The sequence below is a fragment of the Xiphias gladius genome, chromosome 1 (assembly GCF_016859285.1).
Source record: "Xiphias gladius isolate SHS-SW01 ecotype Sanya breed wild chromosome 1, ASM1685928v1, whole genome shotgun sequence".
Lineage (NCBI taxonomy): Eukaryota > Metazoa > Chordata > Actinopteri > Istiophoriformes > Xiphiidae > Xiphias > Xiphias gladius.
Window position 1 is genome coordinate 11960791 of NC_053400.1, and position 129213 is coordinate 12090003.

Below are 129213 nucleotides of genomic sequence, written 5' to 3' on the forward strand. Positions count from 1 at the left end.
ATGTGATCTCTGTTATTGCTGGAGATATGAATTTGAAATATGTAAAACCCAGGGGTGTAGTGATCTCACCACCCCCTCAAGTACACAGTCATGTTTCTCCAATATTCTCCTTTCATGTTTTTCAGATATGTGAAGTAATCAGAATGAAACAGCTGCCTAAAATTCAGCTGCTTTTTCAGTTTACAAACAAAGTAAAGTGGACACAAGGTTCGTGTTTTCCCACTTGTATGGTTATTGAAACCAGGTGTTGAGCAAGCCCTGCCAATGTACGGAGAGCACACACAAGAACCACTGTGTTTTTTGAAGGGGGGGTTCTGTGCAGTAAGAAATAAGACTGGTTCGTGAGGCTAATGGAGTTTGGTAATGGTGGTGGTGACCTCATAGGGGGTCCGGTGACAGGGCGGTGGTGGTGGGCAGTGGCTTGACGACAGGAGAGGGGAAACAAGGGGGGGGGGGGTACAGTACTTCACTACTCCTTGAGGGGAAGGGGGATTATGGAAAGTCCCAGTTACACATGGGGTCCATTGCTTCAGTTACAGGAAATCAAAGAAATATTTAGGCAGACTTATTGGGGGGGGGGTGTCAAAACATGCACTACCCTGACTTAAAATAAAGGTTCTTGTAACATAGCAGACAGTTTCTTTGAAAATATTGGAAATTTATCATCTTTATTTTATTAAGATTGTCACTGAGCTAAGGAGGAAAAAGTTCTCTCTTAAGTGTATTGTCCATGGTGAGGAAAAAAATGACAAAGCTAAATGCAAACAAGGTGAAGTTTTTCTATGTTCTGACTGCCGCAGGCTGTGTCTAGTCTGAGCTGAGAGGAGACGAAGACCTCCAACGAAATTCTCAGACACTTAATAATTCAGAGTTACCTTCTGTTTTACTCGGCGATCTGCCTTACTGTGCAGCAGTCTCTGTAGTCTGCTATGTGCCTTGCAACCATCATTCATTAGACACTCGAGCGCTGGGAGCCATTTCTACAGCACAAAAAGCCAACATATGTGCAGATGCCTTAGTGCTCTCAGTAATCATTATGATAAAGATTCAGCCATTGGGAGCTGTTGAAAAGTTTATATTTTAATTGTTTTGCTTCATGGCACAGCATTAAGCTCTTACAGTACTGTAATAACTATTGTGTTCTAAAAGTTTAAAATTGACTTAAAACATAAGTTTTATACGAAAATTTCAAAAACAGTTTTGAGTTGTATCAGAGGAAGTAAAGAAGACACATTGAAATATCAAAATAAACAAATGATTTCAATGCCCAGGCTCATGAAATAATTCAAATAAAGTCAGTCCATCTCATCATGTGTGGCTGCCTAAGGTCAGTGCATAAAAACATGCAATTAAGCACGAATAGAATCAGGTTATAAGGTTAGCATGGGTGCACAAACTGATAAGCATTAATATTAGCAATCAACCATATAACTGAAATGATTAGGTTTAAGGTCATGAAACAAGTGTCAGTGCACAGCCACTGCCATACATTGCTTTATGTTGTCAAGTGTTTCCACAGACAACCTGTTAACAGAATCACATGCTGTGAATATGGTTTAACACTCATAGCAGAGTGTGGCAGAAAGAGAGCTAGAACTCTACACAGTGTACTGTATGTACTGTGTGTTCAAAGTGTTAAGCACATGGATCCTTTCACCACATGTGTGAAAATTGGAGCAATCTATCAATTCTGCAAGTGTCTTCTGCCCCACATTGGCTTTGACATCAGTCTGCAAGGAACTTGGGTTGGTAAAGAACTACAGTTTGTAAGAGGACAATGACCTCAAGCCTTGTGCACTTGGCATGAGGTGCAAAACTAACCCTGTCTCCCAGAAAATATTTTTACATATTACTAAATTGTTTTCCCAGTTACATTGTGTGGACAAATGTAATCACTGCCTGGATTATGTTGAGAGGCAACGTTTTTTTAGAGTGATTGAAGTGCTACATTTCTACCGCACAAGAGTCGCAGGGAAGTGGTTGGACAGTGACACCAGAGCCCAGCATTGTATTTTAAGATCGGATATTTTGGCAGAAAACAAATGAAATACGTTCAGTAACAACATTTTTGCAGCTAAAGAAACAGCATTTCCTTATTATGTAATAGAATACTTAATCTGGTTGGCATTACTTTTCTTTCAAAACATATTTCGTGTTCCACATTAGTTGAGCACAAAACACTGGTTCTAATGCTAAGACTGAAGAAGTGGAAGTTGTGCTCCTGAATCTCAGCCATGCTTTATTTTCTTTTTTTTTTCTGAGAAATCCCTACTCTGTAAACTAGGAAAACAAATAAAGAACAGATTCTGATGAAAAGTTAGTCTGATTTACAAACAAGTTCAAGGGCATTTTTTTCAGTGTTAGTTGTACTCTAACTGAGTTAGGTATTAGGCTGCTTAGAGGAATCTGATTTGGGCTGTGCAGCCTTGGTGACGGTACGCTCTCTGTGAGTGTTTTCTAGTTTTGAAAGTTGCAGTGTTGCAGAGGTTTTTGAGTAATGAATTGTTTTTATGTAAATAAAAAGTCTGCATGTTGTCCCAACTGTGCCCTTTGCAGCACATTGTCATTTCATTTCACTCTACTTTACCTTCATATTCACTGACAAAGCCAGCGGCGGTTACAGGTTACAATAATTAGTCCATAATTGGTAAAGAATCATTCATCAAGGCAGTTGCAAGGCAGCACCACTCATTAATTTTACCATGATATCTTCAAATTAAGAGTGAATGTTTTAGTACCTCACCATTGCTGAAATCCATCTGTAATATTTCAACTGACCATTAAAAGTAAAGTGGTTGATAATCATGAAAATAGATAAGATGAAAAAACGTTTATTGCAATAGAAAATAGGGTATAAACTGTCTGACAAAGGACGCTGTTAAAGTAGAGTTTACCACACTGATGCTGTTATGATTTTTGATTTTTCATTGTAAAATGACCTTGATGAATTCCAAGTATTCCAGTCTGTCAGTCCTCTGCAGCTAACCAGCCCATAGCTTATAGGAGGAGTATATAGAAAGGGAGCTCACATGTCTTTTATTATGCTATATTAGATGGTATAAAAAGCCCGGCAAGATCCAGTTTCTTCTCTCCGTGCCCCACTTAGAATGTAATGTGTGGCTTTGTCACATGGTGTCGAGAGCTGATCAGCTTTGGCTTCTCAATACAGTTTATCCCTCTGAAAGAGACCCAATTTCACATTTCAAAAGATTAGAGGGCAGAGAACAAAGCCTTCCAAGGATGATGAGAAAAAAACAGAGTCGAGAGTGCTGTTGGAAAACCTCTGCATTTCATACTGGTCTTACATTGTTTACATGGTCTGCCCGAGGAAGCTTCCCCCTGTCCTATACGTCTGCCTCAGAGAGAGCTGTCAGATGGGATGTTTACACAACGCCCACAAAGGCAGTGCCCTTATTTAAACTTGCAGCTGGGGGGGGGGGCCTCACTTTGTTGTTAAATAAATATAAAAGAGGAAACTTCCTATCTGGTTTACATAAACAGACCATAACTAAAGTCCTTCATGCTAGCCCCAAATCAAAAGAAAACATTGTTTAATCATCCATCTTCTTTTCCATGGTTAAAACATACTACAACAGAAATTAAAAGTTGTATATCATTCTTATGATTTTATTAATGCTTCCAGGCTTAGAGGTCAGATGTTTTGAGTTCCAGTTACTTGAACAATCTCACATTAAAACATGTCTGGCCTTTTTGAGCTCGACAGACAGGGTTGATAAGCTATGCCAGAGACTGGCATGGCCTTTATTGGGAACGGGACAGAAAGACATTCACTCTGACAAGTCAGGCCTGCTTTTCTTTTTTACTTGTTCCTCATGTTTTCTGACAGACTTGGTCAGTGGCCCACTTTAAAAACAAGAGTGGAGTGAGATCACTGTTTTTTTTACCCTGGCAGGCATGTTCTCCCTTTCTGCGTCGCTGTCTGGCTCTCTTACTGTAACTCTGTGCACCTATGCCTTTCTACATCTCTTCATCTGTGTGACTTTTTTTCATAAAGCAAAGTATGAAAAACACAGGCTGCATTGCAGCAAGCACTCCTGTGATGCTGTAGATCCAATATTTCCAAGTTTAGACTTATCCCCGACAGATATGACTAGTCATCCTATGTTTTCTATGTTAAAGGTTAAGCTGAAGTGGCACTTGCATATTAAGATTAGTGTCATGGAAGATCACATCACATTAGCCAAGAAAGCAAGCAAGTAAAGTAGTTAAATTTTCTCCCTAATAATAAGATATATTTGGTGGAAAACCAAATATATTAAACACTGAAAATGAATACACTGTATATGTGGTTATATGTTTCTTAGGTTTTCGTTAGATCCAAATGTAACCCTTGTGCCTGCCACCCCAAACTCACCCCTGTCTGAGAGGCATATGAGCAAAGGCGTCTCATTAGGAAACCATGATAACAATCTGGAATGCACTGTAATTAGTGGCCAATGGCTTTCTCTCCAGAGTGACCCAGTCTTGAACTGCGGGGCCTGTCACTGCATTGTTGCCCATCATATCCTCCATCAGCACCACCATATTTACCAGATAATAAAAAAATTGATGACAGAATACGAAATAGCTCACTGGCAGTTTCGGGTTGACCTGTCATTAAATGATCAGTCATTGACGTTTGATTTACTTTTCAATATAGGGTGAGCAGTATGTCTGTCTTTTCAGGTTTGCCTGACCTGGTTCCTGATCCCAATTATGTCCAGGCTTCCACATACATCCAAAGAGCCCACATGTATTCCCTCCGATGTGCTGCAGAGGAAAAATGTCTGTCAAGGTAAACCCAATTGTGGATGTACTTTACTGGCTTGCATTTCCTTATTTATACATCTCTTCACTTTTTCAGTGGGTTCATTCTAATGTCGCAGTATCATCAATGTCCTTGCCCCTGTGGGTTCTGTTTTCATGTTAGTGACGAATGTTCTCATTTTCATGGTTTCTGCAACATGTTAAGGGTAGCATCGTGGCTCCGTGTTGAGCTCAGTCCAAAGACAATCAAGTTAGGTAAACTAAAACAATAAATTGTGTTTCCTGTCTTAACGTAGCCTTCATAATTGTACCCATTCTGTGCAATAATATCTGAAAGAAATAATGAAAAAAACTGACCGACAGCACAATGTAAGTGAACTCAATACTGGCCACCTTCAGGGATATAGGCTGCTGTTAGTTTCATTTCTCTGTGCTGGTGGATAGCATCCCCTGAGCCCCGGGCCTGGGCCCTTTGACTATCTCTGCACTAAGGACACTATTGAAATAATGGACGCGTGCTGTCCACATGGCTGGTCTATTTGCCCTCTTCCCATCACAAGCACAGCCATCCTTCAAAGCCCTTTCATATCCTGTTTGAGTTTCCAGCAATCACCGACAGATGGGCTGTTGTAATTTGCCATACAATCCAATGTCAACAATGGCCACAAGACGAATGGCTTAGATCTTCAGTGGTATTGTGAATTTGAAGTTGTGCCTCCTCTTTCACAAGAAAAAGTGAATCGTGCAACAGTGTTCCCTCTCCCCATGCTGAAATTGTGGAGAGATGGTTGTAATCTGTAGAATGAATTATTTAGTAGATATTCTCCTGCCTCCAAGCCTCTACAATCCTGCTCTTTTTTTCCCCTTTCCCTGTTGTAGTTATGAGAAACAGACATGCCAACATTCTTTTTCCAGCCACTTTTGCAGTTTCTCTCACTGTTTTTTTTTTTTTTTGTCTTGTTGTATGTGTCCGGAATTCAGCTCTGCCTATAGCCCTGAGACCACCGACTATGATGTCAGGGTCCTTCTGCGATTCCCACAAAGGGTGAAGAACAAGGGTACTGCCGACTTCATGCCTAACAGGCCACGTCATACCTGGGAATGGCATAGCTGTCATCAGTAAGTGCTTAATACAAAAAAGATTTTACCCAATCAGCTAGTCAGCTGTTGTCTTAAACAGGGAGCTAGTTAGCAAACATTTTTATGTAGATCTGATTTTATTCATACAGAGTGTATTTATGTCTGTATACATGGGCTGGTATATCTTGATCACTTGTAAATATTATAAAATGAGTAGATCTGTTTGGGGATCGATTGTATTGTATGTTCTAAAAGTCGAAAACTCCGGCCATGGTGAATGTTGAAATTGTGATTGATAATATTCCGTGAATAATATTTAATTAATGTACTGAACCATGATTGACGATGATTTGCACTCGATGGGCCAATCAGGATCAGACTCAACTTTTCTCTCTGTAAGGGGCTCTACAACTCTACTCTACACTCACCAAGAAAACAGCATGTAGGATACCAGGGTGACACAAAGCAAGACAGCTTCACATTTGGTCATAGAATTAGGGTTACAGTATGTAGCCAGTGTGTTATTTTACACAAGTACTGACATCTCACCGACTTCATAGGCATAAAGGCAGCGTTGATGGCCAGCATGACACACTATTCCAAAGCATGGCTTGTCATGGGAAGGTGTAGTCCGCTTTCAGTTCAAACTAGAGGTGGAAATCATGAATCACTTTGATGATTCAAATCACTTCATTCATTTCAGTTCAAAGATTCATAGTCACTGTTTATGTTGTTTTTTCCTACACTAAGTGGTGGCATCAACATAAGTGAGCACACAATCATTCAAATGCACTTAAGTATGTACCACGACGTTCAATGCACTTAAGTATGTACCACTACGTTCAGTATGTTGCTAGTCCAAGCTGTCACCTTCATTTCAGTACAAAACTAGCTTATATATGCATTGTACATCAGTTTAATAGCCCACTAGCCAATTATTAATGCCAGAGTTAGCAGATTATGATTGATTCTGTGACTTTTGTGGTCTTTTAATAATGTGAGCTGACAGCGGCACTCTCCGTCACCACTGCTAAGAACTACTGATTCGCTCAGTGACAATGGTGATTCATTTTGAAACTTTGTTGATGAAGATTTATTTTTACATGTACTGAACACCTCTAGTTCAAACCTAAATGACCATGTACCACACAGGAGCAGTAGCACTCACCCTCTCATCTCTGGGAGTTGGATGTAACTCAACCTAATAACCCCAGCTGAATTCATTCTATCTAGGTGGACACCAGAAGAAAATACTTAAGTAGTGAATAAATTTGGATGTAGCCCTGTTTTATTAAAATTAGGGTGCAGTTGCCATTTCTCTGGTGATGGTCCATCCCACAGACATAACTTTGGCACTAACATTTTAAATGCCTGGGTTCATGATGGGTTTTCAGCTAGTGAAAGTTCTCTGTTGAAGCAGAACATTGTATTGTGTTTGGTCCATACCAGCACACCTTTGCTGCTCAGGAACAGCCGGAAGTGTTGGGAGGCACAGAGCTGTGAGTCCACATGAGTCCATGTGAGTCCAGAAAGTTGATGTGGCACATGTCAGTGTCATTTGACTGAAGGTGAATGCAGATTGGGCTTCATACTGCCCTGTAAGTCCCATATTGTGCCCTATATGCTTACAGTGCAGGAAAAGTCAAGGCTTGCCCTCATTGGCTGAGAAAGTACAGACACAGAATATTCCTCTAAAGAGGAGAGGGGTTGTGGGGTGGTGGAAGCGGTCAAACCTGTGGAGTTCATTTGAGAGCCAACCCTGCGTGAAATTGAACAACAGGACAATACACTCTATATTCCACATTACATGAAAAATGATGGTATTTAGCAATGAGGGTTTGATCAATTCAGAAAGCAGTTTTCTCATTGTGTCTTCCTCAGTGGACAGATTTTAGTTGGTTTAGAAAGGCAGTTCTGGCTTAGATTGAATATCTCTGGGGCACTGCTGATGAGGTGATTCTGAGGGTATTGTCATTGTTTTATGACATTATATTCCATGTATACTGGCTCTTATTTCTGCGAGTCCAGCCTCTCATGCTCATGCCAGGCTGTGCTCTACTGTCCTCATCTTAGAGGAATGTTGACTATCTGTTAGGAGATTGGCAGTGTTGTTGCTGTCTGACATCAGTCTGCATTTACACAGTGGTTCCCAGGGGGCAGAAAGCCAAGGAAATCATTCCACTGGCTGCGTGATTGGAATGGCAAATCAATCAATTTTTCCTGTCAATCTGTGACACCAGATCACACCGCTGCTGAAGTATGATGGCATGGATATGGGTTACTGGGACAGAGTGTTTGGTTACAAAGAAATCTCTTTAGGGGAAGAAAATCTCTAGCACAGATTCTCACAATAAACTTTCCTGCCCTACATTTTTATCGAATAAGCATTGTGGTTGACAGTTTTGTTTTACAATACATTCACTCACCACTCATGTTTCTCACTTCAGTATTAGAAGAAGAGAAGGGAACAGCATCCTCCTGAGTATCATGGGCTGGGAAAATTTTGGAATTCTGTTAATTTTTTTTACCCAATTGGAGACAGAGAATTCCATGTAGAACTATTTTTTTATGTCGAGTCGAGTGTGGGAAGCATGGGACGTCATTAAAAGTGTTTGGTTTAATTTTATTTAACAAAAGTTAACAAATAAGTTCTTCAGCTTGTGCTTTATATATCTCAGTCAACTTTATTAAAGTATGTGACCTTTGTGCTCAAAGGTCATGGCTTGCTATTTGTGCAGGTGCTTGGACATATGTCTTCATATCCTGGTTGCACTTCATGGAAGGCAAATGTCAGACCACTGTTGGACTGTTCTCAAAGAACCTACTGTAGTCCTCTGTGTTTTACAACCCAAGCTGTGATCTGAGAAACCTTCAAAGTCTTGTTTGTTGCAACACAAGTGGAAAATGACTCATGACTATGAAGAAGACCTGGAATGTTTTGAACATTACGATTACAAGCTATTCTTGTTAAATCTTTTATGTGTCCTTCCAACACTACATTCTCTATAGTTGACATAGTCAGTGAGGGGATCCAGGAATCCAAGGGGGCTGAGGACCTTTCCACTCTCAATCTTTTTCTCTGCTTCCCGTACTCTGTCTGTTTCACACACACACATACACACATATACTGTAGATAATCATCTCAAGATTGCCACTGAAATTAATGCCAGGTTTGAGAACACAAACAAAGACTGTGCTTCAAAATTCCAGGCCCTCCAGTTCCCACCCTGGTTTATACACATATGTGAATGTATAAACATTCACATATGCAATGCACAAATTGCATGTGTACCCATGTGCTGGACATGGACACAGACATTGTCATGTCAAAAGAGACAAGAGAGTAATTTATGCCCGTAGTTACAATAAAGATAGATAACAGCAGACAGGTTTCTACCTGAGAGTAACTTCTAATCGGTTGCCTCTCTTATGGAAAGAATGAGTCCTTGAATGGTCACTTGCTCCATCTGTGGAAAGTACCCACTTTTCCTTCCAAGTCATCCTTCAATCTTTAATGACTGTTCCAGTAAAAGCTGTTGCTATGTTGAAACATGGGCCATGAAGTAAAGCGAAGGGGCAATATTTATATAGTCTGAGTTTGTCTGACTGTAAGAGATCCAGCGCTTACCTCACCTGCTACAACAACTAAAGTCAACACCACTTAAGTATACTGTATGGAGCAATTTAAGTGTCAGTTAATAGTTGAAATAAATACTTTCGATAACTGCTAGAAGGTGTACTTAAATTCTTTGATCATCATTTCAATTGGGTGCCCCCTTTGAGAAGATTGTCACATTGCTTTAGGCAATTTTGTATCTAAAAGACTGTTGGGGTCATTCATACCTGGTTAGCTCTCAAGTTTCATCAGAGCTTTAGGAATAATTGTTGTGCTAATTCTTATGTGTGTTGTTTATCATAAGTAACTTTGGTAACATGAAAGAAAACCCCTTTATTGAAGATGAAGGCTTGATTTTTTTGAAAAATGGAAGGTACAACCTCTGTATGTTATGGGAAAATAGGTAACTATATAAACTAATATGTACAGACTTCCGGTATCCTAATCAGCAGCTAGAAATGTACTTTCTTATTCATGGTTTTTTAAAACAAAATTGTTATAGTGTTTTCATGTACCTCAAATGAGGAAATATGGCAGCTGGTGATTTGTCATGTTCATACCACTGAAATACTTACTGTATGTCGCCATCTACAATGACTGCCAGACAATATGATGATATACGCTTAATATAATGATGCACTTAGTTGTTACATGGTTGTGATATAATAACATATGCTGTAGACACTAATATTGAGCATTTTGTCAGTATGGGTTGAACAAAATATTATAAACATATAAAACATTTGATACATACAGTGCAATACAACAGCATAATGCAATACAATAGCCTGACAACACATTCTCCAAAATAGCCACATAGTTACATAAAGATAGAATTTATTGTTAAGCTGCTGCATTTGATTGCAATAGATTTGGCTATGTGTAAATTTTCAAATACATGTACACAGAAAATCGTACATACTGTAGAAACTTTGCTATCTGAGTTATACACACCAGAATTCTCACTCTTAACATACTGTATTTTTTGTGCTTGAGACAAATGATGTAATGACTGGAAACCTGACAGCCAGGCTTTATATTCAGTGGTGCTCCACAGCCTTCTCTATAGTTACTCAGTTCCATGAGGTTTGTGCCTGTATTCACTCCACTTATAGCATACCACTTACCTTAAGTATCAGTGCTGGAGAAAAGCATTAGAAAAACACTAGAAAAGTATTATTTGCTGATGTTATGGGGTGTTTTTTCCCATCTGTTGACCACATAGCATCACTTGCTGCTGGCTGAGCTCATATGATATAGTATATCTGGTATAGCGTATAGTCCACATCATTCCCTATAGTAATGATTTTATTCAGGCAAACATGGCTGTTCAGACATGTACACACAAGTTTACAGAAACATGTATCCCTGTGAAGAAAAAAAAAAACGTTTAAAATTTGCATTTGCAGCATTTGCAGCATTTACTAGATGCATCCATTTATGAAATAAATAAAAAATGTATTTTAACAACATAGCAAAATTCAATCATGTGGATGAAGGAAAACAAAGAGGGCAGATGGGACTGTAAGGTAGTTTTATAATAATTTCATGTGTGTTTCAATAACTCAGTTGTTACCGCTGCTATGCATAAATCCATCAAAATAATGACCAGAAGAAGAGCTTTTCCTATCAACATGGAATTTATGTTGTCATTGTACTCAATGCAAATATGCAATTGTTAACATGTACAACCATTAAGTGGTACATGCTAACGGCATGGTACAGCAGGCTTGTAAAAAGTGAACAGCATCGCGGGAGGGTTTGAGCCGTATAGCAGTTAATATTGCAGATGATGTCAAATGGACCAGCTCACTGGCAGAGTCACTCACCGAGAGTCACTTGGTTCCTATTCCGGTTCAGCTGAGATGATCAGTGGCCATGTGCATCCAGGCTTTCCTAAGCTGCTAAAGCTGTGCAAACACGAACAAACACACTGAAACCAGTGCACAAATACACTCTTACAATGATACACACACAAAAAATGAATGGGCCCGCACACTCAAAAATAACCACAAGCGCGCACACATACACACACACACACACACACACATAAATGCATACACAAAAACACCTCTGATCTTGCCTCCTGATACAAGCTTATTAACAACATTCATACATCATTAGGGTGTTAATGTCGTGCTTAAGGAATACTTTATTGTTGCCAATAATTAGTATCCACTGTCCTCTGATATTTAATGATGTGTTAAGTAAAGGTGCAACATCATTCCCTATAGTAATGATTTTATTCAGGCAAACATGGCTGTTCAGACATGTACACACACACACACACACACACACACACACACACACACACACACACACACACACACACACACACACACACACACACACACACACACACACACACACACACACACACACACACACACACACACACACACACACACACACACACACACACACACACACACACACACACACACACACACACACACACACACACACACACACACACACACACACACACACACACACACACACACACACACACACACACACACACACACACACACACACACACACACACACACACACACACACACACACACACACACACACACACACACACACACACACACACACACACACACACACACACACACACACACACACACACACACACACACACACACACACACACACACACACACACACACACACACACACACACACACACACACACACACACACACACACACACACACACACACACACACACACACACACACACACACACACACACACACACACACACACACACACACACACACACACACACACACACACACACACACACACACACACACACACACACACACACACACACACACACACACACACACACACACACACACACACACACACACACACACACACACACACACACACACACACACACACACACACACACACACACACAAGCACACACATACACACACACACACACACACACATAAATGCATACACAAAAACACCTCTGATCTTGCCTCCTGATACAAGCTTATTAACAACATTCATACATCATTAGGGTGTTAATGTCGTGCTTAAGGAATACTTTATTGTTGCCAATAATTAGTATCCACTGTCCTCTGATATTTAATGATGTGTTAAGTAAAGGTGCAACATCACTTACAAAAATGCTAACAGATGAGGTCAACAGATCTAATATACAGTAAATGAATGGAAGTATTGTAATAGTTACACTTAAACTTGGATAAGCTAAATTTAAACAAAATTGCAGTGTCATTACAATATAAGATTAATAAAATTCATAAACTTCTGCTTAAATATTGTTGCTTAGGCACACATGACATAACAGATTAACACTAAAATAAGCTTAAACTCTTTGATTGTTTCATTTTTGACTACATGCCCAATCTTTCGCTTGTTCTGCCAGGCACTACCACAGTATGGATGAGTTCAGCCATTATGATTTGCTGGAGGTCAGCACTGGCCGTAAAGTAGCAGAGGGTCACAAGGCTAGCTTCTGTCTGGAGGACACCACCTGTGACTTTGGTCACCTGAAGCGCTATGCCTGCACTGCTCACACTCAGGTAATACATGAGTGGAATGTGACAAAAAACATTTGTTTGCTGGTCACCTGGAATACTTTTGGTACACTCCACACAACATGCTTTATCAATCACCAGGCAAGTATCCATCCGCTGTACTTATGCTATCATAGACTAGTGTAACTTCAAAAACATTACAACAATGCAACAATGCAACTAATTATTGGTCCACAGGAAAAATAAGTAAATTGTTAGAGCTGGATTTTATTCATTTGCCTGCTCATGTTTTACTGCAACATATTATATATACATTTGAACCTCTGACTTAGAATTCCTTGTTTCTTCAGGGTCTGAGCCCGGGCTGCTATGATACATACAATGCTGATATTGACTGCCAGTGGATCGACATCACGGAAATCCAACCTGGAAACTACATACTAAAGGTAAGAGACAAGTGAGGACCTGGTATGTACGGACATAGCAAGTTGATGGACAGCACAGGGTCATATGTCATGGAAGACAGTGAGGGTCTAGGCTCCCAAAACAAATTGATCCGGGTTATAACCAGTTTTAACGGTCAGAAGTTCAGAGGTTTTTATGTTACCAGTTATAGAGCTACTAGAGTTCTTCAAGTTGCAGCACTTCATACTTCGTGGCTCAGTGGCACTGGTTTCCCATTCACCACACTGTCTATTTTTCATGCACATTTTATTTGGTCAATATGGCTTCAAGATGATTACATGATTGTGTTCAGTGTTATTTATACCAAATACATTCTTTTTGGGCTAATGGGCCCATTAGCTGTTTGTTGAGATTTAGTGATTATGATGAATTGTAATTTGCCTTCTGTCTTTTTGTCACCAGCTCCAGGTTAATCCCAAATTCTTGGTGCTGGAATCAGACTTCACAAACAATGTGGTCAGGTGTAACATTCACTATACAGGACGTTTTGTTACTACGTCCAACTGCAAGATAGCGCAGTAAGTAAAACAGAATGTACAGTTTTTGGTTGATAATTGATTTTACTGGGAGATTGTTCATTGAAATTGTAATGTTCACAAAATCTGCGGCTTGTTTGAAAAAAATGTCATTTTCAGATATTTTTTGTAGAATGGGAGCTGAAAGGCAAACCGTAAATCAGGGTTTGTGTCATTTTCCCACCTATGAGTTACAGTGAACCACATGACAAGGTGGCGGCTAAATGTAGTTTTATGGAGAGCCTCACAATGTTTTGAATTACTTAGTGGACTTAATGGGTTCCTAGCTGAAATATTTGATGACTTAATGCATTATGTTCTCTAGTTAAAATTAATTGCCTCTGATACTTTCACATTTTCCCTCAAAGGGAGATGTAGGGGTGTTGAAAGTTTCAACAGTGCTATTAGGAAGTGTATCTTTGCACTCAGAATTACTATTATATCCTCTTTAAATTACTTCATATAGAGAATGGATACACATGGGCACAGTATCAACAGGTTCAAGTGCTTTAGCTGGTCTCTCTTAGTTTCACTGGTACAGTGAAAAAAACACTTATATAATACACTAATATAGTATGTTTGCCAAAGCATTTCCAGAGTTCCAGAAAGCTGAATATAATGGTTAGGTTTTTAAAGTACTGACACCAATAAAAGCTGTGCAGATGCTAAGAGACCTACTTCCATCATTTAATTCTGATATTTTAACAGTTTCTTTATCTGAAAAAATCCACTTAAATTATATTATGTCCAGACTAATATGGTTTTCATTTAAACACAAAGATTTCAAACAAAATAGCACATCAAAGTAAGACTTGCTTCTAATAATTAGCTTAGTTTGGATTTGAAATATTTCTTTGATGTACTGTGTGTTTGTGTACTATTGCTGATTACAAGACAGCGGTGTTGTTATTGACATGGTTTTGTTTTTCTGTTAAATGGCAGCGCAAGTATGAAAAACTGATTTCATTAAAGGTCTCAATACAACAGAAATGACCATAACTAGGCCTGTCAAACTTTCAGTTTCTCCACATAACAAAGCCTGCATGAGGCTGTATTTGTTTATTTTTTTATCCTTTCCAAAACCAAAAACTAGAGCATTCCACAACCTTAACCTTGTGTTTATTTCTGCAACCATGACGACACAGCACCTCTAACCTTTAGGAAGTAGTTTTTTTTAACCCAAACCATGATCTTTTCTTGAACCTAACCAAGTTGTTTTTCTGCCTAAACCTAACCAAACTGTGACTGTTCCACAACCTTAACTGTATGTTTATTATTGTTACCATGACAACGAAGGTCCATTACACCTGTACGTCTGGCACGCTCCTATGGGTCATATCCAAGGGTAGGCACGAGCAACCTATATAGTCAGAATGGATTACATTGGGTGTTTATCAGCGCTAACGTAAGCTGCAGTCATTAGCATGTCGGGCTAAGGAACTTACTACCAACAGTAGTGACCAAGCATACATAACTTCAGAAGCTAATGTACCTACATTTGTGGGGTTATAGGTTACATTTAAAAAAAGCGCGTTCACAGCTACCAAATCCATTGAGTTGTATTTGCCCCACTGTGTGAAATCTGATTCTGGAAGCTAGCAGAGAGAGCCGAAATCATGACATCACATCTCGACTAGCCTCTGTTGCACTAGCTTCTGTAACTCAATGCAGTCTCTCGTTTAGCATTTCTTTCATCAGTCCTTCTGAAAAAATGATGCGTGTCCCTGGGGTTTACTGTCCATACTCTTTAGACAGATCAGCATCCACTACAGCATTTGCGATAAGAAAATGAAACATTCATGATTTTAACAAAGTTAAACAATGATTATTTTTTGAGCACAGAAAAAAACTACCGCTCCCATGAAAAAAACTACAAGTGGGTACTTCCGTCATCTGACTTGGTATTGTCCATATCCATAAAACTCACTACTGCTTTCTTCTAAAGTTATTTTTAACAGCTTCCTAGTTGTAGTCTCCACTGCCTAAAAAGTTTTACAGCATTCAGTCCTCTTTGTCCTGCTGTTATTAAATAAATGTCTGTAATAGCTGCAACCCCTTGAATTTTTTTCAAAAAACTATTGTCATTGTCTTAACATAATGCAGCAACATGACATACTGTTGAGAAAGACTCTGGTCCAAGGATGTATTTTTACTTTATTAGCATAATTACAAATCTCAGTGGGATATTGAGTCATGATTTGCAATTGTATTTAGCTGGATATAGACTATGCCGTAAACCTAAACTTTAACAAGCTACCATTAGCTTAATAAGCTAGCTAGATAGCTGAGAAAAAGAAAAATTCATTTCAGCTGGCAAAATAAATAGTCACAGGCTATAAATGAAAAACCTTCTGTCTGAAATTAATGAACCACAGTTTAAAAATTACAACACATTAGTAAATTAGTAAATCTACCTTCGTTATCACTATGACCTGTATATGTGCCATTCCTGTACGAGAACGAAGCAACTGTAAGCTAACTAAGGTGGTGGGACTTACAATCAATTGCAGTCATAATAACAAGAAGCATTTATGATTTTAGATCAAATTGCTACCTCAAACTCACAATAACTGAGAAAAAACTTAATGTACCAAAAACACCTGTATTGTGTGAGTGGCTATTTTGAATCATGAAATGAACACTCAGAGCAACAGTTGGAAGCAACAGAAGAATGTCAGGTATCCATTCATTTTTGCAGTAATGGTCTATTCATCCGGTTTAGCCAAACCCCCTACCATATGGTGGTGGTAATTCACAATTTTGCACATTTGTTTGAGATTGTGTACAGTTTTGGTATTAAAGTGTGAACATACCACTACTATATAATGTTCCAAAGGTATTGAAAATGTGAACAGAAAACAAAATTTGCATGTAAATGGCATTTTTAGATAGACCTGCATGCCATATGCACTTTTGTAATTCATGGGATCAAGATGGTTAATATCAGCAACCATTTTGTTTAAGCCTAGTCAAATTGTTCAATACTGTATGTACAGTATCTCATATTGCATCGAAATCCTTCGCTGAGTCTGGAACATTAAAGTTCCTCTAACAGAAGTGTTATTTGTTCTCTTTTTATTTTACAGGTCTTGAACAGGCACTGGAAGGCTGCCACACTAGAGTGACCCTGATTGCTATTCCATTGAAATGTGAATGGAATCCATTTGTTGTTGGTTCATTGTTGATGTTGTTTGTCTCTACTGTTTTGTGCTGTTTTGGTATCCTGGACCCATGGCAAACAAGGACTCCACTGGCACTGATAAGAATGTAAGGGTTTGAAAGTAGACACACACACACCTTTGCATAATGCGTATTGCACATTGATATGCCAATAATGAACCAATAGTTCAGATCCCTTCAGTCTACGTTATAATATTGTCCAACCAACTATATTTCTAATATTGCAACTCTATCAGTCTGGTTTGGTTACCTGCTTGGACATGTCACTCAAAAGAGGTGTTTACTGTATCTGCACACAAATATCTGTGCACACCCACCATAGAGTTGCTTTGTTTTAATTATAAATAAAGCGTGAAGTGGTGCCGGTGCGGAAATGAGTGGGTCCAGACAAGTCGGGGTTCAGCAGTTATCCAACAAATAAAATTAGGGGACAAAGTCTTCCCAAGTGCATTCATCCAGCGACTCAGAAGAACTATAATGGTTAGGGGTTTTTTTGTTTTGTTTTGTTGTTGTTGTTGTCGTTGTTTTTGTTTTGGTTTGGTTTGGTTTGGTTTGGTTTGGTTTGGGGGTTTTTTTGTTTTGTTTTGTTTTGTTTTGTTTTGTTTTGTTTTGTTTTGTTTTGGTTTGGTTTGGTTTGGTTTGGTTTGGTTTGGTGTGTTTTTTTTTTTTTTTGGGGTGTCTTTTTTTTTCCTCTCCACTGCCTCAGTGGGCCAGGCTAGGATACTGTGATTCTCTGGGCACATCCTGTTTAATGTTGTGTTAACAGCAAGAGGAAGAAAGCAGGTCCTATTTTCATTTGTCAGCTCCATCAAATTGTAAGTCAGCATAAAGACAGACTGTCAGTACTGTCAGTACTGGGTGGTGTACTTCTCCAAAATCTTGAATATAGGCATTGTGTCCCCATTCGTCCTTTCTTATTTCAGTAAAACAGGAACAGGAAGCTCAACTGGCAGAAAAGGGTGCTTTCCATAAAGCAAGACTCACAGTTTGTAAGCTGTATGTTTACATTGTTTTGGGGTCTTTTCTTTAACTACCAACACTGGTCAGATGGCACGTAGGTCATCTATACCTTTTGAAGAATGTATATACAAATATTCCACTGATGCATGACTTTAATGATGGAGATTATTTGGTTGTAACTGATTTTACTTTGTTTATCCATTTTGACCTGTTACTGTAAGGTGTGAAATCTAATGAACATACTACATATTTTCTTGATAATCTGAATAATTCAAATAGTATGTGTTGTTGTAAAAGACACTACTGCTACTGCTTAGTATTATAATGCAGAGTGCCAGAAAGCCGTCTCTACCTACCTCTCCAACTTAGTGAGCTGTTGTTTCCTGTTAAGTGATTGGTTTCCATTGGATGACTGTGGCCTCCTACCACTCTGTTGCAGCACACATCTGAAACCCTCAAATCTACTGCATATATCAAAGAGCAAATGATTTGGGATGCAAAGAGTGATTTAGTAATATTCCAAAGGACTTAAAATTATAATCCTGATGATTTCAGTACTGGTTGAATTTGCGACACCTGTGGTTTAATACTACAGGTCCCAGAATTCCAGGGGCAGCAATCACTCCTTGAACAGTTGCTTTTGTATAATACAACAGCAGAGCAAGTGGTGTATCTGTTTACAGTGCAGCCAAACAAACTTATGTTTTAATAAAGAAGATGGTTGATAATTGGCCCTCTTCCATCATGTCATGAGCAATTACAATGTGATTTCATGCTGCACATGGTGCAAGTAGTTTTCCACACAGCAGCAGGGCACAGTAACAGGAGGAGCTTTAGTTGCAGTCTGTCGACTGCAATACTTCATTTAACACCTCACTGTGGCCAGTCCTTCTTGTTCTATTACTCTCTGCCACATTTAAAACTGATCTGCTGTCCAAAAAAAGCAGAAAATAACCATTGTCTTGTTCTGCAGAAGTATTTCTGATGGTTGATTGTACTTGGCACTAACCTCAGTGACAAAAACATTGCATTTACATGTTTAACATGAAGCAGCAGCTGTAGGAAATGTTCTGTTAGCAGTAATTTAATTCACCAGTGATACAGCTTAAAGGGCGTGATCAGTAAACAGTGAGGATGATATCAGTGAGATAAAAATACAAACAGTAACGCTGGATTGCATGCACGCATCATTGCTTGTGAATGTAAAGACAATTTGAATCAAGTATGGAAATGGTGAACCCTGCCAATAACAATTAAAACAACTATATGTAGGTAATTACTGTAAATTCATTGGCTATTGCAAAAAGAAGTACCAGCCATAAATAGTCAATTTCCACTAACGATCTTTTCAATATATATTGATCAAACAATGACAAAGCACCTAAATAGTTTTTTTTTTTTTTGTTTTTCACCATTACATTTGGTTAAGTTTTTTTTCATTGCAATTTCAAGTGTTTCTTGAAACAGGCTTTAAATGTAGAATAGATCTCGTCTTTGGTCTCCAATTTATTGCCCATAGTAAAAAGATATTAAAAACTCGTACTATAAATACTGCGTTCTTTCATTTTAATCTAAAATGTCTTTTACTGTAGTAGCTCATGATTATACTGTACACCAGAATCAGCGTATGCACTTCTACTGCTCTAGGTGAAAAACAATTATGCCACCCCTCTATTTTCAAAGAACTATAACAGCAACAACACACAAAGGCCAATAAGCCATAAAAATTCCACAAATAGGCTAGTACAGCACTAGTGTCCTTAAAGTGTCAATAATATTACAGTATGCATGATAAGAATGTAAAATATGTGATCATTTTGCGGATCCACATTCAAATAATGCACCAAACAGGTCTGCATAATGACTCTAATATCCTAGTTCCAAATTCTTTACAGCAGAATCATGACACCACAGCTATTTTCCAAATAATCCAATTTCAGCTTCTCCAACTAAACAATACCAGTACAAATCTCTACAATGCACCTCTTTCTCATGTGCAGAGGTGGACTTGAAGGTGCGTCATCCTTGCTAACAGTCCCGGAATTAATATATTTTAATAACTTAGACCTCCATTTTTGAAGTGCTAGCTCCTTCAATAGTCTCCTCTTTTTGTATCTGCAGCCAGATAATTTCGGTCATTTAGACATGCTGCAGTATTTCCCTTTTCTCAGTCATGGCTCGTGAGAGCTGGGGCGGGAGGGAGGGATTCATATCATTTCTGAATAGTTGGCTCCTGGCTGGCCTACATTTTGTGCCACCCTAGGCATTTGCCTAGTTCACCTATATGGACATGCGGGCATTGCTGTACACTCACAGAGAAAGATATATCAATATGTGATTCTGACATATAGTGGAACAACAGCACGAAGAGTAGGTGACAGTTATACAGCATCTTTGACATGTGGTGATGAAATCTGTATTTCTCTAACGGTGAATATCTGTCAAAATGTCATGTAGGCGACAATAAATACATTTATGCACCTGCTGTGTACTCAGAATGTAATATGAATGCTATGCAGCACTCTACTCTTGCAGCAGTTGTTCAATGGCTGCATATGAGACCATATCTACAGGTTTACACAGAATACGTATCAGTAGATCCAAATGAAATGCCGTATGACAGGTGTGACAAGTTACTGAAATCATCCCAATCGTTAATGCTTCATAAAAGATTAGGTGTGATATGTTTCATACATCAAGGCATTTTCCCAGGTGTTGTATGGGATTTTGTCATGCATGATTCAAGCAGGGATGCAAATCTGACCTCAATAAATACAGAAAAACAAACACTGCATATTGGATTAAAACACCAAACAGTGAATGCAGCAACTGTGTGGTGGTTCCCCTGGTCTGTTCATACATGAATTAGTCAAATAAGTTTTCATGCTGTTGAGGTCCTGGCATGTTGAGATGTGTGTAGACCCTCTGAAAAATAATCTGACTGGTTCATATGTCCATCATTGTCACACACAATATCATCGCACAGCCAAAGATCCATTCATTTCTACAAGTTTACTCTCTTTGACATCTGTCTCCTTAACAGAGACAAGTACCATTATGCATGAGGAGTAATTACATGGAACGCAACACCGTGTTGTGTCAAAACTAAATGTAGAATTGCACAAAATGTAATGCTCTTTGTATTATCAGTAAAGAGACCATCAAATTACTATTTTTGCTTTGTTTTCAATCCTCCAATGCAGTTCCACATTTCTCAAAGCCAAATAGTATCAGTGACTTAAAGACTATTGGCAATGATGTGCCACACTGTCACCTGGAAATGGCAATGTAGACTAATGGATAGTACTTGTGGAGTGATTACAAGCTTCATCACACTTTGATGACAAAAAGTCAAGATAATGCGTAGTCACTGTTATCAGCAAAGGATCCAAGTGTGAACAAAAATTATAAGCTGTACAGAAATAGCCTACTTATATAACAATATGAGGATTCACCTAAAAAAAAAAAAAAAAAAATTCTGAAGAACAAGATGAAAGGAACGGCACACACAGACACATTGTCAGTCAGAGAGGAGGCTGGGCTTGTGTAAGGATGAAATTTGTCCGTCCAGAAGATCAGCTGCAATCAAACTGGTAGCCTGTATGAAAAAGTAACTTTTAAACAATGTCATTCAAAAACAAAACTGGCATTAGTTTACCTTTTTACAGTCCAGTATGCTATCAATTCTGCCCCTCCTCAGGTATGTAAAATGGGGGGACAAGTTTTTACTCAGTAGTATGCAAAGCAATATTAAACTGTAACTAACTATATGGCCATATGAGGTGGATCAACTTCTCTCTGAGACAGTCTTGGCAAAAACTGGACATTAAAAGGTTTGCAAAAATAACATTTATACTCCATGTGATTGCATTTGATCTGCCCTGTACCTGATAAACTGGTCTCTCAGTGTAGTTAGTTTCAGTTGTGAAATAAGGTATTTGGACAACATATAGACATTCCTCGTAGAAGTATTTCCTGTCCCCCAGAGGAATGAGAATCCATTATCTGGTTGTTTTGATACGGAGTTCTCACTCTCATATTTGGTCTGTTCTAACAAAACCCTGACCCCCGTGATGGGACTTCCTCTTGGTACGGGCTGTTTGTACAGGCTGTTCACACGAAATCACCCCATTCCAGCTCTCTGGGCCACATTATGTGGTTTTGTGAAAGTGATGCAGTACGTGCTGGCATGTACTCAACTTTGACCTTATGTGTTTATGTTAATGTGTTTGTGTGTGACTGTGTATATTTTTGTTTGTGTATGTGTTTGAGAGAGACAGAGAGAGAGAGGGAGAGATGGATAACTCCTAATGAGGGAGAGAGAAGCTCCATGATGTATTGAATTGTTTGACTTAGAGGTATTACTTTTCCAGAAAGACTGTCTCTATGAAAAGTTTCACTGTTATGGATCCATTTTTCATAGGCATGCCTCTGTTGATGCTTCTACATATTTTCATGCAGTTGCTGGTTAGGTAGCATAAATGAAGTCATAGTATTCCTCATTAATATATAAGCAGGAATGCACAATGTCCGCCAGGAGCCTCTTTCCGGCTCGCTTAATGTTCTTGTTGTCGGTAATGAAGAGGACATACTGCAGCGCATTTCCAACAGCAGTGTCTGCAATGGCTGTCAAAGTAGTCGAATTAGAGAAATGTAAATGATTTAAAACTATTTCTTGCAACAAATGAATTTGCAATTGTATTTATCAGAAATGTGCTAGAGGGTGTTTCCCAAGTGAATCCAAACAGTGTGAGTTTGAGAGTGGAGCACATAAAAATACCCTGAGGGGTGCACAGAACAAATCCCTGAAGACACATACTGTATCACTGAGATATGGAATATACATGACGCACATTGCCAGTGATGCCAACGCAAGTATGGCAGTAAGAAAGTAGAACAGGAGGAGACTGGGGGGACAAATTAGCACAACTAGCAGCATGTGGCAGGAGGAATTGTTAGTATAAATGGTCAGAACAGCTTGTTAGATTATAAAGTGATTGCAAGAGTCAGATGATACTGATTAGCTAGCAGGATGTGCAGCATCATTGCTCTTCCTGATCCAAGAGTTAAACCAGGGTGAGATACTCTGTGTATCGTTAAACATTCTGCACTTGGGGCTCCATCCCAAGGGAATTCATGCAGCATAAGAAAAGGGAAAGACTCTAGACTGCACACAGATTAGGTTGCAAGATGATAAGAGCAAATCCATTATATATGTAAATACTTCGCTTTGGGCAGCAAAATGTTACGTCTGATCGTCGATAAGGAGAAGCTCTGTAGGGAGAGCCATAAAAAACCCCCAAGACAAATAACTTACAACAAGATGTATTTACTGTACCGGCAAACCTATGTAAACCAACAAGCGTTTTGCAGCTGCAAGCTTGCAACCTAATTGAGGAAACAGATCAAGTGAGGTGAAGCAGGACTGATTAGATCTTCCAGCATTCTCAGTGGTGAGACGTCATTGAATACACAATATCCCCACAGGAATGAAAGCCATGGGTGTAATGCTGACGATGAAAAACACAAGGAAACACCTTGTCCATGGTTTGAAGTTCAGTCATGACCAAATGAAGGCTGCATATTGTGAATGTCCTTTGGCTTACATCTTTAGCTTTACCACTGAAGCAGGATGACAGTAGGCTATTACAGTTGTACTGTCTGTACATGAAGCTGGAAGAAGTTGAACCCTGGGGATCTGTGATGGATACAGATAGGTTTTGGGGGTTGTTATGCCTGTAATGACAATTTTGACCTGTCATCATCTACTGAGACTTATTTTTCCCTCTCCAACATCCGTCACCATCTTTAGCTAAGCCATGATCACAAGGTGGTGCTTATAAGCAAGCAGTGAAAAGGACAATAAACATTATTAATTAAACAAAATAATTAAGTGAATAAAACACACATCATATACACTCAACAAGCACTTTATTAGGGACACCTTACTAATACTGGGTAGTTCCTCACTTTGCTCTCAAAAAAACCTAAATTCTTCATGGAAACTTTCCTTTTAAATTCTGGTCCATGTTGACAGGATTCAATCATTTCTGCAGATTTGCCAGCTGCATATTCATGTTGCCTGTTCCCCTGTTCTAGCACATCCCAAAGGTGTTCTACTGGATTAAGATCTGGTGACTGGGTGATAGTACACTGCGGTACACAGAACTCATTGTCATGTTCATGAAACCAGTTCTGTGACATGGTGCAATATCATTTTTTTTAGAGGATGGTAAATTGTGGCCATAAAGGGAACCACATGGTATGCAACAATGCTCAAATAGGCTGTGGCAGTCAGACGATGATTGATTAGTATTAAGGGGCCCAAAATGTGCCAAGAAAACATTCCGCACACAATTACACCACTACCACCAGCCTTAACTTGAAGGCAGGTTGGGTCCATGGATTCATGCTGTTGACGCCAAACTCTGACCCTACCATCTGCAGCCTCAGCAGAAAATCTGATTAATCAGACCAGGCTACGTTTTTCTAGTCTTCAACTGTCCAGTTTTGGTGAGCCTGTGCCCACTGCAGCCTCCGATTTCTGTTCTTGGCTGACGAAGAGTAAAGAGTGGTTATGTGAGTTACCGTAGCCTTCATGTCAGCTCCAACCATTCTTTTTTATGATTCTGCTCTGGCGACAGCGCTGGCCGGAGGCATTATGTTTTCGGGTTGTCCGTCCATCCGTCCCATTCCCGCGAATGTGATACCTCAGGAACGCTTTGATGAAAGTTCTTAAAATTTGGCACATATGTTCACTTGGAGTCAAGGATGAACTGATTAGAATTTGGTGTTCAAAGGTCAAAGGTCACTGTAACCTCCCAAAACACATTTTTGGGCATTACTCAAGAATTCATACATTTATTATGACAAACATTTCACAAAAATGGATAAAATAATGAAGTGATGACATTTTATATCCAAAAGGTCAAAAGACAACTTCATTCTGTCATCATAATGTTCTGCAAAAACATTTTCCTTGCCATTGTTCAACACCATAACTCAGGAACAGAAGGGGAGATTGTGAACATATTTCACATTTGATCAGATACTGAATTTGTGACCCTAATCTTGGATGCCCACCATGAAACCGTGCTGATTGTATAGATCTTCTGTGCTACCATGTTGATAAGTCTTCACTACATATATTATATGAGTTTGGACAGGCATGGATGTAAACTGAAACTTGACTGATTAGCGGAGGCATTCAACCATGAGGTGGTAATTCTAGCTGTTTTTTGCACCATTCTGAGTAAACGCCTTAGACTGTTGTGCATGAAAATCCCAGAAGAAAAGCAATTTCATCAGTGCACATCTTGCACAAGCAATCAGGCCAAGGGTCAAAGTCACTGAGATCACTTTTGTGCAAAATTCTAATGTTGGACGTGAACACGGACTAAAGCTCCTGACCTCTATCTGCATGACTTTATGCATTACGCTGCTGCCAGTAGATTGGCTGATTGGAGAGTTGAATGAATAAGTAGGTGTACAGGTGTTCTAATAAAGTGAGTTCCCGTACTTACCTCGGGAAATATTATTACCATTATTATTCCTTAACCAGTCTTCTTTTCGCTTTTTATATTTTTCCTCCCCTGTGCACCAGATAGTTTAGTTGATCTGACAGGTATTTCACTCACGCAGTGCATAATCATACATTTGCGGTGACACTGAGGACAATATGACAACATTCAGCTTCCATCCCTGTCCCTTTTTAGCCACAGCCAGTGTGTGTATTAGTTCATGCTAAGGTCACAACATGAGGCTGTGTTTGTGTTTAAATTATAATAATTGTTTGTGTTTAATTAGACTTTTTGTCTGGTGCGCTTTGCCTCCACAATCTGCATGTAGCATGTGAAAGAGCTTAATTAACCATTTATTAAATGCATACATCTCTATTTAATAGTTTGGACTATCTCGCAGGCAGTTTTGTATTTTTTATGGTAATTTGCAAGATTTATATATGTAATCTTAAAAACATAAGCCCTTCTAGTGCAGAGTGCTCAGCTTACTAACACCCTCTTGGCCCAGCAAAGTTACAAAGTTCTTAGATACATTAATTAGACTTTTCCCCATATTAATAAAGAAGACTAACTGTTGAAAAAGACTCAAACCGCTCCACCCTAATTTGGCCAGCTGACTTACAATGAGACAAGGCTAAAAGACATGACTTGAGACCTCCTCCTTCTTCACTCCAGCAGGTTTATGTGAAGATAATTGAATTTAGTGGAAAGAGAAAATAGGGACGAATCTCTGAGCAGACATTGCCAAAAAAGCCCACCTCCAGACTAAGGTCTAATTTTTGCAGAGCCTACTGTGTAGAGATTCTGTGGCACAATATCAAGGCCACAGGTAATTCATCTTCTGGCACTAGCTCTGCTTTGCGACCTAATTAAGTGAATAAAGATGTAAAGAAGTCTTCATTTCCGTAGGGATAAACACATTGCTGCATGGGAAAGGTAAGAGGAAAGGCTGGCTTTGTAAAGGAAGAATAGAGGCAGATGAGAAACCACTGGCTGGGAGATAGTGAATGGCTGAAGTAATTTGAATAGCGAGGGAAAAAACAGTGTGCTGATTTACATGCAGCTGCAGTTGCTGGCTCATTTTTTTTGATAATAGCTCATCCTTCGCACACTTTATGCAGAGCTGATGCCACCATATATATCTGAGTTAACACACATTTTACTTTTTGTGTTAACACTCCACATATAAAGCGATGGGCGTTATACAGGGCAAAGAAGCAGCTTGTTTCATAGACACAGCAACGCTCGAGTGCACTGCCTGACAGTTTATATACTGCCTGCCTCATCAGTGAAACATCTGGCTTGTCTTTGGTGTCTCCTGCAAAAAAAAGCACTCTTTCTTACAACTTACTTTCCTCACTTTCCCCACTCATCACTTTTAAGGAGTATGCAAATGAATCCCTGGGAGTCAACACCGTTACAACAACAGGGCAATAAATCCTCATTAAGACTTTCCTTCCTTGAAAGGTAGAAATTGAAGTTGCGATATTTGTGTTTATAGTCCCAGGCAATTGGAACAAATGAGAAGATCTTGGGGAAGGCAAAATAGCTTACAGCCTTATTCGGGTCTCTGCAAAAAAACCCTGGCTCCACCACTCACCCCGCCACTGGCTCCGTAGGGAGTGTCAATGATGAAGTCAGCCACGGGGAGTGACGGCCCCGCGCCACTGTGCTCAGCCTCTCTCCCCTCTGACAGGCCCATATTTCACCAGACTCATTCTCCAAGCCCAACTGTCACCGTTTCCTGTGCTGTCAGGGGGACGACTCCCATCATCAGATCGGTGATTTCACAGGCTGGTGGCAGCAGCACTGCCTCACTGTAGCTGACTAACATGGCCCAGCTCCAGGCAGCTGGTTGACCCCTCCTTAGTAACTGGCTGGATGCTCTGATTCCGCTCATAATGCAAATGTGAGGATGATCTAGGGTGGAAGTTTTCGCTGCACGCTTCCAATAGCTTTTAGGAGCTGCTGATTGGTGTATTTGTTAGAGTCTGTGTGAACACAAAAATCAAAGTCCAGACGGTACAGCACCCTTGTTGTGTTTCCAAAGTCTGAAAATGTTAGAAGTCACTTTTCTGTCCATGGGATAGTTAAAAATTTTGGAAAATACATTACTAGCTTTCTTGCGAGAGTTAGATGAGACGATCAATACTAATCTCACAAAGTATCTGTCTGGTAAATATGAAGCTACAGCCAGCAGCTGGTTAGCCTAAATTAGCCTAAAGAGCGGGAAACAGCTTCCATTCCTTTGTCCAAAGGTAACAGAATCCAGACTATTCCTTAGCCAGGAGCAGTGACCCTCTGCCACATATAGTGGACATACATAAGAGTGGTATAGATCTTATCATCTAACACGCGAACAACAAAAGCAATAAGCTTATTACCGAAAATGACCAACTACTCCTTTAAGGGTCCAGCTAGGACTGGACTTAAAGCTGGAGCGCGGGACTTTTACATATAAATGAACATCCATTACATTCAAGCCCTTTCCAAACGAGTTCACACAGTGCTGATTAAGCCTGTCAGAGCCAGGTAAATCTCTCTGTACTTCTCAGTATTCCAGAGGTTTAAATCTGGTGTCTGTGGCAACATTTCCACACTGCGCTCTGGTAGCGATTCATTTTACATCAACCAGCAAGTTTGCCTGAGCTGACGGGGGAGCAACTGTAGCACCTGAGGTGGAGTAGGCTACAGCAACTAGGAGTATGGCGGAGCCTATGGTGGAAAAACCTCGGAATTGTCAAAGAAAAGTTTCTGATGCTCCAGATAAAACAGAAACTCAGTGTTCAGAAGAAGGATTACAGTCTAAAAAAGAAAGATAGGACAAACACGGATTACCACTGGTGTGGCTCTTCCTCGTTGGAGAGCGCTGAAGAAGAGAAGGGGCTGAGGGCAGACGCAGATATCCCTTTACTGCTCTTGGACACGTCGGCATTTGTAAAATATTTGGAGTAGGTTATGTAGCTATTACATTTACTTTACCTAAATGATGAATTATTGTCTTGGAACTGTGGAAATTTCTCTGTATGTACAGTGTTCTTGTAATTACTCTCAATGCCAGAAGGGGGGGGGGGCAAAAGTTCTGCACTGCAGGTTTAAAGAAGTGTAATTTATGTTAATATAGGGTCTAACTATTTTGTAACAAAGTAAATCATAGTTCAATGTAAAACTGTATTCAGGATTATAAAGTTGTAAAATCACAAGTAATACTGCAATAAGACCAGCATTTTGCATTTACCATTACCATATTTCAGCTTTTCAGCTTTCCTTGCTGTTTACTTTCACACGAGAGATAAAGTATGATTCCTGTTTCAAGTCACAGCAAACCTTTGATGATCTCAGTGAAATTCTTTGATTTAGTTGCTGTTGCTGTTGATGATGCTACTAATGGCATTTTGCCGTGTGATCAGTCATTGCACAAAGGCAGGGTTTTTTACGGTCACTAGCTTTGAGGCCATAATTAATAATCACCACTTTACAAAGATGCAAATGGGCATTTTTGCAAACAATTATAAACATAATTATTTTTTCTTCCTTTTTATTTTTCATTCCATTTTAAGCCAGCTTGATCATTAACCACCCAGTTTGCAAAACCTCAGGCCGCAGATGCATATTCACAGAGGCAGAGTTAAATGACTCACTTCCACACACTGATTCCAGTCTGTTTCTTTAGGTCATTTGGTAAACTCAGTCTAACATTTGTTTTGGTTTCTTTTCATGTGCTCACTATTATTCTTAGTCAACTTTGTTTACCCTGGACCTAAAAAAGGAAAGTCTTAACAGGTAGCCTATAGTGAACGGCAAATTGGCTAATGAATTAGCCGTTTTTTCAACCGCGTGTGAATTACCATGTTAAGGAGAGAGCCCTTTCTTCCTGACCTTCTGCTTCATCTCAACTCTGTTACATTTTACCCACAGGATGTCTGAGTGGGTCTGTGACCTCAGAGAGCAGTTATATTGGAGACATGTTGGGTGTTGGGACCCCAGTTCCATGTGCACATGTGTATCTGTTGGCGATACACAAGCATAAATGCATGCCTTTGTGAGTGCATGACTCTACATCTGTACACCTTTGTCCAGATGGTAACGTGTGTGTGTGTGTGTGTGTGTGTGTGTGTGTGTGTGTGTGTGTGTGCCTTTGTGTGTGTCTTTGTGTGTGTCTAACAGCATTAAAGGGCACTCTACCTCCATCTCTCCTGAGACATAAAACAAAAAGGCACTCTGTGCTCTGTAAACTTTAGGTCATACCATGCCCTTTATGTGGACCCCACTTCCTCCTTCCTTCCTCCAAACCTCTCTGTTCTCTTCTGTCACTATGACTGATCATGAGGAAGAGTTGCATATCAGAAAAATCATTTTGGCAGTAAATGTAGTCCTCAGTACCTCGCATACCTCAGTCTTGATTTTCATTCATCTTATGGTTTCGTCTTATTCCAGTTTATCTCAGCCACAGTGCATCTTTCTCCACATGTGTGATATTGCTCAAAAACTGCAATAAATTCACACTCCAAACATTCAACTGCAATGTCTTACATAGATGACTTAAAGCTGCTATAATAAATATTTTTAAATGAATAATGGATGAAATAAGTAGTGTAAGTTAAATGTGTTGCTTGGAGTGACAGAAAATTATCACCTGACTATTTAGCATTTTAGTTTCTTTAGGCTCACCATTTAGGTTTTGAGATCTGAAACTTTACTGTTTTTGTTCACTCTCCAGATGTGGCAGCTATTTTCAATGGAAATCTCTAAAAACCCACTGTAGGCTATTCGAATAGCACCAAACAGCAGACAGACAAAGTTAGAAACTAGCTGATGAACATGGTGGAACATTTAGCATCAGATTTTTCCCTCAGGAGTTGGTGTAGAGCAAAAAGTTGAGTATAGGACTTAAATTCATCGGGAGGATGAAAACACAACTCCAAATGAAGAGCTCCATATCTGTTGAAAGGAGATAATAAGCCAATGTTGTGTTTACAGCGTTTTTCTGCTAAAGTGAATATTTCCAAGCCTACAGTATGTAAATGATTCATAACAGCTATTGTATGATAGCAAGATAAAGATAACCATATGTTTGTTATACATATACATACACATACACTACTGGTCAAAAGTTTTAGAACACCTCCATCTTTTCAGTTTTTTTTTTAAATTGAAGCAGTTTATGTCCAGTGAATAACCTTAAATGGTACAAAGGTCAGCAGTAAACTTCCCAAGGGGAAAAAAAAATTTAGGCCACCAAAAACTGAAAAATCATGTAAATTTCATGGAAAACAGGACTTTTTCAGGGGTGAAGAAATCAGTTAACTTGCAGTTTACCTGCAGCGATGGAAGCAAACGAAGCCTTGAGAGTTAATGCAAACAGTTCCTACAGGTGCCACAACTTTTGTTGATTACTTGCAAACCCTCTGTCTGTTCAAAAGCAGTTTTGGAAAAAACTGCGTTACTACACCCTCTGATGCACTATTAGGACCATACTGTGCTGCAGGAAGTAGAACTGTATGTCGCCATCAGAATGGTGTGAACAAGAAAAGTAACAAAGGAAGACAGACTGGTTGGTCAGGGGTTCATCCAACAGCAAGACAATGACCCAAAACATTAGAAGAAAACAACTGGACTGTGGCTTCACATGACGGAAGACCAGCACAGTCTCCAGACTTAAACCCCATAGAGCCGGTTTGGGATGAACTGGACGGAAGGTGAAAGCAAAGCAACCTACCAGCGTGACACATTCGTGGGAATTTCTGCAAAGGTGATGGGATGAACTTTCCAAACAATGTTTAATTTCCATTGTGGAAAGAATGTCATGAGTGTGTTCGGCTGCTGGATGAGTCAAAAAATTTAGATTAAATTAAGTTAAAAAGAAATTATTCCTTTTCCATGTATTTTTAAAATCGCAACTTGTTTATTTGTTCTATGCTTTAATTTCAGAAACACAGACAGCTGGAAAAAATGTGCTAAAACTAGTATACACTAGTAGTGTATACCGTACATGTTTTGTTTTTGTTTTTTTGTTTTTTTTTTTGTTGCTTGTTTGTTTGTTGTTGTTGTTCTCCCCAGATGCCTCCCTCTTTTCCTTTACCAAAACAGAGTGTCACAAACAACCCACCGCAATATTCCCAACACAGGTAGGGACTATAAAGGAGCTCGCTGAAGAGCATCTTGGCTAGTATGAGAATCCCACACTGTGACAATCCATAGCCCACTGTAAATCCATCCTAAGACACAGTTGGCATCTAGGTCACATCTGCCTTTTTTGTTCTATAGCCCCGATGAAATGAGTAGAAGCATGCAGGTGCATGTTTTTCTTCCGGATTTTTTACAAGTGGTCAGAATATAATTTTAAGAGGAAAAAGCATTTGTACCGTCTTGATTTGTTACGAGTCAATGAATATATTCTGTAGCTGACAACCACTCTTGTTTACCTGAAGGTGCAAGTCTTTGCTGTCACAGATTGTCACAAGAGATTTCCATGTGTGTAGCAATTACAGTGTTTGTTGGTGGCTATTGGTGAGTCCTCTGGGTATCTATACCGCTGTATAATTTCATCCCCCTCTCCACGGAGTAATTTTATCACTCTCACGACGCAGGCAGAGGCAGACAGCAGGGAAGAGGACAGCCACAGATAAATCCATTTAAAGTGTATTTTGAATCTAATTTATGATAGTCACCTGCTCACAGGATGGCAAGTGAGAAATTGTGTTTGCTGCATGTAAGTTTAAAAAAAATATACAATTTTTGGTCAGGCAAGCAGTATCTCTCACCCTAACTATCTCGGGTTTCTTGTGCTCTTGTAAAGACTTCATTGACAGACAAATGGGAAGGAAAAACAAAGGTCATATAGTGCCCCTGGCGGAAGGACAGTGCTACTGGTCGACAGCTATAGAGGGCCAATACTGCCACCTGAAGGAAAAGAATGAACCTCCTATTTTTAATTTCCCGTTTTAACAGTGTTTAAATGTGGCTGCAGAACCATTTGCTGTGTGTAATGTATTGGAAACAATTTAAAATCACATTTTAATGATTGAGTACAATGCCTTGATCAAATGGGGCAAATATAACAACACACTCAAACAAGAAATATAATCTATGCCGAGCAACTTCTTAGAGTAACTGCATAATAATAATAATACAGCAAACTATTTCCATCTGTGGATATTAAACTTAGCAGCTCACCTTCATTTTATTCAAACACTTAGGTCCTTCATCTTGGCCAAAGCCTGAAGGAGATCAAATATATAATATACTGTATGTAAAGTACCTTCCTACTGTACAATATATCTAGTGGAAATGTGATTTGTCAGAGGATACACAGAACTAAGTAAAAGGAAATGTGGTGGGTACCTTCTGCAGGTTCATTATTATGTCTTTCAAAAAGAGATCATTTCTCACTGAATATGGGATCAGATGTTAAATTTGGATGGTGCAAACCGTGATGATGTGCCAGTCACTACCAACTGTCCTTGAGGTGCCACTGAGCAAGGCTTTTAACCACTAGCTTCTGTCGAGCTGCTTTGCACGCTGCACTGGACGGCATCTCGGAATGAACATGTATGTAACCGTGTCAATGTGATGTGGATTACTGTTAAAATAGAGCACACACCTCCCAAAAGAAGACAATGCTTTATATTCGATGCTGTGAGTGGGTGTTTAGTGACTACCTTGATTTCCATAGACTTCACGTGGTGTGATGGGGAGAAAGACGGAGGAGTGAGTGAAATAAAGAAAATCAGACATGCAAAAAGAGAGAAACTGGAAATAGAAGGGACTACCATACACGCAGACTATGATCTGTGAAGGATGAATGAAGGTAATCTGTACATGTTGGAGCCTTTTATTTCATTCTAAAACCATGAGCACCTCTCTGTGGTCAAACAGCTATACAGCAGCAGAAAAAGATGTCTTTTTAAACACTGCAACCTGTTTTTTTTAAAAGAACAAAAGCTAAAATGACATTCAGCACAAAACTGTCACATTTCTAAATTAAGTCAACTGGTCACATGGAACTAATCCAAATGGAGTTAATGCTTCTTTGATGTAAATCTAACATTTTCAGTGGGTAGTAGACATGTAAACAGGAATCTTCAAGTACATCAAAGAGGCAGCTTCAAGTGAGATTAAATTTTCTGTTTCTATTTAAATCCAACTGAATAACACTGTTTCTTATCACAATAGAGACAGACTTCATTTTACACGTTGCAACATTCTTTCATTTCACCGTGCAATCATCGATGAACTGCATGGAAATATGATGAAATAGTGCTGAGGTATCAGAAAGTAGCATAATTTCAAATAAAGTTACAAAATTGCAATGAATCTTTGGTTTACCCTTGAGTTTGAAATCAAAGAAGTCTTAAAATATTACATCCTAAGTAATTCAACATTTTAACCGCGAATTATTAGATAATACTAAATAACTGTATCTTCATCACAGCAATTTTTACATCATTTTTGTATTTTTGAAGAAAAAAATTATCTTTTTTCTTTCTTTTGTAAAAACTGCTAGGACTGCAGGTCAATACAACGCTCACAGCTCTCATAACGGAGCCACTAAAGTAGGAAGAAAAAACAGGAAGAAAAAAAGAAATGATATAAAACACTACGAATAATTAGCATGCCCTTTAAAACAGGAAGGTGAAACCCAACATCCCACTGAGATATTTATTTGCCAATTGATGAAATTGTTTGAAATCACTGAAAATTTTTCTGAATCAGTGATGTGGCCAAAGTCTAAAACCTGATCATATTAAAATATGCCAATGTTGTTTTCTTTTTCCCCTGAAACATTTGTTAACTTATTAATCAGCAGTATTGTGGGACATGGTAAGATCTTCCTGACTCAGTCGCTCAGACTTTGGCATAACTGTCATTTCTTTGACACCTCTTGCCTTGAAGAGGCTACATCTGGTTTTCGTTATATTGTGGGCTGGAGTACTGATTCTGCATGGCTCCAGCAGCTGCCCCCATGGCGGCCTCTTGGGCCGCTGCTTGGACATGAGGGTTCTTCCAGGCTCCTGTGGTCCATTCCTCCTGAGCTTTCGACATGCTGGCCCCACTGCCACGGTAGAAGTTATGGATCTGCGGCAAGGTGGGATCACAAGTTATTATCAACAAACCATCGCTGATGGAAGGTACCTGGTTTTAATTACTTTAGTTGATAGTATCAAATTGTTTTTTAGAGTTATGCTACTATATTTCCTAATCAGTAAGTCTTTCTAATTAGACCTATTTAAACAGTGTTATAGTTTTTCTGAATCATGAAACTCGTATATTTTCAGTAATAAACTTAACAATGCTTCTTTATTGACATGAGCAAAAATGAATCAACCTCATATCCTGGACTGTTAAAGGCCAATCAGGTTAGGTTCTACCACACCAAAATACAAAAGCAACTGTAACATCTTGCAGAAGACGGCATAGAAGCTACAGAAAATTATATAAAATTGATTCAAATAAAATAATAGAAATAAGGGAATTACTTTTGACGAAAAGTAAAAGCAACTGTTGAATAAAACATCACGCCATCATATCTGTCTACATTTCCCTTTGTAGAAGTGCAACGGTTAAATTCTTACCCTGGTGAGGGCAATGAAGGACAGGGAGGCCACAGCAGTGAACATGATAGTAGGGACCAGCATGATCAGTGCGATGAAAATATTGTAGCTGAAGAAGGAGATAGTGGCCAGCCAACCACTGAAAAAGACAGAAATGACCATTACGCAGATTTTATCAAGAGATTGATTAATGTTAGACTATGAACACAACGTGAATCCTTATCATCAGTTATTTGATTGTCTGGTATTCCTCATCATGATACGACCACTGAACATCTGGACTTTAAATGCCATTAATTTTGTGGACTTTAAATACTGCAATTTAAAGTTTAAAAGTTTTATAGCTCATACACGCGGATATCCAACTGCACATGGTGACATTTATAAACTTTATGGAGCCTGTGACAATATTAATTTCTGATCATCAGCCTGAGTCAGGTGACATTTTGAGGATCTTTTTAACGGCTTCTCAAAATCTAATAACAGAACTGTGATAAATGTTATATGAGGGCAATTTCTGATGGTCCATCAATGTCATGTTAATGAAAGCAGCGAACAAAGTCTTCAAAAATATGCAGTCGAACTGACTGGACTTATTGCTTGAGCTCAAAATGTTTCATTCAAAGGCAGATTTTGTAGTCTTATTAAAACAACATGTAGTTTTTAATGTTAGCTTTTGTTGCATAGCAATTAATTAATCACTAAAGCTCGTTCTGTGTGAGTAAAATTCTCCTCAACAATGATTTTCCTTGAAAGAGCTCAACATTCAAAGAAATCCTTTGAACGAAAAATTGATAAAAACACAAAAAATCTGAATCTTATTCTCCCTGCCTTCTGAATATTTTGAGTAAAATATAAGTTATTAAAAGGAACAATTTGAGAGAAATATTTTCTGTGCAATCTGTTCAATCTTGGACTCTTACCATACTCCCCATCCAGGGATGCCTATGCTCTGGATGATGCTGATGCCAACTTGGGCCATGAACACAAAAAAGAACAGCATGAAGTTGAAGGAGCTGTCACTCCTGAGAAAAGGGAAACAAAAACAAGAAAAAAAAATTATTTTATTCACGTTATCTATATTTGGTTTCATGTGGTGTTTAGTACACAGTGCTGGGAGAGGCAAGGAGAGGCCAGACTGCGCTGGCATCCTCCTCGGGTGCTGTGCAGTGATAACAGTGAGGCAGAGTGTGGCGCCGGCTCTCTTCCTCTTCGACTGTGTGCCACTCCTCCTTACCCCTCTGTTGGTTATGTTTCCTCTCTCCTCCAAGTTGGTATTACATGTTTACCAGCTGATGCCCAGATCTTGCATTGCATTTTGCATCAGGGCATCATCCACTGTACTAGACAACAGGGTTGCCTCCCTGGACTCTGTAAACTGAGACCAGGGAACATGAAATATGCCCAGGCCTGGGAGATAGAGGAATGATTTAATAAGAAGATATTTCTTTTGGCATCCCAGTCAGTGGTCACATGCTAGTTTCGTATAGTGTGTCACTCCCTGAAACAAGGTCGCCATTCCAGTATAGGATTTGAAAATTGCGCCGCTCTTAAGGATGCAAAATTAGCTCAAAGCCCCAGTCCGCAATCAGTGTATAATGGACCATCACCCTGTCTGACTGTACATTATATATATTATACTGTATAGTAGCTCTGGACTGCACAATCGTGCCCTCGTAGAGTGCATAGAAATGACTCACAAAATGTCTTGCAAACACCCCAGTGCTGGAGAGAGTTTTTGCAGGTGAGCAGTGAGGAAGATGCAATGTGTAGCCTTTCCATAGTTGGTGCCCGAGAGGGATGGGCTGGTACATGTCATATTTTCTCCACACACAAAATACATGTACAGTATAAGATGCACATGTGTAGTCTGTCCTTTCTTTCTATCGAGAAAAATGGTTAGGCCTCCAGAGGAGGTGTGAGAAGAAAGATGTGGACCCACTGAGTTGCTCAGTTGCAAAGTATGGAGAGAAAACAGCATCTTCACGTACAGTAAGTGGTTCTCTACATTGCATTAGCAGGAAATGTCCTGTGATCTTTAGTAGCCTTCTGATCTGCCAAATTGGACTAAAACTTGCACATATTTTGAGGAAGGGATTAAATAAAGAAGGAAGGCCAAACCCAAAAAAAAAACCACCCATCATAGAGGTACTATTACAATGTGCAGCCCTAAGCCAGAAATATTACTTATTATTTGACTTACTTGAAGGCCTTGTAGATGGGCCTGAACCAACAGACATAAGAGCAGGGAGTGAACATGAGGAGCCAGATGATAGCCAGTCCAAAGTTGGTCACTCCACCTCCGCCAAACATCCAAGCAAAGCAGCCAATGAGATTCACCGCAAGTGTGGCACTATTCACTGTAAGACCACAAAGGGGATATTTTAGGTATTGATGCAAAAAAAAAAAGTATTTTTTGCATCGATGCAAAAAAAAAAATAGATACACCAACACAAATGCGCATGCAGAGAAGTGATTGGGAAAAAAAATGACAAAAAGTGGATATGAAGGCAGCCAGCATTAACATAATGTAAAATAAGTAATTAAAATACTTGACTCACAAGATGCCTCGTGTTCCCTGAATAGCCTTTTTGTTTGTGTCCTTTTCTATTAATTCTCAGTAATGTTATGAATCTACAGTCGTCCCCATTTAAGTTGGACCTGGCTCTAATTGGAGCTCTGCGCTTTGGTTCCGTATTTCTTCTCTAAACTAGCAAAGAAGGCCAATCAATTTCAAATATTGGTCTATAGAGAAAATGTAGAGTGCCTCACAAGAAAATTAGGAAGCTGAACACAGCTGCAACATGACAGCTATTAAAGAAGCACTTTAGTTTCCCAAATGCATAGCAGAAAATAAAAAACATGCTTTGGCTTCAAATGATTTTAACACATGGAATGAGAAAGGAATGCTCAAAAATAATTAAGAACAAAAAAAATGTAGAAGCTGACAAACACTGAGAAGCAATGTGAGAATACCTGTGTACCAGTGTAACATATGACAAATTGCCAATTCAAATACAAGAAATGCCGATAAAATCAACTGATACAGAGGGAAAGAGAAAAGCAGCACACCCAGAAGCAGACTGGAACTCTGAGTACCTGCTTATGTTTATCGATTACAAAAAAGAGGACACCTGCAGAAATAAAAGAGTTCATGATAGAGAGTCCAGAGTGAGCAATAAGCATTTCCTGATGTGTGCACATGATTATTTCATATGGAAAACATCCTTGGCTTTGTTGACTGTGCCCTGAGAACAAATCAAATCGGCCGGGGGTTAACAGCAGGTGTATTGGGGTGGAGAACCACTTCTGGACTTGCTTCATTTGACCAAAATCGGTTGCAACCTTGCATCAGCGTCTCAGCTTCACCTCTGTTTTCCTTATTTTCATGTTATTCTTTTACTGTTATTCGGCTTGTCGTTCTATTCCTATATGCTGAGTTATTGTCCCAGCACCTACTACTGTCGCTCTCGCAGGAGCTTTAGGGTTTTTCTAGCCGCTCTCCCCGCCCTCGGCTCCTTTTCATGTCGCCATGGATGGGCAGGGAGCTTCCAGAGCAGAGCAATATCACAAACATCATTGTTCTGCTTGTTTATGGTGTAATAAACTTTGATGAAAGCGCTTCTGGCAAAAATTGTTTAACACAATTTCAAAGTTAACTGCTCTGCTCAAACCAAGGCCATCTGGTCAGCGCTATGACTCATTAGGAAATAAACCAGTCAGGATATCACAGTCGAGGCCAATACAAATAAAAATCTTTTGGACCGAAAGGATCCTTGTAAACCATTGCCCCTCTGTTACATAGTTCTTACAAAATTAACCACTGAGGAGTAGAGCCAGACCTCCAGGAGAATTCAAATGATTTCACTTTCCTTTAAGGACTTCTGCTGTTCTATTGCAGATCCTGGTAGCCTCTACAGAAGAAACCAGTTTAACGTTTCAATGTCGAAATTTAAGCTCCAAAGTTTAAATCGTGACTGGATGGAAGCACAATGTAACACAATAGGTCGAATATCCCAAATCCACTCACGCATCCACAGGTGGTACATTTTCTTGCACATGCTGCGGTGCTGTTCAGGGATCTCATCAAAGTCCTGATAGAAACACGGCTTGAGTGGAATGAATCCAGGCAGTGGGGGGAAGTTGGGCTCTGCAACGAATAATTTCACACCAGTGAGATATGGCAGGTTGCACATGGCTGTCATTTTTCCAGTACACGACTATGTAATAACTGACCTGCCATGTGGACGCAGTGTCAAGTCTGCCGCTTTGATTTACTCCGTCAGTCTCTTGAGCCTGTCAAATCAGGAGAAACCACAGGTTGGGACTTAGTTGCGTGGGGACTTCTGTCTACAGCTCCTGTATGTGTGGTCATTGTTTTCATATGTGTGTGAGCACATCTCACTGCGCTACTGCCAAAACCACATGCAGTACTTTATGAAGGGGGGGGGACGCTTAACAGAGGGTGCTATACGCTAAGCTAAGACATTCTCCCGGGGGATTTAATATGTGAGCCCTCCAGGCACGTCTCAGTGGTAGAGATAAGAGTTTAAGGATTAGCGAAGACACACACACACACACACACACAGGCACACACAGAAATGCTCACACACCCCGGGAGAGCGGCAACGCCTGCAATCCCATGCCAACTGCGTTTGATGGATGAAATGAGCGAGCAATATTCGCTCCATGTGTGTTGCGAAGACGGGCTGACAGAGAGCTGGCCACCATAGCCGCGAATTACGGGATCCAAGGGGGAAACCTAATCTGCTTACCTCCTCCGGAGAGCGGCCGCTTTGTCAGTTTACGGTGCACAGTCTCCGGTGAAAGCTTCACCTGAGCCTTGAGTAGACCGGGACTGCCAGGCCGACGGTATCTACACGCAAATTATTGGACTATTGTAAAAAATGAACTTGTGAACGGGACGAGCAAAGCGTCAAATCCTAGCCTAACTATCGACCAATCAACGTGCTTAAAACTGATGTCACTTTGATCCAGACCAATAGGCGGATTACTCTAATCCTTGACGTCGTATTGTTGACCCAATCACCGTTTAGCTCTCTGTCCATGGTGCTGAAACCGACTCACCGACGGAGGTAAACCTAACAATGCGGGTCCATCGCTAAAAAGGAACACACGCTGAAAACGTTTCCGGTACATTTCTGTGTTGTTTTATGGTCTAATATCCCCCCCCCCAAGGATGTAGCTCGTAATAGATGGATTTGCATTCAGGGTACATGGAAATTGGTCGGTTAAACATCAGAACTTGTGAAAGAGACGCCAGCAGCCGCACATGAAACGAAATATTCTGACTGAACATTGGTGGGGGGGGGGGGTAACTAAATACCGTTACTCAAGTACTGCACGAAAGCACAGTTTTCAGGTGCTTGTATTTTACTTGAGTATTTCCATTTTATGCTACTTTATACTGCACCTCTACTACATTTCAGAGGGAAATATTGTACTATTGCACAACATTTACTCCGCAGCTTTACTTACGACTTAAATTATCAGATGAGGATATTACGGGGGGGGGGGTCATAAAAATAAATCATATGTTTGGTTTACAAAATTAGACGCATTGTTGTAGATTACATTATTATATACCTAACGGCACTTACATACATGTTAAGGCATCAATATTATTGATCCAATAATATAACACTGGCAGTGGTTATTCTTCATAATGAGCACTTTTACTACACTTTGAGTACGTTTTGTTGTCTGTGCATCTGTACTTTCACTGCATTAAACATTTCAATGCATGTAATGGAGAATATCTGTAGTACTATCAGTGGCGTGCCAACAGTCCAAATCGTGAGACTTGAGTTTGATGCTGACCTAAATCCTGAGTGGACTCTGGCTGGCCAGCTGGGGGTGCTGTTCCACAGCTGTGGGGGACTCTGGAGGGAAAGCGTAACCAACCAAAACGACCTCCTGGTCCACTTTTTTTGTCATACCTTCGGTTGACTTTCACTTTCGAGAGGAAACTCAAATCATGTACTGAGCAGACTGCTAATTCATCAGCAACAGAGATTCAAATATTAATAAGAATGTAAATGTAAATGTGTTATTAATTACCAGTTGTATATGAATCAATCCATCGCCCATTCTGCATGGGTCGACTGTAATAATCATAATGTGACCGAAGGATTAGTGAAGGGTTTGTTTTATGATGTTTATATTGTTACAGTGATATTCATCAAGTAAGTCACATGAGTTCACTGACAGAGAATAAGCTGAAAAATGTCTTTCTGGCACTAAATCATTTCTGTCAAGAACCACCATTTTTCAGTGACACATTTTCAGATTACATCACATCTTCAGTAGTGACTGAACAATATTTGGTAGCTGGATCATGATATGTTATACTTGACTGAACTCTTATCTGCTTGCTGGTTTATAACATTTATCTTGTGTTTGATTTGTTACTTAGACTAAAATAACCGCACCTCTGTACCTATTTTTCTTCCTGAAAGCAGAGGACTTTCCTCTGGCAATCATTTACATTATCATTGCAAAGTCCCTCCCGCATAAAAGACATGATGAACTCTGATCGGCCCAAATAGGTCACAGAGTGTCAACACCCTTGGTTGGACGATTAGAGACCATTTCAATTTTTTTTTCCATTTTTCTCTGGGCTTTTCGCCAAATGTAACCCAAGCTGCCTGCTTATTATGTGGTTAATGTCAATAGGGAGGAGGTTCTTGCAACTTTTGGGATACACTTTCTCTTTTAGATTACACAATTAAGTTAGTCTGTGGGGTTAGTCTATTAGAAATATCTTGTAATATCTGTGAAAATAAGGACATCACACTACCAGTGTTTTAGGAGCTGTTTTTGTTTGAAGTAGATACTATTCCCAGTTGCTCACTGGAAGCAATCAGGTACTTCTTGATTCCTGGGGACTCTTATTCACTAATGAGCAGGAGCTAATAAAGTAATTCAAATTGCAATTAAATGACCCGAACCATTAAATCAACTGTAACTGCAAGGTGCTCCTACACAGATAGAAGAGTAAGAGCAGGAGGAGGCAATTTGGATTGTAATTGGCTCTCAACAACCTTGTTCTCTGTCATAAATACTTTCTGAGCCTGAAGATAACTGGTGCCAATAGATTGGCTTGACTGCAGTTGTAAGACAATGTAAATAAGACTCACATAACTAAGAATCCGCAGAAATGTTCATTTGTTCAAGTGTGTATTATAAGAACTTAGATTTTACTGTGAAAATAGGAGCAAGATGATAGGACCTTAATACTTACTTACTACAATAATTTACACAAAAGCAAGCGGGGGAGACATTTCAGTGTTTTTCAATCTTCCAAAGTAAAAGCAGTTACCAGCACTGCACATTACTCTTCTCAGGTGTGTAACCATTAACACTTCTTTTGAAATTAACAGCTAATTAAGCGGCTCTACAACCAACAAGGCCACTATGGACAGGACCTTTGAGGTGAGCTCCTTGCAATCTTCTGCTGAGGATCTGATTCAGAATCTACTCTTAATGGTCCTGCTCTGTATTAACAGAGCCCACCTACACCCTCCCATTCCGGATCACCAACAGTGCTTCACTCTGCATAGATTAGAATGAGAAAGTCAGATTTCCCCCATGAGCTTTGCCAACACAGCATTTATGCAACACAACGAGTCTTTTCTGGGCCCTCTTTGCTGCGGGCTTTGTCATCATCCTGGATGGGGTGTAGACAGAAGGCAGGATATTAAGTATCGAAAAAGACAGTGAGAAATTGAGAGGGGTAGTAGGGAAAAAGAAGGGAGAGAGAGAGAAGAAGAGGGGAAATGAAGGGTGAGAGAAAATCTTAGCATCGACATTTATTGACCATAGGAAGCAGAGATATAGCGTCTTATTTCTTGAAGTGTATATTTTTTTGCTTCGGTTAATCTAAAAATACAAATAATCTACAATAATAATAATCTGCAAATAATCCGTAAATGAGTCAAGATTTATGAAATTGCATATTTAAATTAATAAAAAGTTGATCATTAATTCATGAGCTACAGCACATCCAGCATCCTGATTTGTGTTATCATTTCTTAAAGTGAAAGTTTTAGATAATGCCTGTTGAAAGTGTTAGATTTTGTTTTCACTTTGTGCTTATTTTTCTAATAAAACCTTGTCAGATTTTGAAATTTGTCTGTAAAAGGTGGAGTTTCTACAACACCACACGCGCAAACACTTCTACACAGACACGTTAGTCCACTTGTTTCATATTGAATACATTTATTTATCCTCATCACTGGGTGAGTGAATGCACTTTAAATTAGGTAAAAATGAGTGTCTGTTGTTCGACACTCAATATCCCTGCTTGATGCTCTCAATTGCAGCCCAGTGCCAGTGCACCCCAGTTTCATTGTCCTCCGAAAGAAAAACCATTTGCCCAGTCACCCTCTAAGCCCATGTGCCACCTTTGTCTTAGTTTCTATGGAGACGCTCTCCTCCAGGCCAAGTATGCGGAGGGCACCCCTCCAGCGGAAGGAGGTGGAATAACATTGTGGCAAGGCAATCATACACCAACCTCATTTACATATCCAAACATGAACCATGGACCGTAGCATGCAGTGTTTGTTCACTAAACATTTCACAGTACTTGATTAAACCCAGCTGGGAATGGAGGACACGTACACAAAATGATTATTATTTTTTAACAACACAAAGGTTGGTTCTGAATATTGTGCGAACACAGGAAAGCTAAAGAGGTCGGATGAAAGGGAAGTTGCGGAAAAGAGTGTAGAAAATATGTGTTTTCGTATACTGGGTTCATTCAGCATTCTGATCACCGTTGCTGCCTTTGTGCAGCTGACATGAATGATGCATGCCTGTGTCTGGGCCTGATGTGGTCACACCTCATCACCTCCAGCTGGGGGCACTGTTCCATCTGTCTGTCAGTGAGTCTGTGGTATTTCCTTACCTATTCAGGAGACACGGCTTTCAGATCAAGCTAGGTGTCTCTGACCTTGAGGAAGATGACAGACGGCCACCACAGAAGCTACTGTTCTCAGGATTCAAATAGACAAACCGCACAGACTCATCATTGTAAGACATGTGGCCTAGAGACAAGAACAGAGACAAAGGGGGGGGGGGGGGAAGGTGATAACTGACTTTTAAAAAAAATCGAATGAAATTATAACTGCTATCATTTCTGGACCAATTCCTTAAAATGGGCACTTCTGTAGTTGACCCTTGTGATTTATTTTTTGGGTTTAATTTCAAATCACATGCTATTTGTACAAAACTTTTTCCACAGAAAACCGTACACTTTTCTCACTCCTTTAAATACTTGTAAAACGGAGAGGCTACTAATTAATAGGCCAAATAACAATGGAACCAAAGAAACAGAGCGGCAGCTAACCGTCATTAACATATTTTACTGGGGCAGTAATTGTGGCAGTGACTGACTGCCACGCAGTCACACTGATTGCTACATTACCCAGCGCTGCTTCTCAAACAGTAGGACACACTGCTGTGAGGACGACAGTAATAAACGTTAGTGTTTTAAAATCATTGAAATGTTCTTTTCAAACTCGTCACAAGAACACATAAGCACATATAAATTTCAAACCAAGTATGAAAAATCATTTTGCTGCCATACAGTAAGAGCACATTATAATCCTTGCACCACAGGGTGGCTAATGAACCTCAAAATGAAATCCTCAATATAAATTTCTTTACAATTCACCAGTCCTCAGAGAATACACTCATCGGATCTCATGTTCACTACAGACGCAATACTTAAATGAGTGCTTAAAGTTTATGAAGCTTCATCTATAATCTCTTATAGCAGTGATTGGAATTTATCACTAAGCATACAGTATGTGTTCTTTAATAAATGGTGGTAATGAATAATAATTATGTCATCATCATGTGCTATTAGTTCACAGAAAGATACCGGAAAGTCCCTAATTCTCTAATTTAGTCTCCTGTTGTGCTGTGTAATTGGTAAAAAAAAAAAAAAGTTACTCTGAGCTCATATATTGTTTGTGTATATATATATATATTATGTGAAGTTTTAATGTTGGCTTTTACAGTAATGTTGACATCAAAAAATAGAAACATAAAAATGAGCATGTGAGTATTTTGATGAAGGCAGATCGTATTTCTTTGTCAGCTCATTCTGTTATACCATGCAGTTATTTTGAGAAGAGTGTGTCTTTATCTAAAAGTAAAATACAACAGTTACTAAGATAGGCGTTTTCTGGGGTGCTGCAGAGTCGCTCAGCTCCTCATCAAGCAGAAACTACTGAAATTTCTTGCTGTTTGACTCAAGCCAGACAAACTAACTATCCTAATTGGTCTCAGTGGGCAGACCATCAAATGTGTAAATAATTTTCTCAGCAACCGGCCTGCTCTATCTTCGGCTAACACAGCTTTCTTCGTTTGACTGTGAAAACAAAGCTGTCTGAACACCGTTCTGTACTGAATTTCCTGGAGGACATTGTTTTTTAATTTGTACAATACTGCTTTAAATATGCTAATGACAGATCAATGTCCATGGTCATAGAGCCACCAATCTAATAATACATATCAACCGGGGCACATGGCCAGCCATGTCTGTCGGGGGTAACTGTTTGCAGATGGGGTTTCAACTGTTGCTGCAGTATGCTCAGTTGGACTGCGGTTTAAGGGAATCAGGTTAATCTTAATTAAGAACATAACTGGGAGCAGGTCGCACCCTCCACCGGATCAGCTTTTGAGGTTCTGACAGGACACTAGTTGTTTGACTTCTGTCCGTCTGTACTGTTGGCACTGCAGCATAAAGATTTACATTGTACAGTCGTGTCCTGCATTGCACACTTGTCCTGCTTTTATTTAAAACTTTCTACAATCCCGGCAGTAGAGCAGCACACACGCATACAATGTGATGGATAGAGGCACACTGCCAGCAAAATAGTGAAGTGTCAACATCTTATGAAAAAAATGAACTGAAGCTGTTTCTTTTAGATGGTTTGTGCACTGATATCATAGCGCTTTCAGTCATTTGTGAGCAGCTGGTAGTTTGTGTTCATTATTATACGGCAGCTGCGGAGGGAAAAAGGAGAAGCAGAGAAATGATAGTGTGACCACAATCACAGAGGACACAGCAATGCTATTAGTTTTCCAATGCAATCACATAATCTGATGGCTCAGATATTTGCTTTATTTCAGACACCTGGGAAATTCATCCATTCCGTTTTCTTTTCATCAGCTCAAATCAATCTTATATCAGTGTGAAATGAATACGCTGAGACGGGAAATCTGGCTGGACAAGCTGTTATTATCAGAGGGAACTCCTTCATTACTGACTTTTGTGATTGCCAATCTTTCTTCTCCATGTTGTAGACAATAGACAAAGTCTTCTACTCTTACGTGCTGAAAATCCATTTTGAAAAAAACAAAAGGAGGCTGTATTCAAAAGCACAAGTGTTACATTAAAATTCAAATGGTGCAAGATGACTCCTTAATGATCTGTAACAGGCGTTCTTTTCATCCCAGCAAGCAATTTATGAGTAGATGTCATATTATCAAAATGTAGATATGGCAATTTCGAACTTCAATGAACAGGTCATTGCAGCGTAACAAGTAGCAGCTCTGATGTATTTGCGAAGTGCCTCATCTGACTGTTTCTCTCTCCTGCTCTATCTTTGTATGGTGCTGAATGTGGGGATGCTGCTGGTATCAGTGATGCTGAGAGCACTGCACGAGAAGTGTCTTTGTCTAATCTGGGAAGGCTGGGCTCCAGCTGGCTCCTGCTCAATGGTTGCATGCAAAAGTCAGCGGGTCCCTCAGCAGTCAGTACAGGAGGCGAGCTGGTTGATTGATTTGGATGCACACCACCAAGACCCCCCCCACCCCCCACCCAACCACCCATCCACCATCCACACCTCCTCCTCCTCCTGCTCATCTTGCTTGTTTTTGTTCAGGGAGCACATGTGCCTCTCCCGCTCTCCTTTTTTTTTTTAAATTTTTGTTTGTGTTTTTGGTTCTTTGTTACCCAGACCCGCTTTACCACAGACAAGCATTCATGCACCCATGCAAACATGTTCATGCATGTGCATAAACAAAGGTGAGCGCTCACTCACAGATACTGAAGAAAATCTAAAACCACACCAAGATAAATTGATTAAATTATATAAATGAATGAGTGTAGAGTTTGCACGATTGGAAGACGAGGTTTCCACTGAAACATGTGGATCTGGATGTGTGATGCGCATAAACATCAGCAGTGTCTCCAACACTGGGTTCATTCGGGGCAACATATTAGCAGTCATTACAGATAAGCGCTTAGCCAGACGGTTCTCCACACTTGGTTTTGCTCTAGCAGAGAGTGAAGCATTACCCTAACGAATTCATCGTCCCAGGCAGACAGAGAGGGCGCCTGGGGTAAAATATATTTCGACAGATTGGATATTAAGTGTTTCTACAGCGTATCCCCTTTGAATTGATCCTCCAAGTGTTGGTGGAAGGCATGAAGCTGAACAAAAAGGAAGAGGAAGGGGTGTGATAGAATCACCGACAGCTTCTCAGGACTCCAGCGACGACCAGCCAGCCAGTGTCTGGCGAACGTCCGTGTGCGCGTATGCTCGCGCGCACGTGTGCCTCCATGCGCGCGCGCGCGTGTGTGTGTGTGTGTGTGTGTGTCTGTGTGTGTGTGGACCAGCGGCCAACACACACACTTAACATTCGTTCGCAACATGGCGTTGGAGCGCCGAGAGACACGACGGCTCTCCCCCGACTAATGCAACCTTATTGTTAGGAGAGCGAGGGGACTGTTAACCAAAGAGACCTAAACATTCACAGAGACTCCTCCACGCACCGGCGGAGACAATAGCGGATTCCAACAAATGCATGTCGCTGTAACGGTATAGCTGGTTGTATAGACCCACGCTGCTACCCCACTGGTGGAAATCAAAGGCTGTACATGGCGGTGGAGAGTACAATTTGGCTGTTCTGTCTTCTTTCGCTGTTTTGTGGTCCATCCAAGCAAGGTAAAGCGCTCACTTAAATCATTTGCAGGTTTTTCACTGGAGTGCATGTGTGAGGCAGCGGGCCACTCAGATTACACCAAAGTGCAGTTACTCGCAACAGAAGTGGGCTGTGATAAAAGACAAGGAGAGAGCTACTGGGTGAATTTTGCACCTTGCAAGGTCCGTGCGGTCCCCTCCGTACTATTCCGTGTTCACCTCATGTGGCCTCTCCGGTGCTTGTGAGGTAGTGATGTATTGTTACTTCACGGGTGTCTCTCCCGGGACGCGCTGGAAGCACATTGCCCAAGAAGCAGCCCCGGACGTTGCCCCAGGGGCGGCCGGAGGGGTTTGGAACCGACCGGGGAAGTTTGGGATCAAACAGAGGATGGGGCTCATTGTGAGGACATGTGGGCTCGGCCCTGGTCTTTAATAAGAGCGGGGCGCCCTGGAAGCAAGCCAGTCTTAAATCTGTTGATTGCTTTGCCCAAAAAAAAGAAACCAAGTCAAAACTTTTTCTCACAGTTTAATAACCTTGAACGACTGTGCGCGGGGGGACGTCCGGTTATAGCCACGGGCTCATAAAGTCGAGCGAGATAAAAGCCTTGCAGTGTGAAAAAGAGTAGCAATGTCATCAAAAGGACATCGTTATATACACACGATCTTGATAAACTTGCAGAGGGATGTGTCTTGGAGGAGACAGGGAAAGGTGCGTAGTAGCTCCCGAGAGTGGAATCGGGCTGGTTGGAGAGATACGTCTGGCCACACGGTTGACGACGAGTGGGCGAGAGACTGGTCCACAGGATTTACACGACAAAGACCCGTTCAGAATATCAGTGAAGGGTCAGGAAGAAGAGAGATAAACAAACAAACAAACAAACAAACAAACCAAAACGCAAAAACAGCGAGCCTGACATGCATTCCTTCTCTGAAAACTTTTTCACGAAGGACTCACATAGGACATGCATCCAGTTCTGTTTCGTCCCATGGGACGAGCTACAGGTGAACAGGTAACAGAAGTAGTAGTGAGCTGATGAAACAAATTAGACGACTTGGCTTCAGCACATTACCCACATTATCTTTGTACAAAGCTTTAGGGAGTGATATAGAGGTGACCAGCTGTCACCGTGTAAACTGTGGTAAACTGTCATATTGTAGCTGGAGTGTCCTGCTTTCGACTTTTAACTGTGTGACAGACATTAGGTGAAATGTCTCACACGGTTTGACGTACTGAGCATTGACATGTTACCAGGTGTGTCTGTCAAGAGCCTATCATGAGGACCAGACAAGTGGGACTGTGTGTACTGTATGTGTGTGTTTGACAGAGAGAGAGAGAGAGAGAGAGAGAGCATACTATTGAACTTGGACTGAGATCTGCATGAGCTGGCGTTTATATTCAGGCTGGGCAAATGGTGGGATTGATAAAATTACTCCTGAAAACGTTTACTTAAATCTATGCTGTTTCACAGTTTTTACGGCTTGTACAGAAACGAATCAGCAGCTATTTTGATCACTGATGAATTGTTGTAGTGATTTTTCTAGCAAAAATGCCAAACATTACCCAAATCAGACTCAGAAGAACTTTATTAATCCCCACAGGGAAATTGCTTTGTTACAACTGCACAACATGCAGCTAGGAAAGAGGAAGTAAATAAGTAAAAAAGTACAACCTGCTATAAAATAGTAATAATAAGAAGTTAAACAGATTATCTGGTTACAGCTTCTCAAATGTGAGGATTGACTGCTTTTATTTGCCATATGTCATAGTAAACTAATTATCCTTAGGGTTTGTGCTCACAGAATCTCAAGATGCCACATCGGTCGTGGAAAATTTTTAAAGGTTGTTACTCACTATTTTGTTTTGACACTTTAAAAACAAAATGACTAATGTATTAATCCGGTAAAAGTAATCTGCAGATCAATTATCATCAGGCTATGAAATCTTCTCTGTAATAAATATTTAAACATTGGTGTGTGGTGGTGTTTAGCGAAAATGGTAGCTGAACTATTCAAAGTTTTTCCTTTGGAATTTTATCCTTCTCTTGTGTCTGGGGCTTTCTTGCACCATAGACATGCTGCTGCTTTAACTCTAGTTTCTCATGCTCTGCAGTGCGTGCTACCAACAGTGATGAGAACTGAAGCAATATTGTGCACAAGGATTGATGTGGCGGTGAGAAGTCAAGTGCGGCGGCATGAATATATCAGAAACTCTGAAGTACTTACACACATCCAGGTAGACACCACCTCGCCATGAGATATGGTGTAATTTTAACACATAAGTTCTATTATTCATTGTTCAATTATGCATATAGAGGTCTTAAAAGGGAGGCACCTAGAGGTATGCCTCCTTGACTTCCATCTGATATAGTAGTAGAAGGTCAAAGGATATAATTTATATGGAGTTAGATTACCATGCCCTGCAGGCCCCAGCAGTGACAGAGTAAGGAATTACTCTCCTTCATATCCTCCTGACAGGGGAGTGAGTGCCACACTGGGGGTGATCACATCCAGATGATGAAATCTCTTGCAGGTAAATGGTGATTGTGATGTAGGTCGTGTGTGATAAGAGTGAAAGAGAAAATTGATTTATTTGCACTGCAAGATTATCACTGAAAGTTGGTACCAAACAATTTTAAGATACCAAGCAGATTGGTAACCTTAAACCCTTTGGTACCATCTTTCAGTGATAATCTTGCAAACCAGTTTGCTTGGTATTTTAAAAGCTTTTTCATTTATAAAACATCATATTTATGGAAATGATTAATAGAACACTAAACAAATCACAGACTAAAATCCGCTGCAATATTTAAGAGTTGCCATCAAAAAGTGTTTTGCTTCAGAGCAAAATTCACATTTGTGTCCATGAGCTCTGCTGAAAGCTGCATCATGCTTTATGATCAAATGAACAGATTAGTATTTATCATGTATTATTACCAAGTAATTATACTGCTAGTAGTCATGAAGACACAAACACAACACAGTCATTGAGGACGACTTGGTGTGTGCATGTTTCTGTGTGTGTGTGTGTGTGTGTGTGTGTGTGTGTGTGTGTGTGTGTGTGTGTGTGTGTGTGTGTGTGTGTGTGTGTGTGTGTGTGTGTGTGTGTGTGTGTTTTGTTAGGTTCTGAAACTGGAGCATGAATGTTGTTGGTGTTGGTGGTTGTGGGAACTGAGGCTGGTAGTGAGCGGGGGTAGGGGTTGATTCTGGGACAGGGATGAATTGGCGGGTTCTGGTGGGGCGAATTTGAGGGCAAGGGCCATTTTTTACATCCACAAACAAAGAGCTTGTTTTTTCCATTCTAAAGATCAAATGAAAATATGTCAGCCTGACTTAACACATGACAGGCAAATGAATGAGCATGAGTTCCCGAGTGTCTGTGTGTTCACAGTCCATGTAGTACTGCATAGTTATTAATCGACATAATAAAAAAAAAACTCTGCAGTGAGAATGTCATGAGTCCATTAGCCACATTTCTCTACACTGTTATGATGAATTAAAAGTCTAACAGTTCACTTTAACTCTTATTAAATATCTCCTCTCAGTCCTCCTTCTCACTTTTTATGTACCAGCATTTGTTGTTTGAGCCCACATGATGCTTTTTTGCACTGTCCAGCTTTATACTCACACAGTTACACAGTCGGGAGATGCCCGGTGCAAAAGCAATTCCACCGGAGCAGCATAATATGATATGCCTTAATTAAGGGGAAAAGCGCTGCAAATGAATTTCTTTTCCCTGTAGCAAACGCCATCCATTCTCTCAACTGCTTATTATGCATGACTATAGGAGAAACTCGAGAGAACCTGCAGGAAACAGCAGACACAGAGAGAACATGCAAAGAACACACAAAAAGGCACCATACTGAGCAAACCGTTCCTTATTTACAATTCCAGCATTCATGGAGCAGCGCTATCATTCATTTGGAGTCGTATTTCAGGCAATCTGGCAAATGTAAGTCCAATACCCATTCTGTTTGAGCTCAGTTTTTGGTCTCTACCAAACTCAGGGAAATATCTGTTTTTTTAGTTGCTAAATGCTCCACTATGTACACCAGCTAGTCACTATCTTTATCTGTATGCTCTTCGGTGCTGAGCAGGTAGTGTACAGTGGGTTTTTAGACTTTTTTCACAGAAAACAGCGGAAAACGTTACTACGAGACCGGTGAGAGTGAACCAAACAGTAAAGTTGCAGCCGAACAGTGAGCTAAAACTCACTGTAAAACTCTGTAAAGCCGAGGGGGGCTGCAGATTCAGGCGTTAATTCTCTGACAATTCTATCTGTTCATCACCACCAGTGTCCCCTTTCACACTGTCACACTGTTTCATATTGTCATTTGATACATTGTTATTATAGAAATATTGATTATTGTTTAAAGGTAAAATGGACGAAAAACCAAAGAATGGTGTATGCAGCAAAAAGTGGCTGGTAACAAAGCAATGTTTTTAATGTTTAATGTTTGTACTCTTTAACCTTTTCAACAGAACTGTTTTATTTTGGTTTTTGTTTGTTTGCTTTTTCCTTATTGTTAACATTTAGAACAATTACTTCTAAATGCTTTTACAGTGCCTTTAATGTCATTGTTTTTTAAGCCCCAATGGTAATTTGTTCTTGCAGTGGATTTAATGGCATTGGATTTTAAGCCCCAATTACATATCGTTTAGTTTTATTTTCATTTTGAGGAATTCAATTGAATAAAACTTAAGAACCTGTGCGGATGGTGACTCAGTGACTAATGACAAATGAGGACCCTTTGGCTAGAAAAGTTCCAGGAACCAGTGGTTAAGTGTTTGGAATAAAAACCCATGGTTTCTTCTCGTAGCTGCCCGCTTTTCTTCTCAGGTTCCGCCACGCTTCTACAACCAGCACTAATTTTTTTTTTTTTCATTACAGTTTTCTCATCCCTATATTAACTTGTGATGTAACATTATACAGACAGGCAAAGTAATATTCTCATATCCACATGAGTAGCATTTTCACTATTGCTCTTGACATGCCTGTGAAGGGTGTGAGCCTGCCCATCAACGACACCACACTACTGATGTCTTATTTTTAGCTTGCTTTGAAACCACCTTAGACTATCTCTGTGTGATCAGTTCTGGGACAGATTGAATTATATTGTTTTATTGTGAAATAGATGGATATCTGTACAACTCAACATGTAATCTCTGAATTACTGTTATAGGATAAAAAACATTGTTATTCCTCCTATATTCTCAGGTCAGACGATGTCATCTAGGCAGCATGTTTCATGCAAAGTTAATATTTTCATGGAACCCTGGAGGAAAATTAGCCTGTAGGAATCCTACTGCTGAAGTGACCCTGTGCCATGTTAGGCATGGTAGTGGGAGGGAACTGTTTTTTGAGTCAACCATTTATTCCACAGACTGCATTAGGGTACTGGGGGGCAAAGTCCATTCTCTAGCTTAAATATTATGGAGATGTGAAGTTACACAAGGGGGTTACATTTTCGGCTTGGCACAGTGTCAGAGGAAGATATTTTGAATCTAGTGAAGTCGGTGTGTTACAAACCTTTTATCATGTCTTCAAAAAGTCTCAACAAGGTTATTTGTCATGAAATTTAAAGTGCAAGCTTTACCCCTAAAAGCAAAAATACCAGTTAACAGAACAGTGAAGTCATGGGCATCACTGTTACAAAAGTTAAACCACTGACTATGATAAAGTGAAATGACATTCTGCGTGACAGATGTTTGATTCTGCATACTCTTACAGGGAGCTGTTGGTGTACCTCAGTGTATGTACTTAAAACCAGAAAGACTAAAAAACAGACCTTCTGTGGCAGGTTGAACTTCCTCAGCCACTGCAGGAAGAATATCCTGTGCTGTGCCCTCGTTATCACTGAGTCAAGTGGCTGTCTCCACCTTAAGTTCCCTTGATAGCTGTCATCCATGCCTCCACCTGAACTCTACCGTGATCTTGAATGTTTAGAGTGTGTTCAGCTCCAGTTTGTTGTGGCTACACCGGAGGGCCAGCTGTTCAATCTCCTGTATAGCGGCGGCTACGGAATATTAAACATTGAATTTGTAGAGGGATGTATGCTGTCTGCAGTACTGTATGTCTTACATTGGCCCTTACACTGTGTGTGTCTAATATTAGTGTATAAGTGCTCTGACGTCACTAAAAAGTTTTCTGTGTACAGACTACATTTGTGGCTCTTATCCTGACAAGTAAATGCAGGAGTTAAATGTATATATATATATATATAATATATATATATATATATAAATTTTTAAAAAACGTACCGTCTTTTATCTCACTGTCACTTTCTATTCTTTGATGTGCTGTAGCAGATTATAGATCCTCTTCTTTTTCCGAACACACCCCCTTAATGGCTTAATGTAACTGCATTTCTAATTTAATTGCAAATGATGTATTTATGTAAATAGTGCTTTTGATGACTATGTTCTAGTTGTTAGCGTTATTTGAACTTTTCGTGCACTCAGACTTACCACTTTCCACTTTCTCATTCAGTAATTCTGTAAACATACATACTCAGATCTCTTGAGACTGAAAGCCAGAGCTCGTCAGAGAGCAGCGCCTGTGGAGAATAGCTCATTACATATTAGCAAAATTAAAATTAAGTTTCCTCATGTGTGTGCGTTTGGTGAGGTACTGTACATACCCTGTGTGCCTGCCTGCTTTCTTGTGTGTAAGTGTGGGCGTGTCAACTGCGATTTGTGAGTGCATCTTGATTCTCCTCCCCAGAGAGTCCATGCTAAATTAGGATGCATATTATTTAAAGATGCCTTGGGCTTAGTTTCAGCTGGGTATATTCGTGCAGTGAATATGTTGATTTTTATGGTGCCCCGTGTGCACCTATTCATGCTGCCAGGGAGGCAATCTTAAGCATGGAGGTGTTTATATGAAGGGAGAGGATGTCTTTAGCTGGGTTTTTTTCTGCTATGAATTCAAATGATGCTCTCGTGGGATCTTTAAGGGTGGTATTAAATTTCTTTCTTAGTGCTTTTTTCAGTTGTAAATATCATGGTCACTTAAATATGACACCTTGTGAGCTAATGATTGTTGAGTAAAGTAAAATCTTTGGTAAAAGAAAAAGAAAACAATTCGAAGATTTTTTTTTCTTTTTTAAACCTTCGATGTAGATTGTAATAGTATGTTGAGCTGAAATTTGGATTCACAAAAAGGGATTGGACAAATATATTTAGAGATCCTATACCTTAAAGTTAAAATTTTAAATTCTTTTAAATTTGTTCATTTTCTGGCTTATGCTGTTTTCCAGTATAAAGTGATTGATTGAGTGATGTAAACCACTCTAAAGAACATTTCTGGGTTTGTCTATCTATTGAGTTAAGTAAAGGCTTTTTAATTTTCACATGTGGGTCTCAGTCATGGAAAAGTTCCATTTTGACTCTTTTCAATCATGTAATCATGACAGGATCTGTACAAATAGATTCTCAGCATGTGGATGGTATTTGGAATTTGGCCCATCGTACAAGTCAATCTACAATACATATCATGTATAAGGTGAAGGCTGTGTATTGAAACATGCTGCTAAGCCGTCTCCAGCAGCCAGCTCCCTATTTTGGCCATCTGACCAATTTCCTGCCTTTTTTGCAAAAGCACTGTAGCTTACATAGCTCGCAAAAGTCACACCTAAGAGTCATAGCCTATTGGTTTGCAAACTATACCCAAAATGCCATATGTAAGAGCAATGTAATCTTGTGTGTTTCTGTACTGGCAATGTAACTGCTTTTATTCACATTTGGGCCATGTAGAAAATGTTACTGAAATGTTACGAGGGGGTACTTTTCAGATGATGCCAGCTTGTAAAATATATAGTCATATTCTCCGTTCGGCTTTTGCACTGAGTTGCAACCTCAATCGCACATAGAGATCAAATGTTGGTGAGTCGGTCTATTTCCGAGGGGATCTTTGGTAATGCTGCTCTCTGTTAATTCTTAAATCCCAGGAGCACAAATTAATATTACAACTGTAGTGATGCAACTCACTCGGATTGTGCTATTTCATCCTGTTGGCTAACTAGGTCATTGAGATTTGCCAGACAGTGTATCTGAAAACTGGACATGATGGGATTTTGAGCAGTTGCTCGGGGTAGGGTCACAGTTACACTGAAGGTGGCATACTTTATATTGTCCGAGGCTTATACAGCAGCAGCCTCTCTCCAAGATCTAATCATAACTTCATTTGAATCCCACTACCAGCTCTATCCAAAGCCCCAACTTCACTGACAGTGTTGGCAGTCTTGAACATCATCTACCTGTAAACATTATGTTAAGATTGATCAGTGAAGCTGCAGAGATATTTTGTCTAAAGAGGTTACTGAACATTAAAGGGAGCCAGTCAACCAGCTCCTTATTTTAATGGTCATTCCACAGATTTAATTAGGGAATTTTTGCATTTTTGAAGATAGTCAACTTATCATCCTGGTAGGCTCTATATACCTGGCACAACTCGAGTTCTCACTGATATGTGTTTTCATTACTTTGGCTTTTATTCTGCCACTGTAGTTTTGTCTTTTTGAGAGTGTGTCTGTGTCCGTGTGTCTGTGCCTTTGTGAGAGAGGCAGCGGTCTGGCGGCGCCTACTTGGTCAACTAACCTGCATTCGCATTCCTTCCATTCCTCCCTGCTGTCTGCCCGGTCACATGAGCTGGAGGTGGCCGTGTAGGTGTAGATAATTATAAATAAATATGGCAATGTCACCCCTGAGTTGTAGTTTACCTGTAGCGTTATGGAATATTAATGAGAACATGCTGCAGAGGGTATGGCAGTTCAAGAAATTCACATGCACAGAAGTCAGAGGAGGGTTGTGCTTTAGTTACTCAATCACTAATACTACATGCAGCCATCATACAATAAAGAGCACACATTCATGAGTCATTTGTATATTCATACTGGTCCAGACGCCCTTCTGTTCTCAGTCAATTGCAGTATATTACTCAAAGATCACAGCTCATCTCTCTCACATCAGTGGTCGAAAATGTCATCACTGAGAACCCAGAGAGAGCATAATACTGTATATAAAGCCCTTCCTTGGTGCAGATACCAGGTAGTGTCACATAGCAGTCTCATTCATCATCCTGACCTTGTGTGAGATACCCAACCCTGACCCTTACACACACAAGTATTATAATGTACACGTGCCTCATTTCAAAGAGCAGCATCGAGGAAGAGGGAAATGTTTTTAGACCGTTCTGCCTGTGTGTTCTCTCCTATCATCGCATCTACTGTATGTAGTCCATTTTCCACAGAATACCCTCAGGTATTTCCTTTTGTCCTGCAAACCGGGAACCTTTATATTGCCAGTCTCATGCACCACTGTCCCCAGCACACATTCCTGTACATTCATTGTGCCGCTGCGTGAATAAACGGATTCTGATTCGGATCTCCAATGTTACTCCCATGTTAGTTTTATTGCTCGCTTTGTTGACTCATCCAAGTGGGCCTGGCACTTGACATGGCTATGTGGAGGCCCCATGCTGCTGGTAGGCTCTGCCTGCAGGAACGTTGCTCTTTCATTGGAGGAAGCTAGACTGGGATGAATGAGCACTGTACATAGAGCAGGAGGCATGAGGGACTGCACTGGTACGCCCCCTCTCTCATTCTCTATCCTTTGTTCTGTGTCCGGCTCCCTCTCTCTCTCTCTCCCTCTTATACACACACACACACACACACACACACACACACACACACACACACACACACGTTTAGTGGGACACAGGCCATGTTTGTCTCACCACAACCCCTCTTTTTTCATTGTACACTTTCATGTCATTTGTTATGAGAGGAGGGTCACTGTATGATCTCACTGACTGTAAATGTAAATGTCCAGGTTATAGTTCATTACTGTATGCAAATCCTTGAAACTACATGTTTGACAGTAGGGCTTTTATACATCTCAGTGCAGCACGACAGGTGCAAAGGCAGGTTGACAAATACATACATACAGGTCTTGTTTTAATGTTGGTAACTATTAAGACCTGAAAAATTACTTGATTAATCAAGCAGTCAATTAACAGAAAACTAATCAGCAACTATTTTTGTATTCAAATAATGATTTAAGTCAATTCTTAGGCTAAAATGCCCAAAAATTCAAGATTTTAGTTTCACAAATGTGAATTTTGCTGGCTTTCGTAGTCTTCTATGATGGTGAATTAAACATCTTTGAGTTTTTTACTGTTAGTCAGACAAAACAAGGATTTTGAATATGTCAACTTAGGCTTTAAGAAATTGCGATGGCCTTTTTTCACTATTTTCTGATATTTTACAGGGAAAACAACTAATTAATAGAACTAACTGATTAATTGAACAAAATAATCGTAAGATTAATCAATACTGAAAATAACAATTTCTTTTCATCTTCATTTCTTTTGTGAGGTAATTAGATGGTAAAAGTTTTGATCAAGTTAAAGTATAATATGCAACTTGATCTGGAGGCCAGGGGTCCCAAGGAGCAACAAATTATTAATAACATAATTTAGAAAGATGCCTAAAACAGTTTCCATCAGAGAAAAAGTCCAGCCGCTAAAGTAAAAAAGTTTCCTATTAATTTTGTAGCCTTGTGTGTATGTGTAAACTCAACCCTTCAATGCTCAAAGTCAGAAAAAAAAAAAATCTTTGAGTCATTTTATTGGCTTTCTGAGAGTAAAAGTGAGTGTGTGTTCGGGGTTAGGATGATTGGTTGTGAGAAGAACCCTGCTATCATCATGAGAGGAAACACAACTGGAACGGTTAACACCCGACACGGCAGCTGTTCAGATTGTTGAGTGACTCACAGCCTCAGCGTGGGTTCAGTGAAATGTTGAGCCCTCTGTATGTAGCTTTGCTTAACTAGTAAACAGAGCATTTTAATTTGGCATCAGAGCGATTTAAGGCTCATAAAGAGGGAGGAATGTACAGCAGCCTTCAGACTCCTGACAGTGCTTAACATTTTAACAGAAAGAACCCAACGCCTAAGGCAATGCCTTCAACATGAAAAGCCAATATTTAGACAGCACTAGTTTCTTGTTCTTGCACTGGCATTTCCACCTGAATGCTGAAACATGAGCATCTCCGCCTCCCTGCAGGGTTTTATCACAAGCTGCCTCTCTGCTCAGATTATCACAACTGTAGCTTCAAAGTTTTTGGCCAACGGCACATGTAAGTGCCAGGGCTATTTTTTACTTTGTTATAATTGATGTAAGGTAATTGAATTAGCAAACAAAGACACCGCCGAAACAACAGCCGAGCAGTAGTTGAGATTGGTTTCAGGTTTGGTTTGTGGCATCCAGGCCTACCCCACACACAAACACACACACACACACACACACGCAGTCTTGTACTGCCAGCTTTGTGAGGACACTGATTGACCTAATGCATTCCTTTGCCCCTTACCCTAACTTCAACCATCTAAACCAAACGCCTAACCCTAACCCTAACCTAAACTTAATTCAAACCTGAACCCTAAAAACAAGTCATTAGCCTCAGCCCTTTGAAGATGTGAGGACCTGCCTAAGTGTCCTGACTTTCCCAAAATGTCCGCACCCGCAAGGTCTAAAACTTAATCTGGTCCTCACACAGATAGAAGTAAAAGTGCACACACACACTCTCACACACACACACACACACACACACACACACACACACACACACATACAAAGTTTTCCTGCAGTAAACTTCTCTGTGCTATCAATCAGACAATCTGTCCTCGTCCACTCAGGCTGTATTTAGGTTTCAGTGCAGTGATTACCTACAACCCTGTTTTTTCCGAGACAAGTACTACCTACATGCACAATACTGGACGCTGCTAATATCCTTCAGGAACAACACGAAGCAATCATCTACTGCTGCTGTGTCAATTTAGCAGATGTACAAGGCAATCTGGTTATCACTGCTTTTGAGTGCTTTTGTGGTCCCTCTTCACAAAAGTGTCTGTAATCACATTTTGCTGCTCTTTTTCAATTGAGTCTCAAGGCTGCCCTAATCTTATCTGCACTGCTCAGTTCTCTATTTCATTCCGTAATTCTGAGTCTCTTTCTTTGTCTCAAATCCGCTCTTCCCATTTCTTACCTCACATTTTCCACCTTTTTAAGTTTGTAACCTATTCCACTTTATTTGGCTCTTGTTAATGTAATACTATATTACTATCATTACTATAGTAACACTATTAATATAGTTTTTAGCAGTGTGGTATTATGGATGACGATATCAGTGTGGTGGTCGGTCCACCACTTTGGTCTAGACTGAAATACAACAGCTACTGGATAGATTGCCATGATATTTTGTACAGACATTCATGGTCCGCAAAGTATTACTGTGAGGACCCCCTTACGTTTCCTTTAGTGGCACAATGAGGTTGAAAATTTTGGTTTTTTAGTGAAATAACTCGTGGATGGATTGCCATGAACTTTGGCACATATAGGCTATCCATGTTCTGTTCAGGATGCATTGACTTTAACTTTTCTTCTAGCTCTACCATATGCTCAAAATTTTAATTTGACCAGTACTGTTGTAATTTGATTTACAGACCCGGTTGAAATTATTGGCAACCCTGAATTTTAAGAACAGAATTTAGAATGTCTTATGAAATAAATGCAAATTAACCAATTTTGGATCATCAAATATTTTAATAAAATGTCCAAGATTACTGAACAAAAGAAAATAAAAAAACAAAACTTGCATAATAGTAAAATAATACAAACACAAAATGTACCCCAGACACAATTACCTTTCACTAATATTTGGTTGCAGAACCTTTGGCAACAGTGGCAGTCTCTAAACGTTTCTTTTAGCCATCTAGAAGCTTCTTGCACCTGTCTGCCGGTAGTTTCTGCCACTCTTCCATTGCTATGTGTTCAAGCCGTTTTAGGTTTCACAGTCCCTTTAGCAATGGCAGATTTTAGCTTTCTGCAAAGGTTTTCAGTGGGATTTAGGTCAGGAGTCACTGCTGGCCAGTTTAAAACAGTTAATCTTTCCCTTTTCAACCATTCGTTTGTGCCGCTGGATGTCTGCTTTGGGTCATAGTCCTGCTGAAAGATCCAAGACCTTCGCCTCAAACCTAGTTTTCTGACACTGGATAACACATTTCGCTCTAAAATGCCTTGGTGAACTTCTGATTTCATAATTCCTTTGACACATTCAATGCCTCCAGTACTAGAGTTGGCAAAGCAGCCCCACAGCATGATAGAACCTCCACCATGTTTTACCGTAGGCAGGGTGTTATTTTCCTTATGGGCTTCATTTCGTCGCTTATAAACAAACTGATGCACTGCATTCACAAAGAGCTCTACTTTGGTTTCATCTGTCCATAGAACATTATCCGAGAAAAACTGTTGCTTATCTATAAATTCTTGCAAATATTAGTCTAGCCTTTTTTTGCCTTTCTTTCAATAGTGGCGTCATCCTTGGCCTTCGCCCTTGGAGCCCTAGGTTTAGTCTGCGACGTATGGTACGGGCTGAAACCACCACTCCAGATTGATGTCTTGCGTGGTTTTTTTTTTCCTCAATCTGCATCAATCTTTGCAGACTTCTCTCACTGAGTTCCTTAACAGCGTCTTAACAGTTATATGACTGTGAAACATTACAAATTGTTGAAACAGGGATTTCAAAATATTTGGCGATTGCCTTGTAGCCTTTAGCTTAGCATTTATTTGTTAATTCAGGTCATGTGAACACTGAAAATTAAGCACAGTTGAGTCTTATTTGTTTTTTTATTTTGTTTGAGGAACAACAAAAGTGTGCCAATAATTGTGTAAAATGTACATTTTATGGCTGTATTTTTTTAATCCACAACATGAAAGCTTTTTTTGTTGTTGTTGTTCAGTAACTTTGGAAATATAATTAAATATTCTAAATGTACAAAATTGGTTAATTTGCATATATTTCCGAAGATATTCTAAATTCTGTCCTTGCCAGTCATTTCAACCAGGACAGTAGTACCAAATACCTACAAAACTAATGACATTCTTGTCAGCCTCAGCTGTACTTTATGTTTAGTACTAATTTGCTAATGTTTGTGTGCTAACACACTAAGGTAAGATTGCAAACATGGTAAACACTGTAGTCGTAGCTGCTACACATCAGCATGTTAGCATTTTGATTGTTAGCATGCTAATGTTAGCACGTAGCTCAAAGCACTGCTGTTCCAAAGTACAGCCTCACAGAGCTGCTAGCGTGGCATTTGACTAGTCTCGTTTCAATTTCTTCTTTTGTTGCTGTGAGTACAAAATAAAAGAGGGTCTTTCACTTTGATCTGCATGACTAGATGCTACTAGGGGTAAGTTAGAAAATATAATTCTTTGTAATTTGGATGAGCTGACTCTATAAATTGTCTGGGTCCAAAGTGGTTCACTGGCCAAGCTGTTGTGGCTTGCCATTACACAAGAATCCAGCAAACACTATTAGATATAATTTCAGCTGTTTTGATGTGTTATACTGATTATAGAGTGTGTTTCTAACATGCTCAACTACAATGGTGCATACGTTAAACATTAACTGCCAAACATCATGTTAACATGTCAATGTGAACATGTCAACATTGCTAAAGGGCATGTTGACTTTAACATTTACTTCAAATCATCACTGTGCCCAAGTACAGCCTTCACAAGCTGCTAACATGGCCATACCATCCTCTAAACCTCTTGGTTTTTTAATGCTTTTTAATGTTTTTTAATGTTTTTTAATTAATTCCCACTGTATATTACTGTCTTGGCAACATACACAGCCAAAGATATGAAAGTCAGCATGACGCACATCAGGACAAGATAATAACTGTGCAACATAGCCAAGATTTCACAGAAAATAGCAGCAACAGCAACATACAGTATGTTGTACTGGGGTATCAGTATTAGGTAAAAAAAATAAAATTCAGTTCATTTCGTGAAACACCAGTTTTTGGACCCTTTTAGCTAAGCCTCTTTGTAGGTATCTGAAGTTCCTGGTAGGCATGAGGTATTGCATGGCTTCACTTTAGAGGCTGCGGAAACCTGAGCTGTGGCCTCAGGGTCATGGGGCGTCCAGTCTCTGTTGACAGTGAGCCGGGCAGGGTGAAATATTCGCTGTGTTTGGTCACTCTCCTCCTCCTGCTCCTCCTCTTTCTCCTTCTGTTCTCCCAAATGTTTTGTGAATAGGTGATCCATTAACAGAAATGGACTAGTGGAATAAGTGTTGATGGTATCAAGAGTACTTCTCCATCTCTGCTGGCTTTTCTCTCTTTTTCTCCATCTGAGTGACAGACAGAAACAGTCTGTTTCTTTGTCTGTGTGTGTGTGTGTGTGCTTCATTTCACTTCAGTCTTCTTTGTGTTTTTCACTATGAATAGGACAGAAAATCAGTCTTTGGTCTACCCATTTATCCACCTGATATACGGCAGTAGTATGTAGGTACACCAAGCATGTGATTTAAATTCACAAAATCTTGGCGATCATACCACCACTGTATTCTTACTTTATCCAAATAGCTGTTGTTGGCACAATTAGAGAGCTATTACAAATCCAGATAAGGTGTCAAAATTGTTATTGTTACTGCCTTGATAAAGGGGCGGTGTATCATTTATGGGTGATATGTTTGCTTCTTTTTTTCTCTTTTTATGTGTTTGATCGTCTCCCGTTGTCCATCGGTCTCTGTTTCATCCACTCTCCCTTTTGTAAACCGCTGTCCTCTCTCTACTTAGAGTAAGCTATGAACCTCTTGGCGCAGTGCCATCACAATCCATTCACTACAGCTCAGTGAGACCGCATAGCCACTACTATGTCCCAGAGTGTGCACCCTGTCCTTTCCAGCAGCTCCCACTTGTACAGTAAAATGACAAAATGGCCACTTCACAGATTCCCCCTCTTCACCGCATTGTGTCCTCATGAGACACTGACAGTCACAACGCGGGCATGCATGCGTCTGTGTGTTGAAATGGGTGAGTGTGTGGGTACATGTTGGCATGTGAATATGTGTGTATATCTGTGTGTGTGTGCTTCGCATGGCCACAAATCTAGGACATGGCGAGGTTTCTGGCATGAATGTGTGTGTGAATATCAGGCGTTTTATTCCCAAATGAAACAACCACTACTTGAAATATGTGATACGGTATGCTTACCCTGCCTACTTTTTTAAAGGATAGTAGGTCATGCTAGTCCCTGGTTCTAAAAATGTTACAGTAACTTTTCTAGGTTGGTCACCTATGTTTTATTTCATCTTATTATATAGTTAGTTTTGCACAGATTAATACGTCTAAATCTTGATAAAAGGAAATTATTGTTTTCCTGCTTTTTCCCTATTTTGCATGTTCCTTATCACACCTCTATCCAGTTTTGTGAGGCATAATGGCTTCCATATCCAACGCAGAATGATCTCGCCAAGTGAAACCATTGGCAGTCAGCTGGGAAATGGCTGCTAACGTTTTAATGACTTAATGAGACCTAATTAGTAGAAATGGGAGAGAGGAAGAGAGGAACTGTGGAGGTGATCTGTGTCAGTGTGTGTTAGTGCGCTTGTGCGTGAGTGTTTCTTTTCCTGCAGATTTCCTGCATGTTTTATTGTTCTTTACATGTGTGTCTGTGTTTGTATGGGTTTTGGGCGCATGCGGGTGCATGAATGTATATGTTTTCCTCCACGGCAGGTCTGTGTGTGTGTTTGTGTGTGCCAGAGCGAAGTGCAGCAGCTTTTCTCAGCATTACCCAGCCTCTGCATCAGGAAGTGATGGTGGGGGGTCAGGCCTCATTTAATCAAGGAAAAAATTCCATCTCCCATTAACTTAATTAATCCAACGCCAAAGAAGGAGGAGTTGAAAGAAACCTGCCTTAGTGTGTGTGTGTGTGTGTGTGTGTGTGTACGTGTGTGTGTGCCTCTGTGAGAAAATAGTGTTTCTTAAGCTGGATTCACAAAGAGGTCTGTCAAATGCACTGTAGAGGGGAAGTTTAAATGAGGTGACTAACACAGGCACATATGAAATCATGTAATGACTTAATGTAAAAGACATCTGGAGTTACTTAACCTTAATTCACAGTATTTATCAGCTGTAGACAAATCTGGGTTCTAGGCAGAAGTAAACAAGCTGCCATTTCTGTGGTGGCACCTCAATTGTAAGCCCATGTATATATATATATATATATATATATATATATATATATATATATATATATATATATATAACCATAATGTATGCAAAGGATGTCACTTAATTTTTCAAAAATCTGTTCAAATAAAGGTTATAATCTAAAAAAAAAAAAAGCCACAACCCCCTTGTCCAATTTAATCAATTGTACTTTTAGAAATTTGCATTAAATTCTTATCTTTTGGTCACACTCTTAATGGCATGCATGCATAATGGAGAATGAGTCATCTGCCACACGGTAGCCGCATAGCCCACATATCTCTTGCTAGCTGGATACTCTTAGACCTTTTTAGAGTATTGGCTGTTTCCGATTTTTATTAAATGATGCGCTTCCTCTGATTACAATGCAACGAGTTTGATGATTTAAATAATCAAGCTGCCAAGTTTTTGACTGTGGACGTTTAGACAGAAGCAGTACATTGATGTTTTTTTTCCCCAAGGGCTTTATCAAAACTAATTTCTAACTAGGTCTTTGAGACTGAATAATTTCCACAGTCAGACAGACTACCTTCATCTGTTGGAGGGTGTGACTGCAACAACCCGAATGTATCTACTTTCACTGTCTGTGTAAATGTGTTCAGTTGAACTCTGCAACAGCAGTATTGGCAGCTGTGCAGCACATAAATCTGCTGCCATGTTTGTCTATAGAGGAGGTCAGACAATAAGAATACAGTGTAAAGGTTTTCAAAGCAATAGGAGGCAACTTACTTCAAAGCTCCAAAGGTGCTAAACTGCAATGTCAAAGTGGAGTTACTTCAGTCAAGATCTAAAACTAAATGACCTATTATACCAAGGAGGATAAAGCATGATAGCATAAATCAGAAACAGACACTGCATAGACAAAGAGGAACAAGTACCTAACAGTGAAATGATGGATACAGTATGGATGCAGTGTTTAATATGTTGCATTATAGCTTTCAATTGCTACTAACCTGAACTAACATATGTAAGCATATGTATCCTGGACGTAGCTCTATTGAATACAAGCATAAAAATGCTTTTACAATTCACCTGTGCACTAAAAGAAGCACATTCAATAAGTTCTGTTTTACTGTACTTTTCTAGTAGTTTGTTCTGAAATAGTAGGTAATATAACTTTATTGTCCACTTACAAGGAAGACAGTTTCCTCTGGTTTTAGACAGATTACAAAAAAGATGTTAAGGCATAATGTATGACAAAGTATGTGCTCATTAAAAGCATTAACGATTGATCATGCGTAGGATAAGATGTATAATCTACTGGAAGCAGTGCAATGTAGAGCTACACTTGGCTCACACTTTTTCAGGTTTTTTTCTTAATGCTTCTAATTCTATCCAGCCTCCTCGTGAAAAATAATTAACTGCCGTTATGTCAGTCAAGATCTGAAGTCCTTTCAGTTTTTTTTTTATCTCCCATCTACGATTCTGTCTTGATCTCTCCATTCTTCATTTTTCATTCATTCTCTTTTCTCCCAGGATCTCTACTTTGCTACTTACTACTACCCCACGGAATTGGCCAGGGAAGAACCCATTAAATTTCAGGGCACATCCAGATCATTTACTATGAATTTGAATTTTTTTCTCTGAAGTCTGGTGTATGTTGTTTGACATTGGCCTTGGCACCGGATTACGCAAAGAGTACAGAACCGATTTGCACCAAACTTGGTGGAGGGATGGGACATGGCCCAGCAAAGTATCCATAACATTTTGTGTCCAATCCGGGTAAAGGGGGAGATCCAGGAATTTTTTTGGCGCTTTACTTAACATTGGTAGGGCAGAGGTATGTGCTCTACTGAGTGCCGTTCTAGTTCCCATTTGCAATTGTCTGCACCTTTATTTCAAAATTATGTTATGTTTAATAAAATACTTACCATTTTAGATAAGTATTAAATTGTTAAAAAAAAAAAAAACCATGGTGAAGTTTCAGCAGGGTAAAATTTCTGTGGTTAAAGAACAACATCTCCTTTGACTGCAGTTTATGTAGCACTCTGCTGCTCATCTCACACCAGCTCATCAACTTCTCACTCCAGGACTTCCCCTCTCCCTCTGACTCTAATGTCCTGCTGCTGACATACAAATCCCTTCATGCTTCTACACCCACTTCATTTGCAGAGCTCCTCCTCCTCCTCCGTGTCTGGCCTCCTCTCTGTCCCCAAAACACCCTGCTTCTGGAATGCACCACCCCTATCCATCTGTGCTGCCAAAGCTATTGACTCTATTGAAGTTATACTACAAAATGACAAATTGCCAAGCACTGAAACTGATAAAGTAGACAAAATAGACAAATATGATGCAGATGTAGGAAAGCAAACAATTATTAGATCAATGAAGAAAAAGCAGTATTTCATTTATAGCTGATCTGTGATGTTGTTTAAAGACCAATAAAAAGGCTCTTACAAAGGGTTGCATTGAGGCATGTTTTTTTGAATAAAGATGAACTTAGCTGAACCTACACTGTTGCAAGTACAATACATAGTTAACAAACTGTTCTTCCTTTGTCCCACACAGAAAAGCCTGTTTCGGTAGAGCTGAGCTGCGGGGCTGGGCCCAGCCATGTAGTGTTGGAACCAGGTTTGCCCCTCTTGCTGGACTGCAATCTGGGGGCCAGCGATACACCTTTCAATGTCACCTGGTTTAAGGATGGCCAGACCCTGCCTTTGGGGGGGGGTGACTATCTGCAGTATTTGGCCAATGGATCCCTCCTCCTGCTGCCGACCTCCAAGGATGGCCAGCCTGCGCAGGACATGGAGGGGGGCTACAGCTGTGTGACTGCCAGTGCCCTTGGAGCCCTGACCAGCCGGACTGTAAATGTACTATTGGCAAGTAGGTGTCCAGCAATACCCACAGCACACTGGTTTATTTGGGGTGCTTTGGTTTCGTGAGTCTATAATTCTTTCTGTCTGGGTGTGTTAGCTCTGTGATAGGCTCTCAATCTGTCCAGGGTCAACCCTTCCTTTCTTGCAATTCCTGTTTGGATAGGCTCCAATCTTTATGACCCTGGACAAGAGAGATGTAGAAAGTTCATGAATAGAAGGATGGGTAGTTTTACCAAAAATTTAAATTTTGTTTTGGTTAATCAAAGAAAAAAGAATTTGTTCATTAGTGACAGGTTTTTTACCTTTGAACAGAGCCGGGCTAGCTGTTTCCCCCTATTTCGAGGCTTTATGCTAAGCTCAACTAACTAGCTGCTGGCTGTTATTTATTATGGTTTGTAAAGTAATGTGATGGAAAGAATATTGGTTTGATTCATTCCTCCATTTAAAGCATTCAGTTGTGTATGCATTCACATGCACACATACATATGCAGAGCAATGTGATTTGTCAGATTTGTCAAGGGCATTTCCTTGCATGGATGGAGATGAACTTGGTTCTGCCATAGGTACGAGACTTATCCTCTGGTGGAGTGCTAACAAGTGTCCTTGGAACAGGTACACTCTTAAACAAGTCTGTTAAATGGCACAGAGTGAAGGAGAAAGAGTGGGTGGAAATGAAAGAAATGAACAAGGAGATGTGGGTGTGAGGGACGAGAGGACAGTCTGTAGCTTTTAAATCAGCCCTCCAAGGAGGCCTCTTTCTCTCACACTCCTAAGTGGTAGTCTTTATTTAGTCATTAGCTTTGTGTAAAATGAGACAGTATCTTCTGTGGATGCCCCTACTTTTGTCAGCTGTCACATGCCTATTTATGAGGATCTCTTGTTTGAGGGACAATAGGAAATTAAGGGGAGGGAGCGGGGTGTTGGATGAATGATGGGAAGGCGGAAAAGGCTGAAGAGAGTTTGTGGTGATGGTGAAAGGAAAGGCTTCAGAGATCATTAAGAATGACCTTCAGTTTGTGTTTGTGTGTGTGTGTGTGTGTGTGTGTGTGTGTGTGTGTGTGTGTGTGTGTGTGTGTGTGTGTGTGTGTGTGTGTGTGTGTGTGTGTGTGTGTACGTGCATATACTGTATGTGTGTGTGGGTTTTTAATTAAATCAGCAGTATGAGGCTATGAGATAGATGTGACCAGTGTGCAGGAGGTTGAAGCCAAACTGCCTCAACATTGACATTGAGCGGGCATTCTCATTTCCTACTGCTTCCTCACTACCAGAAACGAGACTGAAGAGAGAACATAGCAAAGATCACATCTGTGAAAACACATTATGGAAGCCACCTGCTCCAGTTTCCTTGTCGCAGTATATGAAGCATGTGGCCTTGTCTTAAAACATGTGGACATGTCAGCTCCGGAGAGAGACAGTGAAAGATCCCTCTCTCGACGCAGACAAAAAATGTAAATAGGTTTACAGTCCTTCAGTCTCTAACCCGCTATTCTCTCGGCAAAATGCCAGAAGTGGCACACACTGTGCACATTACGTTTCTCAAATACATTCACAGACAAATGATGATGCAGGAGGAAAAAAAAAAGCAGCCTTTAGAGTTAATTAGACCAATTAACTTTTCTGATTTTAAGACTGCTGGGGTGAATGTCAGTATTTCTTAAGTCCTGCAAGCTTTCACAAAGCATTTCAAACAAAGTCCTGATGTCATAACTGAAAAGTGTGCTCTGTCCTCCATGCAAACACACTGCTTTAGTTTACACGCTTCAGTTTTAGTCTTCAGCACAGTTTTATGTATTTTCATAGCATGATTGCCAAACTAAAAAAGAAACAGAGATTTATTTTTGCACTACTTTTGGGGTGGGTTTTCATGACAGGATATCTCTGTCTCTTTATGCCTCTCACATTAGAATCACATGATTTTAATGAGCTATTTTAAGGTAAAAATTACTGTGTACAAGCTTACTCGTTTTAAAACTAAATGCATCCCATGTCGAATGGAAAAAGGATGGCCACTTCACAAGATGGAAAATTGTAGTTTAAATACATCTGACAGTGTAAGAAAAATTCAGTGGCTTAAACCTTTTACATTAAGAAGAAAAAAATGCATTACAGATTTGCCAATAATGGCTTTTTCTTTTCTGAATGTTGCTATTTGATAGGGCATTCCTGCATGCATGTCAAAACTGACAGAATCAAGCCTTACAGTAAATAGGAAATAAAAATTCCATAACGCACATATTTTCCATTAGCTATTACAAGTATCTGTTGAGGCTGGGGGCATGCTTGATGGGTTTTCACACTGTTACTCTGCCTAAAAGCTGGGTAGCAAAGAGGTCACGGGTAGAATTATCTGCTTGCACAAGGGGAGGGGAAAAACGCTGCAATCTGATAGCTTTGGGGCCAAAGAGTGGGGCATAGATAGAGGGACGGACAAAGACAGAGAAAGAGTCGGGGTAAAGTCAAGGGCGGGAGAAAGAGAGGGAGAGAAGCAATGAAAAAAGAAAAATGAGAGGGAGGATAGAAAGGCAAGAAGAGGACTTTTTACGTAGCCCATGGAAGGGTTACATACTTTACACAGAGAAGTACCCAAGGAGCTGCCTGAAAATGTTCCTTTAAATCCTAGAAGTTCTTGTTGCTAGGAAACAATTGGACACATTTTTGACCCTGTGGCTGGATATGTCACCTTTCCTGGGAGTGTTACTCTGAAAAAATTGCCAAGTGTATCAGCACAAGCCTGGGCAGAACAGTGTCAACTTCGCAAAATCTGACTGTTTGCTCTGCATGGTGCCGGATGGATGTGCCATGGAATGTCATTGAAGGCCTGGGGACACTCATGGAGTCCTGGGAAAAGACTAATATGATTATGCTTTGACGGTGCGGAGTTGGAAGCCCAGCCAGTTGCCATTGTACCATCAAAGCATGGGCAAAGTGTCTCCTCAGAACACCCCCTGCCCCCTTTGCATTAACGTCTATGTCGCTGATCAGCTGTTGTTCGCCACTCACATACAGACAGCCCCCCTCCGCACATACACATGATCCAGTCATGTAATCACAAGCAGTCCGTGTACAGGCATCGAGGCACACACTAGAGTAAACACTGAGGTACAAGAAGCTCCGCACATATGCACTCATATTTACACACTCGCACACACTCAGTGAGTCTGGCACCACGTTTGGCGGTCTTTGGCAGTGTTAGAGGTGGTGTGTTTACATGAGGGCACCACAGTGTGTAACGGCTGGAAGTGGCAGGGGTTAATCATCAACTCCTCCTGCAAAGCTTGCTACGCAACAGTCATTGCAAGTTTTTCTGAAATGAATCAAATGTTTTCTGCTACCATGGCCAAGCATGTGTGTCAGCCTCTGTGTACTCATTGAGAAACTTTGTTCCTTCAGCGCAGTAGGAAAACACAGATGGCCAGTTTGTTGCCATAACTAACAGTTGGTGTGATAGGGGTTATGGGCCGTGTCTCCTCGAGCTCACAGTGGTCTGCAGGAAATCTTCTCAAAAAAACTGGGCTAATGAGACTTTGGAAATCTTGAGGCAGTCATTTGAAAACACACAAATCTTTTTCAAATGGCTACTCCTGTCTACAAGTTAGAGATACAGTGCCAGTCTCTGCAGTCAGTCCGCCCCTCCATATTTTGTTTGTTTTAAGTCAGATGGCATGTCACTGTGTTTCTGCTCTTACATAGCCTTTTAGCCATGCTAGCGGCTAAAAGGCTACGGCCTATATGGATGGAAAAGTCAGTTAATTAGCCAACTTATTAGCCAATGGGATGGTCAGTTTTTACTGACCTAAATATCTCGACAACTATTGGGTGAACTGACATGAAATTTTGCCGAGTCATTCATGGTCCTGGAGGATGAAGCATACTGACTGTGGTGATTCACTGACTTTACCTCGAACAACACCAGCAGGTTTACTTTTTTGGCTGGATTGCAACAGTGGTGCAAGCCCTATAAATGTGAATGTCTGTCACTGACTGACAGAGTTACTGACTGAATGATGAAGTTACATCATTGGTCGGCCAGCCGAGTATTCGAGTTTCCCGATTGGCCGGTGCACTTTCAGAATGAAACAGTTTCTATTGCATTGTCAGTATATGTGTATATTTGAGCACAGAGAGTAGGAGAGAGGCAAACAGATAAAGGGCTAAAAACCAAGAATGCAAATACGACACACTGACGTCACAAATATGCTAATTAGTGTATTAAATCATATAGTGACATTAAGCAACTTTTCGAACAGGCATTAGCTACTTTCCATTGAAAGTAGTTGTTTACAGCGGTTCCACATCAGTTTTCAACTACATCCTCAATTTTGCACATTGACTATACGCGATCCAGCCATACACTAGGTTTTGACCAAGTCTTGTTGGTTTTTAGTGAAATTTGACAGTTATCGAATGGTTACCATAAAATCTGACTGTGGTGATTCCCTGACTGTTCATCTTGTGCCACCAGCAGGTCAAAGTTTTCACTTATACACTGAAATACCTTAATATCTACTAAACTTATCAGCCCAAAATTGTGTAAAGACACTCATGATGCCATGATGAACTATTGAGTTTGGTGATCCCCTGACTTTGTATGTGACTACACGTTTATATTGACATGTGTGGTTTTGATCTTAATGCCTTGACAACTATTGGATGTATTGCTGAAACGAAATTTGGTGCAGAAATTCGTGCTCCCTTCAGGATGAATTATAATAAATTTATTGATCCCTTAAAAAATTCAAATGGTACCATTTTCAGGTCAAAATTTCACTTTGTCCAGTGTTTTGGTTCATGAACCAAATATCGAAAATTTGATGACATTCCCATCAGCATCTGCTGTACTTTGCATTCAGTGCTAGTTAGGATATGTTAGCATGCTAGCACACTAAGCGTGTCTTGTCTCCAAGACAACTCTTCAGAAATCTTTCAGAATCATTGGGATTCACAGCGCTAACAGCCGTCGCTCGAATACTCAACAATGAGTCCCAACGATCGAGCTTGAACGTAATATGTTTGGAAGAAACTGACAATCCTACTGATACAAAATATTATCAAGCGTGGTGAGTAGTGTCACCCTGATGTGAAATGTCAGCACACTAACTTAAATGATAGCTGGGTCGCATATGATATAAAACAGTACGTCTTCCTCCAGCAGCTCCTTGAAATGCGTGGATCAACTTTTCTCTTTCCTGGGAGGTAAATTTATGTATGTAGTGCTGCCAAATAATCTTTACACGTTTTCACGCTGTCAAAAAATGGTCTGAATCAGTTCTGCAATTGGCTCCACTTGGAGATAGCATGTTACAAAACAGGAATCAGGAAGAATGACTAATTAACAACAATTTTTGTGTTTAGATGCATTAATTTATTCAGATACCTTACCTGATACTTTTTGTTTTTAAATTTACAATGTGGCTAATGTTGGTTTTCTTCCATTACTACATACAGTATATATTGTGTTTTCCAGCCCAGTTATATCAGTTGGGATTTGGAGTCTCCTTCCTTTCTGTTACCTCCCCGCTTTCTTCCTGCCTTCGGTTGCCTTCTCTGTCTTCTTTCTCTGCTCTCGCCTTTGATCCACCCCCCTGCTCTGTACTCCTTAGTCAGAGCTGCCGGCGAAGTGGCAGGGAGAGCAAACCAGTTTTGTTCTCTTCTCCAACAGCCTGTTTGGGGTCAGAGGTTAGAGGCCCTCAGACAGTGCACACTGCTGCCCCCTGGTGCTCAGCTGCTAGAGTAGGACGCTTTCCTGTCTGTGTGTGAATGTGTTGAGGCTGTGAAAATTGGAGCCCTGCCAAGACATGACCTGGAGAGAGAAATAATCTAGCCAAGCCTGATTAAATCCCCAAATTTCTCCTAATCTGTACATTCAAGGGTATTTAAATGGTCTGAACAAGTCTTTAATTAAATTACAAAATTTCAAACAGTGCCTTTAAAAGCCCTGAAATGGTTTAAGATGACCAGAAGTCTGAAATAAAGACTATAGTAGGGTTATGCACAGACTATGAATTTACGCAAGCAGTTTTTAAAAGAAAACCAAGTGAAATAAAGAAACTCACATTAATTGGGTTGTGAGTCATTCCATGCCACTGACCCAGAATTCAGAACTTTTCCCTGTTCATGTCATTGATTTTCTAAAAAAAAAAAAAAAAATTATATTAAAACTTCTATTAAATTCATATGACCTTACAAAATCCTATAGCTCTAGTCCGAATACTTTTTTAGTTATGAATTTTTGAAGTTTGGTCACTGGAGCTAAATTTAATAATTTTTGCTATTCTTTGTATGTTTATTCTAAGCCTCACCAATTGCATATTTTTCCCTGGATTGGGCTGAAATTTGTATTGAACATCCAAAAGCCCTAAGGATAATTTGCAACATGTATTCATGTAAGTACTTCTTGCTGAATGTAATCAAATTAATAAAAACTAATATTTTTTCACCCAAACAAAGCATCTTAAATTTTCAAAAAATAATATCTCCATTGGTTTTCACTTTCTTGCAACTAAATTTTGATTTTGTGTAGTATTATTGTAGTTCTATCATGTGTACAAGGTATCCTACATAAAAAAATGAGTGCCACAGATCCTGTCAAAAATATCTTCGGAGCTGAAAACACCCTTTTAAGATATTTTGACTTTATATTTTCCCAAGAAGGATTATTTTAATTTCCTTGAAACTTTTTTTTAAGGGAAATTGTTACTATTCATTGCATATATAAAAAGATGTTATATAACTCCTTCATCATTTAATAATTATTTTGACAATAGCAAATTTTAATTCTTTTCACTGGCTGTAATAGTACATTCAGTGGTTTTATTTCATAGGTAGATTTTGTACTATGTTGCCTTCAAGGTTTTCTAACTCTGTGTGATAGCTGTTGAGCCTGTTTTTCAGGCAAGTTGGTTGATTTGAGTTGGTATGAAGTGACCCTTGTCTAAACAAAGGCTGTGGATGGGATCAATGGTAGGATTTGTTTTATTTGTTTTGTATTAAGGCTTGAGCCAACAATTAGTTTATGGGCGCCCTTTTACCTCAATCACATTGTTTTTGTAATCAGTGTAATTTGGTGTATTTGTTGCCGTCCATGTTGGCACTCATGGACAGGGAGCTGTGGACCATGGGTTCAATATAATTGCAGTCTGTCACATCATGTGTTACCTACATTAAACAAAGTGTATCCTAGTCATCATACCAGAGGTAGATGACATGACACACAAATTTCGGATCATTAAAAATGTCACTTGCACAAGTATTAGCTTATATGGATCATGTTTTGTGTCTGTCCACTGGGATATCACCAACTCTGCTTTGATAAATACCCCCAGGTCTGTCTAAGTTCCATCAGGAGCCATCAGCCCAAACAGTGTCCACTGGGGGAGCTGCCCGCTTTGAGTGCCAGATTGAGGGAGTACCCACACCTGTTATTACCTGGGAAAAGAACAAAGCGGCTCTCCCTGAGGAGACAAGGTGACCCTTTATGTGTTGTTGTCCCGCTCCTTCTCCTTCTTGGTCTATCTTCTCTTCTGTCTTTTTGTTTTCTTAAAATATTATTGATGAATACTGTAAGCAATGTGATTTATACATGTATATATATATATATATATATATATATATATACACACACACACACACACACACATATACACACACAACATTCAGCCACAACATTAGCTAACTGGTTGTACGTGTTTAATTGCAACCTCTCCATTACCTCAAAAAGTCTTTGTATATATCTCTGGAGTACATACTGTATGCAACTACATGCTTCAGTGAAGGGGTGAGAGGGCAGAGAATTAACAGGACATGCAGTCAGATATATTCTTTTTTATTGTCATGTAGGTTTGGGTTGGAATAGATAAAAAGTCTAAGCGCAAAAGTATTTTCAAAATAAATAATCAGGATTTCAGCAACTCTAAGAGGAGCACTGAAGTATCCCCCTGAGTTTAAAACTAGCTCATCATTGTAAACCTTCTGTGCTTTTCCAGATAAAAAACAATTTCAAAATGTACGCCTGTTGCCACATCCTCAACAGGTCTCTCTCTCGGTCAGTTCTCTCTCAAAAATATTCTCATTTACTGGGCCACTTAACAATATTGACATTTCACTGTGTCTCTACTGGCTCTGTCGCCTTGGAATTTGTTTCCAGCCTTAGTGCACAGGACTAAGTGCTAATGGCTGTTGTAACCCTGAATGACCTGCAAACAGCTTGCTGCGTATAAGGTCTTATTGGTGGGATGTGGTGCTCCCACCTCAGGCGTTGTTAATGGCCTCTCACAAAGATGAGCCAAAGGATGGCTGATAAATCACTGGCTTTTCCTCTCTCTATTCTCTCCTGCTCTAATGTGCATTTTCCTTCTCTTTTGGCCCTTATGCCTTCTCTTGCCTTTTATTCGTTATCATCCCCTTTTCATCTCTATTTCTGTCTCTTTTCTATCCCTATCTTCTTTTCAGTCTACCTTTCATTATCTCTTTCTTTTCTTGTTCTTTTGTATTTCCCATCCATGGCCTCTCTTTATTCTCCTTCTCTCTTTTTTCTCACCTCTTCGCCACTACCTTCCCCTTCCTCCCTCCTGAACAGGCTACCACTGGTCACATTTTGGAAGGATTTACAGCTTATGATAAAGGCGAGGCGATCTTGTGGGATGGCAATGTGTTTGGAGCATGACCTCCTTAAGAGAGGGACAAGTAAGATTAAAGGAAAACATAATAAATATAAAAGTAACAATGCAACTTGTAACCAAAGAAGATACAACAGAAACACAAATGTATCAGTAGTAGTCGTAAAACTCGTAGTTTTAACCAAGCAACCCGGGAACCAGCAGCATCTCCACAGAGTTTATCAGCCGAGTGCTTCAAGCGACAGGGCACTAAGCCATTCACACAGTTGTTTTTTTCTCTCTCTCTCTCTGCCCCCTCTCCTCCTTTTTGCCCTGTGTGCAACAGGTTCATTTCTCTCCCTAACGGGGTGCTCCAGATTCTAGAGGTGACCAAGGAGGACGAGGGTGCTTACCGCTGTGTCGCGTCCAACTCAGCCAGGAAGGACATCAGTCATGAAGCCAGGCTCACTGTCACCGCAGGTGAGGTCTGTTGCAGTGATTTATAGTGTTTGAATAGGAAGCCAGGTCCCAGTGGGAGCTGCCACGCCAGTCTCAAAAATCTAATTTGAGTTTTAGGACAGCCATGACCGCTGCTAACTAAGTGGCATTCTCTCTCCTTGTGTTTGTATTTTGTGTTGTGGGTTTGAAACTACCATGACTCATCTAATCTAAAACTAAACAGTATTGTTGCTGGTAAATATTTAATGTCATCATTTCACAATGAACTAGTAAAACAGTTTTGCCTAACAGATTTGATGTTTTTATTATTTATAGTTGTAATTTGTTATAATAATCACATATCTCTATAACAATCAAAGATACATTCAAATGGAATACAATGAATGTGTTCTAGTTGAGAACACACTGAGAAAATGATATGTTTACTCTGATTATTCCAGGGCTATGATCACTTCACCTAAACGAATAGCTCATGTTGCAAACGTACCGTAGCTGCTGTCATTGAATACTTCCAATATAACCAGAGTGGGTGTAATGTGATCAAAATGTTGTATTAATAGAACCGCGTAGAATTACTTGAGCACCATGGTCATCACTGTCATTGTGTATAATGATGTGGTTTAGGGGCCCGGGAATGTGAGAACAGGATATTTAAATATTTAACTTTTTCACTTTAAAGAAAAATAAAACCTTCCTCTTCCTCCGGTTTCATGTGGACAGCAGATAAAAAACATTTGGATATAAGGTGCTGCTCAGTTAAACAAATGTCCACTCAACTCATTGAAAAGGCTCAAGGATTAGTGCCACATTGCTTGTCTACCTGATGACCTGAGTGTCAGATGAAGTGAAGCACTATGCAGCTATGTAATTAAAACAAATTTTCTTTTCTCAACTCTGACTACTTCAGTGACCTTTGCCATTTGTCCTGTATGCAATGTTACGTATATACATTTTCGTCTCCATTTCTTATTCAACACATTTTATTCTGCAAAGCAATTTTAAGCTGATGTTGTGTATTAAATGCAAGGGCTGTACATTGACCTTGTCTTTCCTTCAGGTTTAATTTTGCTGAAACACGTACAGTATCTAGAAACTTTTATTCCCTGAGTGTCGACTGACTATAATCATTTTCTGTGTGGCTACTGATCTTGGGCTCACACTTTTAATTTAATCTTCCGTAAGTGTCTGGCACTGTGCTGTGATCATCCTGGGAGCCACCGATAAAGGCTCATTGTCCCAAAGAAGAAAAAAAAGAAATGATGTATGTATTTATATAGGATTCACTTCATGGTCTCCCAACAATGTACCTTAAACTGCATCAGTGATTCAAATGGCCTCTGTTTTCTGCAACATGTCTCAATATACTAAAATGAAATGAAAATTAGGGCACATCTTCACAACCACCGAAAAGAAGAAATCAAGTACTCAAATGTATATCTATGTAGAATCAATTGGCAATAAAGATAAATGTTACATTTTGGCTTAATTATGCTCAGATCAATGAAACTCTATGCTAACAATAAACTTAAATGAGTAGTGCTGTTTAATCAGTATACTGTATGTACAGTTTTTGACTATTTTGACATCAGCATACAACTTCCTCACTTTATCATAATCCTGAAACCTACAAGGACTTGTATTAGTCGATTACATGGTGCAGTGAAGTTTTCATTTTCAATTCCAGTTATCACCGTTAAGTTTAATTTTCACCTCAGTTCGAATGCAGTTCAAACGTCATATGAATACTAAATATCCAATGGAGGGAAAAGCATCATCTCTTTTTGATGAACACTGAAGTCAGTGGATTCAAACTGTCAACTTACCCGTTTCAAGCACTGACTTACCTAATATCTGCTGGTCCATAATACCGAAGTATAAACTTCTTGGTTGTAGGCTCTACTGAAGCCCTGAACAGAGTTGTGATCGTTGCACCACCCCAGAACACCACGGTGGTGCTCGGCCGCCCCGCTGTGATGGAGTGCATGGCACAAGGCCAGCCGAAGCCACTGGTGTCCTGGAGCAGACAAGGTAATGCTTGCGGATGCTCTTACTCACTCTTTTTCCTTGCTTGCTCTCGTCATTCAGTATTTGTTTTCTCTCTTTTATTGCATCTGCTGCACTTTCATTATCCGTAACTATCTGTCTTTCACACTCAAAGAACAAAAATTAATGCGTCAGGATCAGATTTGCTTAACTGTGGCTTTAAAGCTGTTGTTTTAGTGATAATAGCTGTCTTTTCTCACCGGTCCTCTGTTGTTCTATTATGCATCGAGCCATACTTTAGATAAGATTATTTGTAACATTGATTCATTCACACCTCCACAACTTTGATGCACGAACACATGAACACACACGAAGATACACACACATACGTAGTCTTGGTGGGAGTGATGTTTAGAAACTTCGACATGCCGTGATTCGTCTGCATTCGAAATTCTTCCCTCACTCCCAATTAATATTAGAGGGTTATACATTATATCAGTTGTCAAAAACTGAACTACACTACTCAGGTCATCTACACTGCAAAGTGGTAGTTGGTGCTTGGATAGTGACAATATCTTGTTCACCATTTTCCAGCATTCACTATTGTGAGTGCATTCGCTTTATAGGGGACGATCATTGTCTGTAGAAAATCCAACGGCACTAAAAAATGGCAGATCAACTAAATAGTTGTCTATGTGGTGAGTAGTGAGGGATTTCACTCACAGCCCAGGAGTGTGCCGGTGCAGACAGCTCAGTGAACCCAGGCTTAAAAGTCACAAAGCCACCTGTTGGTCAGCTTGTGTGATTACAGGTCAAATCCCCTGCTGCACAAAGAGCTGCCTCTCTCTTTTGTGCAGTTTCTCAGGCAACTGAAAGCCCAAGAAATCATCTCTACTTTTCTCAAGGCCAATCTTTTTTTTTTTTCATCTGTGCGATCTGGCACTGTCCTCTGTTGTTCTATTATGCATCGAGCCATACTTTAGATAAGATTATTTGTAACATTGATTCATTCACACCTCCACAACTTTGATGCACGAACACATGAACACACACGAAGATACACACACATACGTAGTCTTGGTGGGAGTGATGTTTAGAAACTTCGACATGCCGTGATTCGTCTGCATTCGAAATTCTTCCCTCACTCCCAATTAATATTAGAGGGTTATACATTATATCAGTTGTCAAAAACTGAACTACACTACTCAGGTCATCTACACTGCAAAGTGGTAGTTGGTGCTTGGATAGTGACAATATCTTGTTCACCATTTTCCAGCATTCACTATTGTGAGTGCATTCGCTTTATAGGGGATGATCATTGTCTGTAGAAAATCCAACGGCACTAAAAAATGGCAGATCAACTAAATAGTTGTCTATGTGGTGAGTAGTGAGGGATTTCACTCACAGCCCAGGAGTGTGCCGGTGCAGACAGCTCAGTGAACCCAGGCTTAAAAGTCACAAAGCCACCTGTTGGTCAGCTTGTGTGATTACAGGTCAAATCCCCTGCTGCACAAAGAGCTGCCTCTCTCTTTTGTGCAGTTTCTCAGGCAACTGAAAGCCCAAGAAATCATCTCTACTTTTCTCAAGGCCAATCTTTTTTTTTTTTCATCTGTGCGATCTGGCACTGTCCTCTGTTGTTCTTTGTTTCTTTCTCCTTTTGCTCAGATGGAAAGCCCATTTCCACAGATGTGGTCGTCCTCGCAACAAACTTGGTGATTAGAGACACAAGGCGTCACCATGCCGGCATCTATGTCTGCCGAGCCAATAAGCCCAAGACCAGAGAGTTTGTGTTTGCTGCTGCCGAGCTGCATATACCTGGTAAGAGTCATGTTATGTTCTGTATCTAATGACAGATTAGACCTGTCTGAGAGCTGCTTCACTGAGACTGGTTTCTGTCACCAGCTTTGTCTGAAATCACCATGTAATTGAGGGTCTGGTGGTAATGGAAAAAACTGAATCCTGTTACAGTGTCTGAAAGGTTATTCCTGTCGATACACAAAAGTTTGTTTTTTGCATAATCTTATATCATAAGTCATCCATTTTCAATAAATCCAGAGTTTAATGCCCAGCTTAGCTGCTGGTATATACAACTTTCAGGGTGCCCCTTTGGCTTAGGACTTAAGATGCCAACCATGGACTTCAACATGCGACTGGATAAATTTATATACGTGCCCCCAACTTCAAGATGAGTCATCAAAAATACTCTAAGATAAAAGTGAGGAATTTTCAAATGAAAATACTCAAAAATGTTTTATTTGTCATATAACAAGAGATAACTGAAAGATTTTAGCCAACACCCAAATTGTTACACTAACAATTACTATTCAGCAACAAAAATGCTAAATCTAATCACAAGATAGTAAACCAATGAGGTTCTGTCTCATTGTAAAAAATTACAATCAAATTTCTAATATCACTATCTAAAGTATAAAATTTCCTTGTTTAAATGGGCACTCCAAGATACTATCATGTTAAATTATTGAAAGCGTAGGTTAAAACTGAATACATGATGTGTTTTCCTGCGATACATCACTTTTGACCTTTCTTTTTAAAATCTGTCTATAAGATCCACAACTTTATCCAAGTGCAATTCTAAATACTTCTTTAATTTTATAGTGCAAAGGAAAAAGCCTTGTTTCCTACTCCCACAGCCCCTCCAGTGATTCTCCAGCCCCCAGAGACAGTGTCCCTCTCCCGGGGAAACACAGCCAGGTTTGTGTGCAACAGCTCTGGGGAGCCTCCTCCAGTGTTGCACTGGCTGAAGAATGGCCAACCCATCAAGTCCTTCAGACGAATGAAGACGCAAAGCCCTGGAGTCCTGCTCATCAACCAGCTGGCACTGGAGGATGCAGGCTACTACCAGTGCATAGCAGACAACGGGCTGGGCACGGCCTGTGCCACTGCCAAGCTGACGGTCATTGTGAGGGAAGGTCTGCCCAGCCCTCCTCGTCACCTGTCTGCTACACCCTACTCCAGCACAACTGCCCTGCTCACCTGGGAGAAGCCTGAGTATAACTCGGACCAAATCATCGGCTACTCTGTGCACTGCCAGCGCACTGCAGGTGTGTCTCTATTCACGAGTGTGTGTGTAGCCATATAGTAAATATGTGCACATTTTCAAAATGAAAAAAGTATTTGATTTGATTATTTTTTATCCTTTTCAGGCTCAGATAACGTGGAGTACCAGTATGCGATGAACAACGACACCACAGAGTATCACTTCAAAGAGCTTCTCCCCCATACTGCCTACACATTCTTTGTGGTGGCTTATTCTCTCATGGGTGCCAGTCGCCCATCCCTGCCTGTTACTGTCGAGATGCTGGAGGACGGTGAGTTATCAAACTAATACAGAGGTAAAATGAGGCCAACCGGGGATGCTTCGATAACTCACACAGCAAACATTATGAGCTTGCCAACCTTGTAACTCCACAGTTAAGTGCTCAAGAGTCATAAAGTATCATCCATTCATGAAGTGTTTTTTGTAGCCGTTTAACAAGCTCAGTAGAGATATAACACAGGAGTATTTTCTTATAGCTGTTAAAAGCTGACCAACATTTTATGCCATATTTCATTTTAGAAGAAGACGATCAAACTGGACCAATTCTTTGAGAAAATGCTGATTTAGCGCGCAGTTTTAAAAGTCTACAAAGCACAGATGAGTTAAAGATACAGTGTGTTTTACAAGAGTACAACAGCAACTGTGCAGATCGATAGGATATAGCTTGAATGTGCATCATCAGACAGCTCAGTATCTCTTTTTTCATTCCCTCCTGCAGTGCCGAGTGCACCTCCTCAGCTGTCTATAGCCAGCACCTCCCCCACAGACATCAGGCTGATGTGGCATCCATTGTCTTTGCAGCGCAGTCGAGGGGCTGTTACCCGCTACCGCATTGAGTACAGCTCTCTGGATCAGGGTTAGTAACCCCTGCTGGACAGCGCTGACAACAAGTTGATTTTAACACCTTTGTGACACACTGAACATAATTTGAGAGGTATTGGTTTCTTGAGATACAAGCTATTCATATAAAAGGACAAGTATTGACAGCCTACTCTACTTTATGAAATTGTACATGTTTCATAATGGTTTAAGAATGCAGAGGTTTGCCGTTTTGTATGATATGGTTTATTATATTTAGACAATGAAGAAATGTTCTTGCAGAACAGTGTCATTTATTCTTAACAACCAGAATGTACAGAGAGATCAAGATCTCTCTGAAAGGAGCTGTTCTCATAATAGGTTGTCCTTGAGAGACAGTAATTTATTTGAATTATTGCAGAAACAAACCAGTAAAGAACACATACTTTTTTCCCGTGTGATATATATTTTCTGTTGAATTATCACTTTCAAGAAAAAAATTTATATTATAAAAAATGTAATATTTCTCTAAATAAAACATTCAGGACATTAGAAAAATGATTAGATACATACAGTGTATATATTGTAGATGTGTGTGTGTGTTTGTGTATTGTCGGTTCCCACAGTGGACACTGTGTTCTCAGTGGAGGTGGGGGGCAATGAGACACAATTTACACTGAGAGAGCTGCAGCCTAACCAGGCCTACCGACTGAGGATAGCAGCTGGAACCGGAGTTGGCTTTGGGGTCCCATCTGAGTGGGCCCAGCACCAAACATTAGCCCACTACAACCATAGCAACCACAGCATGGGTGAGGACCTTTTTCGTTTCTGTTTTTTGTTTTTTTACTGTTATTGGGTTTGTTTGTTTTTAAACGGGGATAAAAAATCAAGAATATCATTATGGAATTTGATGTTATATTGAGAGCTATCAAGATAGGACAAGTCAAGTAACCTAACTCAGTCATTTTTGTCGGACCCATCTTTATCCTGTGTTTGGTCCAATGCAGCTTGGACTCGATTGAAATGAAAATAATATCTTTATTTGACTCTTAGTGGATAAATATATATCTTGGACCCTAATTAATACCTCTGCCAAGGAGGTTATGTTTTCATCCGTGTCTGACGGTTTGTTGGTTTGTTTGTTTATTTGTCAGTAGGATTACGGAAAAAGTACTGAAGCGATTTGTACCGAACTTGGTGGAATGATGAGGCGAGGCCCAGGGAAGAACCCATTAAATTTTGGTCCGGATCTGGTTAAATTGGTGGATCCGGGAATTTTTGATCACTGTCCTTAACATTGCGAGATAGTCCATTTTTCGCCATGGTGGAGGTATGCGCTCTACTGAGTGCCATTCTAATTTGTTATGTCGTTTAACAATCGAAGCTATAATTTCTGTGATTTAGGCATACAACTGATTTGAATTCATTTATACCGTACATTATTACATGTATGACAAGTAGTCAGCTGGCAGTACTGTATATACACTATTTAGACAGTATGTGATCTTTTACAAAAAAACGACTGGTCAAAATATAGCCAGAGATAAAGTCTAATGTTTGGTGGTGTGGACTTGTTGGTCACTAGAGCTGCTTTTTTTTCCTTTTTCTTTTCCAATCTTTATCAGTGATCTTTGCCCCTACCGAGCTGAAAGTCAGAGCCAGAGTGAACACACTCAATGTGACATGGCATCCCTCACCCAATCACACACTGGTCTCTGGGTACAAGCTGTCCTGCCGAGAGGTAGAGGAGTCAGCCAATGGAGAAAGGACTACACAAACCCACACCATCAGGCTCCGTAAGAAGGCCAAGTATCATCTGCTAACTGGGCTGGGTGAGTTGTTAATAGACACCTCTCCAAATGTAATGTACTTTTAGGTGTATTGTGCTTTCATCCGCCCAGATACACACAAACACCAAATTCCAGTTAGATGCGATGGCAGTGTACCATGTTGATGGTCATTTTTGTAACCTCGCATTTAGCTTCCTTTGACAAACTATTAAATCAAATGATGCCCACTTTGCTTTACAAAAAGGTACTGCACACTTACACTATGGCAGGGCTTTGAGATAGCCATATTGCTTCAATTCTGAGCAAGGGGAATGCTGTTTTACTAGTGTCCTTAACAGACAGAGTGTTGTGTTTCACTCAAAGATCAAAAGAAATCTTACTTCAAAATAAGGAACAGACATAGACAGGCACCACTCAAAAAAAATAAAAGTTAATCATTTTGCATCTCATTCAAAAACTGTGTTGCAGTTAAAGCTTTTGAATGCAGGTTGTAGCACGGTTGCCATTTGTGGTTTTCACAATACAGGGCCAGCATCCAGAGAGCCCTCTAATGGATTGATTGCATTTAGCTTACATCTAGGGCCTAATGTCAATGCTTAAATGTCTTGTCTCTTTAAGATGCTGCCTGGGTTCACTTGTAATATGTGTACAGCATGTAATGACTAGGAAAATCATTGTGTCATCTCCCAATCATTTTGTCCTCCTTTTCCCTCTTTCTCTATTCCTCCCTCTCTGCCTCCCACTCTTGTCTTCTTCTCGCACTGTGTGTTTGTGTGTGTCAGTCCCTGACCGGCAGTACGAGGTGAGGGTTTGGGCATTCAACAAGCAGATAGACGGAGCAGCTTCTGTGTGGAAGGGAAGAACAGACAAAGCCAGTGACAGAAGTAAGATATCTCTTTGCATGTGTGCATGTATGCATACATAAATGAATGAGAGGTTGTAATAAATAAATGAGGGGGAGTAATAAATAATAAAAAATGATGTTTAGACTTTCCAAGATTCGAGGCAAGTAATGTGCATGTGTGTGTTAAAGCATCGTCGCCGCCTATGCGCCCCCCTCCGTTGCCCCCAAGCAGCATCCAAGCCAAAGCCAACAGTTCCACCTCTATCTGGCTGCGCTGGGAGAAACCGCGATTCAGCAACGTTCGCATCATAAACTACACAGTCCGCTGCAGCCCAGCGGGAGCAACCAATGCCTCCCTGGTCTCCTATCACACCAGGTCAGAGCTCCAGTGCTACAGCACTGCTTCCTGCAGAACCCTCGATGTAACAAGGTCTACATCATAAAGCTCAGCACAGTGTTTGAAAATATCTTCATGAATGATACAAACCCAAACTCTGATGAAATAAACCTTTAAAGGTAACATGATTCTGCTTCTAAAAATTGACCAATAAGTAGAAATGCTCTACAGACACTCTTAGCCAGAGAAAGGAGAAATTGTGTATTAAAGGCCTTGATTTACATGGGCATTCTGTGAAGGTTAAATCTGTCGATGTGTGAAGGCTTTAAATTGCTCCACTAAAGAAAGGTTCTTAGTATACCTTTTCTTCTTGCTCTGCCTAAGAGTGCCAAAGAAACGGTTTTCTTTTAGTTTACTTTTTTTTTCATCTTTGAGACCCCCTTAGCCTCTGCATTTCATTTCATAAAAACTTTTTTCTGTCCAACACCAAAAAAACCAATGCATTTATTTATTTGTTTATTTATTGATTGATTTATATGTTTTGTTTGTGTGTTGCAGCTCGGCTCAGGAGATACTGCTCGGGGCGCTGAAGCCCTTCACCAGTTATGAGCTGGCGGTACAGTCTAATGGAGTGGATGTGGTGGGACCCTTCAGCACCACTGTGGAGGAATCCACTTTGTCTGACCGTGAGTCTGTACTGTGCTCCTGTCAATTCAGTCAGTTAACTGTTTTTCCTGTTTTATTTTTTAATGGCCCAACGTTCAAAAAGCCTTACGATTTCCCTCCAGGTTTTAAAACATGTTAAGCAATCAGCAGGCTACCTAGAGTAGGTGGGAGCTTTCTGATGCACATGTTTTCCATTTACTTGGTTAGAGAATTAATTCAAGTGTGTACTTCAAGTCTTTCTTCTCTCAAGTGATACTGATGAATGAAAACACTCCTTTCCCTCAAAACCTCTGCAGCGCCCTTGAACGAGTCATTTAACCTGCTCAAAGGGAACTAAACTGTGTAGGTATACTGGATGGCTAGTATAGATGAGGATCTAGGATGAGTGAACATTTTCTATTTGAGTAGGGGTTGAAGAAAAAAGTAAGAGCTTAAACTTCAGGGTATTCAGGGTATTGGTCCTTTCAAATTCATTTAGCCCAAAATACAGGTGTTAGAGACCTAAAAATTTTACCCGTTTAGATTTACAGGTGCATATGTCACACATAAGCTTTTGTGTCTGCTTAAATATGCCCCTTTTAAATAAATGTCATCTCCTTGTTAAAGTACACATTCATTCTTTTAGAACCGTTTTCAAATGAGCTGCATTTGATAGGCTGTTTATACCAGTTTCATGTAATTATTTTAGCCCTGGTCTCCATCTAGCAAGGTAAAGGTGTTCAGTTTTTGCTTTTCTGAAATTTTCAAATGCTGTAATGTATGCGTGTGAGGGTGTGCTTGAGTGCCCGTACATGCAAGTGAATATTTGCTCACTCGTGCAGATCAGTGTGTTGGCTGGCCGGTGGCCAGTGAACATGGGAATTAGTAGTTGGCATCGAGAACTGATAACTGGCCCTAATAAAACACCCAGGTGTAGTAGTGGCTCTCACGTTGGCCAGCGGCTCTGTCTGCCAGCCAAGTAAGGGTGGTGAGTGTAGAGCGGGCCGCTTTTAATGACATTATTATCACCAGTCACCCAGTCACACTCTCCCCTCGCGTCACCTGAGCCCCAGCCCATTCCCCCATTGCCCTGCTTGTCCCCTCTCTCCTGTACCCAGGTGTTGGGGACATGAGGACGCAGATGGTTGTCACACAACATGTCGATGCCCACACAAAGACATACATTCCCCAGCTGTGAGGCTTCATTTCTGATTTCTAATTACTGACCCAGTCGTCCTTTCTCCTCCAGGGCCCTCCACACCTCCGGAAGAGCTGCAGCTGAGTGCTCTGGACTCCTCTTCTGTGCTGGTGAGCTGGCGCCCTCCACTGGAGCCTAATGGTATCATCATCAGCTACATGATCTTGTACAGTGGCAACCTCAGCCAGCCTGAGCACTTGTGGAAAAATCTCTCTCAGGACGGTGGGTGTTGGCTGGCATGACACAACTTGAGTGCTTGGCACAAAAAACTGATGAAGGACACTGACAATTTTCCCCTGTCTGTCGCTGTCTTTCTCAGGGAGTGTAACCAGCGTGGAGGTCCAGGGTTTGTCCAGTGGCACCCAATACTTTTTTAAATTGGGAGCGTCTACTGAGGTGGGACCAGGGCCTTATTCACCTGTAAAGGATGTTCACACTCCCCTTCAGAAATATGGTACATATCATGTAAAATGTATCGGTGACTATGATAATGAGAAAAGAAGTAAAAGTAGTTTTAGGAGCACTGGTAGCAGTTAGGGTGATGAGGCAGTAAGAGAGGAACTTTGACAGTATGGGAAAGCAAAAATCTGAATCTGACATATCTAATGTCTGTATTTTCATTACTGAATTCTTTATGATGATTAATCGATGATTGCTAATTATAATTTTTGAATTTCAGTACATAGAAAGACAAGTAACAATACATAAGGTATTCTTTCCCTATTTTCATTCTTTTTTGTGCAAGACTTTCACACATTCTCACAAGCAGATACACACACACATTTGTTTTCTATACTTTCAAGGAGCCCCTTAATGACAAAATGCATTCCCGGGCCCCCATCCTTAACCATTAAAACGAAACGCCTAACCTCATCTGCAACCCTAAACCTAATTCTAACTTTAACCTTAAAACCAAGTGTTAACATCCCAGCGGTCCTTTGAAGCAGTGCGGACTGGCCAAAATATTCACAATGCAAAAATGTCCTCACTATGAAGAAAACTGAAACTTGTCCTCATAAAGATAGCAATACAAGGCTAACACACACACTGCCATACTCATGCACACATACACACACACACACAGTCTTTCCTATTAAGGTGGGTAATTTGTCCCTGCCAGCAGAGAAAGTGCAGCTCTGCAGGATACTTATTTCTCCTCTCCAATTCTGGTGCATTTTGAGGATAATATTAAGGGTGGCTATCAAAGGGGTGGCATCATCAGCAACCCCCCAAGGGAGATCTTTGAATTACTGATCTCAGTACCTAGCAAAACTGCAGTGAAAAGCACTTTCTTTATTCTCATGTCACTTTGTGTTTAAGCATGCAATCTCATTATACACTTTTTAATTCCATCAGTCAGCGTTTCAGCTTTACCTGTAATTATTTAATGCCCTTTTTATCTTTAAATAGAGGGAGTGATAAATACAGAACCATTTACGCCACTGTGAGAGAACATGAGCCCATTAAACTCGTTGTCCCTACACCGTCTTTAGAAACAGTCCCATCAACGACGAAAATAATAAGCTTACATTTTGAGTTTAAGCATTTTATTTCTCTCTCACACATACCAGAGAGGAATATTGCTGTGTACATGATATCCACCAATCTATAGTACTTATTCATACAATACTTTGCTATATACACACACACACACACACACACACACACATATTTTATTTTACTCAAATCCTTAATAAAAAGACAGGGTAACGGGTTTATTTTGCTCACATGGGCAGTAATAGTGTTGCCGGTATGTAGTATGAATGGGATGCTGGGTGGGTGAGAGCCATCTGTTTCCTCCCCATGTCCAGATTGACAAAGATACCCAGAATAAATGAATACCAATGAAGGCCTGCCTTATATCACTTTGTTAAAGTAACTTTGTCTTAAATGAAGAAATCAATACATTCTCACAGTCTCTTTACATGAGGCCTGGGCCAAATAATATTTCAAACTAAGATAATTCTTTTTATTCTTTTAAGATGGACTTCTAGATATGAGCAATATATCGTTGCTGGTTATAGATCAAATAAATAAATAATGTTGTATTTCTAGGATTGGCATCGTTCCTGCCGTGTGTAAACTCTTTTTTTCTTCTTCTCCATGTTGTCTGATATTATAACAGAGCTCGACATCCATGCAGTGACAGGCATCATAGTCGGTGTATGTCTGGGACTGATATGCATTCTCCTCTGCATGTGTTTCAGCTTTCGTAACAGCAAATCCAGGTGTGTTAACACAACAGTGTCAGTACATGTACAGTTCTTATGCACTCATCTGCCTTCCCAATGTATCTTACTTGTTTTACTTACACCAACTTTTGTTTCACGAACATGAAGCCCGAATCACAAACCAGGCAACCGTATTGAGATTCAGGCTTGTCCCAACTCCTGTACTATCCCTCTCATCTCTGCTCCACATAGGGAGATATCAGGGGGCCTGGACTCCACAGCTGTGACCCCTCAGTACAGGAGAGGAGGCTGCCCCGTACCCTCCAACGTGCCAGAGTGCAGTGATAGCCACGAGCTGGAGACACTGATGCCCCCAGGCAGCCAAGAGTCTGGTCAGCCACTAGCAGAGGTCCCAGAGGAGCAGAGCCTGATGGCAAGTGCTAATCCAGGGGATGGGGAGGATGCCCCTGCAGCTGAACCCAAGGTCAAAACTTGCAAGGGGGGGGGGACTCTTTTCCATATGGGCCTTGGATTCTCTGTTATTTTTTCCATGTATTGATAGAAGATAATAGTTCTAATTTTGATGCATCCGCTGTGTTGTTCATCTTGCAGGTGGCTTGGAACGGCTCTGTGAGTCACAATTGGGCCAACAGAATCACTAGATACAGAGACACCATAACAGAAGACTCTCCAACCCTCATTAATGGAGCTCTCAACATGCTAATTACTGATAACGGCATGGTAAATGGATGAACTAAATATAATGACGTCTAGTACCATATCTATTTTAGTAATCAATCTGTCTGACAAGCAGCTTTGGCGGTAGCATCACTGAGACAAATGGCTTTTCTAATTGACGTTTGCTAAGGCTGTGATAGAACCATCACTGTTCAGGGAAGGGGTTTAGGAAACAGTCTATTGTGATAATTGCATCAAGTAACAGTGACATTTTTTGTTGCAGGGCTTAGATGATCATCTTTGTAAATCTGTGTGCAGTAACCAGGTCGAGGCAGAAGTCATCGTTCACTCAGAGCTGTCAGATCCCGGGAGGGAGAAAGACGAGGGGGGCAGCGAAAGGGAGAAGGATTCTAACACCACCAAGGGACCCTCATTATCAGAGGATGGATATTCCCCTTTGAGCCAGCCAAGCCTGCCAGGAGAAGAGGAACCTCTAGAAAAACTATCACTGGCCCAAAGCCTCTCAAGTTTTCCCTCGATTAAGTTGGTTGGTAATCACAACAGGAAGCTAGAAGGCACAGGTGACCAGCTGATTGCAGACATAGAGCCACAGCAGGACATGGGGCTGACCAATGGCTTCCACTCCCCTAAGTCTGTCAGGTCTGTGCTGAGGTCAGAGCATCTGGAGAACGGGGACTCCAGACAACGCCCTTCTGCATCAGGGAAGGCCATCTCTGTTGGGCTGTCCACAGCCCCCTTTGTCAGCTCCGGCCTTGTCCACTCTACCTCAGCAGCACACAGTTATCTGTGCCCATAGCGTCTGCACGTGGGGCATCGACCCTTCCACAAACATAGAGACGATCAAACTGATTTTCTTTCAAAAGTACAAAAGCACCCAGGAAGAATCCCTAAGGATTATTTTTATGCACCTCATTATTGGATTTCTTTCTCTTCCTTGCAAAGTTTTTATAAGTACTTTGAATCCATACTTTCATACGTGTGTACAGTACACATATACAGTATATTTTTAGTGGTAGAGTACTGTATATGGGTATGCTTTCTCTAGCATTGCAACCATGTTTTCTTCTGGGTTTCTTTCCTGTCCGTGGGAAAGAAAAGAAAGATTTAACTTAAACAAGTAGATGGAAGTGGATTGAAGGAGGCTATTCCCACTTTGCCGCACATGGCTCTGTTCCACTCAGGAATAAGAAAGCCTGGAACGTTCCCTGAGTGAGTGAGCACTTGGACAGGCTATAATCATGGCTGGAAGGATCAGGAGTGGAGGCTCAGTGGGTCTCCCTGGGCTTCGTCGTGTGGATGCCACTTTACTGTGGCACTGAGGAATAAGCCTTAAAGAGTATATGCACACTCTGAGAGTGCAGAACACCTGTGTCTCTCTCCAGCCTCCTGCTGTCTCAGGGTCCGCGCGCACACACACACACACACACACACACACACACACACACACTTAAACACACACACCTAAACACACAGACACCACTAAAATCATAGCCGATTCCATGGATTCTCACAGAAACTCACATGGTCAAACGTAAACACACATTTACACACACATATCCTGACTGGAGTGTGGGGGTCTCAGGTGCCTAAATATTCTAGGTGCGTTTATAACCTCCTGTATATTTCTATAGATTATTATATTCAGAACAAATTCCAAACACATGTCAACATCTAGGAAAAAACGCTCAAAATATAAAAAGATACTGAGTATACAGATTTGGTTCACATGAAGTATTTCTTTCCAAAATGCCATATATCCAGGTGGTGTGATTTTGTAAACCAAGGACACTCAGTTGAAAAGTGAAGTGGGTTTTTTTGTTGTTGTTTTTTTTTGTTTTGTTTTAAAGATGGTGGATATCTCATTTTGGAATCAAAGTATTTACATGTTCATGTTGACACTGGTTTAATTATGTTGGTGAGAGAACTAGAGGAGATGTTACAACATCCCATCTGTAGACGACTCTTCTGGTTTGGCTCCCAGTTAGGGATGCACCAATGTCCATACTGTTGTCAAGATACTGTGCCGTTAGTTGCAGCCAATTAATTTTTTATGTGAAATGCTTGCCATGTGTTTAATTCAAGGTAAATTCAACTTGACTCTAAAAGCCTGATTCAGCTGTATGGGAAGTTTCCACAATGCTCTAGTCTGACCAGATACGAAAAGAGTTTGATGAGAAAAAATAAATAAATTTCCTCAATTTTTTTACTTTGACCCAAAACTGTTCAATGTATTCCTTAAATATTGGATCAGATTGCTTTTCCTAATTAACCAATGTATGAAGCTGAGTGAGTCAGTACCATTTTTAGTGTAAAAGGGGAACTGGTGCATCCCTACTCCTTATCAACAGCACTACCTCATTTCTTTTCAGGACGGTTTCCAGTGTGGTTTTATTAGTGTTATGTAACTAGCACCTTTTTAAGATCTTTTTCTTAACTTGTCTGACTTGACAGCTTTCGGTATTTGCAGAAATAATCATTCTACACTAACTGTATGTTCTAGTGTTATGTTCAACAGGAAATTGTCGCTTTAGTGCATTGCAGCCTCTTGTCAGATCGCTGAAAGATTGTTTCACTCAGTATTATGCTACTTTTGAACCCCTACAGAAAACAAGCACACACAGCTTCTAGCCAGTTTCAACCAGTAGCAATTCCAGCCAAACCGGCGCAAAATATAGACAAGGGAATAAATAGCTCCTGCAATTTGACACTTGTGCCACTTGTGCGCCTAATGGATGTTTTATGGAATACATATGTATATATATGTATATAAATATATATATATATATGTATATGTACACACACACACACACACACACATCGTGGGATGTAAAATGCGGAACCAAAACGTACTCACCAGCGTTTAAAACCTTGACATTTTGTTGCAAAATCCATTAATTCCCATTTCAAATGTTCTGTGTAAAGTTCATCTTTGGTTAACTCTGACTCACTAAGCTGTCTTGATAGTGCTGGCCTTTGAGGGGACAGAGTCCAAAATGGAGGAACCTTATTAGCTGTTTAACTCCATATACACCTCTGTAAGAGTAAAAACTGTTTCACCAAAGAGCAGACAGTTATAAAACTGGAGTCTATGGTACAAAAGCATTGTTTGAATAAACTGTGTGACCTTATTGTCTCGATAGCAACAAAAGCAACAAAGTATTGTGAAATGCTGAACAAAATGCCACGTAAACTGAAAAGTGGAGAGAAAATAGAGAGAAGCTTCGGAAACTGTCATGATTGACTAGTGCTTGAACGGCCAGGTCGGCTAACAAGTTAACAGTTGGTTCACCAGCTACAACAAGATTCAAGATTCAGTGAGCTCACTTAAACAAGGGCAGAAAAAGACAAAATAGTATAATCACTCACTCATAAATCAAATATTACATTAAACAAGTATAAAACAGATTTATTTTTTTTAAATAATCATTCAAGCATAATACAAATGGGTAAAATAAAATAAAATCCCACACATAAGAAAACCTTAGATGATACACTAGCACCTGTAGTGGAATTAGCAGCAACATCAGAGAGATAAAGTGCTTGAAGTGCATCAAAAACGTCTGCCTTATTATTTAAACCCACCAAGTGGCCTGAAGTGCTAGGTTTAGAGTGTTAAGGAGGCAGACAGCTTCAGCATATGTAGAACTTTAAGGCCCTTCTTCTGTAATCTAGCTTTATAGATGTCCGCTAGGGGCGGGAGATTGCATCCAATAATTCTGGTTGCAGTACGCACCACTTTGTCCAACTGTCTCCCGTCCTCAGCTTACATGTTGCAAAACCACAGTTATTGCATAGGTAAGGATGCTCTCCACTGCTTCTCTACAAAACTGCACCATACCATTCCTGGATATGCCATATTTCTTCAGTTGTCTTAAAAAGAAAAGTCTCTGGTGTGCTTTCTCGAGAATAGTGGCGTTTTCCCCACATTTCAAGGTGGAGGTGATTGTCACTCCCAGGAATTTGTAGCTGACCACCTTATGAATATCAGCGTTGTTGATTACCAGGGGTAGGGGGTCCCCACAGCCCCTGCAACAGTCCACCACTAATTCCTTCGTTTTGGAAACATTTAATTCCAGGTTGTTTGCATTAGTCCAGTCCACCAGAGATAAAACCTCACTTCTGTAAGCAGTTTCATCAGTCTTAGAGATCAAACCCACGACTGTGGTGTCATCAGCGAATTTCAACATCCCAACAGACTGGGAGTGGGCAATGCAGTCATTTGTGTGTAATGAGTTCAGGATTGAGGACAGTACACGCCCCGGTAGGGCCCCAGAAGAATTTGTCGTTTAAGTTTGACCACCTGCGTCCTCTCCAACAAAAAGTCAAGATATTTTCGTTGGAGAGGACACAGGGACTGTACGAGTCCCATATGATAAAGTTTGTCATAGAGCCTGGATGGAAGAAGAGTGTTAAAAGCTGAACTGTAAGCAGAACCCTTTCATAGGTGCCAGAGGCCTCAAGGTGTTGAAAAATAGAGTGCAGGCACAATGAAACTGCTTCATCAACAGACCTGTATGCTCTATATGCAAAGTGATGAGGCTCTAGGACAACGCTGGAGAGATGGTTACATACCAGGCATCCACAGATTTTCATAACAGATGTCAAAGCAACAGGTCTGTAGTCATTCGGACAGCTTGGGTTGGGTTTCTTAGACACAGGAACAATCACAGCGGACTTAAATCATGCTGGGACCCTCTGCCATGCGAGGGACCAGTTAAGAATCGCAGTTTAAAATAGGGGCAAGTTCATATGCACAATATTTCAGGGTAGCAGATGATACCAGATCAGGACGTGCAGCCTTCCTATGGTTTTGCCTGCACAGCAGGTTTTTTTTACCTTATTCTCCCTGATTAAAAAGGAAAAAGGCTGTGAGTCAGCTTTAGTATGAACCTGCAATAGAAGTTATTCAACTCATCAGGCAGGCTGGGTTCAGTATCTAGGGTGACATAATTTGTCTTGTAATTAGTTATTGATTAAAAGCCCTGCAATAGCCCTCTGCTGTCCATCAAGTTAAGCTTGTCTTCTAGCTTGTCTATATACTCTGCTGTAGCTTTCTTTACCACTTTTTCAAATATATACTTAAATGTCGTAAAGATTTTTGTCACCTTATTTGAATTTTTCTTCCTCCACAGTGTTTTAATATCTCTACTAAACCATGGCTTATTACTACCGTAAACCCTTACAGACTTGGATGGAACACTTATATCTATCAACAAATTTGACGTAAGATGTGACCATATCAGTAAAAGAGTCCAGGCTGTCATTTGGCCCCTTCAATACAGTCCGGTCAGTTGTAGCAAGACAGTCACCCAGCATATCTGTCGCTTGGGGGGGGACCATTGTCTGACAGTCCTCCTGCAGGGTTTGGGAATGAGAAAAACAGTGGTGCGGTCCAATTCTCCCAGGGGAGCTCTCACTACAGTGTCTTAACACCTGTGAAATAACACAAAAACATTGATTGCGCATCTCCTCACCCTTGGGAGCTGTAAAAATTTGCTCTCTATACCTTGGCAATGTTCTCCTTAAGCTGACGTGGTTGAAAACAACCAACAGGAAAACTACTGAGCCTGGATGGGAGTTTTCTATCTCCATAATATGGGCGGATAGCTGCTGTTAGCAGGGATGTATACAGTGGATGAAAGATGCACATTTCCTGGGACTAAAAATGGTATGCATCTGATAGTAAGAGTCTCAAGTTCAGGAGAGCGTGACTGTGACATAGTGCGGTGTTCACGCCGTCTTTGCCGCACCAAAAGGCCGGCTCTTCTCCCTCACTTCCCGGGCTTTCGCGGCTGGATCGCACTGACACTCTCACCAACAGCAAAGTCGCCCGAAGTGTGTAGCAGCTTCGCTTTAAAGCCCAGCATTTTCCCATGTATTTGTAATAAGTGCAAATGATCATAGTTGATAAAACAGCGTGCACTTTCCACGCTGAAACTCACACACACACACACACAAAAAACACACACACAGCGTGAGCAACACAGTGTCACCATAGCACGACACCATCGTGCAAAATCAGTTCACCAAGTAGCCCTGTGAGTAGTTACTATGTCACCCCCTATTTCACAGTGGGGTGTGACCATGGCTTAACACTCATTGCCTGCGGGTGGCACAAGTGTTAATATTACAGCAGCTTTAATACTGTATTTCTGTAGGAGGCGATAATTGACATGTCTCTACTCTTGAGAATGAGTTTGGGAGTTAGTTACAAGCTGGTTCCCATAGGTGCTTAACATTAAAAAAGACTATTTTAAGGATGCTAACACTATGATTTCACTAATTTCACTTGTGGTGGAAAGAAAAGGGCGGGTATTACTCTGTATGAGTGTGATGTAATCTGTAGATATTATTATGGCGTTCATCTGCGTGATTCTGAAACAATGGCGAGTTTGCCACGGTCGGGGTCAGTGGGTAACAATAATAATAATAATAATAATAATAATAACATCCTCTTTAAAAAAATGATAGATTTAAGCAGAGCATAGTCAGAGCATGTCCAGCCCTGTTGTACATGATGTCTCATCTTCTCTCAGGTGGTTTTCTTCTAGTCATCCAGCAGTGAGAAAGGGAGTGGACAAACCCCTTCAATCCTGCCTATGTTTCTATCCATGTCCATGCAACTGTAAAAATCTCACTAGCTCAACCCAAAAACACCCACAACAGAAATGTAAATGGTTCCTCGTGACATGTATGAAACATCCTCAACATGTTTCTTACCAACATAATTGTGTTTGCTCTAAAACTTTGATTGTTCTTGATTTTCTGAACAAAAATGCATGGTTGGCACCTCAAAGAGACTTATTTTTTTAGCCTTGCCATGTATGTACTTAACATCACAACAAGATTAATATTTTTTTTTTTTACTGCAGTAGGAGACATATAGGGACAGAAGTGAATGTGTTGTTAGCAAACCTGGGTCAAACATTAATTGGAAGGTCATTTAAGGATGAATGCCTGGTGTTTGCTACATCAGGAGAATTCAGATTTTACAAACTGTCCCTTATAGAAATGTTCATTAAATACCTTCTTATTAGACTTCTAAAATATATGGCACTGACTGCACTGTGCTATTTGGCAAACCACACTTAAATGGACTGTAAAGAGCAATTCAACAGCAAGCCCACGTGGGCGGCAAACAGCTGCCCGAACCCCTCAACTCATCAATCTAAAGTGGAAAGCGAGCTTTATTTGTGGCCGCGGTCCAGTCAGTGATGTCAGAGCAGGTTTTCCGCTATTAAAGTGAAGCATCTGCCGTGGCATCGTTGATCCGGGTGACATACTAAACCAATAGAGAGCAACGCAGCCAAAGCTTTCTGCCTTGTGGTTTGATGATCACTCGCCCTTAATATATAAGCTAAAGCAAACCACCAAAACTATGTATATTTTTGACCCAGGTTCTTTACTGATACTGTTCTATATTGATAACTGTTTTTCGTCATCCTCAAACGCTTGTATGTCCTGAGTCTAGAAAGAAGCTTAATATTCTCAAAAGCATTCCATTTCGATATCATACACATACCTCTCTGAGTCCAGGTCAGTCATGATTAGCCGCCCTGCATTAAGAAGAGAAGGGCTAAAGCCCAGACCGTGCTCCTTCTGCTCTGACAGGCTCCATCCAGACCCAGGCTCAGTGGCGGTCACTGAATCGGGGCAGTTCAGGCAGCGTTTCGAGTCAGTCACATTCACACAGGATGATTTTTTTGTGAAGCTGCCTCACGCCCAACATGGCCATTTTCAGAAGTTTTTATTTTGGATGTATATTTGTCCTAAACAAATCAGAAGCTTTGGACATCGCAGGCGTTCAACCCTTACAGCAGGGATGGTGTTCAAGAGCATTTGGTGAAAAAGCCCCTGATGTCACTGCAGATAGACCACAGCCATTTGGTGCTCAAGTAGACTAGTTTTTGGATGTTAGACAGTGAAACAAAGACTCTATCACATCTGTGATACAGGAGTTAGATTTTATAATAATATAGCTGCCAAATCTAATGTAAAATCCTCTGTTGATAATTTTCAGTGACATACATTATTTAAAATTAGGGGTTTCATGTTGGGGTTTTTTTTTTTTTCACAGATATTTCAGTTAAATCACGCCATTTTGCCTGTGTTATAAGTCTTGATGCAGTAGTGGGTAATTATGGTGTGTGGAGCCACCACAGATGATCTGAAATGGGGAATAGCATAAGGCCTGCCTCCAGCCTAAAGGATGTATGCTCTCCTTATTATAGGAGCTCTTATAACTCTTTTAACCACTATCTCTTAGATAGATGTAACTTTTTTCCTGTTGTGTTTCTTTTTGTTGGCTGGAACAATCAGATTTTTTTGGAGGAAAATTGCTCTTGCTCTCATTTCATAGAAATGATAATTACGTTGATAATTATGTTCATTTCAACATCTTCTTGTAAGGGTTTTATTAAAATAGTGTACCTCATGTTGGTACCTTTTTCATTCGATTCTGATCAGTTTCTTGATACCGCACATTTTATAATGAGTAGAACATATACAGGCAAGCATGCTGTTGTTTTGTGAGCAACGTTGTTCACAGAAAACAGGACAGACTGTTTCGTTTTACCTCAGTGTGAGTCTTTACTCATTACAGCGGCCTGGATTGTCTAGTCGAGTGGTGAAGGGGTAAACAAATGAGGGGAGGAGGGGCCAATGGAAGAAATTGACTTTTTACATTGTTATTCTGTAAGAGTTAGTTATTACCAAGAGTTTAAAGCAAGGGTTGACTCGATTAGTACTCGTGCTTCAAATGAAAATCAGAAGAAAAACCAAAAAAAGAAAATGTCTGGATGAATAACAGCCTAAGAGTCCGTTTTTAGTAGAATGCCACTTTTACGCAACCCAGGCGACTGTAGTACTAAGCAGGGAGAAGGGCTAAAGGGACATCCTCCCCAGGCAGATCATACCTCTCAGTGCAGACAGCCATTTAGAAATAATTGTCTCTTCTCTACTCAGGTGCCCCATCTTTGCAAAAAATTGTAGAGGATCATGCCAGCATATCTGACTCAGATACATGTCATTTGTTGTCAAACAAAGCCTCATTTTGTCCTTTTGGAAAGTAAATCAAGAATAACTCTTATGCACGGATGACATTTTGTTTTGTACAAATCCCTCAGTGTATTTCTGTCTCTCTGGCTTTTCTCTGTACATTCTGGTGCTTTGTGGTGAGCTGCTTTGTCCAGTGATGTCACATTGTTGTGCTTTCTTTTTTCTTTGCTTTTTTTTTTTTTTTTGTATGTCTTCTTCCCTAGTTTTGTGTGTACCAGCTCAGTCGTGCTTCTCAGAATGTGTAAGCCCAGACTCAGACTCTGTGGTCATGTGCCACCAGCGACGCTTTGCAGCTACTCAGACACCTTTATAATCATTTTGAGCTGAACAAGACCTCACGCATTCATGTCACCGACGCTACTGTAGGAGCAAATTGTAGGAGCACGTAGTAGATTAGCACCTCTTCTCGGGCCATTAGCGACTTGGGGCTGTCATCTTTACATATCTAGAAGTGCAATTTTCTTAGTCTGTAAAACGACAGATGGATTACTCAGTGTTAGTCATGGCGACCATGGCCATGATTTGTGATAGAAATGTTGCTTGTTCAGAGGAATCGGTGACTTGATAGGTAGTGCTTGTGGTTTGTAGAAAATATTTCCACTGTGTTGCCAATGTGAAAATGTTAAAACTCACAGCAACTCTCAAGATGTCTGTGGAAACTACTCTTCTGTAAATAAACATCGAAGAAAAACAAAAGTAAGCCTCAGTTTGATTCTTGGGGTCTCTACCAAACTGTGCATGCAACAAACAAACTTGAATCCCACTTTGATTATTTTTTCTTTTTTCATCACTTTTGTCTCCAAGGATTTATCGGTCAATTTAACTCCCTGTGTGAATGCTTTTCCGGGCATTTTATGTTCCCAAAAATGGCCTTTAAGTTCCCCTCTAAAGCATGTAATGTATACTTTATACATTATACAACGAAACACTAATTAAAGGATCTGGTCTATTATTCAGTTATTCTTGTGACAGTTAGTTGGCATCATCCTCATTTTAGATTTGTATTATGTTGTTTTTGTTTGTCAGTTGTTTTTGTTTGTCAGTTGTTTTTTTTATACCGAAAGGTCATATATATAGATACAGTACAACCATAATGCCACCCAATTGAGCATTTTGACATTTTGGGAAATATCCTAATTCACTTTCAGAGAGAGAAGACTGATACCACTCTTGTGCACTAAATATGAAGCTACAGCTAGCAGCCAGTTAACTAACTAAACTTCTGGTCCTTAAAACCCCAGGCTGTTATTTTTCTATATAACATGTTAATTTGTGAGCTTTGGAGGCGCTTGTAGGCGGATTTTTGTTGCCTTTGGATGTAGCCTGGCTGGCTGTTCCCCCCGTTTGCAGTCTTAATGCTAAGCTTTTAAGATAACTGGCTGCTGGCTGTAGCTTCATATTTAAGACACGGTATGAGGAGAATGGTATCAATCTTCTTATCTTACTCTTGGCAAGAAGGAAAAATAAACATATTTCCAAAAATGTCAAACTATTTTTGTTAACTGTTAGCTGTAACTTTTTTGTGTCTTAACATTTTTTGTGTCTTAACTGAGTCAAGAACATCAAGGAATCATTACATCACATTTCTAAAACAGGGATACTTAGAGGATAATAATTTACTACTGCTAGTTCTATTAGAATATTATTGTTTATTACTGAAAAGAATAGGAAATGCAGAAACTTAATGAAGTCACTTTACTTTCTAAAAGTGACTGTCCCGGCTCCGCTGAAGGACAACATGTTATACACAAAATATGATGTCTCTAGGGCCAAAGTTAGAGTTAAATAAATCCAGCATAGTAATAACTGGCCTCCCAGTTTCCCTCTGGACACACAATTCATTCAGGTAACATGCCCTCAGCTACTTTGTGCCCCACCCTTTTCACTCCAGCATACTCTGATGACAATGATCAGTCATACTTAAAGTTGCCATTTTTGTATTAACCACTGGAGGGCAGTGTGGTCCTCCCCAATGATTCTTGAAAAGAAGCACGGTAACCCGGTGCCACTCCCATTAGCAGAGACTGCTGCTTGAGTGTTGGATGACATGTGCTGCTCTAACCTCATGCCTGCTTTGGCTATAGATGTGTGCTACTGTAAAGATTACTGTGTGATCCTGCAAAAAAAAAAAAAGAAAAAACACTGTTTTCATCACGTTTACATGCAGAGAAAAAGAGAAAAATATTGCTTCATCACGTCACAAAAAGATGCACATTTCAAATACAAAAGGTGGGAGAACTGTGTGAGTGTCTGCGTGTCTGCGCATATGTCTGCACATCTGTCCATCTGTGTTTCTGTATCTTGGATGGATGGGTAATTCTCAGTGTGTATGTGTGCACAGGGGAAGAGAGACAGACAGACAAACTTGGAAAAAAGACAGAGAGAGGGAGGTGGTGGAGATAACCGGGAGGGATGAGGGCAGAGAGTTAAGACAGGAGCACTGAGGCGACATCACATGGCCGAATCCTCTAAAGAGTTAGATAAAAGCTCTCGCTGAGTGACAGAGGGGTCAGACTCCCTGTCTCCAGCCACTCATCACTGTTAATCAGAGGGCGAGGCTCCTCTGCAGAGGTCTGAGAAGGGACACATCACACACCCACGTGCAACCATATGGACAAATACAAACTCGCATGCATTCATCCATTCCAATACTTTACTGCCAGTGCACCTGACTGAATGTGCAATGTGTATTGTCAGTGTGTATATGGCGTTTCCGTCCTCCAACAGCCGAGTGGTCTCTGGGCTAGTTCGGCGTGCCTCATATTTCATCGGAGAGGCAGGCGAGTGGAGCACAGAGAAGTCAGGTGAGGGCTGTGCTAATGAGGTAGAGCGCACTGCCTGTGGGGAAATAACTGTGTGAAGCTCTTGAATCAGCCCATTCATTCTGCCTCTTCCTGCGCCTGCTACTACACCACTGAAGTCTCCACCTTCAGCATCAGCTCTGCTTTGTTCGCTGCTGAACTGTATGTGCTCTCTGAAAGTTCAAAGCATACAGTAGAGGACCTCCTGGGCTGGCGAGGATTTGCACATTGATCTTTGTGTTTGTAGAAAGTGGGGATTCCAGTTGCAGCTAGCCACTAAATAAAAGAATAATCAGGTTTCAACACCAGGACCAGAATATAAACTACAAAAGTACCTATTTTTAAGCACGAAATGAATGTATCTCGGTAATTTATAGCTGAACTAGGTGATATCAGCCATATTGACCCTGCTCCATAAGATCCCACTGCTGTCTTGTATTTGATCACCTTTGCCAGACAAACATCGTCACCATCCAGTCTGTACATATTAAAACATCATCCTAACATTTCTACAATCGTCTTCCCTGCATGGAAACGTAAAATCGAGCCTGTCCTCTATGTAGGTTAAAACAAGTATTATTAGGTTTGAAATGTCACAGTCTATTTATCTTCGGATATTGGTTCATTCAACGCCTTACACTAAAAGCATCTTATTGACCACATTCCCTTTTTTCCTCGACTGTTCCTGGTTTAAATCCCCACATAAAAAGCTCCTGGTGCCTTATATGTGCTGATGACATCATGGGTACAGGTCTGGCGCATGACCTTAGCTGAATGTCACTTCATCTCTGCTGTCTTTCCTACTGTTTGCCCCCTAAAAAAAAAAAGTCAGGGAAAAAAAACATAAGAGTGTGTTCTTTGTAAAATGTACTTCCCGATATATATTCTGCTCTGTGTATACTTGATATTCAAGCAATTTCGTTAGATTCTCTTGGAAAATTAAATGGCATTCGGATTCTGAAGGGTTTCACATTCTGCATGCATGTACATATGTCTATATGTACCGCATGTCCATGTTTTTTGTCCGTCAGTATCTACTTGTATGTCCGCTGTCTTTTGGCCTGCATTCATTTAGCAATTTTCTGAAACTACTATAAGGAATAACACTACTTGCAGATGAGACATTTTCTCAGTGTCAGCTATACTGTGGGTTATAACCTGCCAATCACATATTCCCCAAACTAAACAGACACAGCCTGAGGAGACAGAGAATGAAGCAGGCTAAGGTAGGAGATAAATAAATGAAGTCAGGGAGAGGGGGATTTTAGAGGCGGATGAACTTGGGGGAAGTCATCTGCTTTATTTGGACTACATATCTCTGGAATTATATTAAATCCAGTGTGCTTTAGAATAAGCTTTAATATACCCTATAAAGTAGCTGTGAAAAGGTGAGCTCACAGAGGCATGGCTGGCAGAGAAACCAGGGACCTGTAATGTTGGTGGACTGTTTGCCCCAGCTTTTTCTCTCCCCTGGGTTCTGTGTGCCACTCTCCATTCACTGTTGGCTGGCCACAATGGAACCCCAGAGGGGAAGCAGCTTTCAAGATCACTGTATACCAATTTTCTCAAGTACAACCAGGGCCAAGAGAGTATACTATTATTCAAAGTAAAGAAACAATGCATCCTTTGCTCCCTTGTCCAGACAAGAGAGGGGATTGGATGAAGGAGTTTAATTATGCTGTTAAAATGATTGTGTTTTTTCTTTTTTTTCTTTTTTAGTTTTTACCTTTACAAATGTTATCCTTAATTTTTCTGTCCTTCCCTCCTACTTACGATCCAAACCACACAAGTCGACTGCTGATAAGTTGCCCATGTAGGGGGATGCATTGAATCTGGTAATGGACTGACAGCATGCCCATCTCACTGGCTTTACCTTGGGCCAGCAGTGAGTTGATCCAGCTATACTTGTGAGCCAGCCATGGCAATGAAAACCATCAGCTTTGGGCAGTGCATGTGGATTGAATTCTGCATGTTGCCTGCCAGTGAGGGCTTGCTCAGAGTAAAGTGCTGGCTCCTGGCCATCCGTCATCCGACAAGGGTTTTACTTGCCCTTACATTATATCCAACTCTGACCTGATGTCAAAGCGGTAGGAGCTCAAATCTCTGCATACATTACACCAGGCCTGGCAGAGTCATGTAAACACACAGGTCCTCTGAACTCGAGGGATATATTTCCACCAGTATTTATGCCTGCTAGCATTACAAAGTTATGCATTTCTACTGGTTTGTGGTCTGTCAACAGCAGTGACATCCAAGTGTATGTGGCTAACTCTGTCTGAAATATGTGATTTGCATGAAAGTCTGGAGGGTGGACTTGGTGCACCCTGTTTGCATTTTTTTCTGGGTCTTGTTGTTTTGTCAGGCTGCGTTGCTCTCTCTGCTTGATTCTCATGTAGGCAGAGGACATACGTCGGGATTACATCTACACAAACTGGGTTGCTCCATTTGCTGAAAGAGCAAAGACTCGTTCGATAGTCATGAAAAGTTATAAAGCCATTCCTTGGACAGAGAATACCATTTACGAGCGCGTGGTTCATCTACGTAGTGAAAATAACCTCAATGCTACATCATCACAGTAAAAAACAAGACTGAAGTTCTAGTACACAAATTAATATGTCATCAATTACCGGTGAAATGTCTCCATAGCATGTAAACTAAATCACATATTATAGTGGTATTTTGCTAAATTATGATAATATCTTAATGGGTTTTTTTTTACAATGGAATTTTCATTTGATGTATCCTTGAAGAGACTCTTTCAAAGGCCATTTTTAACACATCCAGGTACACAGCATTCATTTCTCTGTCAACACAACCCATTATCTTTTTAGCATGTGTAGAAAATGATAAAACAATGACTGTAGTCCTGCATTATAAAGAAGGATGTAGTAAAAATGACTCATACTTTGAGCTTTGTCTAGAACATGTGTGCTGTCTGTGGCAGTGTTTGGTAGTGCAGCCTTGCTAGCTGGGCTTGATGCAGGAGACTTATTTCCACATCAGTGAAGGGTACAAGCTGAATCTCAGTGGGCTGAGTGACCCACTTTTCAGCTCTCCAAGTATGTGCAGGCGCTGTGCGCTGCACATCACACAGCACTCGGCCCGTTATCTAGATTCGCTCACAAGTCGCCGCCAGCTTCTGCTGGCAAAAGGCGGGGACGACAGCGAGGCATGCCAGCCATTGATGTCATCAGGAAGGCCATTGAAAAAAAATGTATACATTTTACATAGGCTGTTGCTGCAGTTTAACCATCGCAGCCCTGGTGAAGAAGTTTTGTTAGTGTTGCATACTGTTGCAGAACACCTGAGGCAATGGTGTCCATCAACCGCTTACTTAAAAATCAAGCAAATTTTGTGTACTGGCATACTGTCATTAGTATAATCAAAGAACGTTTTTTTAGTTTTTCAAGTCTGTCTTTAATCAGTGCTAACGTGCTCAATAACATTGAAACAGTTTTTGGTGACTGTAATCATCCTTCCGCCGATACTGACCCCGAAATGATGTCTCTCTAACATGAGTCTAATGTAAGAGATCAGGGGCAAAATCCACAGTCCTCCTTCTTTGCAAAAATGCATTCTAAGGTTCACCAAAAGCTAATACGAGTTAGACAAATCAAGTGGGTATAATGCAAAGGCACAAAATAACCGCCTTTGTGCTACTGTCCCACCAACCAAGCTCAGCGAGGAAACACTGTATGTGGGAACTTGGTACTAAAAAGTCTGTAACTTTGTAAGATACCTTGTGGTTTCGTTTATCTCAGACTGCTGAGGCATCATATGAGCTGCAGCTCAGTTTTAGAATGCCTTTTCACACGAACTGAGGCCTGTGGATTTTTCCCTCCATTTTTTACATTAGCATCACGTCGGGGAGCTATCCTTTCAAGGCCAGTATGAAAAGAAGGAATAACTACAGTGAACAATAAGTCTTTCACTGCACATATGGGCATGTGAGTATTTTATGAACAATAATATGAGCCTAGCCTCTAATTTAAGGTTTTGCATTGCCTATTCAAAACCTTAGATTTGGTATGTGTGCTGAAATGGTTCTCCATACACTCGCTGCCTGCGTGATATGAGACAATGATGCCATACTGGAAATCAGGCCTCCAAGATGCAAAACTTCTGTCTGTCAATGTTGTAAAGAATACAGCTTTTATATTGGTTATTAAATAATATAAATATAAATGCTGTTCAAAAGAAATCAGCATCTAATACCATGAATTTTCCCTTACTCATGTGATTTCATTTGCTGAACCCTAACCAGACTTTGATCAAGCATTAAGATAGATACTGTAGAAGTATAATTTTTTTTAAAATGGAAATACATTATATATCTTCAAAGCAAACTGGAAGTTCACACTGCTGATTAAAGCATAAACCAGGTGGAATCCCCCCCTCAAAGTATTTTTTTAACCTAAAATAGTTGCATTTAATTCATAAGAAAGAAGCTTGATCAAATCAATCAGGCCACTCAAAAGTGAAAGAGAAGTGAGTTGTCATCATGTTTTAGAATTACTCGAGGTAATACCTTGTTGGCAGAAAATGATACTGGAATGGTTATTGCGTGTTTATTGCTTTAACAGTAGATGGCAAAGAGAGTGGTTGCAAATATTTTGACTAACATAAATTAATAAAGTTAAACATTATAAATCATGAAACATGTATTTTTTTTCTTATCATAATTAAATATTAGGGTGGTTAAAATGTTTAACACAGTCAAAGATGAAAACATAAAAAACAAGGACTCACATAGAACTTAAAACTGTATATAAAAATGGACGTAGAGTCAGAGATTGAAAGTCAAGCCAATGCCCAAGTGCCTGAAAGTGCAATACCACTGAGACCCGCTAGGGGCTGGCTCAAAAAAAAAAAAAAAATCTGGCTCCAATGGACTCCCTCTCAAAAAGCCTCAACTTTTTGAAATACTAAGTCAATACATTTTTTCCACAAGTGTTTATGGAGTCATTAGCTGAATTCACTTATTCTGGTCAGTGATCTGGTGGTCCTTCTGAAAATAATTCTATAATTAATTAGATATTAGGCCTCAACGAGATGTATGTTTTTTGGGGGCGTGCCTGGTCTGGAGCCAGCCTGGTGTGATTGACTGACAACTCGTATGCACGAGAGCCAGGAGGAACATTCATAGGCTAACATTGTCCTGAGTCAGCAATGTTGTATTTACTTTTATTTTGTCTTTATTTGTCGGTGGAGTAAGCATTTCCCACAGACTGTTATTATATTCGTTGGCTTTTTTTTAGTACGTTTTCACATTTCACCGTAAGAATGCCTTGTTCTTCGGTTAGTTGTGCTGACAGACTCTCCAAGGATTCGCGTATCCAGTTTTTTCGGTAAGTAAATGTTTATTTTCCCAATGGTTACCAATTTTAATGCACCGTATGTGCAATTCAGAGTTAGGTATACTGTGCACAAGGCACCTACTAAGTTGATAATTTTTTTCCTAGATCTTTTGACTAGAGAAGGGGACACATTAAAAATCCCCTTTAATATCACAGTTAATATAAATTAAGGATGCACCTTGCTAACCAAGCTAGCGCTAGCGTTAGCTGATGATTTAGCGTTTGATATGCTAACGGTACCTGGCCCCGCCGGTAACCTGTGTTAACAACTGCTAACCCGTGGTTTAATGTAACGGTAGCTATGCAAAGACCCATAAAGAGTTACATTTGACCAACGTCAAGCTAACAACGCTTGTCTCATGTTTATGGTCCATGTGACCAATTTTGTTTATTGCGTTAGTGAAATGTTCTGCCTTAATGTAGAATAATAAAACCGTCTACCAGGACTTCACGATAGTTCAGGTTTACATAAGGTTAAGGTAACTTAAATGTGGTTAAAACAGTAAAGGTAACTCTCTACGTTTCCATTACGTGGTACTGAACACCTCCTCTATATCTCTTAAAAAGGTGGAAAGGGTTGTATGCAACTCTGAAACTCTGTTCGTTAACGTGGCGTTGTACGTCCATGTACAGCCCGTTGTTCATGTAGAAGTGTTGTATAGACGTCAAATTACGCTGCTGGGTACGAATGACATAAGACAATAAGTTTGTATATTTCGCGAACAGATCCTTGCTTCACAAGCGGCAATGGCAGACAGAGGGTAGGCTCTAGCTTTTTTGGGGGTGTCTTTATTAATTTAACCAAATATTGTAATTCCCGGACAATCAAATATGCTCTGGTAAACTGGAGTAGCCTAGTGGTTATGTCATTGTGATGTCAAGTGTCCATTGTGGTATGCTACTTCTGAATTATTGTTATATTGCCTGTTTGATATAACTTCTGTCGCGACTTTATCCCTCGCTTGATGTGTGGCTGTAAGTGATCTGATATTGAGTTGTATGACACCTCAGTATGTTTATGCTATGCTTTGTGTGTTCCTGTGGTACAGGCTTGTGTGTTGCCATGCTGCAAGATTTCCCCTATGCTGTGAATGTAGGATTGATGGGTGCCAGGGTCATTATCTCTGCTTTAAGGTGCTCTTATGCGATAATGGCTGCTTGTTGCCTGCCAAGTCTTGCATATTTTTACTATGTGTCTGCGCTTATGGTCGGTGTGTTTTCCTTTTAATTTTTAAAAAACGTTTAATAAACAGACTGTATGGATAAAGCTTGCACACTTACACGATGGACCCAATAAACATGAGCAGTCATGTTCATTGCAGATGTGGGGCCTTCTTAGTACAAACTGATATAAAACATCATTCTGGAGTAGAGTCTGGATGTACAACTGTAAAGACTTTTTTTTTTGATCTAACAGATTTCCTTTAGGTGATGAAAAGTTTAATTTTATTTAGGTTTATCCCTCCTCGCATCCCTTCCTCACCTCCTCAACTCACATCTGATGCAGGAGGGGCTCGAGGGAGAAACGGAATGAGGATGCTAAATGAGCGTATGGGGATACACTATTGTCTACATGAAATCATTAACATTGATTATTACATTTGATGTAGAGCAGAAACATTCATTTGTTGAAAGGCTTATTTAATGCATTGTAGATTGGAAGATTGTAGAACACCCAGTTTATGATCAAAGTAGTGACTGACACTCCAGCTAAATATAACATTTAAGTTGCCGCACTGATCAGCTGGAGAAAAAATTCCCTTCAGCCATTTCTTAAAGTACGTGGAAAGTCCAGAACAGGAAATCTTTCCAATATGTTACTTTGAAGATACTTTGAAATGATCCACTGTTGTTGTTCATGAATTACACTGTGTCCTGTGTTACACTGATGTCTTTCTTCCACTTTGGTGTGTCTGATATTCAGCACGAGGACCTTCTGTTAGCAAGGAACACTGTTTTAAGATGACCCATACACACGTTTGAAAGAATTTGGAAATTTGGAAGTGTGTTCTGACATACAGTACACAACGCATAGAAGAAGACGTGTCACGTATGAGTTTGTCGGTTTAATACTGCGAGTTCATAAATGATAGTGCTCAACTGAAGCAGACATTCATGCACCTATCCTGACAAGCTGGTAGATGTATGCGATTCATTGTGATCCACCATGTCTTCACTAAAGTGTTTGTGTTTTACTGTAATTCGAAAGGTATTTACAGAATGAAAACTGAAGGACAGGTGCCATCCATCTGGTTGTGGAGAAGGGAAACTGCATGGACAACATCTTGAGTTCTCACATTGGTTGTGAAGATGATGCCAGAAAACCACTTCCAGTCTAGCTTCCTCTGATGGAGGGACAGTCCAACCTTTTAGACATTTGTTTATTATTCACAGTTAATGCAACTGAAAAATTTGTTTAATGTGCCTTTGCAGTCCCTGAACATAGTTTGCTGTTTGAAGTTTAAATAAACCTGTGATTTAGCGGCACTGTGTGCATTTTCCATTACCTCCAGAGCAATCGACTGCTTTTTCCAAATTTACCATATGCCTTGTAATGAATCTAACAGAGCACTTTGGAGAGTTTGTTGGTTAAAGCTAACATAGAAGTAGCCTTGTAATTAATTACAAATTCTGGCCAAAACTCCATCAGTGTTTTCTTCTATTTTTACAATACTATGTGCGTTGCTATTGTTAAAATTCATAGCAGTTGTGCACCATAAAACCATCAACAAACTTCAAGCAATGGCTGTATGAATACCTTTATTGCACATTCAAATCTGCATTCATTTCAAACATTTTATGATCCATCAACGACACAAGACTGTAATAAATTGATGAATTAAATAACTACTGGATTAAGGTGAAGGTGAGCTTAACTGTCACAAGTTTGTATTATAGAACGATGGTCGAATCTCCAGTGCAACGTCATTTTTAAAATGGTAGACATGAGAAACGACAATATAAAAATCATATTTCATGTCTAGCTTACAGCTATATGTAGCAGGCTCACAGCTTGGGGGAAGAAGCTGTTCTTAAGTCTGTTCATGTTAACAAGTTCTGGGTTTAATCAGGTCACTACGAAAGGGACAAAAAGGCAGCCTGATAGAGTATTTGAATTTAAATTTGCCCCACTAGCAACCTCTCTCTAAATAAGTGATGCTCTTGGAACAGCACATTGATATTAATTATAATAATTGGGACTATGAGCTATATGAACTATTACCTCTAATGTTTAAAACTGTTCACTATTTTGTTACAGCTACATCCGACATGGGGGCAGAGTGTGTGTGTGTCAAAGACCCTGAGATGTTTAGGGAATAAGAGTGGGAAGGCAATAGGAGAGGGTGCAGGGAACGAGGAAAAGCAAGGCTGATAAGACTGAACAGTGTTATGGCCACCAGTGTTAATTTAAAAAAAAAACAAAAAACAATACTAACCAAAATAACACTCATCACATGAGACTGTGGGCTATGTGTGGGGCTACAAAAAAAGTCATTAAGACGCAACTTCAAGGGTGAACAAACTGTCCCACATGACCATTTCACCATTGCTGAAGTTTGGCTTGAATGAACTCAACTGTTTCAAAAATATCATTTCCCCTAGTAGTGAAATGAACTCCGTTGTGCAAAAATAGCCCAGGAATGTCAAACCTTATGTGATGGTGATGCACAAAGCTGCCACTTAAACAATGAACGTATGTAGCCATAACAATGTTCACAACATGCGAGCCGTGTCGATCTTCACCAGATCGGCACTAGCCTTCCACCTGCATCTCTGGGTGATGCCAGAGAAGGTGATCTTCACGCCTGGATACCGCAGGGAGGTGACGAGGTCCTCCTTCACTGCTGGGACGAAGTCGCAATGAGACATCCAGGTCAGGTCACTCCACGGCAGTGGACGAGGAGGACACCGGTAGTGCTCTTCCTCGTGATGGGTTGAAGAGATGGAGAAGGCTCCTCCACCTCAGGCAAACCGCGGTTGCTCCCCATGGTGTCTGTGGCTTCTGGGCCCCACACCCGACGAAGTTGTCCCCAATGATCCAGACCTTGGCTGGATGGAAAAGCACATTGTAATAGTGACAAGGGTATTACATCGTAGGCTTAAGGGGGAAAGGCAAAAGAAACAGCTCTCTTAATAGATGAGCTCCACTCAGCATTATTCCTCTTGATTGATTGTAAAAACAGTCTGCTGTACTGATTTACATTAAATAGCGACAGAAAACTAACTAATACTCACTTCGGTGGCATTGTGTGGATGCACAAGCCACGATCAATCCCGCACACAGTAATGTTACTTACTTTCAAAGAGACACAAATCACTCCAATGGATGTTTCTGACGCTCTTCATCAAGAATGAAATGAACAGGACATGCAAAAAATAGCCTACACACACTTAGCCAAAGACCGTTAATATTGACGCTGAACCACGAGTTGAACTGTACTACATTCATTAACGGGGAGAATACCGGAGAATACACGTCAATTAATAATTTCATTTCACCTGCTGATCTTCCGGTTCTTGAACAAACAACGTGTCCAGACGCCAACAGTTGACTTTAAGAACCAAACTGACAACAACCCGCTGTAACTATTAACACTCACTAATATACTTAACTGAATATTTTAAAACACAATCTTTGGATATGTTTTATCAGAAGTGGTTACAAGGTTTAACGTTAACTTACACACGGTAACTTCAGCTACAGTAACATTACTAGGTTACCCCCTTACATATGTAATACTTGCCGAATGTGGACATGTATGCAATTAGCTACCAATATTACCGCAACACGTACCTATAAAGTTTACTGCGAGTTATAGAAGCTAACTGTGTTAGCGACTTCGCATGGCGTAGCCGGAGCCCGGTGCAGTCAGGTTGCCGGTATAGGTGGGCATGCACAGTGTCCACGGGCGCAGTCACATCCACCCCTCGCTCCTCCCAGCTCCACCGTCTCATCCAAATAGGCTCACTTCTGGCTACAAGAACCGAGACGGCGACGGCCAAAACACAAGACTGAAGTGCCGCGATGGCAGGTGTTATCGACGTGGGTCTGGTCTGGTGAAACTACAATGTTCCGATGGTGGACTACAAAAAGCGCATCTTCGATACCTCGCCCCGTGTGTCCTTACCTTGTCGTTTAACACAAGCTATATGAACGTGACATTAAAATGAAAAAAGGAATATAAGCTACCCGTCACAAAAGTTGAACGAAATGATTGTCACGTTAAGAATGGTTGCGCAGGCACACCCCCTGTCCACTCATATTTAACGGCATGAATCCCAATTTTGACTGTATGGAAAGAATTGTTCAATGTATGCAGGATAGGCATAACACATTAGGCCTACAAATCTACTAGTTTCATACATGTTGAATTAAAAACATCATCTAGCCAAAAACGTCTCATGTCCCTTTTTCTTGATAGACAGACAGAGGGACCAAACCAGTATTTTCACTTAAGTACATTTTACCGCCGCAAGGAATTGTGGGACGGCATTAGCCCCTTTCCTCTCGTAAAGGAAAAGTCCAGTGTAATCTATGCTAAAGGAAATAAGATAGGACGCATTGAAGCTCCTTCCCTTGGCATTTAGAGAATTCGAGGGGCTCTTATCATGGCTGCCACTTCTAGCCACTATCATGGCCTCATACTTCCGGTCAAGGACTATTCGACCGGAGCGGAAGCTTCAGAACGGCAGGTGACAAACCAATGCGTGATGTCACAGTGGGTGGACAGTTGTTCAAAGCGTTCTATGACGTCACAAAGACACTGTACGGGAGGTGGTTTACCCAAGGGGAGCTCGGTGCAGATCACAAAGTCTTAACAGTCTACAGTAGGAAGGAGTATTCTCTAAGAGACTTCAAAATGACTTTCCAGAGTTCGTATCTGTATGAACTGAAGAACATAATGGAGTGTATCAGCAGAGCAACACTCCTCTCACAACCTGCCGACATCCCAGACTTTTTAATCAAGTATTTGTTGGAGCTGAAGAATTTCAGAAGATTTTCATCTGAAACTGATCCCGAGGTTGTTTCCTTCCGCCACCAAGCGCTGTGGGGTAAGCAAATATGTTGTTCAAATATAGCCTTTTTGTGATCTTGATAATTTGATAAGTGATGTCCTGAGGTAATCTAATCAAGGTCTTTCATTGGACCACTCAAGTAATGTTTTCAGGTTTTCAGGTTTTTCATTGATACAGGCGGTCAAAGAAATATTTCACCAACAGCAACACAGCAACTTTTGAAATAGTGAATAAGATGAATATTCTCACAATATATGCGATAATTAGCTACTTATAATTGCTGTTTTACATAAAAAGTTTCTGAGGCTGTCCCGACTAAACATCCCATAAAATTAAGGAAAATCAAAAGCCAAAAGTGCTTTATCCATTTTAATTCAGGACTAGTTTGGTCCGAGTTTTTGCTCAAACTCAGGATGAGAGGCGGAATTGTGACATCACTAAAAACAATGAAAGGTCAACGAATTTTATTACTAATGATACTAATGATTTGGAGAAAATGTAGCATATACTATAGTCATGTTTTTGCCTTTTCCAGAGAATAAGTTCCTGAGAAATATGAAGGGAACGACAGGGACTCCAATCACCACTGCAGAGACGTCTGCAGCATCACCCCAAGTCCCATCACAGCCCGAGATAGAGATAGACAAGGCTCTAAATATGCTGTATGCAGATTTAGCGTCTTCTACTGAAGAAAAGGTGGCAACTCACGGTCAGAGAGTGGGAATAAACAAACCGCCGAAAAAGATAAGAAGATGGCCAACTCTCCCATCTATCCAACACCACCTCCTCCTGTTGGAAGACAGTAGACAGTTTAAGAACACACCCATACCTTCCCTTGTGGTAAAGGAGAAGCCCTCACCGCCTCCCTGCGATGTCAGCGTGAAGACACGCCGAGTGTCATCGTTGAGGTGTCCTACTCAGCTGCTGCATAAATAAGGACCCACTGATGACGCCAGGAAAAAATGCCTGAAACTTCGCCGCACACACTGACACAGATTCCAAAAAGATCTGTAAGAACTACGGATGTTTCTGCAGCAAAATCCATTAAGGCCAGCAAGCCCTGTAAGCTCCGGCGGTATCATGGTACCAATAGTTGCACAGAAGCTTGTTCTCCCACCTATTGCGCAGAAGCAAATCCTAGTTGGCCAGGGATGGGCGGTCAGGAGAACTACGTGTCTCATAAACCCGGGAAAGGGTCAACAATGAAACAGGAAGTGGTACCATAAAAGAGCAGCAGCAGGTCTCCACCACCCAGTGTACCTCTGCCAGAAAGCACTTAAGAACCAGAAACGGGGGGCACTAGTGCAACTAGATGTACAACACAATGTGTGCCAGAGTCAAAGAGCACCGAGATGAGACCTACACCACCAAAGGTCAAGAAGCCAGAAAAGAAGAGGATTCAGCCAAAGAGATCACCAGAGAGGAGCAGAGGACAAAGAGTTCTGTGGACAGAGAGAGAAAGATTAAGTCACTGGTAGAAAGAACAGTTGGGGGCATTGATGCCTTCACTAGGCCAGATGTTGTAGAAGAGGGCATAAAAAATTTAAATTTGGCACATGTTAGTTCACCTCATAATTGCCCTCATTTAGCACATGCTGGCCGTATCATAAGATACAGGCATAAGCAGAAAGATCTTCATTTTTAGACCACTGTGCTTCCTCAGTAAGTTCACATCATGAAATTACAACAGCTACAGCGAGTGACTCCCTCCTTTGAAGCGATACTTTTGAGTATACTTTACACTAGTGAACCCACGGTGATTTTTGAGAATTCAGCCCTAAACTAATTTTTGTCATGCCGCCCTGCAGGCCGCCTACAGCCTTAGAAGGGGGTCCCCTCTTGTGTGGTCCTTCTCAAGGTTTCTTCCCTCTTTACCTGTGAAAAGGGTTCTGGGGGGAGTTTTTCCTTGCCCGCTTGAGGGGGGGTGCCTTATTACCTGGGTTTTGTCTGACTTCATTAAAATAACCAAAAGGTGCTATATGTAAGTTTTCTCTGCCACTGAATGTGGTTTCTTGCCAGAGGCGGGTGGTGGTGGTGGTGATTAAAAAAAAAGACAAGAGGTTAGACTCAGAACTCACAACGGTAAAACTGGTAAGTAAACATCTGTTAATGCTAACGTTGGCTATGTAGCATCGGCAGAAACTGCCAATACATTTAAATAAGTTCTGGCTCTATTAAAATGATCAAATCAATAAAATATTTGAAATGATCCACTGTCGTTGTTCATGAATTACACTGTGTCCTGTGTTACACTGATGTCTTTCTTCCACTTTGGTGTGTCTGATATTCAGCACGAGGACCTTCTGTTAGCAAGGAACACTGTTTTAAGATGACCCATACACACGTTTGAAAGAATTTGGAAATGCTGTTGGAAGTGTGTTCTGACGTACAGTACACAACGTATAGAAGAAGACGTGTCACGTATGAGTTTGTCGGTTTAATTTTGCTGGTTCCTACATGATAGTCCTCAACTGAAGCAGACATTCATGCAACTATCCAGACAAGCTGGTAGATGTATGCGATTCATTGTGATCCACCATGTCTCCTTTCCTCAGCATTTAGAGAATTCGAGGGGCTCTTATCATGGCTGCCACTTCTAGCCACTATCATGGCCTCATACTTCCGGTCGGGACTCAAGGACCGCAGCCGAAGCTTCAGAACGGCAGGTGACAAACCAATGCGTGATGTCACAGTGGGTGGACAGTTGTTCAAAGCGTTCTATGACGTCACAAAGACACTGTACGGGAGGTGGTTTACCCAAGCGGAGCTCGGTGCAGATCACAAAGTCTTAACAGTCTAACAGCACGAGGACCTTCTGTTAGCAAGGAACACTGCTTTAAGATGACCCATACAGACGTTTGAAATAATTTCGAAATGCTGTTAGAAGTGCATAGACGCATAGAAGAATAGAAGAAGAATAGAGCGCATAGAAGAAGACGTGTCACGTATGAGTTTGTCGGTTTAATACTGCGAGTTCATAAATGATAGTACTCAACTGAAGCAGACATTCATGCACCTATCCTGACAAGCTGGTAGATGTATGCGATTCATTGTGACCCACCATGTCTTCACTAAAGTGTTTGTGTTTTACTGTAATTCGAAAGGTATTTACAGTGTGAAAACTGAAGGACAGGTGCCATCCATCTGGTTGTGGAGAAGGGAAACTGCATGGACAACATCTTGAGTTCTCACATTGGTTGTGAAGATGATGCCAGAAAACCACTTCCAGTCTAGCTTCCTCTGATGGAGGGACAGTCCAACCTTTTAGACATCTGTTTATTATTCACAGTTAATGCAACTGAAAAATTTGTTTAATGTGCCTTTGCAGTCTCTGAACATAGTTTGCTGTTTGAAGTTTAAATAAACCTGTGATTTAGCGGCACTGTGTGCATTTTCCATTACCTCCAGAGCAATCGACTGCTTTTTCCAAATTTACCATATGCCTTGTAATGAATCTAACAGGGCACTTTGGAGAGTTTGTTGGTTAAAGCTAACATAGAAGTAGCCTTGTAATTAATTACAAATTCTGGCAAAAACTCCATCAGTGTTTTCTTCTATTTTTACAATACTATGTGCGTTGCTATTGTTAAAATTCATAGCAGTTGTGCACCATAAAACCATCAACAAACTTCAAGCAATGGCTGTATGAATACCTTTATTGCACATTCAAATCTGCATTCATTTCAAACATTTTATGATCCATCAACGACACAAGACTGTAATAAATTGATGAATTAAATAACTACTGGATTAAGGTGAAGGTGAGCTTAACTGTCACAAGTTTGTATAATAGAACGATGGTCGAATCTCCAGTGCAACGTCATTTTTAAAATGGTAGACATGAGAAACGACAATATAAAAATCATATTTCATGTCTAGCTTACAGCTATATGTAGCAGGCTCACAGCTTGGGGGAAGAAGCTGTTCTTAAGTCTGTTCATGTTAACAATTTCTGGGTTTAATCAGGTCTCTACGAAAGGGACAAAAAGGCAGCCTGATAGAGTATTTGAATTTAAATTTGCCCCACTAGCAACCTCTCTCTAAATAAGTGATGCTCTTGGAACAGCACATTGATATTAATTATAATAATTGGGACTATGAGCTATATGAACTATTACCTCTAATGTTTAAAACTGTTCACTATTTTGTTACAGCTACGTCCGACATGGGGGCAGAGTGTGTGTGTGTGTGTCAAAGACCCTGAGATGTTTAGGGAATAAGAGTGGGAAGGCAATAGGAGAGGGTGCAGGGAACGAGGAAAAGCAAGGCTGATAAGACTGAACAGTGTTATGGCCACCAGTGTTAATTTAAAAAAAAAAAAAAACAATACTAACCAAAATAACACTCATCACATGAGACTGTGGGCTATGTGTGGGGCTACAAAAAAAGTCATTAAGACGCAACTTCAAGGGTGAACAAACTGTCCCACATGACCATTTCACCATTGCTGAAGTTTGGCTTGAATGAACTCAACTGTTTCAAAAATATCATTTCCCCTAGTAGTGAAATGAACTCCGTTGTGCAAAAATAGCCCAGGAATGTCAAACCTTATGTGATGGTGATGCACAAAGCTGCCACTTAAACAATGAACGTATGTAGCCATAACAATGTTCACAAACATGCGAGCCGTGTCGATCTTCACCAGATCGGCACTAGCCTTCCACCTGCATCTCTGGGTGATGCCAGAGAAGGTGATCTTCACGTCTGGATACCGCAGGGGGAGGTGACGCAGGTCCTCCTTCACTGCTGGGACGAAGTCGCAATTGAGACATCCCCCAGGTCATTCCCACGGCAGTGGACGAGGAGGACACCGGTTAGTGCTCTTCCTCGTACGGGACTGGTTGAAGAGATGGAGAAGGCTCCTCCACCTCAGGCAAACCGCGGTTGCTCCCCATGGTGTCTGTGGCTCTCTGGGCCCCACACCCGACGTAGCTGTCCCCAATGATCCAGACCTTGGCTGGATGGAAAAGCACATTGTAATAGTGACAAGGGTATTACATCGTAGGCTTAAGGGGGGAAAGGCAAAAGAAACAGCTCTCTTAATAGATGAGCTCCACTCAGCATTATTCCCTCGGCTTGATTGTAAAAACAGTCTGCTGTACTGATTTACATTAAATAGCGACAGAAAACTAACTAATACTCACTTCGGTGGCATTGTGTGGATGCACAAGCCACGATCAATCCCGGCACACAGTAATGTTACTTACTTTCAAAGAGAGACACAAATCACTCCAATGGATGTTTCTGACGCTCTTCATCAACAATGAAATGAACAGGACATGCAAAAAATAGCCTACACACACTTAGCCAAAGACCGTTAATATTGACGCTGAACCACGAGTTGAACTGTACTACATTCATTAACGGGGAGAATACCGGAGAATACACGTCAATTAATAATTGAGCTCATTTCCACCTGCTGATCTTCCGGTTCTTGAACAAACAACGTGTCCAGACGCCAACAGTTGACTTTAAGAACCAAACTGACAACCCGCTGTAACTATTAACACTCACTAATATACTTAACTGAATATTTTAAAACACAATCTTTGGATATGTTTTATCAGAAGTGGTTACAAGGTTTAACGTTAACTTACACACGGTAACTTCAGCTACAGTAACATTACTAGGTTACCCCCTTACATATGTAATACTTGCCGAATGTGGACATGTATGCAATTAGCTACCAATATTACCGCAACACGTACCTATAAAGTTTACTGCGAGTTATAGAAGCTAACTGTGTTAGCGGCGACTTCGCATGGCGTAGCCGGAGCCCGGTGCAGTCAGGTTGCCGGTATAGGTGGGCATGCACAGTGTCCACGGGCGCTCAGTCACATCCACCCCTCGCTCCTCCCCAGCTCCACCGTCTCATCCAAATAGGCTCACTTCTGGCTACAAGAACCGAGACGGCGACGGCCAAAACACAAGACTGAAGTGCCGCGATGGCAGGTGTTATCGACGTGGGTCTGGTCTGGTGAAACTACAATGTTCCGATGGTGGACTACAAAAAGCGCATCTTCGATACCTCGCCCCGTGTGTCCTTACCTTGTCGTTTAACACAAGCTATATGAACGTGACATTAAAATGAAAAAAGGAATATAAGCTACCCGTCACAAAAGTTGAACGAAATGATTGTCACGTTAAGAATGGTTGCGCAGGCACACCCCCTGTCCACTCATATTTAACGGCATGAATCCCAATTTTGACTGTATGGAAAGAATTGTTCAATGTATGCAGGATAGGCATAACACATTAGGCCTACAAATCTACTAGTTTCATACATGTTGAATTAAAAACATCATCTAGCCAAAAACGTCTCATGTCCCTTTTTTCTTGATAGACAGACAGAGGGACCAAACCAGTATTTTCACTTAAGTACATTTTACCGCCGCAAGGAATTGTGGGACGGCATTAGCCCCTTTCCTCTCGTAAAGGAAAAGTCCAGTGTAATCTATGCTAAAGTAAATAAGATAGGACGCACTGAAGCTCCTTCCCTTGGCATTTAGAGAATTCGAGGGGCTCTTATCATGGCTGCCACTTCTAGCCACTATCATGGCCTCATACTTCCGGTCAAGGACTATTCGACCGGAGCGGAAGCTTCAGAACGGCAGGTGACAAACCAATGCGTGATGTCACAGTGGGTGGACAGTTGTTCAAAGCGTTCTATGACGTCACAAAGACACTGTACGGGAGGTGGTTTACCCAAGGGGAGCTCGGTGCAGATCACAAAGTCTTAACAGTCTACAGTAGGAAGGAGTATTCTCTAAGAGACTTCAAAATGACTTTCCAGAGTTCGTATCTGTATGAACTGAAGAACATAATGGAGTGTATCAGCAGAGCAACACTCCTCTCACAACCTGCCGACATCCCAGACTTTTTAATCAAGTATTTGTTGGAGCTGAAGAATTTCAGAAGATTTTCATCTGAAACTGATCCCGAGGTTGTTTCCTTCCGCCACCAAGCGCTGTGGGGTAAGCCACTGTTCAAATATGTCAAATATAGCCTTTTTGTGATCTTGATAATTAGTGATGTCCTGAGGTAATCTAATCAAGGTCTTTCATTGGACCACTCAAGTAATGTTGGTTTCAGGTTTTTCCGATTGATACAGACGGTCAAAGAAATATTTCACCAACAGCAACACAGCAACTTTTGAAATAGTGAATAAGATGAATATTCTCACAATATATGCGATAATTAGCTACTTATAATTGCTGTTTTACATATAAAGTTTCTGAGGCTGTCCTGACTAAATATCCCATAACAAAATTAAGGAAAATCAAAAGCCAAAAGTGCTTTATCCATTTTAATTCAGGACTAGTTTGGTCCGAGTTTTTGCTCAAACTCAGGATGAGAGGCGGAATTGTGACATCACTAAAAACAATGAAAGGTCAACGAATTTTATTACTAATGATACTAATGATTTGGAGAAAATGTAGCATATACTATAGTCATGTTTTTGCCTTTTCCAGAGAATAAGTTCCTGAGAAATATGAAGGGAACGACAGGGACTCCAATCACCACTGCAGAGACGTCTGCAGCATCACCCCAAGTCCCATCACAGCCCGAGATAGACAAGGCTCTAAATATGCTGTATGCAGATTTAGCGTCTTCTACTGAAGAAAAGGTGGCAACTCACGGTCAGAGAGTGGGAATAAACAAACCGCCGGAAAAAGATAAGAAGATGGCCGCAACTCCCATCTATCCAACACCACCTCCTCCTGTTGGAAGACAGTTTTGGAAGAACACACCCATACCTTCCCTTGTGGTAAAAGGAGAAGGGAAGCCCTCACCGCCTCCCTGCGATGTCAGCGTGAAGACACGTCGAGTGTCATCGTTGAGGTGTCCTACTCAGCTGCTGCATAAAGGACCCACTGATGACGTCAGGAAAATGCCTGAAACTCGCCCGCACACACTGACACAGATTCCAAAAAGATCTGTAAGAACTACGGATGTTTCTGCAGCAAAATCCATTAAGGCCAGCAAGCCCTGTAAGCTCCCGGGTATCATGGTACCAATAGTTGCACAGAAGCTTGTTCTCCCACCTATTGCGCAGAAGCAAATCCTAGTTGGCCAGGGATGGGGGGTCAGGAGAACTACGTGTCTCATAAACCCGGGAAAGGGTCAACAATGAAACAGGAAGTGGTACCATAAAAGAGCAGCAGCAGGTCTCCACCACCCAGTGTACCTCTGCCAGAAAGCACTTAAGAACCAGAAACGGGGGGCACTAGTGCAACTAGATGTACAACACATTGTGTGCCAGAGTCAAAGAGCACCGAGATGAGACCTACACCACCAAAGGTCAAGAAGCCAGAAAAGAAGAGGATTCAGCCAAAGAGATCACCAGAGAGGAGCAGAGGACAAAGAGTTCTGTGGACAGAGAGAGAAAGATTAAGTCACTGGTAGAAAGAACAGTTGGGGGCATTGATGCCTTCACTAGGCCAGATGTTGTAGAAGAGGGCATAATAAATTTAAATTTGGCACATGTTAGTTCACCTCATAATTGCCCTCATTTAACACATGCTGGCCGTATCATAAGATAAAGGCATAAGCAGAAAGATCTTCGTCTTTAGACCACCGTGCTTCCTCAGTAAGTTCACATCATGAAATTACAACAGCTACAGCGAGTGACTCCCTCCTTTGAAGCGATACTTTTGAGTATACTTTACACTAGTGAACCCACGGTGATTTTTGAGAATTCAGCCCTAAACTAATTTTTGTCATGCCGCCCTACAGGCCGCCTACAGCCTTAGAAGGGGGTCCCCTCTTGTGTGGTCCTTCTCAAGGTTTCTTCCCTCTTTACCTGTGAAAAGGGTTCTGGGGGGAGTTTTTCCTTGCCCACTTGAGGGGGGGGTGCCTTATTACCTGGGTTTTGTCTGACTTCATTAAAATAACCAAAAGGTGCTATATGTAAGTTTTCTCTGCCACTGAATGTGGTTTCTTGCCAGAGGCGGGTGGTGGTGGTGGTGATTAAAAAAAAAAGACAAGAGGTTAGACTCAGAACTCACAACGGTAAAACTGGTAAGTAAACATCTGTTAATGCTAACATTGGCTATGTAGCATCGGCAGAAACTGCCAATAAATTTAAATAAGTTCTGGCTCTATTAAAATGATCAAATCAATAAAATATTTGAGAAATAACCACTGATATTTCATTCATGCAAAAAAATATATAATCAGCTTATCCTGCAAATACAGTATGTAGCTCCTCATTCCACACCTTATTGTCTTTTTTTTTTAATGTTAATGAAATCATTATTGTCCTTATAGTTGCACAAGTAAAGAAACAAGGACAATGGCCAAAATCTGAGTTTTATCTGCTTAAGTCTAGCAAGATGTAACTCCAGAAATATCTTTACAACCTAACAAATATTGAACAGACAACCAAGTCTGCTAAGAAACACTAAAAAATAAAGAGTCACCGTTTGATTATTTATTTTGTTGTTTTGTTATTTATATCACACAGCTCTCTCCCTGCCAGTTCAATGATTTACAATTTTTTCACTCTTGTTGCCCTCTTAGATTTCTTTTCAGTACTGGTTGGGCATATAAAAACGATATACAGTCATTATCATGAAATTAAAAGCCAAACTGTCTAAATGGAAACTCTTGCAATACAGCTAAACAGCATTGTTGGGGTCATTGGAACACAAGAATTGGGTGGACTACCAGTCTGAAACTTTTACAAATTTATACAGTGAAATTATGTGCTGTGGAGGGGAACAGCTGAATGTAGGTAATAGAACAATATAATTTTATACATTTGTTTTATACTTGTTTTTTAGGCCCCGTACTTGTGAATATGATGTACTGATCATTTTGGATGCACTGCAACAGTGGGGCCAGCCCTATAAATACAAATGTCTGTGTATGAGTGAGTGAGTGTGTGAGTATTCAAGTTACACCATTGGTCGGCCGGCCGAGTGTTGGAGTTTCCCCATTGGCTGTTGCTCCTCCAAAACGAATTGGCACACACAATTACTATTGGGTCATCAGGGGAACGTTTACAGGCAGTGTTGCCAACTTAGCGCCTTTGTCGCTAGATTTAGTGACTTTTCTTTACAATAGCAACATCTAGCGACTTTTTGGACAAACCTTAGCTACTTTCTTTAGAAGACAGTCGCAAGTATTGCCCCGCGAGTGAGGGGAACCCTCCGTAGGCACAGCTCTCTATGCACCTCAATCAATTGACCGGACAGCAGCTGACATAAACGTGAATGAGCTTCTAACTTTCTCTCTGAATGATCATTTTAAAAGTAAATATAGCCAAAATCACAGCACAGCCGTTGTCTGTACCTTATGTGTATGGTGAATTTGTCAGATGATGTTGCAGTTATAAAATCAGGATTACATCGGTGCAGAGCAGCAGCTTGGAAATGGCTTGAAAGTGACTGCTGGTTAACGTAGTCTTACATGTTATGGGCTGCGTTTCAGTCACTCATACTTATTCCGTTATCTGACAACAGAAACAAAAAAAAACATGTAACTGAGAACAGCTTTATTGGGAATTCAGCTGCATTAAATTACTGTATATATGAGCACAGAGATTAGGAGAGAACTAAACAGACAAAGGGAGGTCCAGCTATATACTAGGTTTTGACCTGGTCTTGTTATTCAAAAATATTCTGAGAAGCATAACCAAAAATATCCTGTGCCATTTTTGTTTCATATCAGTGGGTTCCTCAAGTGCCTTCTTACCTGCCACCATGAAACAAATAATTGGGAATAAGTAATCCAAATAAGACCTTTAAGTGATACTCTGTCTGTGTCTTATGGTCAGTACTGTCTGTCTACAGCTGACAGCTGCTAATCCTGTTGTCTCAGAGGTGTGCATTTGATCTGGGTCTCTCCATAAACAGACGCAGACACACGCAGATACAGTGTGTATACACAAAAATCACATATCCTCTCACGTAAAAACAATAGAAAGAGTAGTAAAATACTTTGCACTGGTAAAAGCACTGTTATTTCACTTAAATTATAATCAGCTATAGTAAGTGTGCTTCAGATGACTATTTAAGAGTGAAAATAGCTCAATTAAACTGAAAGTCAAGTACTAACAGTAAAATTGTCAGTGTCAATTTAAGTGTTAACAACGCTCTGTTACTGTTCGTAGTGTTTTTTGAAACACACTATAGAACCTTTTTTCTCTCCTGTTTTCTCCCACTCTGGAATGTGTAGTTTCTTCCGCAGTGCAGTCCTTTTCACTGTTAACTTTACCTTTTGGAAGATGCTTCCTCTGTGATACAGGAGGTACAATATAGTACACGGCCAGTGCACTGACAAGGACAAGGACCCTCACTGACTTCCCACCTGCAAACACAGTCAGTTGTTATCTTTTGAGCACATTAACCCTTGGCTGCTACAGAGATGCATGTAAACACGTAAGCTTATAAACTTACAGTCAGCAGGCTGAGTGCTACTTCTCAAGGTACAGAAAACTGTACAATTATACAGCAAACTTTTCATTTACATTTGAGTCGGTTCAAGCTGCAGTGAACCAGCAGCGAACCAAGGGTTTCACACAAAGCAGTCAAGAAAATTGCTCAAGGGCTGAGAAAGTTATGCATTGCTTGTTTTATTGCTGGGATTATATATACTAGATGCCAGTGAGGTGCTTTTAGGGACACGTGCCTGTAAAATGTGTTTGCAGTGTTATCTGCCCCATTATTATTATAGCCATATCATTCACACATGGGGGGATAGTGGTAGGAATAATGGAGGTGGAGAGTCTCGTTACTTGGCAACCTCTGTGTGTCATTGCATCAGTCATTAGGGATAATGGCAGACATTACTGGTATAGTAAAAGAAAAAAAAAAAGCATGGCTTGCCTGTTTTGATGTATGAGATGAAAAGTGCTGCTGTGAAAACAGCTCCTTAGTGTGAGCAACATGTGTATAACTAATCTGGTTTACACTGCTAATGCCAAAGACTGTTAGGGTGGAGGATGATGTATCCTTGCTGACTAAAGGCTTATCACTCATCGACAGGGTCCATTTGTAGACCCTCCCTTGTGAGGCTCACACCAGAGGTTCTCAAACTGGGAGACATGGAATGATTTTCATTTTTCACTCTTTCATTCTTCTCTATTTTTTACAAGTATTTCACTGCTGAACAGATAGAAAGACTATGCGAGTATAGTTCTAACCAAAAATAAATTAAAAAAACACATGAAAAAAAATGCTTCTAAATATGGAAAATCATAATACCAATTCAAGTTTAGGCATGTGGAATTCAGAGCACTAAAAAGAATGAGAAGATGCTTTGCACCTCTTCCCTTCCACTTGTCTGACAGAACAGGTGGTACATTGTGTGGAAAGATACAGAAAAACAAAAGGTTAATTACATATTTGATATGCATTGCTTATTCTGCATCATTCTGTAACTCTCCAATGAATTTTAGATTGAAGCGATCTAAGGAAACCTTGAAAAAAAAGTCTGCATATGTGAGCCTACAGAAGTTACTTAAATTTCATTATTTCACTTTGAATTCAGCAGCTAATAGACTGTTTGCTATTAGGTCAACTTGGGAGCATCCGCAAAGCATAACAATTAAAACAAAACAGAAAACACCGAGGGTGGGTGATTTGAATTGAGGGTCTTGGCAGTGGTTTTCCATTCAATAGCTTTCATCTGCTGGCAATCTCACTGAGGCTTGATGCAGGAATGGCTTGGGCTTGACCCTCATTTCCTGTTTATATTGTAAATCCTAGGTTCTGCTCCTGCCCAGCACCCTGGAGAAATACCTTGCACCTAGTTATCCACAAATCTTCCAGGGAGGCAGCATCAGACATGCTCTAGATGTCTATTCCAGGTTACAGTGTTGAAAAACAGATATTGGGCATGCACAGAATCAGGGAATATTCAGATCAGAAGTGTTTCTATCTCTAGCAAAACAAACTGGTTTCCTTTTCTTTTTTTCTTCTTGATTGTGCATGTAACATCCTGTTTTAAAGCATTAATACTGGTTGTTATAGTGGGTACATAGCATTCTGTGTTTCTGCTTCAAGTAATTGTCAGAGAAGATTGAAAGTTTATGGTCTAGTTGAATATACAGTCCAGAGGTGCAAAATGTGATCCATGGTGTGTTGTTGGCAATTTGGAACACCGTTGTATGTACATAAATCACTGCCTCAGCTGGTTTTCACTGCATATGTATTGGTTTCACCCCCGACATAGCCACCAAACAAGAGCAAGCATATCCCTAAAGGCTGCTGCAAAACATTGCACACCATTGAGAGGAAACGTCAACCAGAAACTTCCACAAACCGCTAAAAGCACCATGAGTAATGTGTGTCAGTGGTAGATCCTGCAAGTTTCCCATTATAGAATAGTTTATTGAGTTTCAAATAATATAATTGCTGAAACTGAACTGCCCTGTTTGGCGATTCCTGCTCATAGTAGGGTGAACAAAGTCATACAAACAAAGTCAAGTATTCGACACTATTTCACTTCGTTCAGCGCAATAAGGACACAATGACATTTTGAAAGGCTTTATTTTTTTTTTTTTTACAAACTATCCATCTCAGACTGATTTTTCAGGTGAGGACATTAACAGAGTATCATTGTCCTAGAGGGAAGGCTCTGAGACACTCCCAAACAGATGACTTGTGCCACAAGGGCCACGAGGACACAAACCCAGCCTGAGCGTGCTCAGCTGATTTATGATTTCAGTGCTCTGCCTGAGCTGAGATGATTATGCAGGCAGGTCCCTAGGCTCCAAGCAGCACGGTAAAGGTTATTAGAGGTGCTCCACCACTCCACATTCAGCCATATGGAGAGACTGCGGACAGATGAGTTTTTAACGGCCGCATTGTGGGTCCAATCCCTTACAAGGGGTTTGGACAGCTTCTTTACAGCTGGTCGGCAGAATTCAATACTGCACAAACACTTTAACTTTCTTATATACAAGTTTCTAATCTCAGTCTGAGTTTACCTTTCACAGCGTAGCCACTATCAGCCCATCTATGTGGTTCCCACCAAGAACCTGTGTTGCTCTTGCCAAAGAACTGTGTGCAGGGCCTCTGGGGAAAGAAAGAAATCAATTTGGGATTGACTCTCCCTCCTTCTCACTGATCCTCCCAGGTTCAGGCATGTAAAGTCATTTTCTTTGCCATGCAGGTGTTTATTGGGACACCCTGGGCCAATAACCCATGGGTTAGTAGAGATCACCAAACGAGTTCTCAGTGGCTCGTTAAAGGAATCTTCATTTGGAAGACAAATGACCTAACACTAAAAGGCAATGAATCTCTATCTGAACAACCTCTGTGCCCTGTGCTGAACTATTTGGTGCACTTACCATGCAATCACATCTGTGCACAGATTGACCAGGAACAGGGCTTTGAGGTTGACTGGTTTCACTCTTGTTATGAACCTATGATAAATCAATAATCAATAATCATCAGAATAATTGCATTAAAGGTATTTTTTGCATGCGTTTGTCTCTAGTTTGTAAAAGGGGGCTTGGTTGTTAGTGCTTTTACCTTGGAGCACGAAGGCAGAAAATTCAAATTTTGTCTTTGGTTTACTCTGTTTGAAACTTGAATGTTGGCCCCTTTGTTTAAGTTTTCTTGTAGTATTCCAGTTTCCTCCCACTGTCCAAAGATCTGTAGATCAGGTGAACCGGAGACTCTAAAGCACCCATTAGTGTGAATATCAATGTATTTGTGTGTTTATGTCTTGGCTCTAATGGGTGATGTGTCCACGATTTTGCCTATACACCTTCCATCCAGTGCTTCAAATAATCTTCCGCCCTTGTGACCCTGAACAGAAATATTTGGGAAATGGAAAATGAAAGAACACATTACTGTAGACATGTTCTTTTTGGCTCAGTATACTTTGAATCAGATGACTCAGATCAATTCTTTACCAATACACTTGGGGGATAATCAATAGCTAGACCTGCTTGCCTTTTCATTGAGTCAGAGACAGTTATATTAGCAGCAAGGACCAAAGTTACTGGTACTAGCAAGTGGGTGTATTAGAGGCTCTAACAAGTCTAAATGAATGGTAATTGCTTGCACTGCTTGCTTCCAGTTAAAACTGAGAATATATGTATAGCTTCATTGTTGCAGTCACATTAAGACTGCTCTGTGTCACAGCATTATCATGTCATTAACCACTGTTTTATTCAATCCCTAAATTCCCAGATCAAACACATCCTGTTTGAGGCCATATACATCGAAAGCAAAGACAGTGTGCTCAAATTAAACATATGTAAATTTGACCTTCTTCCTGTGGCAACAGAAAACCCAAATGAGATGCTGACTCTTCGCTTTAAGGCAAAGAACTGTCCTTTTTGTAACACCAGAGCATAGGCTACATCTTGGAGCAGTCACTCCCTATTACTCCCATTTAAAATTTAATTTTTCTAACCATAAACAA

At 40.5% G+C, this 129213-nt stretch overlaps 3 protein-coding genes and 1 long non-coding RNA gene across 7 annotated transcripts in view; 3 read left to right on the plus strand and 1 right to left on the minus strand.

Moving 5' to 3' along the window:
- Positions 1-17709, plus strand: part of loxl1 (lysyl oxidase-like 1) — a 19470-nt gene extending 1761 nt beyond the window's left edge. The window contains exons 2-7 of one of the 2 annotated variants that reach the window (XM_040129655.1): positions 4687-4795; positions 5749-5886; positions 12882-13038; positions 13344-13439; positions 13861-13976; positions 17060-17709. In XM_040129655.1, the coding sequence (XP_039985589.1) occupies positions 4687-4795; positions 5749-5886; positions 12882-13038; positions 13344-13439; positions 13861-13976; positions 17060-17066 (623 nt within the window). In that variant the 3' untranslated portion in view covers positions 17067-17709. The remainder of the gene's footprint in view (positions 1-4686; positions 4796-5748; positions 5887-12881; positions 13039-13343; positions 13440-13860; positions 13977-17059) is intronic. The other variant, XM_040129739.1, reaches the window with a different exon arrangement.
- A 16822-nt stretch (positions 17710-34531) lies between these two features.
- On the minus strand, positions 34532-39431 carry LOC120793846 (secretory carrier-associated membrane protein 5). Its single transcript, XM_040134287.1, has 6 exons — positions 39424-39431; positions 39218-39337; positions 37391-37547; positions 36111-36212; positions 35209-35326; positions 34532-34711 (listed from the first exon to the last, which is right to left on the minus strand). The coding sequence occupies exons 1-6, from the start codon at positions 39428-39430 to the stop codon at positions 34532-34534; spliced, it is 684 nt and encodes a 227-aa protein (XP_039990221.1). The 5' UTR covers position 39431.
- Positions 39432-47878: 8447 nt separating this feature from the next.
- igdcc4 (immunoglobulin superfamily, DCC subclass, member 4) lies at positions 47879-99382 on the plus strand. 3 transcript variants are annotated; one of them, XM_040134246.1, is made up of 20 exons: positions 47879-48170; positions 67713-68027; positions 75343-75484; positions 76961-77094; positions 78967-79101; positions 80722-80874; positions 81708-82118; positions 82221-82385; positions 82833-82970; positions 83539-83721; positions 84538-84744; positions 85485-85586; positions 85736-85922; positions 86442-86569; positions 87778-87948; positions 88046-88180; positions 89852-89954; positions 90150-90381; positions 90510-90638; positions 90859-99382. In XM_040134246.1, the coding sequence occupies exons 1-20, from the start codon at positions 48104-48106 to the stop codon at positions 91390-91392; spliced, it is 3771 nt and encodes a 1256-aa protein (XP_039990180.1). In that variant the 5' UTR covers positions 47879-48103; the 3' UTR covers positions 91393-99382. The 3 variants fall into 3 exon arrangements, with proteins under 3 accessions (XP_039990180.1, XP_039990189.1, XP_039990197.1); XM_040134255.1 differs by having other exon boundaries at positions 90150-90330; XM_040134263.1 differs by having other exon boundaries at positions 90894-90952.
- An 8137-nt stretch (positions 99383-107519) lies between these two features.
- On the plus strand, positions 107520-110317 carry LOC120792349. The gene is made up of 2 exons (XR_005707793.1): positions 107520-107802; positions 110021-110317. It is a non-coding gene; the product is annotated as an uncharacterized LOC120792349 (long non-coding RNA).
- Positions 110318-129213: the final 18896 nt, after the last annotated feature.

What these genes read in the sequence shown, in the direction of transcription:
- LOC120793846 (XM_040134287.1), bottom strand. An exon ending in ATCCCTGGATGGGGAGTATG is followed by an intron (nt 35,327 to 36,110) that starts GTAAGAGTCCAA and finishes TGTCTTTTTCAG; the next exon opens with TGGTTGGCTGGCCACTATCT. An exon ending in CCTTCATTGCCCTCACCAGG is followed by an intron (nt 34,712 to 35,208) that starts GTAAGAATTTAA and finishes ACCTTGCCGCAG; the next exon opens with ATCCATAACTTCTACCGTGG.
- igdcc4 (XM_040134246.1), top strand. Translation starts at nt 48,104, where the DNA reads ATGGCGGTGGAGAGTACAATTTGGCTGTTCTGTCTTCTTTCGCTGTTT. An exon ending in GAAAAATCTCTCTCAGGACG is followed by an intron (nt 87,949 to 88,045) that starts GTGGGTGTTGGC and finishes TGTCTTTCTCAG; the next exon opens with GGAGTGTAACCAGCGTGGAG. An exon ending in CCCCTGCAGCTGAACCCAAG is followed by an intron (nt 90,382 to 90,509) that starts GTCAAAACTTGC and finishes TTCATCTTGCAG; the next exon opens with GTGGCTTGGAACGGCTCTGT.